This window comes from Arvicola amphibius, chromosome 1, assembly GCF_903992535.2.
Source record: "Arvicola amphibius chromosome 1, mArvAmp1.2, whole genome shotgun sequence".
NCBI classification, from domain to species: domain Eukaryota; kingdom Metazoa; phylum Chordata; class Mammalia; order Rodentia; family Cricetidae; genus Arvicola; species Arvicola amphibius.
This window is the reverse complement of record NC_052047.1, coordinates 49,288,784-49,432,962: the sequence shown is the minus strand read 5'-3', so window position 1 is coordinate 49,432,962 and position 144,179 is coordinate 49,288,784. Positions and strand designations below refer to the sequence as shown.

General features: G+C 39.7%; 1 protein-coding gene across 3 annotated transcripts; it reads right to left on the bottom strand.

Annotated features, from left to right (window-relative positions):
* Nucleotides 1-36,736: 36,736 nt before the first annotated feature.
* Nucleotides 36,737-139,356, bottom strand: Ppargc1a (PPARG coactivator 1 alpha). Of its 3 annotated transcripts, XR_005284681.1 has the most exons (14): nt 139,190-139,356; nt 134,049-134,228; nt 84,949-85,143; nt 82,684-82,806; nt 81,619-81,823; nt 77,680-77,725; nt 77,497-77,570; nt 63,573-64,488; nt 62,948-63,052; nt 62,671-62,791; nt 52,833-52,954; nt 52,336-52,487; nt 47,209-47,600; nt 36,737-36,778 (listed from the first exon to the last, which is right to left on the bottom strand). XR_005284681.1 is itself a non-coding variant. In XM_038323041.1 (13 exons), the coding sequence occupies exons 1-13, from the start codon at nt 139,235-139,237 to the stop codon at nt 47,497-47,499; spliced, it is 2,391 nt and encodes a 796-aa protein (XP_038178969.1). In that variant the 5' UTR covers nt 139,238-139,356; the 3' UTR covers nt 43,078-47,496. The 3 variants fall into 3 exon arrangements, 2 of the variants coding, with proteins under 2 accessions (XP_038178969.1, XP_038178981.1); XM_038323041.1 differs by lacking the exon at nt 36,737-36,778 and having other exon boundaries at nt 43,078-47,600; XM_038323053.1 differs by lacking the exons at nt 36,737-36,778; nt 139,190-139,356 and adding an exon at nt 138,165-138,384 and having other exon boundaries at nt 43,078-47,600.
* Between the last annotated feature and the right edge of the window lie 4,823 nt (nt 139,357-144,179).

Here is a 144,179-nt window from a genome sequence, read left to right as displayed (position 1 = left end):
GACTTTTATGGAAATAAAGATTAAAACAGAGAAAATTATGGTTATGCAAAGACATTTAATATCTTCCAGTAAATAAAGTCCACTCAATTAGTATCCTCTATATTTTAAGCATTTAGAACAATTATAATACAATAATATATTTTACATACACAACAATTAAAAATCCCATAACTGGTTTACTCAACGGCCCAACATGTACAGTTGCTGCAACTCTTTTGCATAAATATCTCTGTCAGATAAGTTTGTCACCATGTACAGCATAAAGATCTACCAGAAGTACCGAAATTATTTTGAAAATGTCTTTACATTTTGGTTAGTTATGAATATCAGTCAACTTAGATCTCAATATTAACAGAGTGGCATGAAACTAATTTCTGAAATAAGCAAAAATCAAGAGCAAAATACATTCAGCAAGAACGGAATGTCCAAGTAATAAATTTGGGCTGTGTTACTATCACTTCCAAGGTCATGTAGCTTTCATCAGAACAAGTGGCAGTCATCCTCTGAGATATATAGACATACACAAGTTCATGTCCCTCGGCTTTATTCTTCCTAAAAAGCCAAAGCCACCATAATAAGGTCTAAGTACCGATGCAAACTGCAGTATAGACGAGTCTTGATACTTGGCATAGCAAAAGAAGCTAGACAGAAAAGGCTACATAGAACATGAGTCCATGCATATGAAACCCACAGAACAGTCAAATCCACAGAACCAGAAAGGCTCTTACACAGCCTGTAAGAGAAAGGGCGGATCACTATTGATAATGGATTTCTTTTCTGTGCGATGAAAACTCCATGATGTACTAAACTCCATGGCACTTAAAGGGGTGAATTTTATGATAAATAAATTAAAAAAATTCTTCACAGACCTTGAATGAACAATAATCAACTTCATATGGAAAAACAAAAAAGCCCAGGATAGCCAAACAATCATGTACAATAAAAGAATTTCAGTAGGTATCACAATCTCTGACTTCAAACTCTACTATAGAGCTACAGTACTGAAAACAGGCTGGTATTGGCATAAAAACCGACAGGATGACCAATGGAACCGAATTGAAGACCCAGATATTAATCCACACACCGACAAACACCTGATTTTTAACAAAGAAACAGAAAATAAACACTAGAAAAAAGAAAACATATTTAACAAATGGTGCTGGCATAACTGGATATCTACATGTAGAAGAATGAAAATAGAACCATATCTATTGTCATGCACAAAATTCAAGTCCAAATGGATCAAAGACCTCAACATAAAGTCAGCCACAATGAACCTCATAGAAGAGAAAGTGGGAAGTATATTTGAATGCATTGGTACAGGAGACCACCTCCTAAATATAACCCCAGTAGCATAGATACTGAGAGAAACAATTAATAAATGGGACCTTCTGAAACTGAGAAGCTTCTGTAAAGCAAAGGACATGATCAACAAGATAAAACAGAAGCCTACAGAATTGGAAAAGATCTTCACCAACCCCACATCAGACAGAGGTCTGATCTCCAAAATATGCAAAAAACTCAAGAAATTGGTCATCAAAAAAACACATAATCCAATTTTAAAAAATGAAGTACAGACCTAAACAGAGAACTCTCAACAGAGGAATCTAAAATGGCTGAAAGACACTTAAGGAAATGTTCAACATTCTTAGTCATCAGAGAAATACAACTCAAAAAACTCTGATATTCCATCTTACACCTGTAAGAATGGCCAAGATCAAAAACACTGATGACAACCTATGCTGGAGAGGTTGTGGGGCAAAGGGAACTCTCCTGCATTGCTGGTGGGAGTTCAAGCTGGGAAAGCCCCTTTGGGTATCAGTATGACAATTTCTCAGAAAATTAGGAAACAATTTTCCCCAAGACTCAGCAATACCACTTTTAGTAATATACCCAAACGATGCTCAATCGTACTACAAGGACATGTGCTCAACTCTGTTCATAGCAGCATTGTTTGTCATAGCCAGAACCTAAAAACAACTGTGGATAAGGAAAATGTGGTATATTTACACAGTGGAGTACTACACAGCAGAAAAAAATAATATCTTGAAATTTTCAGGCAAATAGATGGTGCTAGAAAACATCATATTGAGTGAGGTAACCCAGACCCAGATAGAAAATTATCTTATGTACTCACTCATAGATGGTTTTAAACGTAAAACAAAGAAAACCAGCATAGAAATCACAATTCCAGAGAACCTAGACAACAAAAAAGACCCTAAGAGACATACATGGATCTAGTTTACATGGGAGGTAGAAAAAGATAAGATCTCCCAAGTAAACTGGGAGCACGGGGACCTTGGGAGAGGGTTGAAGGGGAGGGTAGAGGAAAGAAGGGAAGCAAAGAAAAATGTAGAGCTCAATAGAGTCAATTAAAAAATTATGTCTTAATAAACATCCAGTAAGGTACTGGAGACAAGAAGGGTGTGTTAGCAAGTGGAGCTTTGAACCAGGGAAAAGACAAAATATGGCAAAGAAAACAGAGGACTCGGTTAAAATACAATTCTTAAGAGAGCTCTGTTAAATCAGTCGTTTTTGTATAAGCTTTCCGATAAACCCCAAAATCATCTTTGGACCTTTGAGTTTCCGTTTCCCAATCCAAAATGCGACAGTTTTCAAGTTGCTAAGATGTTAGCACCCCCTTGCTTTCTTCTTCTTCCCCCTCACTGAATTTTCTAGTAATTTTGAGTCAGGTGGAGAGGAGGCCGCTTTGCTTGCGCTGTTCATTATGGAAATTGATTTGACCCTCATTTGCATCTATTTGCACCGCCATCAAGCTGATTTAGAATCTGAGGGTGGCTGCAACCTCCTCCGAAGCTGGCAGATTTGCTCTAAAAACAGAGCCCTGGAACTTTTGCAACCAGCTCTGGAGAACTCGTTCTTTTGCCCTTTTGATTTCTACACAACATGGGCAGAGTCTCAGAGAAATACAACTGGCGTTAACGGGGAAGAAAGGAAACCTTTGTTGCTGTCAGCTATAAATAGCCTCTATTCCCTTGTCTATCCTCCAAGCTGCTAGTCAACCTTGCAATGCTGGTTGCTCACAGAAATAAATACATTGGTCAGTGAATCAGGTAGCCACAGGCAAGCTTGTAGGCTGGCAACAGGAAGCAAAGGACCTAAATGTTAAACAATACAATGTTGTCTGCACACATGGCAGTCATCCCTGCTGTCCAGACACACAGGTTTCTCACTGTCCCGGAACACCACACACTGAAGGACTGCTGCCCTACCTGGACCCAAGTATAACCTGATAGGGACCTAGGAGAAGCATGCCTTACCCAACTTTGTGCTTGTCCCTCCTCTCTTTTACTCCTTTTACCTCTACTGCACTCTGTCCAATGATTCAGACTTGGTTTTTTTTTTTTTTTTTTGCCTCTTCATATGTCTAGCAAGAGCCACCATCCTTGGTTCCCCTGCGAAGCCTACCTTGTCCTTTATTGTCACAGTGAAAATAGCTTGATTGTTGTTCATGATTTTAAACCATTACATTTCTACTGTAAAAAAAAAAATGAGTTTATCTGAAAATAGAAGCAAGAGGGCACAAAAATTAACTATGCTCTCCTGACTCGGCATCCAGCCTTCCAAACCTTGGTCTTCACATTCAAAAGGAACATTTCTTTTCCAAAGAGAAAGCTGAGGCGGAGCTAATTGTCACATAGAAATCTACAGCGTGCATCTTTCCTTTTCAATAAATAGAGATATGTGCTATCGTTTTTAGCAATCTCTATAAATGTAGCTATGTAGCTGTAATTGGAACATTTAGTCTTCTGTTTTATATATATATATATATATATATTATATATATATATATGAATACACATACACACACATACACACACGCTGATAGATAATACACACTTTCAGATTTTTTTCCCTTATGCCCAAATAATCCATTCGGCCCTCATTCTGTCCTCAAGTTCTCTAAGTTGCACCTGACATCTGGGCCTCCCGCTGCACCGAACAGTCTGCTGATCAGAAGTTAGGCATCCTAGACAATTCCTCTTGATACTCTTTTGACTGGAATAATGTCCACTCATGGGTTAATGAGGGCAGTGGCCTTTATTTAGTTTCCAGGATTACTTGCAAGAGGACTGGAGTTCAGAAATAACCCCATAGGGCATTTCCCTAAATTGTAACTAAAAGCATAGGTTGCAGTGTGGGGCTTAATGTGGGGTTTAAGAACCCCTGCTGCTGTGTACTCCAGAGACTAAGGTGAGCAGTCTGGAAGCCATCATTTAATAAGCTTCCCATGTGATCCTTTTGATCAGTCAATTATTACAACCTTGATTTTTATCAGTCTCTTTATCTTTCAAATGAGGTAACATGGGGCCAAATAGATACAGTTTGTCATATCCGCATGGACAATTAGGGGCTGGACTTGAAGTAGTGTCTCTATTTCTACATCCCCAAGCCTGTCATCTTTTCACCTTATCAGACATACTTAGTCCAGGGGAAAATTTCATTAGAACAAAGGGCTTCTTCACAGAATACCGTAGCAGGGAGGGTTTTTTGCTTGGAACAAAGTGACAGTTCTAGAATTTAGAGCAGGTTAAAAGAAGATTGAGTCTGAGGCAAGTGTCTGTTATTGCTGCTCAGATCATATATCACACAAATAGCTGTTTATAACTTCTATGATGTTATGGTGTGTGTGTGTGTGTGTTTATAGGCTATATGCTCAACTTAGAAAAATTAATTAAAGGCCAATATGGTTATTGTGCCAATAATATAGAATTTGAGAAACAGTTTCTAGATTTGTCTGCCATTTACTATACAAAGAAATGTATGTGTATATCTATATCATATATATGATATATATAGATGCTTATCCACAAAGAGAAGATCCAATCGAAAGTAAAGATTTCCTTTTATTTGAGTCTGTCTTTTTTTTCCCAGTGCAGAAAAGTTTCCACTTCTGTGGGACTACATGTAACACACAACACATTCAGACTAGAAAACAACTCCTTAAACCAATGTTCCGTACGGAACTAGTTACCTAGTCTGGTGGTCACCTCAGCCTCACTGTTTATACAGTAAATTTGTGGCAGGATCTTTTAACTCCAGACCCTTAAAGGTAATAAAATCATTTAAAAATCTCCTGATTTCATGATGTAGAAACATATTTTCTCTACAGGATATTAGTTTTGTCCGGAAAGTTTTCAGAAGATAGACTCTGTTAAGCACAGTGTATAATGTAAGAGAGTGTTTGTGATTACCATGATTGCCTGTGAGAGAGTGAATGGTATTCCCCCAAAATATTACAGTGCTCTCTTGTGGCTCAGAATATGATCTCATTTGAAAGTAGGGTCATAGCAGGTACAAACGGTTTCATATTCTAATGCCATTCTTTTATGTCATTCCTATAAGAGAGAAGATGAAGCAGAAACACATATACATATACAATCATATATTCTTCCATAAAGATTGGTGAGAGAGCTGTAACAGGTGCTACCATATACCATTCCAAGCACGCCCAACCAAGCTTGGACTCTTGATACTTTGGCCTCAATACGTGAGAATATAAATTTCTCTTTTCTACACTATTCAGTTTTTAGTACGTTGTTGTATCTGCCTAAAAACTAGTATAAATTTCAGAACACACTCTCCACCACATGACATATTTTAAGTGAAAGCCAAAGCCAAGATCAGCTCATACCCAGGACATCGCCTAGTTTAATCTTACAAAAGCTTGGTGAATTTGGAGAGACTCATGTTAAAAGGGGAATGCTCACAACAAGACATGAACCCCGAGTCCTTTGACTGTTAAGCAGTCTTTTCTTTCTTAGCCATATCTGTATTGAAGGTGCCCTAGCAGCTAGAGAAGGGTGACTATTTTTCCATGAGTGATTAATCTATGGCTACTGGATTGTTGTCATCAATGAGTACCAGGAAGATGAAATAAAGAATAGCACCAGGAGCAAATGTTTATTGCCTTTTACCTTATGGCATCAAAAAAATGGAAAGTTTGAGCTATATCCCTGTGGAAGACAAGAGTACTAAGAAGACAGAGGTATGGGATAAGTTTTCAGATCAACATCTACCTAAAAGGTAACTGGCCAATAGAATGTAGAAAGAGAATTGAGCATATGACTTCAGGTGATAGTTATGACTTACAACTAACCATCATGTACAGTTACTAAGGTACAATAGAAGGAGTAAATGTTATGGTTACTGATTTATATCATGATCTCCATCTGGCATTTTAATTTTCTACCAGAATAATGAAAGTAATTATACCACCACCCACACTGATATAATAGCAGATTTGTATCTCTATGTTTCTCATAAAAGAACAAGCAACCTTCATTTACACCCAGACATATTTAACTGTATGCACATGTAACTAAAAACATAGGTCTAAAAACTCAAACTTTATGAAAATAAATTTTTTTTATTGTCAATTTAATATAACATAGACACTTGTCAGTGGTACATACCTGTGGCTGTCCTCAGTGGGGAAAACTGGCCTGCCTTGATCTCTAGCTGACCTTAGATGGTTCCCTAACTATGTACAGATCAATTTTATATCCAAGTTAATTTGTTTCAATAAATGCATAAGAGTTTAAGTTTTAGTGATTTAAATTTTTCTGCATCTTTATCTATGATATTTATAACATTTATGCTTCCTAAATTAGTTACTTTTTCTTATTACTGACACACACAAACAAAAAAAACCTAAAAAATCCTTGAAGAAACCATTCAGAGAGGAACAGATTTATTTTGGGGTCATAATTGAAGGAGGTCCATTCTGACAAGAAAGGAATGGTGGACTTTCATGCTACTCCGAATTTGCAACTGGGACACCTCACAGTTCAGTGGGACAGGAAGAAGAGAGACCTTAACTTGAAGTAGGCTGAGCTACAACCCATATGGCCTGTCTGCTTCAGTGACTCATAGCTAAGCTCTTTCTTCTGAAATGTCTGTAACCTCCCTGTCTTAGTTCGGATTGGTATTGCTATGGCGAAACAAATTGACCAAAAGAAATGTGGGAAGTAAAAGATTTATTTCCCTCACAGGTCCACATTGCAGTTCATCCCCCAAAGCAGTGAGGGCAGGAAATCAGCAGGGCAGAACCTGGAGGCAAGAGCTTATGCAGAGTCCATGGACGGGTGTTGCTTACTGGCGTTCTCCCCATGGCTTGCTCAGCCCAAGTTCTTATGAAACAGGTCCATCAACCTAGGAGCAGCACCACGCACAATGGACGGCACCCTCTCTCAACAATCACTAATTAAGAAAATGCCTAACAGGCTTGCCTACAACCCAATATTGTGGGGGCATTTTCTTAATTGAGGTTCCCTCACGTCAGATGACTTTAGCTTGCATCAAGTTGACATAAAACTATCCAGCATACTCCCCAAACAGCTCTATCAGCTAGTGACAAAGTGTTCAAACACATGAGCCTCCATGGGACATTTTATATTTAAAAGATAGCATGACTCTTCTCATCTCTTGAAAAATTCTGACTGGTTCTTGTCTTTAAAATGCCCTCATCTGACAATGGCTTCTCTTCCTCACTATCTATCCTCTGTCTCCTCCCTCTGTCCTCTTCTGTTCCCTCACTTCTCAACTGTACAGCACAGGGATATGTGCCAGTTTATTCTGAATCTCTTTCAGAAGAAATGCCTTTTTTAAAAAACTAAGATCCAAGCTCAAATGTATCATGTCTTATTTAATAGTGGCCCTGGCTTCTTGGGATGCTATGAGTGAGCTGTCATATATGTAGATTAAGTATAGTCCCTCTCCTGAATGCTATGTAGCAATTCTTACTGCGCCTATGGCATTTACAAGATATTAATTCGTGTTTCACTCCCATAGTGAGTTAGGAGTGGATATTTGATTTTCCATGCTCAGAAAATACTATTGTTCTAGAGATGAAACTCACAATTTTCTCTTTCCTTGAGTTTAAGCCACTCAGTTCAATTAAATAGAATTCATTTTAAATCAAACCTGACTACATACCCACAGCACTTGAACCACATGTTCTTAGTGTTGTCATAGCTACAGTAAGGATAAAGTTATCAGTTTATTCTTAAAACTTTCCTATCTTCATTTCCACATTCATCTATATCACCCCCACCCCTTTCCCCCAATGTATCCAGAGCAAGCACATGATGCTGCACAGTGACCAGGAGAAGGTTGGTGGTTCTGAATCCCATCCAGGTGAAGTTCTGAGTCCCATCCATGCTTGATGCAAGTACTTCCCAATTAAGTTGTATAACAATTTCCTTACTCTTGCTTTAGTCAGTGTATAGAGATCTAGTAAGTACCTAATCTAAGATGAAATGAGCATAGTAAGAACTAGCCTGATTGCCTTTCCCCGGTGTACAAGTTTGTGCTTGTGTAAATGGTACAAGGCAATGGAGGTCATTATGAATAGAGATCAAAGTTTTGCAAGAATGTAAGTTGGTGAAAAGACACTAGGTGGGAAAGGCCCAGATGTTTCCCACCAATTTTCATCTTGCCAGTCGGGTGCTTTCCTACTGTTACCGCATGTAGAGTCTTTTTCCAGAATTCATCTTCACAAAGACCTTAGAGTGTTCTGTGTTTTGCATTTGCAATTGAGGAAGGGTTTTTTTTTTTTTTAAATCAAAGAGAACAAATTTTATGCTAAGGAAATGTTGAGGAGAAAATAGTCCAAAATCATTTACTACAGCCCAGTTGTCTTCTTTGTAGTGCAGTTCCTTGGAGAGTTACATGCCCAATTTTTCACACATATTTTGGCATATATAATTCACATAAAAGATAAACCATTCTAACTTTCAGATGCATTGTTCTACCCCACTTGATATACATATAACCACTCAAATCAGGTGAGGAATTTCTTTCTTTACACCCTCCTCTCCACTTTCTTTTTTTTGGTATTTTTCAAAACAGTTTCTCTGTAGCTTTGTTGCCTGTCCTGGAACTAGCTCTTGGAGACCAGGCTGGCGTCGAACTCAGAGATCCACCTGCCTCTGCCTCCCGAGTGCTGGGATTAAAGGCATGTGCCACCACCGCCCGGCTTCCTCTCCACTTTCCATTGTGAGTTCTTTATATGCAATCCCATCCTTAACTTTTCAACACCAATATGAAATTATTTGCTTTCTTCAAAACATGACATCTGAGAATCATCCACTATTGTAAGCTTCTGAACTTGGATTTTCCCATTAACCATATGCTGTTAACTTTTCTATTTGGCTCCATGCTTCAAATATTTGTGCCTCCTTTTATTTTGCTGGGTAATATTTTATTGGGTGATATATCACATCATTAAAAGTCATTTGCAACTGACTTTTTTCAAACCTTTGAGTTATGAATAAAGCCACTAAACTTTCTGATAGATCTTTTTGTGTAGACAAGTATTTTAATTTGTTTTATTAATTCTTTGAGAGCTTCATATAATAAATATGTTTTCATCACATTCATCTTACTCCTCCCCCAACTCCTCTCAAGGCTACATCCCCTCCCCCTTCCATTCCTAATTCAATTTCTTTTTGCTTTGTTATTGTTGTTGATGTTGTTAATACTCACTAAGTCAAATTTCTGTAATTCATAGCTGAGTGTTGAGTCATCCACAGAGGTCATGCCCTTAAAGAAACCTGAATCTCCTTCCCCCAGAAGTCATCAACTTGCAGTAGCTCTTCAGTGAGATATAAGGGCTTTTGAGCCTCTCTCCCATTCATGTCAGCATATTTCCTGGCTTGATCTTTTGTAGATCTTGTTTAGGTCACCACAGGTGCTATGAGCCCGTCAATGTAGCACTCCTTCATATCTAGAGGACACCATTTCACTCCCTGACGTCTGGCTTTTTACAATCATTCTGCTCCCTCTTTCATGATACTCTACAAACCTGTGGAAGTGTGATGTTCAATTTGTGGCTGAGCGCGCCCACTGATACTTATTCTTATTCTTTGTACTTTGATCAGATATAAGAGTCTGCACTAACTACAATCAACTGCCCAAAGAAACTTGTTTGATGTGGTCTTTAAATAAATACCTTTTTGTCTCTTTGGTAAACACTGAGCCATATCACAGCAATGTGAAGAGTTACAGGTTTTCTACATCATCACCAACATTTTGAATTGCACTTTTTAAATGAGGCTTTCTAGCGCAGTGTATTTCTTTACAGTTGGTACTGGTATGCACCTTTGTGATTGCTTGCTATGTATACATCTTCTCTACTGAATGTCAGTCCAAAGATTTTGCCTATTTTATGTTCATTTCTTACTATTGAGTTTTTATGGGTTTTTTAATATAATTTGGCTATTAAGCGTTTTTCAAGTGTGTGTGTGTGTGTGTGTGTGTGTGTGTGTGTGATATTTCTCTATTCATGTGCCTGTGTATGTGGTTTAAAAAAATTGCTGGCAAATATTGTAACGCAAGATTCATCTTTATTCTCTTTCATTAACTTTTGAGTATCACTCACCCATCTTCAAGTATTACATTTTTCTTTCAATCATTTACTCTTTCAGAATATATATATATATATATATGTATGTATATATAGTGTTTTGCTTATAAATGTGTACTGTGTATGCGCCTGCTGCTGAAAAATTCCAGAAAAGAGCAAAAGATGCTTTGAGATTAGAGTTACAGACAATTGTGGTTGCTTGGAATCAAACCTTTATCCTCTGCAATGGGCACAAGTGTTCTTAACCTCTGAAACATCTCTCCAGGCCAATATTTTAATCTTAAAATTTTATTAGAAGTACTTTAATGTCAAATGCAGACAGAGGTACTATTGTCTCTTCATAAAATTCTCTGTATGCATGTGTATTTTGTATTCCTTTTTGAAAATCCCTAAGATACCTACTCCTGTATTTGCACATGAATTCTGAGCCATGGATCCCAAGCTAGAAATCTATGTAGGAAGCCAGTTACTGTTAATCTGCATCTCTAACCACCTACCTTCTCTAACTTAAGTTGGCACAAATGTTTCCTGATGCTAAGCAAACCATGCAACTGTGAAAATTACTACATAATATATATATATATATATGCTTTTATCCTTATTTTCACAAAGTCTGCACATCTACACAATACTTTTTCCTCACTCTCTTAAGTTTCATGTCTAATTACCACAGAAGCTAGCCAGCAAACATTTAAAATCCTTTTTATTATACCTACCCCCTTCACTCTCAGCAGATGATCATGCCACTACTTTATAAAGGAAAACAAAAAATCCATTGCATTTGAATTCCCGTAACCCACATTCAAACTCGACTTTCTTCTATTTATTTTAGATAGAATTAATTATACAAAATGATCTTTTGGGGACTCCAAGTCCATCCTAGCCTAAGTTTGCTGCAAAAATCATCTTCACTGTACTACTAATGGCACCTTTTGAAACTGAAACATGTTCTCGAGATGATGCCTTATTTGTTTCTCTCTAGTTGATAAAAAAAAAAAATGATGGCTCCTCTAAGTCTGGGTACTACTACTCAAGTTTTTCATCCTCTATCCCATTAATTATCTCTTTCTGACAAACATTTTAAAAGATGTTGCTCTCATTGACTCTAACGATTCTGTTTCTCCAACCATTTGGCATCCTCAGCACTCTGTTAACATTGCCCTCACAGAGAGTAAATAATTTCAAACTTGGAACTCAGGGGTTGGGACTGCAGCTTCTGGTAAAGCATTTGACTAGTATGTGAGAGGTTGTACTTTTATCTCTATCACTGCAAAATATTGGCATACATTTATGTGAACTTGACATTTTCAACCCTTATTTTATTCAACCTTTGAAAATATTTGATATTGCCGACTATTTCCCATGACTTATTCTTCTGTCTTCCCGAGCAATATTCTCTTCAAACTTTTATGTTAATGTCTACACATTCCTCGTGGGTCTCTTTGACATCTTTATTGCTGTACAATATACTGGTGATCCTCAAGTCTGTCTGGTAAATATTTTCTTATTCTCAGTGTTCCTGGATGAATGAAGGGCATGATACTTTCAACTATCATCTACTTATCCATCAAGAAGTCATAACTCTTGATCTCAGCTTTCCTGAGTTCTAATATACCACTCAAATCCAATTTCCCTAACTAGATGTCTCCATTGACATTATTCCTAAAGTCTTTTTCAACTTTTTTCTTCCCCTCTTATCTGTAAATCTATAATTATTAAAACCACATTACTTATTCTCTAAGAGAAAAATTTAGGAATTCCACAAATTCATATTTATTGTTCTGATTTCTCAGTAGTTATTTAGTCGTGTTCCTACCATTTATCCATATACTAAATATTTACTGGCCACATACCAAGTCACAGAGACTCTGGTAACATGTTGAGATAGTCAGATATTATGTTTACTCTCAAATTGCTTTTGACTCAGTATTGCAGAGACTGCATAGTATATTCGATGAGTGATTCAGGGAAGGGGAACATAAGCAGGTAAGAGAACCAAAAGAAACTTGAGAGAGACAATTCTTCAGTGGAATGATGGCAGATGAATGGTAGAATAAGGATTAGCTAAACAAAAGAAAAAATAATCTAAGAAGGAAGCACACAGGCAGCATGGTGGTCTGACTTCCAACTTCACTCACGATTGTTTTGCTTCCATTGTTGGTCCTACTGCCAAAAGCTAGATACATTATGGAGACGCTTCCTGTTTCTCACCAGCATCCTTAAATTTACCTCCCAATGGGGCTTATTGGCCTCTAATAGTACCTTCCTCCAGTCTGTCCTCCACAGGGCTGCTCTGGAATTCACTGCACTAAGCGGCTCTCCTCTACCTGAATGTAATCGATAGATCCCATTTGTTTGTATTTGCATCAAAAGACACAATGATTTAGCCCCTCGCAGGCCTGACAGGTCCAGTGAGTGACCATCAGCAGTCAGTTTCCTGGATGTGCCATTGCTCTTATCAACTTGATCCTTTGCAGGTGTGGTCTCCTCCCCAGTAGGATTTGCTTCTTTCTGGCTGCTTGACTGTTATCCATGTGCAAATTCATCAACACTCAGTGTATGCCAGGTCTCTTTAGATGCTCAGGCAGATTTAAGCACTGCGTTTTTACGTTCTACAGCAACTTATGCATTTATTTATTATTCTATATATCACATCATAACTATTTACTTCTCTATTTCTCTGCATAAACTTGGAGTGTCTTGCGGAAAAGAAAAATGCCACATTCATCCATATCCCCAGTGCTCAAAACAGTCCCTGGCATATTCATAGATACTGAAAATATTATTGAATAGACATGAATAAATTAATTAATATTTGGTGCTTTCCTTGATTAATGAGGAGGATTTCTGTTGTGAGGCTGAGAGAACATGTCTTTCCTACAACCCTAAGCTGTCAACATGAATTTATCAAGCTATCTCTACGTGGTATCCATCGTGCTGGGTGCTAGTGCATCAAAGGTAGGAAATACAGTCGCTGTTTCAACCACTTACAGTCCATGAGGGAAGACAGGTATTTGAACAGAAAGTTTAAAAAGAGTGAAGAGATTTAATATTGGAAAGAAATAGAAGTGTATAATTCTTTTTGCCGAAAGAAGGCTTTGTAGAGACAAGCAGGGTTATCCTCAGATTGGCCCGATAGAGAGACGTATGAGATGACTATTTCAGACACAAGAAAATGCTGGACGGAGTTGAAAACACAGCTCATCCAGAAACATAAAGATCTTTCTGGATAGAGTGTAGACTCCCAGGAGAGTTAGTAAGAGGTGAAATTACAAAAGGCTCTAATAGTTCCCAAAGATTACAGCAGGGAACAGCACCAATAAGGTTATGTTTAGCTGCCGAGTGGAGAATATGTTAGAGGATTGAGGAATGAATGCTGGAGAGATTAGAACACAGGCAACTGCAGTCATTCAGGCCAGGAACGCCTCGCTCACCATCCTGTAAGATTTTTATTCTATTGGTGAGAAATGTCCCTATGCTCTGAAGAACCTTGGAAATGGCAAGGAAGCAGAAATGCAATGGAATACGAGCCATAACAATGCTGGCCAGAGTAAGCCCTCTATCTGATTTCACCTGAATGCCAATTTAAATATGCAACACAATTCTTTATAAGACAAGGCATGAGGAGCTCAATTTCAGAGAATGACACATTAATAATTAGGCCTTAGCTGGCCAGAGCATAGAAATGAACTGGTTGCAAAATACTGTGTGAGACAGCAACAATAAAAGTATGTACCATGTGCAAGAAAAAATATCTGGTTTCAATATTTTGCTGAATAGCAGCTGAAATGACTGGCAGTAAAATATGAGTCTTTTCAATTGGACAAAAGTTAAATTCAATAGGGAGGCAATATAATTCCAAAAAGAAGCTTCTATTCATGAACTTCCTGGTTACGAAATGATGAAAAATGAGGCTTCTCTAGGTTTTGCATCATAGCCTTGCTTGGGCATCTAAGTTGCACCCAGACTCTTCCAAGTTTTGGCTGTCATTTTGCTCTCTTAGAGTCCAGCTCCAAGTCCTTCCCTTAAAGGAGAAGTTACTAACATGAAAGGGAAGGCAGAATTACATGGTGGGAGCTCTGACTATTTCCTGAAGCGCCTCTCTGTTCAAAGTAACTGTTGTTGGGAGAAGAGTTCCCCTCAGCCTCCCCATTGAGTCCCATATTTCAGTGCTTTACACTGTAACTTTCTCTTGGATTCATAATTGAAAAAAAATGAATTCAAATAGCATCCATGGCCCTAATGTTGTAATACAGCCAGTCCTTGCTATAAATATTGAGCTCTATTTTATGAAAATGAGAGGTTCTCTTGTCATGTATTATCAAGAGCAAAAATGTACATTTTGGAGGCACAGCTTTTCCATAATCCCCCAGGCACTCAATTAGATGCTGGAATTATGGCATGAGATCCCAACTCAGTACTATTTACTCCATATGAGTTGCGATATATGCATGGTATTACATATTCCCTAAGAAAAGCCCACGGCAAATTCTACAGAACTCAACTTCCTAGTTATCACTCCATCTCATCCACTTTTAAAAAATTTCTAATGGCCATTCCTGTTACTTTCTGCTACTATCTCTTATCTGGGGGAATGCAACTGACTTTTTTCCCATCCAACCCATCCTCCACACCACAGTCAGAGCAATTCTTCTAGAAGGTAGAGCAAATGAATCCTGACTTTCCTCTACTCCTGGGAAGGGTAAACTAATTGATTAGGCAATGCCAAATGGTTAGCATCTTAGAGGATGGTGGCCTACATCCTCCTATTAAGTAAAAATGACACAAAAAGCCATGTGCCTAGTTTGTTTTAATCAATCCCTTTCAGAATGTCAGCTATCATTAATAGCTGACATTAATATACATACAAGTAACAGTGTACAGACTGGCTGGTTGTATACATACATACATATATACATATATATATGTGTGTGTATATATATATGTATGTATATATATATATATATTTATATATATATATACAAGTAATGAAAACAGAGGCCATGAATATAAAAAAGAACAAGGAAGCTGCATATGGGAAGGCATGGAGGCGAAAGGGAAGGGGGAAATAATGTGATTTTATTATGCGGTTAAAATATGTAAAAGAAATAACTTTTAAACATTCATCAAAGACTTCCCAGTACCATTAAAATAAAATCCAAACCTCTTGCTTTTGGTGGCCTGACATCCCACCTTGTTTTCTTTCCCAATATTTGTACTTCTCCTTTTCACACTATGGTCTAATCAGGAAATTTCCACTCTTCTAGGTCTTTAACATGTTGCCTCCTACTCTCTGATTGTTTATGGGCCCTTTGCTCTTCACTTCAGATGTCTTCATGGAAGCCTTTCTGTCCATTGGGTAAAACTAAATGTCCCATCTCTAAATTTACAATATCTCTTTCAATTTGTTTTTGTGATATCACACTATAAACATTTATTTAATTGTTTGATTCCCTTGATAGATAATAATAGTCTAAGGAAGCTCTACCAGCTTTTTTTCTTTACTGCACTTTTTGTATCTATCATAATAGTTTGGATGTAATTAGATGGATGGATGGATGGATGGATGGATGGATGGATGAATGAATGAATGGATGGACAGATGAATGTATGGATGGAGAGACTGATGAATAGGTGGGTGAGTTGATAAGAAAATATGAAATATATAGAGAACCTGTGTATCAAATGTAAAGTAGATGGTGGCCTACATCCTCCTATTAAGTAAAAATGACACAAAAACCATGTGCCTAGTTTGTTTTAATCAATCCCTTTCAGAATGTCAGCTATCATTAATAGTCAGAATTGTATTACCAGGAAGTTTTACAATTAAATTAATGATTTAACAAAACTAAGAACAAAAGACATAGTTTGCTAATAAAATCTAAGGTCTTGGACCCACCCTTGGACAGAGAAAAAAAGCTATAGGCTTTTTGACTACGCAGCAATGCACTCACATTCGTCGGGTCTTATAATAATGAGGTCAAGGGAACACTTTCTGCCCTAGGGTCCAAGTTCAACACTTATTACTAGAGTTTCTTTCTGCCAAATCCATAACCTCTGAGACTCTGGAGCCTGATGGTTTTCTAAGATCTATTACACCTTCATGTTCCCCTCGTCACAGCTGACCTTCCTGTCTTTGGTCTTTTGGCTGCCTACATTGGAGGTACCTGATTAATTGGGTTTCTGCTCTTCACCCTTTCTTGTTTGGCCTATATCCAGGAGGGGTCAATGGCTTTAAGGATAAGCCCTGGGCACTAAACTGTGCCAAGATACACAGGAAAGAAATGCCACAGCAGTTGGTCCACATTAGCATAATTATCTCCTGAATCTACTTTCAACCAAACCATACATTGTCTCTAACCAACCTATTTTTGACCTTCTCTTTATTGTTATTACTTCCCTACAACTGATTCTTACAACGTGATATTGTTCTTTTTTTAAAAAAAAGACTTTGATTAGCATTCAAATAATGTGATATATTCTTGAAACAATGTCTGAGTTGGTCCCATGAGCCCTTATAACAAGTACTATACTTCTATGCAGCCATAACTGGACATAAGCCAGATATGCTATACAAAATATGTAATAGCAGAATATTGGTTCATTTAGCTAATGAAATACCTGACATAGTTCTTTTGTGAAGAAGTTTTTAATTAACTTCAAGTTTAGAAAGTTCAAGTACATGGTACAGTCTCTCTATCTCACTATGCCATATTACAGCAGAGGCAAATGGGGCAGAATTTACCTCACCAGGAAATGAGTCAAAAGGACTAGAGTCCCCAAATCTTGTCTAAGAGCATGTGTAATACTTAAGACCCTTCCTATTAGGGTCAACTATCCAATAAAGCTACACTACAGAATCATAATCCACAGTTTTGGGACATCAAAGACAAGCACTAGAGAGTAGGAAGGGCAAATATCATGAAGAATCAAATAATGCTGGGAGCAAAACTAGAGCAAGGTCCTCAAAGAGCTCTGTATGGTGGCGAGCTCTGATCCTGAATGGTAGATTTTGAGAGGACAGACTCAGGGAATGGGTGAGCAGCTACCTATTCACTAAAGCATAATCCCAACATTTAACAACTGCTCTAACTATTCCGTCATAAAGATAGTATCTTCAACATAGGATATTGCATATTATATTAATTCCTAAACTTAGGTACTAGGAGGCAGGTTTTCTCATGAGTTCAAATTGAATCTCCACAAACATTTTTCCTCTCTCACTATCCCACGTGAAAGATATCAACAACGTCACCACGATCATTAGTCCTTGAGTTTACATAAATAAGAAATGAACAATAAAGTTACACATTCCTTCTCAAAGCTCTGCATCACATGTGGCAGTGGGGAAAATTAGCGTATCCATCTCCTGCATCCTTCCAGATACTAGCCTTCCTTCCAAAAAATATAGGGAGGAGTGGATTTCTTTTTTTTTTTTTTTTTTTTTTTTTTTTGGTTTTTCGAGACAGGGTTTCCCTGTAGTTTCTAGAGCCTGTCCTGGAACTAGCTCTTGTAGACCAAGCTGGCCTCGAACTCAGAGATCCGCCTGCCTCTGCCTCCCGAGTGCTGGGATTAAAGGCGTGCGCCACCACCGCCCGGCGAGGAGTGGATTTCTTTTTTTTTTTTTTTTGGTTTTTTCGAGACAGGGTTTCTCTGTGGCTTTGGAGCCTGTCCTGGAACTAGCTCTGTAGACCAGGCTGGTCTCGAACTCACAGAGATCCACCTGCCTCTGCCTCCCGAGTGCTGGGATTAAAGGCGTGCGCCACCATCGCCCGGCTTGAGGAGTGGATTTCTAAGACAGTAATGTACTTCACTACCAGGACAAAATCTTTCCTATTTGTTTAGCTAATTTGTATGTTATTCTCATTCCTCCCTTTTCAACATTGTAATGCTACTCTAACTATCCTGGCCTATCGTCAACATTGTATGCTAGAAAAAGGGAACAGAAAACTTGTCTTTTAGGTATTAGTCACTAGACCAGAAAATCCATATTTGGATCTGATCATGAGGAGAATTCATTCATCATCAGATGATATTGCACTTTAAGCTAGATTTTAAAAAAAATGATGAGATACCTTCTGTGAAAAATGAGATTAGTAAACACAATTACAATACACACAGAGAGAGAAAAGGCTGAGTATAATATAGCCCCTAATCTGAGGGCTGTATTGTGACAGACAGAGTAGTTGGCTAACTAATACGTTCTTCAATGAGGTGTTGCCTCATTCATTTTGCTAGAAAAGTTAGACATGTAGTCTGAGCTTCCAGTGCCACTAGCTGAGCCACAGGATAAAGTTTTTAACAAGAGGTGACAAAGTTCTAAGGACATGTGTATAACTTTTCTTTAGAAAATCAATAGAGGATTCCAGTACTTTCCTTGACTCCGCACTTGCAAAGGTAGAAAGGAGAATTGGCAATGTGGCTTCCAAGCAATATCAATGAGAAAAACTCCAAGAGATAGAGACATGAGAAATCTCATGCTTTCTCGGTACTAAACAAATGTCAGCAAAGATCAACTTCCAGATTCTTGCAATGTGAAAAGCCATTGTTCATGTTACATTAAGCCAATATTGACTCTTGTTTATTACTGTTCACAATTGAGAGCACAGAGCAACTGAGAGCTCTTTGTGGTAAATCTGAAGGGTCTACTACTAGTTTCATGATAAAAAACAGAGACAAAGAAGCAGCACAAAAACAAGTAAAGCTCTGCTTCTTTAGATCAAAATACATTTCTTTTCAGTCGAGGTGGGATATTTGCTCTCTGCTGTGGAATCTGTTAGAGGTGACAAATAGGGTACAACTTTGTAGCAGCTCCAACTGGGTAAACAATACAAGGGCCAGATAAAGTGTATACATCAATATTTACTAAACAAAATTTTAATACAAAATTTAGAAACAACAAAGATATAATTAAACATGCCACAAAGCAATAATTAGCCATAAATAAACAAGGAAAACTGTGTAGGATGCATGCCAACATGTCCAAGAGCAATGCCCATGGCTGATAGAGCTGATGGTCATTGCTCTTTCTCTCACATAACCCTTTTTTTAATGTCTGCTTTTCTTAATAACAGATGGAACAATCACACATGCCTCTTGACATTGAGAACCTCTCCTACTGCACGGCTCTAGGATTCACTTCCAGTCAACTGAAGCTGGCATATAACTTGGATACTTATTGTGTTTTACATATGTATGTATATGGTGTACATGTATATGTGTACAAGTGTTCACATATGTGGGCACCCACACACATATATACTATATCTTATATAGTATACATTATACATTATATATGCATATGACTGCAAGACTGTACATGTGTGCACATAAACATATGGAGGCCAGACATTGACTTCAGGTATCTTGACCACACTCTACCCTCTTTACTGAGTCCCAACATGTCATTGAACACAGAACTCATCAATTAAGCTGGACTGGCTAGATAATTTGCCCTACGTAATCCCCTTCCTCTGCCTCCTAAGTGTTAGAAGTACAAGTGGGCAGCCTGGCTTTTGGTGTGGGTGCTAGAGAACTCAGCTCTGGTCTTTGTGCTTATGTGGCAAGTTATTTGTCTACTGAACCATCTCCTCAGTGCATATTTCACTCTGGATTTCATTTCTTAGCAACTGCATCCACATATTATGCAACAATATTGTTCATGACCCAAACACATATCTGTTCCCCAGAAAACCATATCCTTTTTGGTTAAAGTAGGGATGCTGAATTTTCAGGCTTGCTCTGGATTCTCCTCTTTCCTTTGAGTCCTAATTAACTTTATCTTGATGGCTACTCAACAGGACATGCATAATCTTACCTAATTTATTCAAATTTCCCCATTATGATGCTAGAAAACACCATGCCCTTCATAGTGATATTTTATATTTTATCTCTATCTCCTTGCCTTATATCTGAGGATTTGAAACTTGTCTATGAATATTCTTATTGTTATATACATAATGATGCCTTCACCACTTCTTATAAAAGACTTGATCAGCCCTTTTGGAGAAATTACAACTAGCATTAGAAAAAAGAATTCTAGGTACAACTTGTAGACTAATGTCTTTCTCCTATCCAATAGAATAGATCCCTGCTGAGTGACCTTCTGTTTTCTACTTCAAATCTACATTACATCTTAAGTGGAAGAATGGATAAAAAGGAGAAAGGTTTTAGGAGTTGATGTTTACCTACTCACTAGGTAAATGGGAAGGAATTTGTTTTACTTTAGAATATATTGAACGAGTACTAAAAGAAACTGTAGTACTAAAGTAAATAGAGAGTGATGGAGGAGCGTCTATGTGTTACTTTCATTATTAATAAAGAAACTGCCTTGGTCCTTTAAGAGACAGAAAATTAGGTAGGCGGAGTAGACAGAACAGAATTGTGGGAGAAAGGAAGCAGAGTTGGGGAGACGCTTCAGGCAGTCGCCATATGCAGCCGGCATGCCTCTCCTCTACAAGATGGACGCAGGTTAAGATCTCTCCTGGTAAGCGATCCAACTCGTGGTGCTATATAAATTACTAAATATGGGTTAAAGCAAGATATGAGAATCAACCAATAAGAAGCTACAGATAACGGGCCAGGGGCCAGGCAGTATTTAAATGAATACAGTTTCCATGTAATTATTTTGGGTAAAGCTAGCCAGGTGGCGGGACACAGCCCCGTCGCTCCTTCAAGAGAGTCTATCAAAGACTCAGGAAAATATCTACTAGTGGCTCAAAAGCGAAGAATTGCACATAAGGACCACTAAGACTTTATAAAGAAAATATAGTATATAAAACAATAAAAGACAAAATTAAATTAAATCAAAACAATTAAAAGACATTTTGGTAATAAATAGTTTTACATAGCAACAACCTAAAAAACCAGGCTTCTACTGAAATAAATCAGAAATAAAAGGATTATAAAAATATAGAAAAGTTAATTTAGCAATTCTCTGAGGTTAGTGAGACAGAATTGTCCTCCAGCTCCTAGCTCCTTGTTTTATAGTGGTACAATCTTGAAGAACAACTCTAAGGGCTTTATCATGGGGATACTGTGAACCTCTTCCAGGGAGAGATACAAGAGATCTGCATAAAGCCACTTTAGGAAAAGAACAAAGGTGTATCGACTTTGAATTCAATCATTAATTCAGATATTTAATTAGTTTCTACTTGTGCAAGGGGTTGGACTTGTAGGGATTTATCATCTACCAAAAGCCTCAAAGTCTTGCACCTGTGGAACTTACATTTCTAGTCAGGGGAGAAGATAATACAACAAGAAAAACTAGAGATGACATTATTCCATATTGTACAAGATTGTAAGATGAGCATTTGAGAGACAGCTCCTCACACTCCACAGACCTGTTGCCCAACAAAGTCAATGTAAGAGAAAACTTAGGCATTTGCACATAGGAATCACCTGGCCAGTTCTACGAGCGAGCCTTTTCTCCTGAAGGAAACTGCATAGTAAATAGGAGAGGCTCAGTTTTCCAATATCCTTTCTCTGAAATGGGTGTTAGATTGTGAAGGTTAAAATGAAAGAGAGGAGATCAAACAAGTTATATCAAAAAAAGAAGCACTGCAAAACACACTCAAGGAAAAAGTATATATTACAATGGATGAGGCAGTTACAGGTTTGGATAAGGGCTGCTACCCTAGATAGAGCCATCCTCTCTGCCATTTACCCATCATCTACCTGCATACAGACGTTAGTTCATTCATCAGTGTGTTCTATAAGGGGAGAGAAACATGTCCAAAAACATGGGCAAGATTTCCTAGTGGGGAAGAGCTATTCTTGTGTAAGTTGGCTGACAAACTCATAATTCAGATCTTCTGGTGTTTACTCAATAGACTTGTCAATACAGTTGACACCTGGAAAAGCAAAACAAAACTGTGGCATAAGTCATATTTGTCTCAACCGAGGCTCTTTTTTTCTTTTGTTGTATATTTTCATATGTTTGCATTTGTTATTTAATATATAAGTCCCTGGTCCATTTCCCAAAGTAACTGGTGGTCACATCAGAGACTTAGAATCAGAAACCTTTCCTCTTACAGTTCTGACATGTTTTTGGTATGACTGATGTGGAGATTCCATGAAGCTTTATGGGAAGCCCTAAGAAACTCATGAACATATGTCTTTGAAACCTATTCCCTAACATTTCCTCAAGACAAAAATTCAATAACAGCCATCTGTAAAAACATTGAGGATATACCTTTCTTATCTTCCCACTCCTTCAATCTGATGAGCTTTTCATCTTTTTATTATTACTACACCCCACACACACACACACACACACACATGCATACACACGTATCCTACTGAATCCATTTAAAGTTATTCGTGTGTACATGTGTTTAAGATTGAGTTCTATAGGTTTGAATGGCCTATCAGGTGACTCACCCTTGAAGAAAAAGCTGGTTCTTCCACCCCAGAGGCCATTGATCACCTATAACTCTTCATCTATTAGCAGAACTTTGTGAAATTTCCCCGTCTATGAGAGCAAGTCAGTGTTGTGATTACATAATTAGGTGAGTCTTGTTTAGGCTACCATGTTATTGAGATTTCATAAAAGTAGCTTCCATGTCATATAAAGAAGAAAATGCCTCAGAATTCATCTATTATTCTGGTTCTTTCAGTCTTTCTGCCTCCTCTTCTGTCAGTTTTCAGAACCTTAGCTGTAGGGTCTGCACTGTAAATACACCAATTAATATTGAGCATCCCATGGTCTTCTACTCTCTGAATTTTGACCAGTTCTGTGTGTCCATAATAGTTTTCATCTACTGAAAAAGAGTAGTTTCTTTGATGTGGAATAGGAGATACCTTTGGGCATAAGGATAAGTTTTTAAAAAAATATATAGTTTGAAATTATATTGGTTTAAAAAAATGGAAGCAGTAGATTTTCCTCCATAGTCGATGCTAGAAATTGCATACATACAACACTAGTGTATTGAGTTCTTAAAAACAAACATAAAAATTATAGCTCTCCTTTAATGTAAAAAAAAAAGAAAAGAGAAAGAGAAGGAGAAAGTTGAAGGAAGAGAGAGGGAATGGGGACAACCAAGAGGAAAACTGTGCAATTGATGGGAACTTTGTAAGCTCACCCTCCCTTTAGCCCGCTTTGAATCCCTCTGACACACTTTCAGGTCTGCCTTACAGCAATTGGAGAAACTCTGTGAAGTCGAGATTTATAACATATGACAAGTCAACCTAGATCCTTATGAAACTAGAAATGAGTCAGCGACATTAGAGCTGTTTGAAATGCAGGGCCTTTCAGAGAAAGGGGGAAGAAATCCTCAGAAATTTCACGGCAAATATTTGACACTGAAAAATTGCTAAGAACTCTTCAGAGGGGAAGCAGTGGATGGCTTTTTATTTTCCACAGCCAGGTGGTGAATTAACCAAGACCAGATGATAGGCACACCAGCTCATCATGGTGATGTTTAATTGCATGCCCACAGATTTTCCTAAAATGAGCTAATCTTTAATGGCCCCTTGAAGAAATGATTCATAATACAAAATACAGAATACAAGGCCTTCAATACACAGGGTCCTGATTTTGTACCTATTACCTTACATCACTGCAAACATCAGCCAAATTGGAAGTATTTTATTTTTTAATATTCAAGTTTTTGTTTTCATTGAGTTGTTCCTGTTAGTTTCATAATATTATAACTGTCACTACACATAATGAAATATTAGGTCTCCATGCACTATAATGTTTGCATACTCGGTATGGAACATGATCCTAGAAAATTACAGATTATGTTCTGATTCACACAGAACCATTACAAATGCCAATCTTTGTTAAGGCTCAAGAAACTGAAGTTGGATAGGGTCAGAGCTTGTCAAAGTTACCACGGTTCACATGTGGCACACAAATGTGAGCTTGCCAGATATTAAACACGCCACTCCTTCTGCCTCCTTTCTGAGTCCCCGCCCTTGACTTCTATGATTTGGTACACCATGACTGCCCTTGGACAGGTTTGCTTTTTTGGCTCTCTGACCTATGGAGAAAAGTAAGAATTTCTCTTGCAACTTGACAAACACTAGAGAGTTCAAGGACTCCTTGCCTTCACAATCATGTCAATCATTTGTTTGTGTTTATGTCCCTTAGAAAACAAGATCCTGGGACTGTTCTTTATAGTATTCACATTATTGGGTGATCAGTAGAAGCTTTTACAATCCCCCTAATGTGTGGCCTACATTGAATGAATAAATTAATTATTTGAAAGATGCTTACTAGACAATCATGATATTTCAGAAACCTGATGAAGCCTAGGAAATAGCCCTTTCTCTAGCCTTACTTAGACAGAGTCATCAGAACCTTTGTAGTTACAATCATTTGTCCACAGCAAAGTATTCAGGGCTCTATTTTTCATCCCCTGGCCTTACTCTTGCAGCCCAAGTCACCTCCTAAATGATTCTGAAATGTAACAGACAAAATTGTCTCCCATCAAAAGGAGATTTCTAACTAATAAGGAAAGATGCTGTATGGGACCTGAGAGAGAAGAAGACATAAGAAAAACATTAGGAAGCTTTATTGAACTGCAACCCAGAAGAAATGTAGCCGGCATGTCAAGATGTGGTTAGGGGAACCAGAAACAACTTTTACTGTTGACCTTAAGTGAATTTTCCTTTTGTACAGATCTCTAAATAAGAATGGAGTAGAGGAAAGATTAGCAGGTGTGGTGAGAAGAAAGAAGGTTTGTTTCTATCAGCACTTAGTGGAAGAAGTGCTTTCCTTCCTTCATTAAGGTGAACAGACTACCTGTGGACTGAGGCCTAGGGAGGGGCTCTGCTGAAGATGAAATATGTATATCCCTTGTTTCTAGTAGGCTGTGATGTCCAGGACAAATCCAAGAACAGGACACAAAATCAGGGACCTGCTGATAGAAAACATTGATTGTTTTCCTTCATATTTTTGGATGAAGAGTGAGGCATGTGAAAACATTTCAGCAAAGTCACTTCTGTGTAAAAATACCTTCCACAACTGTTTAGTGGGGGTTTTATAGAGTATGGATATGGCTTGTCTCCCAAAATTTCTTGTCTTGGTAGCTTAGTCCCCAAGTTTTGAAGTGAAGAGATATTGAAGAGATGACTTAATCATGAAATGTCACCTTTATGGAGCGTCTAATGCTGGCTTCTCTTGGTTGGTTCATTAAGAAGGGTGATTATATAACAGTGAATTGGATCACTGACCAAAATCCCCTGCCATAGGACTGTGAAAATTTTACTGATCTTGTTAAGGACCAGGGTTGGGTTCCCAGCACCTACATGGTAACTCATAAAGGACTGTAACTCTAGTTCTAGGAGAGCTGACACCTCTTTCTGTCCTCCACAGCTTCCTGCACATATGTGGTGGATATGCATTCACACAGTAATATAGATACAAGCATTAATAATTATAATTATAATAATAAATATTTAGATTTAAAAGGCCATACTAGTTTAATAGTATTGCACCTCCTAAATATTGGATTAAATAAACTTCATCATGAAGAACACAGGCATTTTATCATAGTTCCTGACTAGTTCCTGCACTAAGATAGCAGTTTAAGTTTGCAATAAATTCAATGACTTATGCTGTAATTTGGATGCTAACGGTATCCCATAATTCCTTATATTAAAGATTAATCCCCAAGATGACACTATGGGCAGATGGTAGTGAGTACTGGGTGTGAGACCTTGTTGGAAATTAACGGCATCATAGGTACGCCCTTGAAGAAATTGTGACCCTCGTCTCTTTCTCTTTCTCGTTTGTAATGGTTCTTGAGTCATGGAGGTGAGCAGATGGCTTCCACAGGCTCATATCTAGCTGTGTATTACTTGTGGGATGCCCAAAGCATTGGCACCTCTTGCTCCTGAGCTGAAGCTTCCAGATCTCGGAGCCAACAAAAACCTTTTCTTTATATGCTAATCACCCGAGTTATTTCATTAGAACAGCAGGAAGCTGACTCATAAATCTTGGCATCCAGTGCCCTGAGAGGACTTGGTAATTGCTGAAGAAGCTACTATCTGCCTGTAGAAGAAGAAGAAGAAGAAGAAGAAGAAGAAGAAGAAGAAGAAGAAGAAGAAGAAGAAGAAGAAGAAGAAGAAGAAGAAGAAGAAGAAGGAGAAGAAGAAGAAATGTTGGATAAACTTGGTTGTTTACTTTACTGACTCTAGATTCAACTAAGAGACATGGCTCTGGGTTGTTCTGTGAAGCTATTTACTGGAAGGATTAAATGAGATGACATCCCCTTCCCCAAAATAGGCAGCATCTTCTGGCAGTGGTGACCCAGATGCAAGCATTCAGGGAAAAACCTACTTTTGCTTGTTTACCTTCACTCCCTGTTTATGAGTACATCTACTCTGCTGCTGCTAGCTCTACTACACTCTACACTGACATCAAAATCCAACTTCTTCAGCCTTCCCATGTGGACTGAATACCAGCGGCTCTCCATGAATCCTCAAGGTCTACATCAATGATTAGGACTGCTAAGGTATCCAGCCATGTAGATAGACTGATGAGAGGTTTCTCAGGGTCTCAAGTGTGAAGACAGCTATTGTTGGACCTCTCAGTGTGCATTATGTAAACCACTCGAATCAATCCTCTTTGAGAGCTATTATTGTGTCACTGCTGCACTTATTAAATATGCTACATACGAAATAATGGACATTCCTCCTAGCAGAGAGGGTCGCCACAAAATTCATGCATTGCGTTTTCAGAAAGGTAATCATGATAGTTATAAAAAGTCACCTCTAGTGATGACTGACCTGCACACTTAATTCTTACTAAGCTACCGATGGCCATAGCATTCTTTGTTCATGGTCTGGTGAGCAGCAAATGAGCTGGTGAGTGTCTAACACGGCATTGTCTCAACAGAGACACAATCCCTATAGCAGTGTGTACTAACATGACAAGCCAGAAGGCTATTATCCCCATTCCTCAACCTTGAAAACTGAAGTTTAGAAGTTACAAATAAAGGAGCCAGGCCCTAAGAAATGAACTAGAATGTGGTATGAGTTTTGTTGTGGCCAGTCTCTGGAGGTAGAAACAGAAGAGGAAAGGAGAGGGTTCCTGCGGCCCTGTGCTTTCACTCGTTGGAAAACACCTAGGGTTATTTTCCACAGCTTAAACAGCTTACTATTTTGAGTGGTGAAAGAGTAGCTCTTCCCTGGACCAGTTTCAACAAAGTCATCCCTGACCATCATCTTGGAACAAACTTGTTCACAGTGTATTTACTGGGAACTTTCAATAACTCCTTGGAACTCAATTGCATTCTGACATCCTATTCATCTTGGAGCTTATTTCCCATCACTGACCCTGATCTTATTAGAGAAGCCTTGGAGAATATCAGTAATAGCACCTTTTCCTTCTCCGTGTGACAGGTTACTCCAGATTGCATTTAATATCCTAAAATTGTCATTGATTGAAACTAGTTATTCTAAATGAACAGTTTAAAATGAATATCCCCATTTTCTATTCCTTAATCCCTTTGCTCCCTAGCCACCTACTTGATCTTTTCAAAGATTTCTTTTTAAGTGGTCAACAAGGTATGAAATTGTCCAATGAGACAGGAACAGAGAAGGGAAATTCCTCCCAGGGACTGGAGTTGTTCCCACTGGTTCTTAGAACAGAGCTTAGTATGGTCGGCACTCAAGAAAAGAAAATGTAACAGAGCCTATAAGTCATTCCTAACTAGAAGGTTGTATTTCCACATTTAGTCCTTCACTGGGGCTTTTGTGGGCGAGGAAGGGCCAGCAAGAGACAGCATGTATATAGAAAGGGTAATTGCTATTCAGACTATCTACTTTAAAAAAATCTCCTCTCAACCTCATGTGTGTGTATGTGTGTATGTGTGCATCTCTATGCATACATGCATGTCCATGAACGCGGAGGCTCCAGGTTGCCTGCATGTGTCATTTCTCATACAGTGTCTCCCTTGTTTTAGGTATCAGAGTTTTGCCAGTAGCCTGGAGCTCACCAGCGGGTAAGCGCCCAAAGCACCGTGTCTCCAAGGATCTAGATTTGCATGTTGCGGGAGAGAAATGGTGTCACAGGAGAGAAATGGAGCAGCATAGCAATGCTGAGTCTGGGATCCAGCTCCATTGCTTTTACTGACAGGGCCAAGTGACTTGCTTTATGTTGAGCTCAACATTCTCATTTATAAAGCGAAGCTACTTGCCCATCTTATTCCAAGGTGCAAAACGGTGTGACGGAGATCATGAAAATGCCTGATGCGGCACCGCAGGCTCAGGAGGCACAAAGGAAGTCGTGCTTGGTTGTTGTTAACCACTGTTCTTTTACATATAATCTTTTCCCTCAAAGCTTTAATTTCACTTATTTTTTCAAGTTAGACCATTTTTATTTATTTTCTGAGGTGGGGACAAATGGAGATCAGAGGCCAACCTGCTGGAGTCACTGCCCACCCTTCCACCGTAGGGGTCCCGGAACTCAAAACATCAGGTTTGGCAGCGGTCACCTTTGCCCTCTGAGTCTCCCCACAAATCCTGAAAAATATTTTCCCCCTGAGAACCCCTTTCTTAATAAGGCAGAAATGAAGAGAAGCCAAGGAGGGAACAAAGCGATAAGGAGCAGGCAAGGCAGGGCTGGGCTGATCTGTAAGCACTGGCTACCCACACGTACTCAGTCCCACTTCGGGTGCACACACTTTCCTAACTTCGCTCTGCTCCTGTAATTATGTTCTTCACACGCCAGCCCTTCAGGAGCTTCATATACACAAGCAATGGAGATCAATAGAAGAATAAAAACGGCGAGCAAGAGAGATGTTCTAAATTAACCAGAACCTTGCCTTCGCTGGTCCTGAAGCCCCAGGCAGCCCTTGTGGGGAGGTGAGAGCCCTAAACAGTAAATATGAAACCATCCTTTATGAAATAAGATCTCTATGACTCTCGCTGCAAAAGGCCAAAGGGGGGCGGGGGGGGGGAACGTCTGGCTGAGTTTGAAGAGTGGCGGATCTCAACCCCTAATTCCGCAGTAGGCAGCATTATCTCACAACCTTGGGATACGCTTGCACAGAATAGACTCCATCGCTCCTGTGAGGTTTTCATCACCTCTTCAGAAGTATTCAAATGAGTTGAGACAACTGCTTCATTTGGCAGGAGGCTCCAGCTCTTAGCTACTCCAGGGCTCCAGTGCTTAGTCACCTCTCAGCTCATGTCACCAACACTTTGTTCTCGCATTTGACACTGACTCCAATAACCTTGTAGCATCTGCCCTCTCAATTCCCCTGGAAACCGTGGGAGCAGCCTGCTTCCGCGAGTGCTCCTTTCTGCTCTGTCTTTTCCCCTTTTGACCAGGAAGAGAGCTATCAAGTATCTGGAACATTTTTTTAATTGAACTTCTAATTCCTGGAGTCCTTGTCCTCACTTCTTCCCTGGCATTTGCTTCGAGATCTGCTCCCTTTCAGACAACGACCTGGCACCGAGCTGAGGCTTCCAAATGTTAACTCCCTGGCACTTTTCCCATAGGTGCTGAAGGGATTTTTTTCCTCTGATTTGCACACAAACCCTTTCATTCTGATGCATGGCAGGGTCAGCTGGGCTGCTTGCCTTGACCGCAAGGTGGTTTGGAGGCCATGGCCAAGGAACAAGATAAAGAAGTCTATTGCAGGCCATCTTTTGGCCACTCTCACCGGAGACTAGGGGAAAACACACAATCCTCCCTTATTCTCACTGGTACTCTTCCTTGAACATAATCCCATGGCGAACTCCCACTCATACCTCAGCTTGACAAACTGCCTTTAGGGAAGTCTCCACAGTTCCATAACAGCTCATTTGTGTCGTTTTCCTGTCCGTCCTCAGAGGAAGCTGTTAAAAATTCTTCTGGTGGAAAAACCTCCTCTCCCCAGGTGTCACCATCAGCATTAACTCCATCAGAGGATCGGGGAACAGTGATTTCACAAGGCCCATGCCCACCCCCCACCCTGATTTCTAGATTCCCCTGTCCATTTCTTCTCTGTCTTCCTTTGTTTTTCATCCCATTTTGTAGGAGGGGTGGGGGTGGGAGTTGGGTGTGGTAGGGGGTATGGGTATGGGTGGTTGGCTGCTTGTGGAGGTCACAAGAAGGAGGTGGATTCTTTGGAGCTGGAGTTACAGGCAGTTGTGTGCTTCCTGACAGGGGCGCTGGGAAACCAACTCATCTTCTGGAAAAGCAGCTAGCTCTCTCAAATGCTGAGCCATCCCTCCAACCCCTCCCCTTGGTTCTCAGAAAGAAAACGGAGCATGGTAAAAGGAAAAAAGAAGATAGAAAAACATAGGTGAAAGAAAGACGCATTCATCTATTTCTAATCCATGTGTTAATACACAGAGCCTTCTTGGGCAGGGCTATGTGAAGCTGGGAAAGGGGTGGGAGTGCAGTGATGCAGCTTATGCCACTCCGCACCTCCAGAAACTCGAGCAACTGTAGAAGGAGAAGCTATTCTCCAGGGCATAGGAGCAGAATCTACTGGTCTAGAGGAAAATATAAATACCAAGGGAAGCATCCCAGGAGGAGCATCCAAATTGAGTCTTGACTGAAACATCTACTCTATGCCAGCTTTGCTGTGGGTCAAACAGTGACAAGTGCTATACGCCCGTGCCAGCACAGAGTGGAAACCACCTGAACGTTGGAAGTATGCTTGAGGAAGGGCAGAAAAGGGGCTTAGAATTCAGTTGGAAAGAACAAGTATTAGCTATCCTGTATTGTCTGTTATTCTAAACATGTCACGTTTAGTCTTTAGAACACACCGTTCAGGAAATAACATTATTTCCATTACAAAAGTAATATTCAAGGGGTTATACACACAAGATCAAGTATTTTATTGTAGGTAAGTCTTAGTCAAGAGGCTTGATGCTTACTCTATCTGCAAACATACACACTTCACTTTTGTAGAGAAAAAAGAAGCCATTCCGAGCAGAAGGAGCAACTTCTGCTAAGTTTTGTAACTATGAGGAGCACTGGCAATTCCAGAATCTTCAAAGACACAACGAGTGTACAACTGTAGCATAAGAGGACATTTAAAAGATACACTGATACTTGCAATAACTGAAAGATAAAAGGGAACTAATTCGGGGGATTTGAAAACAAAATCAACACGGTTTGGTAATTAATCTACTGTGGATATGAAATGCTGGGAGAACTTATTGTGACTCCTAGTATTTTGCTTACTGGAGTTTGTGTGACAAACTTTAAAAAGAGGAACATAAGTGTGGTATTTTCAGTTCGGGTCCTAACTGTGTTTATACTTCAGGGAGAAACTCAAAAGGGGAGTTCCAATAGTCAGGTTCCTATGCTTCCAAAGTTCAGCAGGTGATTTTCATTGGACAAATAGATTCAAAAGTCACCTCCACAGTCTTATGGAAGTCAATGCTACCAGAGTCATTGATTTATCTCAAGGAGAGGGTGAAAAAGGCAAAGAGAACTGACAAGCATGACCTAGAAAGTCAGCATAAGAAATTCAAGTAAAGAAAGAAAAGAGACAAATGAAAGGGGATCCCAGTGTGATCTATAGGATCAAGGAAAACACAAAGGGTTAATAGACAGATACATCTTCCTGTTTTCCTGAGATGCCACTACTGGGAGCTCTCTGCCTGTTCATTCTAGAGATGTAGCAGGTGACATACACAGTCCTAAGGTGGTTGCCACTGGCCAGTGTTACAGCCAGAAATAAAAGTCCGATCTTCTAATTCCAACCCGTGCCTAAACTGCTGTTTGTCTTTGCTTTTGTTTTTATTTCTGTGAACCTCAATATGGAGAACAGTATATGAGAACTGAACAAATAACATTGAAAAGTCCATCTTTCCAATCTCAGACTTTGCCTCTTCTCAAAGACATTGTTCAACTGAGTACTGAGAGAGGAACTGTGTGTGCATACTGTCTTCCTGGTTCTTCTAGACAGATGATGAGAGGAAATGTCCTATCCACCTCTGTCAATGGGCTTTAGCTTCCCATTTCTCTGTTGAAGAGACTGATGCTACAAGACATAAAGAAATGAGGAAATCTAATGTCATATACCAGGATGTCGTGATGTCACATTCTGCAGTTCTAACAATGGCTTGCGTGAAGTGAAGTTCATTGCTTACCTCACAGGCATTCACTGCTAATGGATATTTGGGGAGGAGAATTTTGTTAATACTTAGGAAAGAGTAGGTTGGTTTTATAGTTTTGTCATCTATATTGGGGGAGTAGGATGAATTCTAATATAATGCTTCTGTGTTTGTGAACTTGGCACTTTGAGAAAATGCCAGTAATTGAGAAGTAACTCTATGGTTTTTTAAAGTGTCACTGCTTTCTGCCGTCCGAGCAAGCCTAGCATTGTACAAGGGCCTCAGGTCTCATGTCAGAAAGGAGTTAATGGAGTCACAATATGACATGCTGTTTTTGTTCCTTACCTGCATCAGCCATAGTCTAACAATGCATTTCAAAATACTGCTTGCTGATGCAAGTTCCATCTGAAACCTGCTCCCTCCGATAAGTATCTTCATCCCATTCATTGTAGAAGAAAAAAAATATCTTACTGCTAGTAAGCATTTTCATATGCTTTGGTTTGAGTCAGAGATAAACCATGCCTACTGAAAACTAATTAATATCAGTCACCTGGAAAGCAGAAATTGGGAGACAACAGGCTTCTTGCTTGATAAACAGATTGCTGGGTAACGGATGCACATGAATGTGACAATTCATTTGGCCAGAGAATTAGCAAAAATGAGACATTTTTCAAATAGGTGTTTGGAAAGCTTGAGCAACTGTCCCCAGGCTTCATCCATTTGAGTACAAGAGAGTCTTTTTGCATGTCATTGCAAGCTTCTCTCAGTCGCCAGGATCAGCAGAAATCTGTTAGCCTCCAGGGAAGTACCCTTACAACAGTAACCACCAGAGCTATCCAAAATGACAGGAAGACTGGCTTTGAACCCACATCTTCAGGAGTCCCCTTTGGCTTACTCAAGTTTCTACTGGGTACAGAACCAAGAAGGTTGCGCTGAGTATCCTATAACGCAAACAATTCCAATCAGAGGCACAAAGCTAACCTTGTGATGTATAAAAGGAGGAATCACACAGCTTTCATGTCTAGAGATGGTATAGGTTATGGGAAGTCATGGCTCTGAAGATAGCCCATGGTCTGCAAAAATCACATGAGGTTAGCTCAAGAGAGGGCTCACAGAACTGTCTTAACAGACTGTTGTGGCCTAGGTTGCTGTATGAATGAACCATGGAAAGAAAAAATAACGGTTACACAAACACTGCCTACGTGTAATTTGTCATAGAAGTCTGGAAGGTTCATTTTTCCAAATGAAGAGTCATAAGTTGTCATTTATATGAGTTTCAGTAGAATGACACTCTATAAATAATTCATAGATCACACCTTTGGGGACTGGTTTAGTTAACCATCGAACTCGATCCAGTTTTGTTTGAGTCTCTGTGCGCTCAGCCAACATCCATATCAACATCATGGACAAAAATAAAAGCAAACCAACAACTCTGAATCTGATATGATAGTCAGTGCTAGATGAAGAAACCAGAAAGAAGGTATGAGGTCTAAAATCTGGCACAGATGGAGGAGGCATTGCAGCATAAACATCACTACAACTTTCGGTAGTAATGTGTTCATAAGCAGATGGGTACATGCTGGAGGAGGGCCATCTGTCTATGTGTTACTTTTATTGGTTAATAAAGAAACTGCCTTGGCCCTTTAATAGGACAAAAAATTAAGTAGGCGGAGTAGACAGAACAAAATTGTGGGAGAAAGAAAACAGAGTCAGACAGATGCCTCAGACAGATGCCATAGCTCTCCTCTCTGAGATGGACACAGGTTAAAAATCTTCCCAGTAAAACACCACCTCATGGTACTACACAGATTACTAAATATGGGTTGAAGCAAGATGTAAGAGCCAATAAGAGGCTAGAGCTAATGGGTCAAACAATGTTTAAAAGAATACAGTTTCCATGTAATTATTCTGGGGCTAAGCTAGCCATGTGGGAGCCAGACAGGAACACAGCCCACCACTTCTTCAACAGGTACCAAAACCTTGGAGGCTCTAAATTCAAGGACATACCTGGAAGAACAGAGCTTTTTACTCCTGTTTGGACCATTGTACATATGGACTATCTTAGTGCCTGTAGAATCCTCACTGTCCTTCCTTTCTTCTTAAGTTGGGCAAACCTTTCTACACAAGTGTTGCTATTTCCTCATTCTCCACTCAAGTCATAGTGTATGCTCATCAACTTCAACTTGCCTGAGAACAAGGTAGATTGTGAGTTGATTTTTATCACTTTCATGATGGAATTGCTGTCTGAAACATAGTAAGAATTCTTTTAATTCATCAAATATTATATATGTCTCTATTCTTGATTAAGTATTCCTTGGAGGTAGGAATGAATAGATTTGCCCCTCAGATAATTGGCAACATACTCAAAGTCCATTTTCAGAAAAAGTTTAAGGAACCTACATAAATGCAGCCTTGCTTGTGAAGTTAATGGCACACTGTCTGTGTGTGCATTCTTTCCCTAAGCACACACTATCACAGTGCGTAGGGAGGATTTGTGTGTCCATAATTTCCTCACGTTTGCCCTAATCCAAATAGCTCTCATCATGAAATTAACTAAGCATGAACACATTAAAAACACAGTATAATTTATTTTTTCCAGCTTAATTGAATGTCCCCAGGACACTAAATGTTAAACTCTCAATGTTGATTGTAAGGTAGACAGGAAGTGGTATAGGTGGACATGGGAGCCTGGTGGTACCACTAGGATTTCTTGGTTCTCCTGTCTTAGAAGAAGATATTGGACAATGACTCATGATAGAAACAGCCACTGTTCATTAAGATAGACAGTGGATCACAACTGGGGTAAGGTTAGAAGCTCAGTCATGCTGTGCCTAGCAGAATGATTTCTTATTAGTCATTGCATAAAGCAACATTTTTTTCTGATACATGGCGGCATTGGTGGACAGGATATCTAGTTTTTCTCTGTGCCAGTTAGCTAGCGTCTTTCATATGCTTATTCAGACTTCAGTCTCTGTCTGACTCTCCTATTGATGCTGTCTTGTTTTCGTGCCACATCTGATGGAGCACCCATTATTCTTTCTGTGCTTATAACACAGGTTGTGCTACATGAGTATGTTTTTATTCAGAGCTTTCCGGTTCACATTCTGTTATTCTGTGACTCCAGGAGACTGCTGTTGTAGCAGAAACCATTTTATTCTCAATTGGTCCGTCCCACTGTGTGACCTGAAGCCAGGGTCTTACCACCTGTGCCTCTGAGCATCCTCTTTATGATCTTCCATAACCACACTCTAAATTTAGTTCTAATTCTTCAAGCCTCCAAAAATATGCAAATAGAGTATGTACAAAATCAACCAATGCAGGATGTCACTTCATCTTCTTAGGTTTCTTTGGGAGTAGAGGTGTGATGTTGGAGGAATATGATGCATGGCATGGATTTTGTGTTATTTACTGCTCACGATGATTCACTTAGCTGTCAAGAGGTTCTCAACCTACCAAAGGCTCTCAGACAACTCCTAATCAGTCCTTTCCCCTGATTTATGTAGGAGTTCGGGAAATCTGTCGCAATAGAAATCTATGTAAATGGAATGTTTTCTATGTGGGTATTAGATAATGGAGTGGAGGCATGTCAAACTCTTTTCTTCGGTGCCATCCTCTTTTAAAATTGAGATAGTCATTGATAATGTGCCTGGGCTCCAGACACAGAAGGACCAACATATCATGGAGTGATACCCTACAAAGAGATCCGTACACCTAGTACAAGCAGACCCATAAATCAATTTTGATCCCAATTTTCCCAGAATTAAATACTGCACTTCCTCCATTAAGCTCAACCTCCTAGCAACAATTTTCTTCATGCTTGGTCTAAGAAATGAATTATGAAGAGATTATTTTCTGGGAAAATTGGTGGAAAAATCCTGATGCAGACAGTTCCTTTCTGATGACAATCTGACTTACATGTTTGAGTAACAAACCCATGTTCAGGAGTTTCTAAGTAGAATTCAGCAAAAGAGATGGGAAACAAGCCCACAAGACACTGTGTAGTAATCAGATCATAGATCTAAGTGTCAGTGCTATATGCCTTATTCGCACATTCAAAGCCCACTCAGTAGGTCTTTTTATTTACATTTTTACCTGCATGCATTCAGTATACTTTGGAATACTGAAACAATTTAGGACTGTATTAGTTTGAAACAGTTCAATTAACTTAAGTTCAGAAACATGTGCTCCAGCTAGTAAGTAGTTTAATTGGTTCTATTATGAGAAATCATTTCTTCAGTGCTGGGCTTCTAAATATCCTCCCTGGAAGGGCATAGACATTCGCAAATATTTGGGGATGCAACTCTGAGGAGCCTAGCAGAAATCTATGACTAAAGAAAACACACACACACACACACACACACACACATACACACACACCTAAGGCTTGGTTTCCATTTTCTCCTATGATTTTATTGTGTTCTCTTTTCTCAGAACAACTTTATAACAATCCATAAACAAGACAAAGGCATGGGCCAAAGGTTCAAAGACCTTTACAGCTATTGCTTAAATACATTTATAACCGTGAGTCAAACTGAAACAAAGAGGAACATAAAGAGCTCAGTGGAGCGTGATTAGCTGGGACAAGGGACAAGCTTCTAATGCAACACCACACACTGGATGAAGGGAAGGCCACCTCCCATAAAAGGCTCAATTGTTCTGATTACATTTTCATTAGAAGGCACAATTAGCAAACTGCAAAAGGAGAATATCAGGAAACGGTCCAAAGACACAAGGTAATTTTGCATTGTGCCTTTGTTTGCAACAAAGTGTAATAAAAGAAAATGTCAATGGGAAAAATTCATAAAAGCTATTGATAGATGGAAATGAGGCAAAAGAGGGAAGTGACTTGTTTTAGGAACAATATTGGGGATAGAGATATGGCTCAATAATTAAGAGCACTTGCTGCTCTTGTAGAGGTCCAGGATTCAGTTCCAAGCACCCACGTTGTAACTAGCAACTGTAACTTCAGTCCCACGGGCCTGACACCCTCCACTGCTGTGTTCAGGCACTGCATGCATGTTATGTACTTACATACATGTAGGCAAAACACTCAAACACATAAAATAAAAGGAAGTATTTAATAAAAAGAAGGAACAGTTATAAACGTAGTGGATAAAGTGTTGAAACATTATCAATTTGAGTGGCAGTTTCTTTCTGTTACTGTATATATTTGTATGTTTATTGTCAATTAATAAAACTTTGCCAATTATGAAAACCCCAAGTTCCAGGTTTTCTTCAATGATAGTTCAAAGACTTCCAAAGATTACACATCACTGACTAATTTCCATTCTTTTCTTCTTCTTAATTCTAAAGGACCTCTTACTTCCTGAGCCTAGCCACTGATTGGGATGAAACACAGACTCTGAAATTTTGAATATTGACCCCCTCCTTTTTCCTCATAGTAAACATAAAATGTAAGTGTGGACAGGTTAGCATGGTAGAGAGAAATCCAGATACAAATATTCCAGAACGCTTAAGAAGGTATTCTCAATAACCCACTCAAACCAAAGTAGCCACAGGAATAAGAGACCATCTGGTTAAAGGATGTCTTGTCAGTATGTCCAGTGCTTGCAGGTATTGCAGCCTTAATCCAGAATCTTCTAAAGTTGCTTAAAAATCATAGAGCGCTATGGTATATGATATTTTTGTTATTTAATTACTCAGTGGTAAGGCAATAAAATCTTAAACCACCAAATCTCCTTTAGTGCAATAATTGGATTAACAGTGGCTATAACACAGACCTATTGCAGGTTCTTCAACAAGCCATTTAAAGTTTTAATTAGAAAATGTTGCAAAGACACGTGTTGGTTCATTCAAGTACAGTACTTCTAAAGGAGGCTGTACAGACATCCCAAGGTCCTTCCTCCCATAGAGGAAATCTGTCCTCTGTCTTCACAGATAGATGGCTCAAATTTAAGGTAATTTTAAGATTTCTATATTAAGATGGTCTGTAAACAATACACATTTACTGAAAATTATGCTCCACAGACTGATCTTTTCTTAGGATGGCATTGTAAACACAGTGTTCTCTTGTGATACTGGACCAGCAGGTAGAATACAGTGATCCCTGAGCTTGTGAGGGAAGGTACAGAACTTGGCAATTTCCTATTCTTCTCAACTGTGAGGGCTCAGAGATTAGATGCATGGGATGATTTCTGACTAAATTATATGTGTTCAACTTCTGATAAGTTTATTGGGATATAATCTCCATCACCTATTGATGCAAAGCAGCGCTCTTCATAAAACATGGCAAGTGAAAAATTGTGTGTGTGAATGAGACTCACACAGAGACTCTGAATGACCGGCTGCTGCTCTTAGGAAATTCACAGTTCAATAATTTTTGTACTGGTAGCTTGGTGTGGAACAGGATTTGCATCTCTCCCTTTCTGCTCCGTGTATAGGTTGCAATCATCTGCATGTTTGAATTTCATCACTGTACAATGGAAGACTATAAACTACGAAGAGTTTTTGATACAACCAGACGGGAACAACAAAAGCTACACAAATGCTTAAGTAGCCAATTTACTCTGACAGAATTTTTTCCTTTTTCATCACCAATATTTTATTCCTGGAGGCTTTGTACATTGCATGACAGGGAAACAAGTTTTGAGGTCAGTTCAACTTTGCCCTGTTCAAGACAGTAATTGTCCCAAACCTCCATTTCCTCATCTATAAAATGGGAAGGGTTATGTTTCTCCCTTATCCTTTGGTTATATGTACTGATTAAGAAAGTGCCCTGTAATCAGCTAGGCAAAGTGACTGTTGAGAGGGCAAATCCATAATAAATTGTAGCTGATATCATCATTGCAATTTTCATTATCTTCATATTCTCATGGCCTGCTTATCTGGAGTTTCAACTCGAGGTAGCTTTTCTTTTTGTGCCTTCATTCAGTGAAAGATTTGCCTTAATGGACAAATTTGCAAATATCTGAATGGAGGATATTTAAGAAAAAGTTTGAGATCCAGCCACACCATTATCTGAGGTCAAATTTCAGGGAAAGGGCAACAACCGGGTACATCTCATAGTAAGAAAAGAAGTCTTTTTTATTTTTTATTTTTTTTATTTATTTTACATTCCAACCAGTTTCCCTCCCCCCATTTTTCCCACCTTCTTAAGTTGATCATGTTTCTAAATGAAATTTACATACCACAGTTAAGAAGAAATAAATGTCTTTCAATATCTCCAATTCTACAAATTGAATATGCCCATGCTAACTAACAGATATGGCTTTTAAGGGAGGTTAATGTTAACCTCTAAATACTGAAAGCCTGCCAAGATCTCTTGTTGCAAACAGCTACTTGGAAATGGCAAGAATGAACCATTCAGGAGAGAAAAAGGAACCTTACCAAAAGCATAAATGAAATATAGATACTCTTTGTGTTATATGTGGGGTGAGCCTTATATTTTATAACTGTACGATATGAATGCTTAAATGTTGTATCTGAAATCCTACCTGTGTTTCCATCCTACCAGCAAGGCAGTAAACAGGGCTTTAGTCAAATCCTCTAAGCAAACACAGAGACAACCCGACACATAAAACCAGTCTACAATATCCATTCTCTTCTTCAGAGATCATCTACTTATCCGTACAACCTCTTCTTCTGTTTATGTGATCTCATGGCATGTGTAGACATAAAAGGCAAATCAGACCCAAGATATCTTTGCCTACCTTGCTTTGTACATGATGTTCAAAGGTGTTTGATTAACCTTCTATTTACTCCTTCTGTTTCCTTCAGATGACCTTTTCACTTAGTCCATGTGATTGTGTGACACACTGGCACCATGTGACAAAGCAGCCCTTGTGAGCTCTCTATGAATTATTTCATTCATCAGTCTCAGGTCCTTGTAATGTCCCTTTATGTTCTACAAAGCACCTGCTGTTGGAAGTGGGAAAGACCAGCACAGGTGTAGGCACCTCCCACACTGCAGACTGAAACCAAATAATGAGTGGTGAATTTGAAACTTTCCCTCCAATTATTTTCCTGTTGGAAATCTCCATTGCAATTTAGATCATTGGCCCAGGGAACAGTCATTCACTGGTAAATAGAGACATACTTTCAAAGGTTGATATCTCTAAGCAATATGAAACATTTAATGAAAGGGTGTGCTTATCAAAGGGAAACCTGCTAAGTGGTTAAGTGAGGAGGAAGGACAGCTTGGCTCCTCTAAGTATTAAGTAAGACTTTCAAGGGTTCTGTGAAGCCGGCTGTAAGAACAAGCAAGGCACCTGATTGGAAATGAAGTGAGAACGTGGTAACGCGAATGAAGACAGGACCGAATTACGGGGGAACACCCACGTCAATCAAAGGAAAGCACCTGTGAATTTCCTTAAACGATTTGCTGGAGGGGATTGTGTGGTAACTACATCACCAGAGCTGCTGTTTCTTTCACCAATTAGTATTGTTATGAAGAAACTTGACTATAGAGCACCTAATAGCTGCAAAAAATAAATTCCCTCCAATTAAGTAGTCTAATAAGCTATTTAGGGTTTCACCACTTCAAATTCTTTCCTCCCCATTTAATTTCAGCTTTCACTTGGATGTCATCTTGTTGAAAATTCATCAGAACTATGTGTGTGTGGAAGGGAGGGGGGAGAATGCTCCTAAGTGCCCCGATGCTCAAAGCCCAGCAAAAGCACAATAATTTTTTTCCCAAGCAACCTAGGATTTTCACTAATAATTTAGTTTCTTCCTACTAGAAGTTAATATATGAAAATATATGAAAATGGTCAATATGCAAATTCAAATATCACACTCGCTAGTTGCCTTCCGTAACTGCTTTGTGCATAAATTTGAAACAATACAATATTTTAAGATTCCTGATTATAATAATGCCTTGGTGTGCATATGTGCATGTATAATTATGTTCATTTAATTTAATCATGAAAATATTACAGGATCATTTGATTTGTCTCCTCTAAAAGTTCTCTCACGTTTTTTCAACTAATTAATTCCACTAAGCTTCATCTGTGAGTCTTCTGGTTATAGGCAAGGAGCGTTAACAGGGACATGGTTGCGTTGCTATGGAATTGTGGACAGCAAGACAGCACCAGGAGGGTGGCAGTCTCTTACCCTTAATCAGTGAGCCTGGCTATGCTTTTCAGTAGAAATGGTTTTGAAAATATTCTAATTTTATGTTCATTTCTTTCAGCAAGTCCTTGGTACCCTTGAATGCTGAGAATTTGCCCTGAAGCAATCACCTGATTGCACAGAAGAGACCTGGAAACTAGCCCATGTGACCCACACATTCCACATGCTTCACTGGAGTGCAGCTTTGGGGACGGCGTGCAGTTACAGAACCACATGGGATAGCTGAGAACAAACGGGTGGAGGACATTTAACTTTATGCACTAGAAACAATGGCGGTACCCCTATAACAATAATGGAAGAGAGGAAGGCTGACCTAAAGGGGATTGAATGTTAGCCTTCTCCTGCCAAAGAATTCATGTCTTCCTCACGCAAAAGCTGTTCCTTTCCTCAACATATTACCAGAGAACAGTAGTAGAAAAGAAATAGGTTGCTTTGTACCCATCAATGGAATCTATACAACATCTTTTCCTCGGGGATTAATTCAGCTTTTGATTAAATCTTTCTGAGATTTAAATCATGATGTTACAAACCTCCAAGGAACTTCTCTCTGAGTTGTGACCTTCTTTATTACTCTCTGTTGTTTGATAAAGTACAAAGATTGATTTATAATGGTGCACAGCATGCTGACACACAAAAAAGGGCCAAGGAGAAATCGCACAATGTGAGATTAATATAAAGTAAATATTGCAAAAAGTGGGCTTTGTTTAAAATGTTCCATAATTAATACTGAGTTAAGAGTGCATATCTAGTAATACTAGTGTCAGATGAGTGTAATAGTAATATTTGGACTGCAAATTTCAGCCAGTGATCTGCTCAATAATCCCACAAATATGAGAAAACTGGCAATGTTCAAAAAGAATTTCAACTCAATATCACATTGTTTATAGTTCAGACCATTTTAATATGGAAAAATTTTTAAATGAGACAGAAAAACTACTGTGATCAAGTACTCAGTTACTTTTGGTTCTGATAATGATTTTTGCCAATAGTATCATCCAAGATGGAAATAATTTAACATTACGAGGGCAGAAGGAAACAAATCTATTATCTCCCATCAAGATGTTCAATAAAAAGCTAGCAGCTAAGATCACTTAGCATCCCCATTAACTATCTACCCTCCCCCAAAAGGCTTATTAGGGTAAACAGTTAATTCCTTCAGATGTACTTTTATTATTTTAATATCTTGGCTGCTTCCAAACAGAAGATAAAAAGATTCCCAGTACAACATAAGCAAAAATAAAAGTTGAGTCAGCTCTGGTACCTTCCCTGGATCTCAGGAATAATTAGAATCTATAGTTGTATATCTACATGACTTAACATTTAGTTTTTTATCTCAAATGTTGACAACATATATGAATGAGCTTTACTATTTGTGTAGAATGGAAGTAGCACCATAGATAGTGTGTTTCCTACATTATTTGCAGGGTTTTAGTGTATTTTAATGATAATTTAATCACATTTCAATATTCACAAACATTGTTTTCTCTGGATATGGTGGGGTGAGTGGGAGAGGAGATATTCAGTTGTGAGTCTCCAAATGCTGTGTTTACTCTGGTCTTGAGTACAGAGGAACACACAATATCAGCTGTGATAATAACAATGCCTTTATTGTTAAGATCACGACTTGCTACCAGGCACAACAGCAGCCAGACAGCAGGACATACCTGCAGCGACCGGCCCATTCCACATACAACCTGGTAACATGAATAGGACAAGGCCTTTCTCCTGATGTAAGTCATCAAGAAGTATCTGACTCATCTATAACAGAATCAAGATCCCCACCAAATATTTACTTGATAACCCTCCAGGCAATAATTTAACCTCAAAAGTACATACTTTCCAGGGTTACTTGCACAAATAGAGCTAAGCCATTTGATAAAAGATCCACATCAATTTTCACCTGCTCAACCTTCATTATAGAAATTAACCACACCTCCCCTTTACACTTTGAAAAACACCAGGTAAAATATGAGAGGTGCGCATGTCCTCAGTGCTAAAGCACATCCATTTGTATGGAAAAGCAAGGAAGAAGGGAGAGAGCCTGAGAGGAAACTGAAAAATGAGCAGCGAAGTGTACTGATCTGAGAAACATGCCAACAATTTGGTTCCGATAAATAAGAAAAGCAGAAGTAGATTTGAAACATTCGTTTCCCTTTATTAGCTCAGTGAGGCTGATGTGTACTGCACATTAAAAAAAAATCACAGGAATTTTCATACAATGAATAAAACCACAACAATACATGTAGAATTGGCAGGTGGAAAAGAGCCAGCAAGGGCTCAAACTAATCGCTCACTTTCCCTCTTCAGCATAGTTCAACCAACAGTGTTACACTTTCACCTACAAATCTTAAAGTAGCTCCATCAAATCAGCAGTTTTCACATTATTGAAAATGTCTGTCACATAGGTACAAATTTAGAATCATCACATTATATTACATGGCTATTCTAGGTCATCTATAGATCAGATCTTAGACTACAGTGATTGAAGTTCTCGGTACAGCCATCAAAAAAGGACACATGATCATTACCTACTGTTAGCTCACATCTAAAGGCATGAAAAGGTTTCCTTTTTTCAACTGACCCAAACACTTTACCCCAATAGTGCCAAGTTCCCTCTCTGCTGTTTTGAGTCTTGACAGCTCAACCGTTGTTCTCAGAGTCCTTGACAAAAACTGATTTTGTTGCACTGAAAGAATTACTCTGCTACATTTCTTTTCTTCTTCTTCTTCTTCTTTTTTTTTTTTTTAATAAAAACCCCACATTTCTAAAGCACCAGTTCGGGTACCAAAATTGTAGATGTAGTACTTACCACAGCATGAAGGCAATGGCCCATGGTCATCTGAAAGTCTTATAGATCTATGCTGAAATTTGCCTCCCATGATGTTGGGGTGCATGTGTTGTTGGAAAGATTCTCTCCCAAAGGAAGTGAAAAAAAAAAAAAAGAAAGAAAGGAACACAGCTTACAGCTTACATTTTGATGGGCTACCCACAGTGTCTGCATAAGATACAAAAGCGTCACTAATTTTAGATGCAGTCTGAAGTCCATGGAGGAAAACTATCTTCATGGTAACAAGATTTGTCAGGCCAGAGGGTGAGGGAGATCAATAAATCCTCAACATGAAATCTGTAGTGTTGTCTTTTGATAAGTAAGAAAAGAAACCACGTATTTCAGTCATGTCCATGATCCAGGGCAAACAGAGAACGTATTTAAAGTTGGATCACAAAAATTGAAAGGCAAAATAGAGAACGCATCTGGTCCTTAAACACATAACAGGATTTACTAAATATTGATTTCTTAAAAATAATTTATTGCTCTTAATAGTCTTTTTTATTATTATTCTACAACAGAAGATACTCAAAATTCAGAAAGAAAGACTGTAAACTTTAGTTTGGCGTTCACAAAGAGTTAAAATACCTGCATTGAACCTACAGAACAAGAATTAGGCGGATTAAAGATGTGTTACTGTTGTAACGCAGAACCTGTGAACACAATTCTTTTATTTCATAGTTATTTATTGCTTTCTATCTACTTAGAAATAGTAAGCCAAACACTTGAGCAAGCATCCGACAGGACAGACAGTGGATTCACTCAGAACACAATATGCTGGTGATAAATGAACGCAGCCCTCAAAATTAGCTGCATTGGCCTGGGGGTGAAACCCATTTTGTAAGATCGTGTTGGGTGAGAGAAAGGAAAAGAACAATTAATTAAGTAGTAGGTCTAGCACATCTTCCAGAAAAGTCACGTCAGCCAAACAGTAAACACATCTCAATTTGGAAATCAAAAACATACTGCAAACTTTAGTGACTTCCATGGCAGCAACTCCACACTCAGATGAAATCCGGATGCTCAGAATAGAGGTTTTTTTTTTTTATTTCTGACATTTATTATTGTAATTATTATTAAATTTAGCAGAAGCAATGTCACCACGAACAACATCATGGTCACGTCAGAGGCCATGCTAGTGAGAGAAGGAACACTGCTTCTGCGAGAGCTGAGATTCCCAAATGAAGAACTTACACTCCCATCTGACAGCTGCCATGCACCCTGGGTAGAAAGTCTCCACTGGCCGTATTATTTTCATCATCATTTCATAATTTATAATAAATAGGCTATCTGCAACTGATAAATATGTCTCTTTAGTAAACAAAGGAATGAAACATCAGTATTATACAGGATGTATAACTGTAAAAAATACAGATTAAATACCATCATCATATTCTGCCAAGGGAAAGAGATACTGGCTTCAAAGATAGTCTTCAGACACACAGTAATTATTGTAAAAATCATACTGCAATTATTACCTCAGCATTTTGTATCAAATTAAAATCACAAAAATTAAAACAAAACAGCATTTTAAAAAGATTTTTTTTTGACCTCTAGTTTCAAAACTACTGTTGATAGAGAAAATAAAAACATTTCTTAATGGTTTCCCCATTGAGAGACTTTACATAAAATCATGATATCGTCTAGAAAAATTTTAGATGAGAAAATTTCATTCCCCTAACAAATCCAGTGTATAAAACTTCAAAGAAAAACAAGCAACAAGAAAATGTGGAAAAATATCACAGAAGTGGTTAATACCTTTAGGGGCCTAGGATTTTTGTTGTTGACAAGATGCTTAGATCGAAGCTCCTACAAGGGGGTGGATGTGCGTGAAGCGTCAATTTGTTGTAGTGCACTCAACGGACACACACACACACACTGTCTTTTGTTTTGTTTTGTTTTGTTTTTTTTACAATCAAATATATATATAAGCAGTAAGTTTAGCTTCTAAATATGTTAGTGTACAATAATTGTTTCACCTCATAATTACATTTGAATATTCTTGATTAAGAAAAATTTAGCAGTTTTGAAAAGAAGGCTGCATTTACAGTGCATAGCTGTAACAAAAAAAAAGAACATAGTTGTAGAGTATGTACAGAAAATAAAAATACTCCATTTAACATCTGTAAATACTTAACTACATCAGAGAATGTAGCAATTACACTATCTGAACACATCCAGAGAGTTCTACTCGACTCTCAGTAGTCATGTAACCAGGTCTCCTCCTCAGAAGGAACCACCGAACACACTCCCCGCTTGACCATTGACAAGGCTTTGCAAAAATTTCCAGTGGAAGATCAACATTTCGGACATATACAGAGGTGTCAGGACAAAGAACAAACTACAGAAACCTCAAAATGTTAGGAAAGTTTAGCATCTGTTGCCTGCAGTATCCTCTCCCACCCAGATTCCATGGCAAAGGGAAAGAAAGAGGAAGAGAGAGGGGGAAGAGAGAAAGAGAGAGAGAGAGAGAGAGAGAGAGAGAGAGAGAGAGAGAGAGAGAGAGAGAGAGAGAGAGAGAGAGAGAGAGGATATTAGTTCTGTGGAACCTGTAGTGTCTTCGGGATTGTCGGGTAATGGTTACGTTATGAGAGAGAGCTTGCTGCAGGTTGGTTTTGCACTTTCTGGAAAGACGGTACCGGAGGCTGACAACAGACATCAGCAGTGCCATTTTAGGGTGGTTTGTGAGTTTTCTTTCTTTTGAATTTATATCTATTTATTTTCCTTTTGTATAGAATATGAACATTTTGAAGTTCTATGTTTTAAGTGTGTCTTCATGGATATGCTGCCATTTGAAGGGGTTTGCCCTTGTTCATTCTGGTCAGGTGCCCCCAAGTCCTCACATGCGCACACATGTATGCCGCAAATAAGTACACACACACACACACACACACACACACACTGTCCCCAAGAGCCTCCAGGGAAAGCAAAGCTGACACCCGTGAATAAACGTGTGCTTACTGGATTATCATTCCATCTCTTGCCTCTTCAGCAGCTGTGTTCATGTAAACCGTTGTTGTTCTTGTTCTAATGGTTGTTGTTGTTTTGCTTTATTTTTTTGTACAGAGAGTGTAAAGTAGGAGAAATTCCTAAGTATGACTTGCGAGAGTCTTGGGAAAGGACACGCTGTCCCTTGAGGTATTGACCATCTCTCTGTCATCCTCAGCCAGGGAACATGTTACCTGCGCAAGCTTCTCTGAGCTTCCTTCAGTAAACTATCAAAATCCAGAGAGTCATACTTGCTCTTGGTGGAAGCAGGGTCAAAGTCATCTGAATTTGAATCTGGAAAAAAAAAGAAAACAAAAACACCAAACCAGGTTAGCTGGTGGTTTTCAATGCAATTCAAGATACCTGGTTCAGTTGTAATGTAATGAATCAATGTACTTAAAAATGGTGCCTGAATTTTATTGAGTATATACATTTAAATATAGAAGGGAGTAGTTGGCTTTCAAAATCAAAAGCCTACTGATTCACTGTATACCTAAAACCTCAGAGAACACAGGAGTAGTAGATTTCAATGCTTCTTTAATATTTAATATTTTTATAGGTGACTACATTTCCCTTATCTTGGCATTTTAAATGACTTGCCAATGATTCCCCCAATAACTTAGATGGAAAGGTTCAAGTAGAAGCTGGAAATAATTTTCCCATTAATGGATTTAACTTTATTGAGCATAAAATACAGTAGATTAGGATGGACAAAGATCATTCTAGACTGTCTTGGATTTTTCAACGTGTTCAAATCTGATTTTATGCAAAATCCCATGTTACGTCAAACAACTCTTTTAAAACACTTGTGTTTAGCAATGTATGTTAAATAAAATGCTTAAACACTTCCAGCCATTCTCTGTTTATATCTACAGAAAAAGGTAGACAGTGCAGGCTTAGAAGTGAGAAAGAGTTTCTGGGAAATATAACGAAAACCTCCTGTGAATGAATTACTTTCTTGGGAAGTATTTATTTGAAGGGAAATAAAACCTTTCAGGAGCACATTAACAATTCAACTAACCATATAAGCAGTCCATATTTTTCCTAAGCTAAGTTACAACACAAAAATCCAAAGGACAGGAGTGCAAGAGTAGAAACTATGGAAGCATAAATTGAACTATGAAGACGCACATAGCTGCGGCTGGGGTATAGCTCAGGGGTTTTGTTTAAGACAAAACACTAGGTGACCACAAAGGGAAATTTGCATACTTTTTACATGGAGGGAATTTAGAAAAGTGTAGTTACCTAATGTTGGGTTACTCTAAGAATAATTAATCCATAATTTAATGTTTTGCATTTCTTTTGATAAATATTCAGAATGCTGGGAGACAATATTTCTTCACTGTGGTAGACTTCACATAGACACCCACCTACACAAGCACACACATTATCTCTCTTAATAGGCATTCAAGGCCGGGCGGTGGTGGCGCACGCCTTTAATCCCAGCACTTGGGAGGCAGAGGCAGGTGGATCTCTGTGAGTTGGAGGCCAGCCTGGTCTACAAGAGCTAGTTCCAGGACAGGCTCCAAAGCTACAGAGAAACCCTGTCTTGAAAAACCAAAAAAAAAAGCATTCAAAAGAGATGTTCCTGCTGGATGAGCCAGCCCTATGGGAGACTGCAGGAGGAACTACACCACGCCCTCTCATATTGAAGAGAAGACGGTGGAACATGGTAAGATATAATGAAAATGTGGAAATAAACTAAAAGCCACCTCATTATTTTCAAAAGAAATTGTTTGAAATAATGTTCCGATATTAATGGACACACCAAAAAAAATCACATTTGTTTTCTTAGCACCTGGAAAACTGTTGCTCCAGGTAGCTAGTCAAATTAATGTTGTTGAATAGATGCATTAATCTCAGGCACCTACATACTATTAAAACCATAACTGAAAATAGTCATATTGGGATCTGGAAATTATTTACCAATAAACAGCAAGAAAAATGTAAAGATATATATGTTTATACATATATAAGATAATAGTCTACTATTTGTGTAAAGAACTAATTAAGAATATATTATTTCATTTTTCATATATGCCTGAATATGATTTCCATCTATTACTAATACTTAATCAAAACCACTATATTCTTAATACAAAGTTACCTGCTCTGATTCTGCCTTTCCTGATTAACAATTTATACTTTATATTTATTTACTTTATATGCATGAGTATTTTTCCTGTAGGCATGTATGAGCACCATGTACATGCCGATAGAGGGTCCCCTGAAACTGGAGTTATGGATGGTTGTGAGCCACCACATGGGTGTGCAGGTAATCAAACCTAGGCCCTCTGAAAGAGCAATATTTAATCTAGACTACTGATCCATACATCCAGTCCTCCTTAATATTTTTTATCAAGGCATTTTGTTGGTAAGAGGCATTTGCTTACATAACAGTAAATAGAACCAATAGATAGAAATTCTTAAATAGTAGAGCAAACATCAAATCCTGGCTTCATCACAATAGCCCTAATCAAGTCACATTAATTTTTCACTCTCCCTTATTAAATTAGCTCATAAATAGTAGCTGCAATCATTACATGCAATGTAGTCATCATTAGACAGTTTTTGTGGTAGAGAAACAGGATGCATATGATAGGTAACTTCATTTGGAGAAGCAAATAAAACAGCAAAAACCGCAGAAGTAGAATCTGTCTAAAATAATAGAACATTTTTCTGTCTCCGTCTAATTAATAAGTACCATGTCAGTTTTCTTTAATTTTAGTGCATCTAGGAGTTTCCAATTCTTTTATGTATGCAGTACATTCTTATGTTCCTTTTATTTAGGTATCACATGACTTGAAACATTTTATCTAAATTCTATGTGGAAACCAAGAGAATATACTTGAAATTTTCATTGAGCTCCTGAGTTAGACCCTAATGTTAATTCTTCCATTTAAAAACAATCCCAAATTGCTAACTTCTTGTTGCTTTCACTTTTAATTGTAGCCCATTTATTTTATACGAGGTATTGTGATATCAGCTCCTCCACAAATACTTAATATTTCTCCACAACAATATGAGTTATTTCATAATTAAACAATCAGAAGCTAATGGAACTGAAATGCTTATCCAAGATCAGCAGTGAACCAGGTCTCAAATGTAGGGTGACTTGATTTTAATGCTGAGGCTCTTCTGGCTACCTCATAAATGTGTTGAGAACGTCTCAACAAGCTTTAGGGACTTTGACTATCCCATGCTGTTGCAATATGCATCAAATGCGCTTTTCAAAAGCTAGAGAGTGAGCTTAGCAATGGTCAAGTTTCCATGGCTGCTGGCTAGGCAGGGAGATAACAAGCTGAGGAGCGTTTTCCTTAGAACTATTTCAGGGAGGCGCCAGTTCAATTTGGAAATACCTTCCAATCCTCCCTCTCCCATGATGAATCGTGATCTAAAGACCCCTCTAGGTAGCTTGTTTTAAACTCTAGATGTTGTGAGAGAGTAGAAATACCCCAGCCTTCATCACTGAAGAAAATAAGTCAAATCAACTCAAGGCTTCAATCTGTCTTAACTGTTTTTATCAGCCAGCATTTGAACAAATGACTTGCTAGGCTTTATATTTTCATCCCTAGGCCTCTATCTCTCTAGCAGTCAGCTGCCGCTTCCCTGTTCCCCTCTATCTATTTAGCTTGTGAAGTGAATTATAGCATATTCCCCCTGAACAATGCTCAGCGCCTATATCAATTACTCCAGAAAGACACAACTGTCCTGGAAGGAAAAAAGAAATCTAAGTAATTGGTATTCGTTTTTGTCTTTATACAGCATCAGAGCAATAGTGAATGGATAGCTACTAATGCTGAAGAATAGATGTGCATGCTAATTTTAGGCTTATTATAAATTAATTTAAAATAATCACGATAATGCACATTTTCCACTTTTCTTCATTCCTTCCTCAAAGAATTAAACGGTGTATAACACACATATTAGATAAGGAATGAAAAGCAATGGGACAAAATTAAAATTAGAATGAACATTAAGATGTCCATTGTAGCATTATTTATAATATCAAAAAAATAAAATGAATACAAATAGAGTTATAATGAATTATCTAACTATAATGATACTACATGCCCAGTGAAATAGTATGCAACCATTAAAATATGTGCATGAATTATTTTTGGTTCCATGAATCCCATCGGGGAATGAATATATGTATTATTGATGAAAAAGATAGAACTTGAGCTATATGTATAGGTACAAGCACACATGTGTGCATATATAACATGATCTCAACTACAGGCCAGAAGGAAGTCTCAGACAAAATTCTGAAATCAGATGTTAATATCATCATCTGTGGGTAATAAGCTGATCAAAATTTTACTTTTCATCTGAAGAGTCTCCTCTCAGAAGTAAATAGCGATGTGTTTTATTTTAATGTACAGTGGGTATGGCAACAGCACAAACATCCGACTGTGATTTTGCTCTCAAATGACAATTGTTTTTTGAGCTTCCCATACAAGGTGTAGGATCCAGAAATATTCTTCAGGCTTGGTTTTTGTTTTATTTTATTCTCAAGAAATTAAGTCTGTGGTCATTTAGCTAATGGACTTCATCTTTCTCTTCTCGAGTATAATAAGAGTTTTTCCAAGTACTTGTGACATAGTGAGGAAGGAAAAACAGCCTTTGCCCTACCCTGTGCTACAAAGCAATGCCAATGCTTGAGTTTATCGGAAAGGACTGAGAGTATGGATAAAAAATAAACACAGACATGTGCAAAACTTGAATAAGTGTAGACAGAGATGCGTACAACACATACAAACAGAAGACAATAGTGCCAGCACACAGAAACACCACAAATGGCTTAGCATCTCCTCAGAGAGTACAAGTACATCTGCCCTTCAGGGCTCAGACTTAAGCACCTTGCTTCTGAAAGAGGCTTCTACAAAAACAAAAACTGTATTCATATATTCCCTTCAGGGAAGCCAAGTGGCAGCCGAATGTAAGGTGTCTGGGGAGCGTGCTCACTTCCGTTTGGAGCTCTATACTATAGATTCACCCTTCCATGTACAACAGTTAAATACCATACCTAGGTCTGCATAGTTAGACTTGAAAAATTGCTTCCGTCCACAAAAGTACAGCTCAAAGTCAGTTTCATTCGACCTGCGTAAAGTGGATCCATTCTCAAGAGCGGCGAAAGCATCACAGGTGTAACGGTAGGTGATGAAGCCATAGCTGTCTCTGCAATGGGCAGGGAAGAGGCGTTCAGAGCTGGTTAGGCAGCATCGGCACAGAGGACTGCAACCCCTTCTACTTTGGGAGACGTCGCTGGTGCCAGCAATCTCTGCCACCACATCCATTTATCAGTGTGATTGTCCTGTCAGGCAGCTAAATACTTATTCTGAGACAGGAAATCTCAACTAGAAAGATTAATAAATAGGGATGAAAGAAAATAAATAAGGTTCTGAACTCAACATGTCATCTGTCAAAACACTTACATTGGCAACTCCCATCCCAGTAATCTTAGGGCCATAATTTTTAACATACGTCAGCTTCTAAACAAGAAATAATTTTGAAGATTCTCACCCATCATCCCGCAGATTTACTGTGCATTCCTCAATTTCACCAAAAACTTCAAAGCGGTCTCTCAGTTCTGTCCGCGTCGTGTCAGGTCTGATTTTACCAACGTAAATCACACGGCGTTCTTCCTATAAGCAAAGGAGAAGGAGAGGCTTTTTCTAGCTCTGGAGACGAAATGCAGTTGTGCCACTAGAAGTATCCATGAACATATAATCATGAATAAGAAAGAGCAGTCTCACAACAGATGTCAGATCTAAGGAAAACTACCACATAGGAACCAAGTTTGACTTTCCATGCCTTAAGTTCAAGCTCTTGGGTCACACTATGCTTTCTTCTCCACTGAGCTTCTCTTTCCCACTTCTATCTCACCCTTGTCTTTCCTCCCGAGAACTTCATATATCAGAGAAGACATTTATCCAATGAGATTTTTTTAAAATCACTGAGAAGATAACCAGTACGTACGAAATATGTAAGCACTTATTATTTGGTTATTAATCTCCAGAATTGGTATAATAGTTAGCCTGGCTTATAAAACTATTTAAGTTCCCATCAACTTAAGATTCTAATCTGAAAATGTACAAATTTTGACATTCTCAAAGGGTGGTTCTTAATCTCTAATACCCCAAAAAATCTTCCTGAAGGAACATGATCCAAATGCAATTGTTGGGGTTTATCCAGAAGGTAAACAAAAACCTAATGGGAGATAAGGCCTCAACGATCTTAATTTATAGCAAGGACACAGCAGTTCTAAAGTATGTGTTCGGAAGAGAATCATTTGAGTTACAGTCTTGAAATGTAGGCCATTTTTAGCCATGGGTCTCTGAAGACTAAGGGCCGAATGAAAAAGGATATAAGTTTTACTTCACCAATAGATTCAGCCCTATTTTAAGAACAGACTAGAGGGGTGTAGCCTCATTTCTACAAGTGCAGTCAATATGATCATAATGTAAAAGCCATTAGAAATTTATAACCTACAAAACACAGGAAGCCCATACTGTTGCCTGAAGATAAGATTCCTTTTATATAAATGTGGGCTTCATGCTTAGTGAAACCCTCTTGAATATTTTGTTCTAGGGCAGGAACCAAATAGACTAATGCCTCAAAACTGAGGAAAGTTTTAAAGAACATTTGGAGCAAATATAGAGACTGTCCTTACCAACTAGTTATGTGCCTACCAGGGACAAGCAAAACAAAGTGAACTTGAGGTTGCAGAAATTTAAGTAGGATGAAAGCCAAGAAGCTGGGAAACATGGGGGTAGCATACAGATTCAGACGCAGAAGAGTTTTTCTCTGGTTATACCGAGCGCCTCATTCTTTGAAGCTACAAAACTCACTTAAAATAAAGAGAAGTCCACCAACGTTTATTGGCAGCTTTTCCTTTTCCATACGTATTAGCAAATGAGCTGCCACAGGGTGAGCGCTTACTGGCATCTGTGAAGTACGACTGACAACCTGCGTGTTTTGTGGCTTTGCTGATGGTCTGCTCATCTATGACAACTCACATTTATTATAAACAACACTACCACATACCTTCCTCAGAGAAGGAAGCTCCTCTGAGCTTCAGATAATCAACTACTTACTGGACTTCCTCTAGACCTCTTAAACTGGAACAACCTTGCCAAATAACACTGTCTAACTACACACCAGGAGGCCAAGAAGGCACTGAATCCTCCAGAGATAGAATAACAAAGAGGCATGAACCCAGGTCCTATTGAGCTTTATCTCTTTAATCTTACTTTAATTTGTCTTTCTTATTTCCTCTCTCCCAGGCTAAACTTCCAGCTTCTCTTTATGAACAACTTAAGTCCCCATGTCTATGTTTGCTCCCTCTAATTTGTCCCTTTACCATGAATGGAATAATTTTCAGTAAGTCAAGAGGATTCAGTCATGCCATGTGCCATTTAAATTAGATGCAATCATGACCTCTAATACTTCTGATAATGCTTCTAATTCATTAACAAGAACTAATAGGTGGGTTCTGCAGAATTTAAACTTTTCTATGTGGTCTTTCTCCTATAGCTCATGCTTTCCTTCATTCTAGGTTTTATGCTGAACTTCTGGAGGCCCCTAGTTACTCTGTGTTCCTTCCATCTCCGAGGCTTTGCACACGGTGTTCCACTGTAATTTGGAATACATTTCCTAAATTGTATCCCAAGCCCCTCACATTTATTGTCTAGACTTACATTAAGATCCATGCCCGTGTCATTTGAGACTTCAGATGAAACGCTATTAGCCAGTCTTAAGAAATCTGCGTGTCCCTCTATTTCTGCTTAAGTACAATTAAATCATTATAGTTTATTCATTGTTCAATGCCTCTCTCCCTTGTACAATGAAGAATTCAAGAAATTAGAGCCTATATCTGTTCTTTGCCCCAATTTATGTTAAGTATAAAAGAGAATCTCAGTAAATATTTGATATAGGAATAATTAAAATTAAATTTTAAATGTTTTTATGTGTACAACTCTTTTAGCCTAAATATATATATATATATATATATATATATATATATATGTATATATATATATATGAATCACATGTGTGTCTGGTAATATATAGAGTTCAGAAGAAGGCACTGAATTCCCCGGAACTAGAGAACTAGAAAACTAGAGTTATAATAATAGTTGTGAGTTAAACCAAATCTATATCCTCTTCAAGGGCAAAAAGTACCCTTAGAAGTTAAGTATTTGCTTCAGTCATCAACTGATAGTTTTTAACACTAACCCATGCTTGGGTGACCTTTACTCTCTGAGATATTCCAACATAGAGGGGGTATTATATGATATGGTCCTCTATTAAGGAAAAATCTCTGCTTAGGCAACTCAACTGAATGAGTTACCAAAAGCAGTTTACAGATCGAAGGGCGAGAGTAGATGCAAGGTAGCAGGCTCATTTGAAAAAGAACTCTGGCATTCAGAGGGGGAGACTCCACTCAAAGAGCTGGAACGGAATTCCTCTGCCCATGCTATCAAGCCTCCTAACTGACTTGATGAAGTCAAGCAAGCAGACTCAAGAGTCACTTGCATGTATATTGTATGTTGCATCTGAAGGCTGAAATTGTTTTTCCAGAACATGCAACATGGTTGGGCAGTCAGTAGATAGAAATGGCTGGTGAGACTTGAGCCAGAGCAGTTCTTCAGACACGTTATCCAGGGAATCATAACACCACATTCCATTCTATTTACGCACCCAGTTTCAGCCCAACAGCCAAATGTGATGGGACTGTTATCTAAACTTAAACTTCCTGGCGCCTGCTTGCATGGTGTTATGGATTTTTTTTTTAATGAGCCTTTTAGGGAAGTTACTACTGTGTAAAGAAAGGAGAGTGAACAGCAGAAAAGAAAGAAAGAAATTGAGCCGTAGCACGGAAATTGCTCTGCTACCATTATGGGAATACACACAGCCTAAGTATTCAAGGGAATGTGAAGTTAAGGCAAAAATCGACCATATGTGCACACATATTGGGACAGTTTCTGAATTGCGGCTTTATACAAAGCTATATGCAACAATGATCTTCACTGAAAGAGATAACCCAGAGGACCTTTTGTAGGACTGAAAGATTCTGCAGAGAAAGGAGACACAGCTCTATAGAGTTGCTCTTCCATCACTCAAATTACCTTTGAATCTGCCTGTTCTTTTTATGAAACACAAGGATGGGCCATGCCCTACTCCCTTGTAAAGAGCCGAAGACTGAGGCCATGCCGGCATGCTCTAAAAGCACGGAAGCCCTTTGTTTTTGACATGCTAAACACGAAAATAGAGGAAGACACCTTAAGATCTAGACGGCAAAGACAAAAATCTTTCATGATTGGCCAAGATTTGAGGCAAAGAGTTGCCCTTTTAACATGTTGCAGTCGAATTAGATGGATGAATAGAGTTCATATCTTAAAAAAAAATAACATTTACATCCAATTTTTCAAGACATTCATTTCCAAACAGGAGATGAAAGGAGAAGAAATCAAAATGCTTAATAACGTTGCTAACTTCTTAGGGGCTTGAAGGAATTCAGAACCTTTGGAAAAAGCTGGTTGAAAAATTATTTTCAGACCAGTTTTCACTATTGAGGAGCACAGAGCATTCATCAAATAACTTTTAGCTTCAATTTTCACCAAGGCTAGTTTGCTGATGGGGTGGATAATAAAACTGAAGATTTATGTTGCATTAACCACAGCAGTGAATCCTCGTTACACTAAAACACAGGAGATAAATAAAGAAAAAAAGTGTGATGGAATTAACTGACTTTACATTACTAAAATCTTTATCAAGAAGAGACTAGGACTTGCTGGTTAGCCAGGGAAAAGAAGCAATGTTGTTTCTCAGAGAATGATAAGTGACTCTTAGTAAGAGGGGTTTGATGGAGGGGAGATGGGAAGCAGTAGGAGCTGACATTTACTGTTCACCGTATAGGCCAAGCAATGTGTTAGATGCTTTCGAATGGATTACCTCAGTGAAATGCCCTATAATCCTAGGCACCAGTGTGTCTAGTATAGTTTTGACTTGGGTCCCCAGTAATTTTATTCTACATTTTTTTAATTTCAGAGCAGCGTAAGTAAAAGTGAATTCTTCTCTCTTTGCTAAGAGAATTCCATTTTAACCTTCAGAACAAAAGATTTTTGTTTTCAATTCCAGAGTAGTTGCAAGATGACTTCAGCAAAAATGCGCAAGGTACTTCTCAGGGAATAGCTCAGGGCGTAGAGACCATGCTCAGCATGCAAAGTCCTTGTGTTTTACACACACACACACACACACACACACACACACACCTATGAATATTATGCATGAGTAAACATTCTAGTGAAATAAACTTATTTTTAAAAAAAGGTAGCAGAGTTGACGGCCAAGTTAGATATATAAAGCTGGCCAGAAAGAAGGATCAACTGAAAAATGACTGAAAAAAAAATTTGTTATCCTTGCTCTTAATATTGAGTACACTTATGTAGTGGAGAAACCATTCACTAAAAGTTTCTTAATAAAGGGTATTTTCAGGAAAGAAACAAAATGATAGCATTCAGATTTCCAAAATGACCTGTAGGCAGATATTATAAGGCCAGCAGTTAAGGCTACCTTGAACCAATCCAGAAGCAAGCAAATAGTCAAATAAAAGCTGAGATGAAACTAAATCTATAGACCAATAATGATGTTCTTTAAGAGCTTTATTTGAATAGAATCAGAAAACAAAAATTTAACATATTCAATGTAATACTTTTATGAATTTAGAATTATATTTATACCTGCCAAACCTTGACTATTATAAAGGCATTAATGTCCTTATGTTACTGTGGCACCCCTCTCTCTCTCTCTCCCTCTCTCTCTCTCTCTCTCTCTCTCTCTCTCTGTCTCTCTCTTTCTCTCTCTCTCTCTCTCTCTCTCTCTCTCTCTCTCTCTCTCTGTGTGTGTGTGTGTGTATTATTGACTGGTGTACACTTGATATGAGATCTATCATTTAAAGATTATCAAAGTGCACACTATAGGGATGATGCTGTAAACAAACCTCTAGCATTTCCTTTTCTTATAAAACTGAAATTTCCAAATACTGAACTTAAAGTCATGATATAAGACATATTTCCTTCTACTGACAATTCCTCAAAAAAAGGCTAAATACTCAAGAACAATGAAAAAAAGGTTTATACATGAAACTGGATACTTTTCTCTAAGAAGAATTACTGACGTTTCTACATTTAGAGAGAGACATTTCTAATCAACAGTAGTGATGTATTGGTTGTGACTCCTGGACTTTATAGTGACCAATAGAGGAGAACTATGTGAGAGCCTAGCCATTTTCCAGCATCTGGATTTGGTTTTAAGCACTGAGCCACATCATCATGTCTAGATTTGTTCTTTAAATTAACATCCCATTATGATGCTTTCTGGCAGAAACTGCACAGATTGCAAATGGAGTTGGACTTGGATTTCAGCAAGAAATTAAAACAGTGACAGTTCAGACACTAAGTACTAAACTCTGGCATTCACAGCTCTGGTTTAATCTGAATTGTTTTAAGCTTAGGGGACAGAGAAAGGCAGAGAGTCAATTGGCTTTTGGGAGTGAGTCTGTATGGAAGTCATGTAAAAGCAGACACTGATGTGATGATCCTCTCCAGTCATCATGGAGAATTCTGTATTTGCAGCTTCCAATTGTTACTGCTAGCTTTATGAAGGCTTGCTCAACCTGAGCTCTATGAAGAAGCTTTTAGAACTCCAATTCATGACAAGTTTGCAGATCTCCTTGAAAACTCAGCTGAGATATGATGCAGCCCATGAGACAAAACTGAACACTTATTCTGCAAAATATCAACGAGCTCTTTTTAATGCTTTTTAGGTTTTCTTTTGGAACTTCTGAATTGCTGGTCCCTAAGTACATGATTGCCCTGCTTAGCGGTTAATGCAGCGTGGCATCCAAGACATTACCAATTCAAGTGGCTATTCATTTCATTACTTTAAGGGTATCGCAAAAAATTGAATAGAAGTCACCTATGTAGCTCACTTGGGTGGCCTATCTTGGCTCCCACAGCTGCTTCCCGAATGGAATTCAAAGCACATGAGTGAAAAAAAAAAAAAAAAATCATTGTAGGCATGCTGTGCTCAAGTCCACAAAAGTATACTTTCCCAATGTTTTCCCAAGATTTTCCGTGATTGGCACATGAAATGACCTGTGTGATGGAAAGAAGGGAGCCACTTAAAAAAAAAAAATTCTGTGGGTAAAGTCATTACATCGCGTCACGAAGTTCAACATCTTTAGTGTGAGTTTCAAGACTCCAAACTCTGCCTGCCACTGCCACTGCGCTGTATTGGCTTATTCCTGGTCCATCCTCCCCCAGTATTAACAGTTAAATCATTAGGGGTTCCCAGCATAATGAACTATTTTCTAGAGATGAATTGTAGGCACAGTCTCTACCTTGAATATCAATGTTCAATAAAAGCATATTACAATGTAAGTAACTGAAAATGTTCTCAAAGCCACATTAAGTAATATAAAAAGAACTAAATAATAAGGCTAACAATGCTTATTATTTAGTTCAGAATACCGAAAACGGCATAGGACTCATGAGAGATAGAAAAATACTTAGAACTTTCCCATCTTTCTTTGTGCCAAGTCTTTAAAATCCATTCACATGGCCCATCTTAATTCTGCCTAAGGGAACTAACCACGTTAGTTCTAACTAACTTTGGCTACCATATTGAACATTCTAGTTGCTAAAACTGACAGCCGGGGAACATACATGAGACTGAACTAGGCCCTCTGAATGTGTGTGACAGTTGTGTGGCTTGGGAAGTTTGTGGGGTCACTAACAATGGAACCAGGATTTTTCCCTAGTACATGAACTGACTCTTTGGAGCCCATTCCCTAGGAAGCAATACCTTGCTCAGCCTAGATACAGAAGGGAGGGCCTTGTTTGTTGATTACCAATGGGAGGCTCCACCCTCTCTGAGGAGTGGCTAGGGGGTGGCAGATGGGATGGGGAGATGGTGGGGGAAGCAGAAGGACAGGAGAGGGAACTGGCATTTGTATGTAAAATAAGATTGTTTAAAAAATGCCCTCCCTACCTTCAGAATTTTGAACCATTTCAACTTCCCCATGCTTGCTCTTCCATACCCACATGTTCAGATGACCACATTTAACCATGTACCTTAGATGAACTCCCTATCAAACCTTTAATCACATATTTTATGCTTGAACGTCTTTATCTGTCAGCTGACTTCTAACTCTTTGGATTAGGTGCTGGACCTTACCTAAGTGCATATCTGAAGCACCTGGCAATTACTTATCACAAGATTCTGAGACTTCGTGTGTGGTCAACAGAAAAAGCATTTAACTTTGCAAGTGGGAATTTACTCATCAGAAAGTCTCCGATATGTATGAAGCGCTTATTACTTGGAGATCACTGTGCTAGTAAACAGTTTCTGTTCCCTGGGTTTATTTTTTTTTTCTCAGATGAATATTTTAATCAAAAATATGTAGATAAATGACACGTATTTATTTTATGCCTACCAAAATAATCTAAATAAATACCAGTGCCAAAAGTCTCACCAGTGTCCAGTTAATGCATAATGCTTTTATATAGCCAAGGTGACGTTTGAATTACTCCAAGTCCTCTCTCAAAGGACTTGAAAACTGATAAGAACTGTCTTGGGCAAAGAATTAAGTTAACATTTAAGAGGCAAAGGAAGGAAAGAGGGAGTTTAAGAATGCTTTTGTCTCATAAGGACTAATAGCAAACTAGTAGATGCTTTCAGAGAAAGCTAAACCAGGAAAAAAAAAAACTGACTCCCTCCCCTTCTTTATTCTAATTAGGTATCTAGACCTAAATTATTTTGGTAGGCATAAAATAAATACGTGTCATTTATCTACGTATTTTTTGATTAAAATATTCATCTGGCTTTGATTAGAATTGCACTGTATTTTGCCCAAATGAGCAAATAATACCCTATATTTAAAGAAAATCAAGAACTTTGTACCATATGAATTTATAAACAGCAAATGCAGTGAACCAGCAAATACTATGTGACTGCATGTTCTCTCAACATGGCTCTCTTTCATAATTAGTGACTGCAGCATGTTCTGCGAAAAGGCTTTGTAAACTACAGAGCACTCTATAATGTGAATTATGATAATTATTGAATAGGTCATTAATTAAACACAGCGATCTTAGAAAAGTGGAAATTTCCGTTTCCATTTCTTCCTAAGTGTGAACTAATGGCATTCTGGCAAATCTTAATATCACAGCTTACTTGAAAATTGAGAACAAAAATGAGGTAAAGTGTTAGAATTCGCAGGATGCCTTTGATTCAGCCCTTGGTAGATGCATAGTTAAATGGTACCAAACATCCAATCTAACAATTCAATTATTTCTCACTTCTGTTTCTTTCAATTCCCAAGACAAACAGCCTCTCATTTAACCTTTCTACTCTAGCTCATGACAGCTAAGACTTGGTTTGACACCATCAGGGATATGTTTGATACCATGAGTTTCATTGTCCTCTCATTTTTTTTTTTTTTGGTTGATATTGCTGGGCTTTCTTGTAGGTGCCACAGGAGCCCAGCATTAAGAGCTAGCGTTGATTTCTCTGAGGCTTGCTTAGCTTATATGCAAGCTATGTCAGATGCTGCCTTGCACTGCAGTGACTTGGAGCAGCTAGCAGAGACAGGCAGCAGGTGCAGTGAACCAAAACAGTGCCATACCTCATCAATTAGCCACAGCTCCCAGGAGCACTATGTTGGGAAAGACCTAAAGGCTTTGCAGGACCTCAGAGGAACAGAGTTCCGTGATTGATTAAGAGTGTCTGCCATGGGCATGTACTGGATTCTGACCACCTGAGTGCCACCTTATTAACACCTAGTGAAGGACAGTACTATATTTCAGAGAACTAACAGGTTCGTCACAGCTTGCAGGTTTACACGTGAGCGTCAGCACTGACCACGTGTCAGGTGACTATATTAACACTCCGTCCCCACCCCCAGTCAGGTGACGTCCCGTCCAGAGGTAAGGAATACTGACTTTCTTAGCCAGACTTCCAATATGACGTTAAATGGAATCTGGAATCTCCTCGCATCCCACTCAAAGAGGTAACAGGAAGCAGCTAAAAAGATACACATTCTTCATTTCCTGTCAGACCAAAGGATCCTGCCGTTTCTTCATTTTTCAAAGCAAACCTTGAGAACGCTACTGAATGTCACCATCCGACCATCATGAGAAGTATACAGACACCATTTTTTTTTCAAATAAGAGCACCTTAAGATATTTTAAAGTCAAAAATGTTAACAAAGCATTAACTTTCTGTTGCTGTTTAATCTATAAAAACAAGTCTCAGAGGAAAAGCAAAGAGAAGAAATTATCTCCACACTGCTTACAATTGCTTTCTGCTTCTGCCTCTCCCTCTGCTTGGCCCTCTCAGATTCCCGCTTCTCATAGTCTCTGCGGTATTCATCCCTCTTCAGCCTCTCATGCTGATATGCTTCATAGCTTTCGTACCTGGGAAACACAACTTCATCATTAGGCCAACCACCGCTGTTTGTATGAAAAAGCACATTGTCACTTGGGGAGGGAACAGGGAGAGTTTGGGGGTAATGTCTTGCCATCTAAAGGAGGGGATAAGGGGAGCTGAAGGAAAAGGACAGGCCTCATTACCTGGGCCTACGGCTGTAGGGTGACCTTGAGCGTGATCTCACATACAAGGGAGAATTGCGGTGTGTGCGGTGTCTGTAGTGACTTGATTCATAGTAGTAGCAGGATCTGGGAGAGAGGAGAAAACCAAAAGGACGTTTGCAACTGGCTCTTAGCCCAATGTACCGGGACCACTGAACATCATTGGAAGCTCAGGGCTGTATCAATTGCCTTCTCCTTACTAGCAAGATCTTCCAGTGACAGCTTGCCATCAGCTAGTCAGACCAGAGACCAAAGAAGTAACCAATTCCTTCTCCATGTCTCTTACTGATGTTGCCACGGCTCATGAAATATGTATTCTGTCAGGTTTATCTTATAAGAATCTCAACTCTCCAGACACAGGGATCCTTTTCAAGAAATGGAAAAAGTTACACAAGCAAGTTTCTTACGAATGTCTCTCTGTGTTCTGATTGGCCGAGGTAGAGTGCTCAGAGCTGGGTGTGGGAGAGAACATGAAGAAGTGGGGTCTGGAGGTGTATGCGCCTCGGTTAATTGATGGGGTGGCTCCAGAAGAGTAACCCCGAGGTTGGAACTTTTCTCTGACTTCTGAGGAAACACTTTAGCATTGGGTGGATTCTGACAACCTTACCTTGAAGAAGATCTACTGCCTGGGGACCTTGACCTTGACCTGGAATATGGTGACCGGGAACACGACCTGTGTCGAGAAAAGGATCTTGAACGAGAGCGCATCCTTTGGGGTCTTTGAGAAAGTAAGCATTTGGGTGGTGACACTGAATCTCGACACGGAGAGTTAAAAGAAGAGCAAGAAGGCGACACATCAAACAATGAATAGGACTGCGTGCCATCCCAAGGGTAGCTCAGTTTATCACCTTCATCTTCACTGTCATCAAAGAGGCCATCCATGGCTAGTCCTGAATTTATAAACACAGGTAGTTTGGAGAATTGTTCATTACTGAAGTCGCCATCCCTCAGTTCACTGGTCTTGTCTGTTTCGTCATCAAAAACAGCTTGACTGGGATGGCCGAAGTGCTTGTTCAGCTCAGCTCGGATTTCCTGGTCTTGGAGCTGTTTTCTGGTGCTGCAAGGAGAGACTTGCTTGCTGGCCTCCGAAGTCTCTCTCATGTAGCATTGGCCTGAATCTGTGGAAGAGCAGATGTGCCCCTGCCAGTCACAGGAGGCATCTTTGTAGTCTAGTTGTCTAGAGTCTTGAAGCTCCTGTGATATGTTAATGAGTATATCCGTTTTGGAATTGATTGACTGACAGTAGTCATGGTCACCAAACAGCCGCAGGCTGGGCCGTTTAGTCTTCCTTTCCTCGGGTCCCCGGCTGAGCACTGAAGACTTGCTGAGTTGTGCATACAACTCAGATTGCTCTGGCCCTTTCTTGGTGGAGTGGCTGCCTTGGGTACCAGAACACTCACTGTACCGGGCCCTCTTTGATGGTGGTGGCACCACGGTCTTACAAGAGGGCTTCAGCTTTGGAGAAGCCTTAAAAGGATTATCTTGGTTGGCTTTATGAGGAGGAGTTGTGGGTGGAGTTAGGCCTACGACAAAAGAGAAACAAAAAGAAATGTGGGGAAATAAAGAGAGAAAAGAAACAGAAAATGTTCTTCAAGGAGAAACACATTTCCTAATTTTTTTTTTCTTGGATTTCGTTTCAGACTATGGTTAAAACTGAGTGAAGAAAGAGGAAACTAAATTCATGACAAGTCCTGACATCTGGACTCTACTCCTAAGTCCCTGTCAACCAGCAAAAGGCGGATGGGCAGCGCCAGTCAGCAGCAAGAGCTGTGATATTTGGTTATTTCAAACGTCTATGCTAACAACCTCTGCAGCCTAGAAAACAGGAATGTGTCACTGCTAGCTGCCCCAGCAGCAGGTGTCACCAACACTGGCATTTTCAAGGGTGTTGCAGGAGTCACTTAAAGCAATCCGTGTGCCGGGACCTAAGAATCACGGTTCAGCCTTGATGGCATTTGTCTGCAGAGAACGCTGCATGAAAAATACAAGTGCTTCAAGGCTCTTAGAACAATCAAGAATCTACCCTCGGGGCAATGGTTTTCAAAAGGTGAAATGACTGAAAATTTTGGCCAAGGTAGGACTGACATACATAGGGAATTTTGAAATAGGTTCAGCAAAACAGGATGGGCCCAGCTGAACACAGGGAATCAGAGCCCCTCCACAAGTCAACGGCAATGAGTCTTTGTCTCCACAGTTGATTAACTTAGTAAACCATGGCTAATGTAGGTATAATACATTCTTGTAAGCATAACTAATACATTCTGTCTAAAATATGGTTCTGCAACGGAAAGCTAAGTGCAACGTGACACTAAATATCTCCATGCCAGGGGACCATTTTATTTAGAGCACATTGTCACCGAGGACATGAGACAGAAGGACTGAAACGATTCCAAGCTTCAGCAGCTAATGACATAAAGAACAAATAAGGGAAGACAGGGGCGTCTATGGTGCCTTGTCTGCCTAGCTACAGAAAATACTGAAGCCAGGGTAGGATAGTCCGAGGAGTAGTTGTTACCTCAAAGTCTCACCCATGAATAATAAACTCGATTCATTCCATCCTACTCAGGAAGAATCACTATGAAGCTCCAGTGTCCAAAAAAGAAAAAGAAAAACTTTGAAGGAGGGCAGGCAGCAGTTCAAATGGTTTTATGCTTACAAGGGAACATTTTAGTTTACAATAGATTTTCTATTTAGGAGGATGGGCGAATGCGATTCAGCAGAAAAAAAATGGTTTCAAGTCTGTTAACAAGCCTGGGGTGAGACTTAAGGCAAATGTGCATTTCAAGGGGGAAAAAAGTTTCTACCTTGCTGGAAAAAAAATATAAATATGTCAAGAACCAAGTAGGTCACAGAGAGCCACATGCAATTTTGATATAAACAGAAAGACACTGTCTTGTTCTCCTACTTGATGATAAAGATGCAGAAGAAATTAACGTTTTCCCTTAAAGGAAAGATTCTGGCTCAATCTTGGGCAATGTTTGCATGCTGAGTTCATTGTCTCCATGGAGAAAGGTAGGGGCAGCATTCAGAAGGATGGATACAGGCATGGACACTCTCCCTTTGGGCACACCTTAGTCCACAGGAGCTGCCTTCATCCATGTGCCCGCTCTGATGCAGCCGAAAAGCAGGCAACATTTTCCTGCATAAAACTTCTGTGCCATTGAGGTTCACGCTCTTTTTGCTCCCTCCATTAGAAAGAGCGTGGCTTGTTTCTAGACTAAGAAGCTTTTCTTTGTTTTTTTCCTCATTTTGTTTAGACTTTGCATTGCTCTGTGTAGAGATTTCCACCATAGGCTATCTGTGGTTACCAAAAGAAGACATTTTAAAGTCCCCATGCAGAGAGAGAGAGAGAGAGAGAGAGAGAGAGAGAGAGAGAGAGAGAGAGAGAGAGAGAGAGAGAGAGAGGCCAAGCTCCTGAATACTTGCTATTAGAGTCAAAGACTCTCCTAAACTGATGTTGGGGTGATGGGGACAGGGGAGCTGGCTCAGCCAGGTATGTGCCTATTGCATATACATGAGAACCTGAGTTTAAATTAGCAGTCTGGTGTGGCAGAATGTACCTGGAATTCTTAAGTGGTGGGCATCAGAGACAAATGGTTCCTGAAGTTCATTGGCTGGAAAGCCTGGCCACATCCATGGGCCAGTTTCAGGTTCAGTGAGAGACTTCATTTCAAAAACAATAAATAAAAGGTGAAGAGAGTTTGAAGAAAGCCATCTGAACCTGACCTCTGGCTTCCTCATGTGCCTTCATCAGTGTGTACCTTCACACACATACACACACATGCACACACCAATGCTAACAAATACCATGCCACATATACACAACACAACACACACTCAGACACTAATGATGAGTAAGCTGAGTATGTGCCAATAAGTGCCAGTCAAATAACCAAAAGAAGTGACCCTTGAGGAGAGACCGCTATTCAACATCCAGAAACAAACTATATAAATCTCTTTATGCTCATCCGGTTTATGATAAGTTTTTTTCAGTTCTAACGATTCATTTTGGGTGGCTCACCTCATCTGTACTACATGTCTCTGAATTTGTCTTTTTAAAAAAATGAGAATCACATCAGTTTTCTCCAGAGGGATCATGAGGGCTTTGTAGGACACTGCCTAGATTTAATTGTCTACAGGTTATTTTGTTTATTTTCATTTTTGCAGTTTCTTTCTGAGTAGTTGGTCTCACGTGTCAGTGGCCTGAGAGCACTTAGGAGTCTAGTTACAAAGTTTTAATGAGATGGCTCCCGGACCACATGCTGGGAACCAAGGTCTTTGAACATCTGGGTCGCACATGGCCTTTACTCCAAAGATCTGTGTTTTGACTGACAGTCCAGATGTATAAAAAGAAACCCTGAACTTCAGAAATGCCAAATTAGGCCACTATAAAAGAGAGACTAGCTCTAAAAATACCTCGACTATCTAGGGATTTTAAATATAGAAATTCTTTTACTCTTGAAAATTTGAAACCCTTGTCCCAGTATCTAAGTTCATTATTGTTTAAATAAATGGTTTTCCAATTGTTCTTGGATGTGGTGATTCCCTGATCATACTTACGCTCAGTTAAAGACAATATTTTTTTTTCCTACAGATATGAGAAGCTCTTGCCACTGAACAGACATCCACAGCACACCTACTGTGTGCCAGATGTGGACTGCTGGGATTTCAAGGACTCCACCCCCATGGACAACACAGCTGCTTTTAATGAAGAGGTAATTCTTCTAGCTCTGAAATAACTAAGTTTTGTTGTAGATATGCTTAAAGTGGGTGGCAGTGTTCTGGGGGAAATGAAATGTGTGCTGCAACGGAAGCCGGCAGGGCCATGAGTCTCTACTCACATCACCTGCTGAATCAAAACATTCAAAACCTTCTTGCTCATCAGATAGCAAAGAGTAAACTGTCCGTGCATGGGAGGGTAGGAGACAGATTCTAGATAATTCACTATCTTTAGACCCTTTACTGAAATTCCCAAATTCAGAGAATACCTGTGACCAAGATAGAGAGAACTTGTGAATGACAGACTTTCTATCACCCTGTGCTTAATTGAAAATCTATTTCCAAATACAGTTGAAACCTAATGCAAAATAAAGGAAAGCAGAAGCACAAAGGGCATTTTTTTTATTATTTCTTTTAGCGTTGTGTCAAACTTTTAAGCATAGCAGATGGGACAGGTTGCCCCCTTGGCCTCTGAATCAGCTATATTTCTCTAACCTGGCTTGCTCTGCCCACAGTTTCTTCCCCTGTGGTCCAGGGGAGGTCACCACTCAGTTTCTTAATGCTCAGTTCCTTTGCTCATCTTTCCACTAATGGCCGGACTCTCAATTTCATGCCACAAGCCTAAATCAACAGCGCTAAAGCCTCCCATAACCTCTGGCTCCTTTCCTGTGTGTTGATTTTTCTGGGGAATGTGTACATTTTGGTGTTGACAGTACAAGGTATATTCCATGCTCTCTCTTGAACTTAGCAGGTTTTGACAGATTTATGTGGGGACAGATGGCCATTACAGGCTGAAGGCTGACAAGAGGCAGTTCAGAGCATTGTTAAGACACTTGCACAAACTCTCAGCAGTGCGGCTCCGTGCAGAATGTAATTCAGACTATAGCTTTTTTATTGCTGCCTATTTTCCTTTGTCAAAAGAGCCTGCTGTGCAGAGCAACAAATGGCTGCTATTACCCAGAATGTAATGGGTGTCAGACAAATCACGTAACACAAACAATCAAGAGTATGTAGGTCATATTTCAACAGAGCACAACCTTAGCAATATTTATGATTACTGCATTGAAATGTGCTCTATAATAAACAAGTACCTCTACATCACTCACACTTCTGCACTGCCGATCTGGGAGAAGTGGCACACACTCTACAAGTCACCGCTCGAAACAGCCCTTTTATTTAAAGAAAAAAAAGTCAGAGGCAAGTTTTGTTGTGCTTTGTCTTTCATTATGCGCCATGAAGTGTGGTTTGCTTTGAGCAGCTCTCTTTGGAGTTTGTTTGTTTAAATTGGATGACTCTAAGAAACAATGAAGCTCCTGCCCTGTTTCTTGAGCCCCGGTATCCACCTAAATTCTGCAGGACTATTTTTTTTCTTACCTTTTTTTTTGGTGTACAGTTTATAACCTCGTTCTGAATGTCCTGCCATCTCTACAGTTTACTTCTGAGTTAACTTAACAGGATTTTCCTTGGGTTGTGTGACAGTTTAGGGTCTGAAAAGAAAACACTGAGGGGTAGTGCAGACAAGCAGATCTTGTCTTCCTCAAGTATCCCAGAACGTCAGAAGTAGAAGGGCCTGTCAGAAGAACGAAGAGAAGGCTGGTGCGCTGGGACAGCAGCTACTGCTGCAACAGCTTTGGGCTGATCTTGGTTCTTCTTCTGTCCTCCATCTCCCATCCATTCCCAAGAGTCACTTGTGCACCACAAAATCCGCCCACTAAAGTGTTAACACTTGGCACGGTAAGTCCTCCTATGCATTACCCTGGTTCTCAGGCAGGCATTCCTCCACACCGACTGGGAATTCCCTGCCTGACGTCACCAATTACTTTGGATATCATCCTGTTCATCAGGGATGAAACTGATTTTGCAGAAAAGTTTCAAAACTTTTCAAAAAAAAAAAAAAACTCCAATTTTTACCTGTGTAATTCGAAGCCAAGGTTATTACTAATTGTCCCGTAGGCACTTTCCCACAGACCTGAGGCTGTGAACCTGGAATTGCAGTTAATCACTGCTGAAGCGGGAAGCTGAGATGGGGTGGGAAGTTACTTTGTTATCCTTGGCTTAAATACACAATGGGACAGTATCATTTCCAGGAAAGCAAACAGAGGAAAGAGTGAGTACTGCAGACCTCCTCCGAGATCAATGAGGCTGGAAATAGAAGCTAAAGGATAACACACCTGCTAGTCAGAGTAGCCAAAAAGCGCACTGGGTCCCAAAGTCTCTTTTTCATGGATGCTTCCTAAATAGGAATGGATTAAATAACCTGCCAAAGTCACTTCACACTTTCCTTTTAAAAATTACATGTATAGATTTTTAATGTATGTGTGCGGTGGCAACTGGGTGTGTGCATGTGAGTGCACGTCTATGTATATGCACAGATAGGTGTGTGGGGGCTCAAGAGGATGAAGGTCAGAGAACACAGAGGAGCTGGTTCTCACCCTCCACCACAGGAATGGCAGTGATCAAACTCAAGTTGTCAAGCTTAGCAACACATGCGTTTCGTCACTGACCCATCTCACTGGCCCGCTTCCAAATTTCCTGTAGCAGATTTTGGTCTTTTCCTGTAAAACTACTTGCCACTGTTTATATTATGCTTTTGTCTATTTTTCTCAAGGCTTATCAAATGCAGAAGAAATTGCTATCAAAAGAACATGCAGCATATACACTGTCAATGCTTGTTCTTCAAAAGTAAAGATTCTTCTTTTAAACCAAAAATTCAAAATAGGAGAAACTAGAAATTAATTTGTTAATTGTGTTCCTTTTAATCGCAAGTTCACTAAATGCACATTGAATAACGGATTATTTAAACCGAACGAAAGTCCTCCGTTAAAAAGAAATGACATCACAAAATGCAGATGATAAGCAACCATGGAGAGCCCAAACCCCAAGTAGGACTTCTATAACTGTCATCCCCAGATTTGGGGATCATCATAAAAGTAGAGGCAGAGAGACAGTAAGAGCCTGAAGACCAGGTTGATTGTTGCAGGCTCCTGTCTTCTGGCTATGGCCTGTGTGAATCCATGGACTCTAAACAATGTGGCTATCTGCATAAGACCTGAAAGCAGGCAGTGAATGGCTGCTGAGGGAAGTGGAGCCAGTTGTGTTGTTCTCCTTCTCCCCCCTCCTCCCCCTCCTCCCCCTCCTCCCCTTCCTCCTCCCCCCTCCTCCCTCTCCTCCCCTTCCTCCTCCCCCTCCTCCCCCTCCTCCCCTTCCTCCTCCCCCCTCCTCCCTCTCCTCCCCTTCCTCCTCCCCCCTCCTCCCCCTCCTCCTCCTCCTCCCCCTCCTCCTTCTCCTCCTCCTCTTCCTCATTCTTTCTTTTCTTAATTTCTCAGGGATGAGACTTCAATCCTAACTGGTTAGCCCTAAATAAGGGCAACACTACTTGTAGTGTGTGTGTGTGTGTGTGTGTGTGTGTGTATATACTATATGATGACATTAACTACAGAAGGAGAGGACTTGAAATTGAGAGGGGAAGGTTTGGGGAGGAGTTGTGGGAGGGTGGAAATGATGCAGATACAGTGTACTCATTTATAAAATCCTCCAAGAAAGAAAATAATAAATTAAATTAGCCACATGTCCATTCCATTTAAAACAGTGTAGCCAAGGATATGTGAACAGAGGGAAATGTGGGCAGAACCCAGTGGTCCCAGAGTAAAAAGACAGCTGATTATCCTGGTCTGCTCTCTTTCTTCATCCGTTATAAAGCATCTCCTTTATAACTTTCACCATGTTTATCGTGATAATGAAAACATTTAAGCATATACATAAAAGCTGGGACCAGTCATTTTGGTCCCTAACCAAGCTGCTTCATGCCTTGTGTTTCAGACTATCACCTTGTTAAGCTGACATTGCTTTGCCATTTCCATTTCAGACACAAAAATGTGTTGGTAGTGTCTGAAAAATCTCCATATGTAATAGATTTAAATGCCTTCTGCCAAAAGAGTGTTCTCTTTTCTCTCCTCCTGCTTTACTAACAACAGCTATTTTGAAATCAAATTAGTTTTTACACCTGTAAAAGAGAAGAGTTTTTTTTTTTTTTTTCCTTTATCAGTCACAACAAGCTAGCTTAGGACAATCACAAGGAAGTCAGAGCAGCTGGCAATACCTAATAAAACCAACTCCCTCTCTCGTTCCTCCTGCCTCCCAAAGATGTTGCAGATGGGGCACACACATTATTCTGGAGGTCTTAGAATTCTGTCGAGTCTTTACATTTCCTCTAGAATGTCTGGAGAAATTCACTAACAAATTTTTAGAGGAAAGTAAAAGAAGACAGGAGGAGGATGCATACAGAAGCTGCAGATACCATCTCTGTCTCCACTAAACAGAATAGGCATGTAGATCAAAGATCAACGAATCAACTGTGTGGATGCTGTTTCTACTCCATTCACCCCCTGCTGCACCTGTGGCAGACATCACTAATTGATCATGACATTCCCACTGAGTACAAACTTGGCCACAGAATCTCTCTCAACACACTGCTTCTGGCAGCCAATACCGATCGATGGCACTTTGGCAAGACGGAAGAAAACTATTTAACATAACAGATGCCAACTACTATCTTTAAAATTCAGAAAAGGAATTTACACTTTGGTCAGATTTCTTTGAACCCAGAGTTCACCAGGAAGCGACTGTCAACATATAGCTTTTTCTTAGATAATGGAATGGGCAGAGAGTCAAAATTATATATATTTTTAAATGCCAGAGAAGAACCACCAGAGTTGATGGCAGTGGTAGAAGTAGTTGTTGACAGACTCTGAAAGATCTGTGGCTTACACCTCTATTTTCTAGACCCTCTACATGTACCCAAAGCAGTATTCATTCAGTGTTTGCAGAAGTAGAAGTAGGCTAGTGTGTGCCATAGAAGAAAAGAGAAAACATCATAGGTGAGATTGCCAAAGAGTCTGCAGCAGAGAAACCAGAGTGTTAGAGACAATTGAGACTTGACAACTTGAGTGGCAAGGTGCACTGGCCTCCGCAGAAGCTAATAGGGATCGAGGGCCTATACGCTATACTTTCGGTCATGCTCAGTCTCATAAACACTCCTAGAGACTTTGGCACTAAGTCGAGCTTGAGTTTGTCTAACATTGGCGTGGGTTTTATATAACTTCACTAAGACAGGCTGTCTCTTTGATCCTAATAGTGTACTTTTAATTTTATCTTTGTTGCTTATAAAGTGCTTAAGTTTAAATTGTGTTAGATGCAGTTGCCATGTTTTGTAGGGCACGAGTGGTTAAACACCGGAATTATTGTATTCTGCTACTTTGAGTCAGACAGTATTCTCATTTAGTAGTTGTGAATATAACCTAAAAGGTGAAGAATAACCAAGGATGCAAAATAGTCTTAGCAATCAAAAGATAAAGAGGAAGAAGTATGGGTCTCTTCTTGTGGTCTCTTGCTGATATCATGCCTTTGCCAAGCACACTGCCTTCGGACCATCTCTTTGCCTTCTTGATTCTCTCCTTCCACCCCATTTCCAGCTCCAATGCGAATACTTTCCTTTCTTAAGACTTGCTAAATCAGCTCTGCCCACTAAAAGCCCAATTCCCTTCAGTCTGCTTCCATGGATCACCTAGAGTAATAGAATTGCTTTGACACTCCTTCCAACCCTTAAAAGTCTTCAACATTCTAAATCTTCTGTGAAAACACTTCCTTGAATAGAGATGGGGTATCACTGTGGTTGTTTGGTGATTCCCTTTCTCCTTTGTGGTCCCTGATGCGCAATGTTGGCCATCAAGCAATGCATTCTACAGAAGATGGGCATCAGTCCCTTCATAGAATTCCTTCTGTACCTGCAATAGTGGCTGTCACTATAAAATTCTTCCTTCTACCCAATATCCTCCTTTACATTAACAACAAGACTGCACCCCCCATGCCTTTCAGCCCCTCCATGTAACTCCTAATTTCTTCATCCCAATCCCCTCTAGTGTATAATGCAATTTGGTTTCCAGCTCAGCTTCCCTACACAGTTACTGATATCAAACTTAGCGAAGTAAAAAAACATCCTTTAGGCTCATCTTTCTTAAAGGTGCCAAAATATTATAAATAATATGCTGTTTTTATTTTGTGTCACTTATCAATGAACATTCTTTTCTCAATAAGCTGTTAGACCATATCTCAAACTTGAGAACACTTACATTATACCTCCTTTTACTAGATCCTGCTTTCAGCACTAGACATGGAATTGTTTCTATGTCTCATACTGACTATAGTCTCACCAAGGCCTGACATATTACCAACAATGAGCAGTAAGGAAAGGCAATTATGGTAAATTTGTTTCCATTGTACAAATGATCTTTCAGTGATGTAAAGAATGAAGTATTTTAATTAATAATATAAGCATCAAGTCCTTAACAGTAATACATGTACTATATAAAATGTTAAGGATGTCTAGCATCTACAAAATAATCTCCACCTACCTTTCCATAGAGTAGGCTACTAAAATCTCAAACTTGTAAGGTGCTTATTTAAAACTAAGTACCTGGGATAGGGAGTGCTCGCCTAGTATGTGCAGGGACTTTCCTTCCTCCCAAATAGTACAAGAATAGATAAATAAGCTCCGCAGTGACGACTCAGAGATTAAGGACACTGGCCGCTTTTCCAGAAAACCCAGGTTCTAATTCTAGCACCCCACATAGTGGCTGCCAATTGCTTGTAACTCCAGTCCCAAGGATCCAGTGCTCTCTTCTGGCCTCTGATGGCACTGTACACATGTAGTGCATAAGCATACATACAAGCAAAACATCCACCAAATAAAAATATAAAACTAAATAAAATCTAAAAAAACTCCACAAAAATAAATAAAAAAGAATATAAAGCTAAACATTTTATAATACCATAACATCTTTAGTGGGATGAATATAAATGGTGTGATGTGTTCATATTTATAAATTAGGAAGAAACCCTGGCATAAAGACATCCAATATCGACCTAGATGTAATGAGGCATGGATGTCCCCCTTAGCACTAGTGGGACTATAAATAGAAATATCATTTTCCAAATCAATGTAGCAATGTATGTATCAGAATGCCCTAACATATTTAAATGCTTATTTTTGGCAATAACAACTATTAGGAATCTATTTTGAGAAAATCAGATTTTAAAATTTATGCACAAAGATTTCTCCCAGAGTGCTATTTGAAAATAGTAACATTATAAACAACCTAAACATTTAAAAATAAGCATTTGAGCAAATAAGTTTCTATTTACCTACTCAAATGAATATTATACAGTATTGCCATATCCTGATAATAGAATTTGAGATGGTACAAAAAATAGCTTATGTTGGGTGAAATCTTAGGCTCTAAAATTATATAAGCATTTCCTGACATACATAATGATTACAGTTACAAGCATCTATCTAAGGAAAACAATTCTATGAATATTTTAATTTTAGAACTATGAGGAATTTTCAGCTGGCTTATGTCTATGACATTTCTAATAACCTGATATTAGTTATCCTCATAACAAATATCTCTTTAAAGTCAGGCATTGGTACACAACTAGAGAAGCTATCTTGCTCATTTTTAAAACAGAGTGCCTAACTGCACAAGTTCTGCCCACTCTCAATTAATAGATCACTTTCAACTGTACGCTATCGAGCTGCACAGTGCTGTATCTTCTAAAACCTGCTAGTGTTCATTGGCCCATGGACTGTTATTAAATAAGATGATAAAGTTTTATATAAAAGAATGGAATGTGAGTATGACCATTTGTTTCTATTAAAAGACACAATTAATGTAAATTTCTAGAATAGATACTGTCAAATTAGTGTGTGTTGTGTGTATGTGTGTTTGTGTGTGTGTTATTGCAAAGCACTGAGAATATCACAAAAAATCCAGAAAAAAATGCACTCAGATTATCATTCCTCAAATAAACATGAAATAAAATTTGGAGAGCCTCATGACATTTCATTAGTGTGATTTATGAGAGAAAAGATGAATGAATTCCTGATGAGCACACTGAAGCTCAATGCCATGCCTGCTGTCTCCTAACAAAAGTATGGTATTTGAATGTACATTTGTATGTTCCAAGCAAAAGTTAAATGAAGAATGTCATATCAGTTTTTTTCAAAGAAACTCACCAACTATTTGTCTTTGCTGGTCAAATAAGAAGGCCTCTCATACAGATAATATGTGCATACAACAGTTCTTCCCATTAAAGCATATAAGTATAATTTACTTAAGACATCAAGATAAAAACTAGAGATGGTTCAACTGTTTAAGAGAATGTTCTGCTCCCAGGAGACCTGAGTTGCATTCCCAGAACCCAAGTCTGGTAGCTTTCAACTACCTGTAACTCCAGCTCCAAGTGGATCCAATGTTCTCTTCCATATTCCTTGGACATCTGCACTCATGTGCACAAATCCACACTTACAGACATATAAACATAATTTTAAAAACTAAAAACATTTATTACAAAAAGAAACAAAGTTATGCATATGCTTACCAGTGAATATATGCATGAATGTATGCATGTATATGTAAACCTGTTTATATATGTGTGTGCATATACATATATATATATATGTCATCTGCATACACACACTATGTGCCATGATATTAACTACTCTGCTGCTTGACCAAACCATGCAATCATGCAGTAGACCTTTGATAAGAAGGTAATTTACCAAACTCAAAGTGTGAAATTAAACTTAACGACAATGACCATGGTGCGTGTAGGCACCACAGTTCTGGTTGAAAGCATCTTGTCTAACGCACTGTCCCTTTATCCTTATCAGTAATGGCCAGAGCCAAGGCCTTTCTGGTTTAGACATCCTAAGACTTACTCTCTGGTGGACGCCAAGATCCTCCATTTACAACCTAAAGCACCATTTATGACCAACTCAAAAACTTGCCTAGGGACTCTTCAGTTAGTCCAAGGTTTAAAGCTCCTTTGTTTCCATGTAGCACATGGACTAACTAGAGCAGTTCAGAAGTCTCAAATGCTCAAATGATGGAGACAAAGAAACAAAGAATATATATTTATATATATGCACACACACATACATACACACACATTGTGGCTTGCTAAAAAGGCATATTTTCATTTTTCTCCTTTCCTCGAAAGATATATATATAGGAATGATGTATATGAATATATTTTAATACATATATATGAATGACAGATAAATAGTAGATAGATATGTATATGATAGCATTATACTCCTAAGTATGTCAAAGAGTAAGAAAATCTTATACATGAAGTACTGACGATAAATTTGAATTTAAGGGTTACCTCTGTTTTCCATCTTGGTGACATTTCACACATTATTTAATATCACTAACTTATTTTTTTTTCATCAAAAAATACCGCTCTCCTCATTTGGTCACTGTGGACTTGATTAAAACCACTTAGATGTCAATCACAGTTATTGGGTGGGTGATCAAAGATGTTAAGTTCAAAATGCATTGTATAAAATTCTCAAAAGAATTGATACAAATATTGTTACTAAAAAAGAAACTGGAGAAAATATTCAGTTCTCCTCCTCCTCTTCCTCCTCCTCCTCCTCCTAATGTCTAGGTGTCTTAACCTGAAGTAGTGTTCTTTGAGAATCCAGAACAAAATCACGTGTCACAGGGGCTGGGCTACTCCTGAAAACGAGTGAAACCATCTCTTTAACACACTTTTCAGTTTAAGGTTTTGGGGGCTTGGGGGTTTCTGGTTTTTTTTTTTTTTTTTTTTTTTTGAAGTAAGCAACTGAAGACGCTTTGCAGATGACTTTTTATCCAGTTCCACTTGTCCTCTATGTAAGTGAAAATATAGCCTATCATCGAATATGGATTTCACAGAGAGAAGTTCCAACTGAAATAAAAGCTTACCTGCAGTTCCAGAGAGTTCCACACTTAAGGTTCGCTCAATAGTCTTGTTCTCAAATGGGGAACCCTTGGGGTCACTGGAAGATATGGCACATTTATAAAAACAAACTGAAATGGAGTTGCTGTAGCCAAATGTATTAGAACCCCCTTCCCTTTCTGAAAATGGTTGCATTTCTTAATACTTACTTTGGTGACTCTGGGGTCAGAGGAAGAGATAAAGTTGTTGGTTTGGCTAAAGGAAAGAAGAAGAAACTAATTATAAAATATTGAGTCTTTTTCAGATCAACTTTCTGCTATACTCAAGTAGGAAACAACAAAGCAACTGTAGGAATCAAGTAAGGGAACCCTGAATGTTGGCTGAAAGACAGACTCCAGTCCATTCTGCCCATTATGCTACAGCAAATTCCAAACACCATTTGAATCAGAACAATACCATTAGGAAACACATACAAACAGAGAATTTTCCCACAAATGCACCATCTCATTAAGGACACGAAATTTGCATCATATCATGAAAGAGAAATATTGTTTTCTGTTTTTAATTTGAAATCAGTACACGGCTTGTTTACACTAGGAAATAGCAGAGTAACTATGAGGTGACAGATCGTTATGAATATTCAGTTGGTTTTACGCCTAAAATGCATAGTTTTATATCTAGCCCTGAGAATAGGAAATTTCTGAGACTAAGACTCGAGCAATAACCATCATGGAGAGATGATGACAAATTGCGGACTTTGGCCCGAGTGGCTTCAATGGAGTTTGCATCCCAAATCCGATAGACACGTGAAGGCATCACATTTATCAGCTAAAATATCAACAGACATTCTTCTATGCTCACTAGTCCTTTCTGTCCTGAGTATCACAGAATCTTACTTCCTTTGGTGTCTTTTCTCAACAAGAAATGCAAGAATAGGAATCTTCTTGCTCTAATACGTCAACTACTTTTCTATGTCAGTCTTGTGTGTTGAGTGGGAAGAAGAGAATAAATGATGACAAATACATTATGTATATATATGTTTATCTACAGCTATGGCTGTGTGTAAGATTTTGTCCATTTTTTTGCTAATTGCGTTCAGAAAGTCAATAGGTAACTATTGTATAATATATAACCATGTATGATGAAGATCATAGAGTTGAAACAAAAATTGTCTCTGGAAGAGTTTCTTTATGGTTGAAAACTCTAAGACACAGAGATGCTAAACAATGCCTACAGGGCCATAAAACCAAATCTTGGCAGAGTTGGACACAAGGATGTTCCCTTCCTCTTATTATCAAAAGGAATTGAATTCAATACACTTTAAAAGAAGTTAACCAACCCTAATAATTAGGGTTCTTTGAAATGTAAAAATATTATTTATGCCTAAATTAGTCTGGAATAAGGTACTTTATGTGAAAATAGTATTTACAGATTTAATTTGTAGATTAGAATTTAGTTTTGAAACAATTGAGTAGTAAGTATATCATCTATCCGAAGTGCATCCAGAAATATGAAGCTCATGCTGTCTTCTACAAATTAGGTACATTGATTAATTGGCTTTTACATATATACCGCTAGATGAGCTGATTGTACATTAATTTTTGAGTATGCCTAATTTAATCAGCCTTTCACAAAGAATAAATTTATGAACAAATTTTACTCACTTTTATGGTATTTTGCTAATAGCCAGGATAATTTATGCAGGTTCTAAAGACAATACTACCCGATTAGGAACAGTGAGATAAATCACACAATAAGTGCACATTTAAAATCAGAAACGGGGATCTACCATGGGCCATGTTAAACTCTCATGCAAATGTTTCCAAAATTCAGATAGTTAGATACAGGGAATCCCAAGAACAACAGAGGGAAAGAACTGGCCCCAGCCATGCTGAACACCAGCAGAATCAAGCAGAAAAGGAGAGGCCTATGCAGGCTGCAGTCCTCCAGCCACTCTCAGACTTGAACTTGTGACTGCACGTGGACTCACGGGTACTCTCTCACAAGCACCATTGATTTCATTTGTAGGGAATTTCACCGGTGCTGTTCAAGGACTGCTTCACCACAGGCTGCTAGGGCCCTTACAGTATCCCTTCATGTCGATGCTATATTTGAATAAAGACATGTGTGAGTGAATGAAAGAATGAGACCCGAGCACACACCGTAGACGAGGCAATTATTCTAAGGACGCAAAAAGTGCATAGTGCCAGCATGTAAGGAAGAGCAGAACAAAAGCCCAGTCAGGAACATACCAGCGCAGGAAGAAAGTCACCTACCTGTCCTCAAAATAGTCTCTGACTGTTCAGAAGACTTCAACTTTTTAATTTGAAAAACTTAAACAATCTTAGAGGGTAAGCACCTATTGGTTATTAATCATAGGCTAGGGGTTATTTCCCAAGGCTTCTAATAACTATAAAATTTCTTTTTCTTTTGATTCAGCTGGCTTTGTTCTGGGATGAACATTTTAGACCTTATCACAGATCTATAATTTAAAAAAAAAATTCTTCAAATACCTGGTCCCCCTCAGAGAATCAATTTTTCTGGGAACTATTTAATTGTCAATGCCATGGTTTGTAAAAGTTTATGGTAATATTTAAAGGTAAATGAACTTTAAGAAAGTCTCAAACTCCAGAGAGAAAATACAAGGGGGGCGGGGGAGAAGGAGAGAGAGAGAGAGAGAGAGAGAGAGAGAGAGAGAGAGAGAGAGAGAGAGAAACAGGAGACAATGAGAGAACTTTAAACTATAGGCTAATTGGCCAGATTCCTTAACACAGGATTTCAAAGAGCCAGAGACTTTCAGTTCCACACCAGATGAACGTATGGCTTGGAGCTGGTCAGGAGGAACCCAATGGATTCTTCACTCACTCACTACACCAAGCTCAGCGAGCTCCTATTCCTAGGTCATCAACATCATCAGTCCCCCTGATAAAACAAAACCAACACAACAATGATAGAGCTTGGGATCAGGGCCAATCCTGGCCGAGGGAGCTGGAAGGAAATCGGGCGTGTGTAGTTAAATTCATCTTCACAGAGTGACAGACACAGGTTGATAGCAAGTGCGATACAGCAAAGAGAACAAAAACAAAAGCAAACAAACAGCAGCAACAAAACGCTAATGGAGAGCCAACTTCAAACAGGAAAATTCCTAAGAGTCTTCTAAGGTAGGAAGACAGAGGGATGACAAACCCCGAGAAAGAAATGTTTATTAAAATCAGCAGCAACAACAACAATAAGCAGCGAACCTGTTACATGAAAGGATCCTGGCTCAAACCAAACAGGGACTACCACCGTGCAGCTGTAACTTAGGGAGCCAGAAACACAAAGTTGGGATGTTTCTAGCTACTACAGAACATGCCTGTGTCTAGGACAGGAATCCAGGTAGGAAGCAGAAGTTGGCATTTTTAAAGCAACGATTACTTTCAGAAAAACTCTCTTTCTGCATTCTGGACTCCCACAATTGGAAGGGGGAGAGTTGAAAGAGGAAACTGTTTCTCGGCCAAGAGAGATTTTCCCCAAATCATCTGAATCTGCCTGGCAGGCATCAGCCTCCTGGCTACATATGAAATGAATAAAGATCACCCAGATGTTTTGTTTAATCTAGGTAGTATTTTTAAAATAAGAAGGGTGGAGGAAATCAGGAATTTCCAAGTCCTTACATGCAAAGTTAAAATCTGTGAGCATAGCAGGTGGTCTTCAAAAGTAAACCAAGAATGTACTTAATCAGAAAGACTGCGTAAATGCTGTTTACTGCTTCCCAAGGTAGATAGAAGAAATCTCCAGCGCCTCATTTTTTCCATGACTGGAAAGGGAAAATTAAAGAGCCCTGCGAAGAATTGGCAAGCAACCGAACATAACCGTCAATGATCTCAGTAATCCAGATGCGTATAAACCTCAAAGGTGTTGTAATCCCTGCGGCCCCCCTCCACCTAGCTTAACAATGCAGGTGTCTTCAGAGTGTATTACTCACGCTGTCTATCTGCCAAATACGATACATTCAAGCTGTGTCCAGGAAAGATCCCAGCCCACTCCCCCACCGCTTTTGTCCCAGACAGACACAGATGGGAGGAAGCACGGGGTCCACTTGCTCAGGCTTCCCAGGGGCAGTCAGCGCCCCTGCTGGCTGCTGGTTGTTGCTGATCTGGCATTACCTTGAGCATGTTGCAACTGCGGTTGTGTATGGGACTTCTTTTTGGAGGCGCATTTGTCTCTGCTGCTGTTCCTGTTCTCTGTGGGTTTGGTGTGAGGAGGGTCATCGCTTGTGGTCAGATACTTGAGAAGCTCTGAGCAGGGACGTCTTTGTGGCTTTTGCTGTTGACAAATGCTCTTTGCTTTATTGCCCCATGAATTCTCGGTCTTAAAAACAAGGCATAAAGAAAGCTAAAATTAGTGAAGTGAACCTTAGCAGAATGGATATAGGTTTTCTGAAGAGATGAGATTTTCGGTGAAGTGCTCAGTCTAAGTGTACTGGATCTATGATCTGTGAATAATTGTTTGCAGAACAAGGAAGAAAATTACATTTAAAATTCCTAAATGCCATTTATGCAGCTTTTTATTTCATTTCTCCTACATCCCGATGTTCCTACTCAGCAACATGTAACTAACAAGACCCTACAGCGCCTTTACTGAGAAGAAAGAAAAAAAAAAGAAAGCTGCTTTAAACCTTAATTTACCGCTGATTGCTGAGGCCCACTATTCACAACTCTCTTAAGTACCCCTTAACGCTCCGCTTTCGCTCACAGCGAATAGCAAGACAAACATTGTTTAATACAGCCCGCTAACTGAATTATGTCATTGCCAGCATTTTCTCCAATTAATGGCAGAGACGGATCTTTTGCAGGGAATTCGAAACCATCTTTCTCAGGTTAAACAGCTGGCAAAACAGCCATCCTGCATCTTAAAGCTGTCCACAGACCACAACTACCAGCCTACCAGTAAATCGTGCTGTTGTATAGACCACTGCATGCATTAATCAAGTGGGAAAGGAATTACACATTCCGATCATCAGAAAAACAATGCCTAAGGGAACTCTTCCTACTTTCCCCCAAGCACCAGTGTTTGGAGACAAGACACACTTCTGATCTGCTTCCCTCTAGGGGCAGCTGCCGGATCCTGGCTGAATGGACACATACAAACTTTATGTCCCTTCATTACACAGATTTGTGCCATCCCCACCCCCTTGCTTTTCCTCTGTTTTAAAAGATTTGCCCACGCACCTTAACAACTGCAGGGCTTGTTCTGATCCTGTGGTTATGGTTCGCATGGTTCTGAGTGCTAAGACCGCTGCATTCATTGTAGCAGAGCTGAGTATTGGCTGGTGCCAGTAAGAGCTTCTTAAGCTAGACATGCCAGAGAAGGGAAAGCAGGAAACATTACACATCTTCTAAACTTCAGATTGGTATCTGAAAGTTGACGAAAAGTAACTGAATGTCTCTTTAACTATACCACACTTTAGCACAAGAATGGTAAAAGAAACAACTTTATTAAAAGTAAGAAAAGATTTTACCATTACAGTGCTACCTAGGAAAATATTCCCTTACCATTTATTTGAAACTTGGCATCGTTATCCTCAATTTTTAAATGACTTTTTGTGTAGAATAATGATGCAATCTTCCCTAAAACGATTCCGAAAGCAAAACCATCTGGGATAAAGAAGGCTCCCTTGCCCACTAAACGCTTTGGGGGCAGAGGTTAGATACTAAATCTTTCTCCTTTTCTTCCATCAAATTCACATGATAATCAATAAAAACATTTCTGAACCATATTTCATAACTAAATATATAAGCTGATGAATTAAAATATGTGGATTAGAGCAGTGGCTAGCACTGGTGTGAGAAAAGAAAGGCTTTGTAAACTGGGTGCTGTTCAACAGCCTACATGTGGGTAACAGCACAAGACAAGCATTTACCATTGGGGCTTGCGTCTTTGCTTTTTGACTCAGAGCCTCCTTATGCAAAGACCCACTCCTCCCTCAGCTTCCTAAGCAGCTGGGTCATCCGTATGCACTACAATGCCTGGGTTTAGCACTTATTTCACAACTAACTCTCAAAAGTTTCCCTGCCCTTGCATCCTGCCCATGCAGGATGCCTTTACCTCCATGACACTGCCCAACTGAACAAACTGTATAGATGCAAATCCTTGCTGAGGAATTAGGATACTAGACAGTAGAGCCAGTAACACGTGGTGGGCATAGTGAGTGGGGAGTGATTTACACATGTAACATTTTCCTGAAGAGCAGAAGTCTTAGACTACAAAGAGGAAACAAGCAGATCTCCATATGTTCATGTAAGAGTTCCTTCAGACTTAACGATTTGACAGAATCAACCTCCAAATAGCATGCCAGAGTATGTTATTAATGTTAGAACAATGGCATTCCATAATTTAAACAACACTGCTCTGCCATGAGATTTATAGCGGATGACAAATGGCTATCATAGATGGGGAGGCAAATGGCACTCAGAACTAATAAAATTCTGGTCAAGCATTTTGTTGAAAAGAAACGTCACTCCTCATGGCCAATGAATTTATTCTCCATTGCCTACCACAAATTTCAGTAACTTGGGCTGCAGATAAGCTATTATTTTTCCATCTTCTTAAGAAATGCTGATCTAAAGTCTTAAGCTACAGCATACTGCCTGACTTGCAATTCTATTTTTAGGATCATATGCAAAGAAATGTAAACATTATTATATAATCTGTAACAGCAAAAACATGGAAAGAAAAAAACTAAACATCTCACTGGTACTAGATTGCCTAATAAATCAAAGCATCTCCATACAAACAAATACTATGCAACCACCAAAATTTTTGCATATGTTGAAGCCATATATATAAACAACAAAAATAGACCTGGCAGGTTAGATTTGCATATGTGAACACTTATGTGCACATATATGTGCATATATGTGTGTGTAACAATAATAATTAAAGAAAAAGGGGCTATTAATTTGAGAGTGGGGATCATGGGAGGGTTAATAGGGAGGTACCAAGGAGAGAATGGAAAAATGATAGAGAAGGGGAAAATTGATAAAATTATATTTTAATTTAAAATTCGTAGAAATAAAGAGGTTTTTAAAAATCATAAAATACAATGGCATATCCATCTTAAATTTTAAATTAAAAAACATTCAGTCATTTTGATATGATAAGGTTTTAAAAACCACGGGTAAATGTTTAGTCTTTTCTAGATCTCTCTCTTCTCTTAAGGCTTTTATCATGAACTTGAATAATTCTTAGAGAAACGAGCACACATACAATAAGAGTAAAAGATTGTTGTCATAAACAACTTCCATTATGCCACGTAAGAAACGCCTTAGCAACTCTTTTAGTAGGGAATTACAGAACTGGAAAATCTAGGCTGACTGGTAAATTTCTTTTCACTTGAGTCTGAATTAAAAATCCAAAGCTGATTATTCCTACACAGCCATGCACTGGTCAGTGGCAACTCTGAGCACTGTTTAAACAGTAGGAAGGGTTCTTACTAGAGACGGCTCTTCTGCCTCCTGAGGTGGAGGGGTGCCGTCAGGCATGGAGGAAGGACTGGCCTCGTTGTCCGTGGTCACGCCTCCATCTGTCAGGGCATCAAATGAGGGCAATCCGTCTTCATCCACAGGGAGACTGTCCAGTGTCTCAGTGAGAACTGCTAGCAAGTTTGCCTCATTCTCTTCATCTATCTTCTGCAGAAGCAGTGAACAAAAAAATACAGAAGACATGAGTGAGGTGACATGAGGAGGCAGGCACCATGATTAATCAGCATAGGCTGAACGTGTCCGGGTGCGTGAGGAAACTGTATGTGAAATTCTCAATGCCCATGCCAGAACACAAAGATTATGCCTTCCACAAACTCCTAAATCGTTTTCAGTCTAAATCATGTGATTACCAAATGCATTTACTGATCTTGGAGCTGTCTGGTTCAGCAATCTGCTAGATCAGTCCTTCGTACTCCTGCATTTTCTGTTGTGTTCACAGTCTTTTTCACATCTTTACGTCTCCTGCCTCTCACATAAGAAATCTCAGGCCTATGCCACCCCAAATATTTAGACAACGTTTTCCTTGAACACCGTCAGAAACTTGAACTACGCAAAGGGAATCTACACACTTTTGTGATTTCAATTATAATCTCATCACTGCTCACTCCAAAATCATTTATTTCTCTCCCTGACATCCCTCCCAACTTAAGTCATAAATCTCTGCCCAGTGGATACTTGTACCATATAATGGCTCTCTTGTCTCCAAAACCAAACTTGGGACCTTTCATAGCAAAACTACTACTCTTTTTCTTAACTCCTTTAGTTTGACTATCAGTTCTTTTGGTTTGTGCTCTGAAATGCCTGGGCTCCTTATTATGAAATCAGTTGTTAAGGGGAAACCTCCCTTTGCAATGTATCTTAACTAAACTCATCTCTGGTGCCGAAGATATAACTTCAGCATAGTATGGTTTCTAGTAGGGGCTTTGCTTCTGTGATGTATTCCAACCTTCTGTCCTGCCTAAACTCATTTTCATTGATGCTCACACAAAACTAATCTTGTCCTGGGCCTTCCATGGATATTATTGTTTGCCTTCATCTTGACAATGTCATGGTAAGTACTAAACATGGAAAGAAAAAAGATCGAACTCTTCCCTTTAGTCGAAAGGTAAACAGTCTATGAATGATATGAACAAATTATATAAAGGATAATATTAGTCTTGGTTCTCTGTATAAAAACTGTAATGTCTATAACTGTTAATATAATAGTAAGTTCTTGTCTATGCATGTAATCAATCAACCCCAGCGCTGGGCATGTGGAATATATACTTCCTGGCTAGTCAGAATAATTCATTGACAGCATTTATTGGCACCCATAGAGACTGTGCACATCATTTTTATTCTTTCTTTTAGAATTCTACATTGTTTATCCAATTTGACCTGCTTCCAACGTTCTTTTTCTTTTTCTTTTTGTCAAGTTCTGTATGCTATGACATTAACAATATGGCTAAATTATTCCACAAAATTCTATTACAAAATGCACCTAAGCTGCTGACATCTAATAAAGCTGGCAATACCCACCCTTCTGTTCTCACTAGCATTGAACTTCGGTTAATTGACCTGACAAAATTACAAGAATCACAGAAAAAGACAGCTAATCAGAAAATCAAATTGTATTACTAGAGAAATTAGGCAGGGCCTTATCATGTAGACATTCTATTTTCACGTGAAAAAAAATGTTTTCCCTCATTACTGGTCACACTTTATCTAGGAGTCAAACTACAGGCTTGGCTTTTGTTTGTTTATTTGTTTGTTTGTTTTAGGATCAAGAGGCCAGAAAGATCATTTTATTCTCTGTGGGCATTTAAAAAACTCTTTAACACTTGCATATGGCATGTTCCTACTGTCCCGGGGTTTGAGGCTATAGACACTATGTATTTTGGGCACATTGCAGAGTGACAAATGGCTTGAGTTTTAAGTTCTAATGAAGAAGAGAAACTCAAGCAGAAGCTTGCAATCAATCCCTTTCAAAGGACACTTACTTCCATCAACTGAACATTCCTCACAATCTAAACTGCACAACAACAAACCAACCAACCCTCAGTTCCCAATGCTTCTGTGTCCTTCCATATACTCCCAATAAGAGAAATAGTAAAATATTTTCCATTTTCTGATTTATACAATAATCCAGTATCCAAAATTTCTAATGACTCAATTTTTGGTACTCCTAAATTCTAACTACCACCACATGCCAAAAATAAACCAAAATTAAATGTAAGTCATCAAACTTTTCTCAATAAAAATATATTTAAATAAAATATGCCACTGTAAATCTTATCAAATTAATGAGATCTGCATTACTATAAATGACTATAATTCTCATAAAATAATCTTTGAGGACCTCTCAAATACATACACATACCCAAATATATGTGCACAATTTCATTAAATTGAACACTTTTCATAAATACCTATCTCATTTTCAAAAAGGTTCAATTCACTGAAGTCATAAAAGAACTCAAGAAAAATTGTTAAGAGTGTTTACCAATAAATGAGTAATTTTGTTTACCCTGATTTAAATTTTGTATTTGGCTTTCCAGCCTGACTACAAGCTGCTATTTGCTTTCAATCACGGAATACAATAGCGCCTCAGCTCTATCCATTGGGTAAACAAACTCTGGTAATTCCAATCAAGTCAAAATGACAAAGAACACTTAAATTAACTAGTTTTCACCCATTCCTTTAATAAGCCTAAACGAATGTATATGCACACAGTGGCAGAAATATTGGAGCCTGATAATGTCATAATTAATTTACAAGATCTTATCAACCCACCAACTTTTGAAACTCTCCTTCCTTGAAAGCACAGTAGGAACGGAGGGCTTCTGGAATGGGATGTTGCTATAGTAAATGCATGCATGGTTGAGACACTTGGGTGAGGAGGCTACTGCTATCCAACTAGTACATACAAATAAGACCAGGGTTTTTACACCGTCAATTAAAAATGGTTATTGGGTGTGTTTACTATTCCTGTATGTTCAGGTGCTCCGTGACCATTTATTTTGTAATGTTTGTTCTGAATTTTGGAAGAATGGGTGTTATAATTTCAAACTCTATTTTTTTTGTTTCATTAATTATGGGAACCTAATGATATACCTCTGTGCCAAAGATCAACCATTATTCCTATGTGTAAAATTGAGTGGCTGCTGTCCCTCACTGTGGCAATTTCAATTAGTTTTGTGTGAGTTTCAAAAGTCATCTTCACAGAGAAGACAACAGATATGACAAAGAGGACTCTGTTAAACAATTAATGTCACTTTCCGTTATTCCTCTGGTTCCAATTTACAGAGCAAATAAATCAGAGTCGCTATGGATGAAGCACAGAAGACTACGAATACATGTCTGTTCACATGTGACAAAGAATGGAAGCACATGAGTGAGCCAGTTGACACTGAAGGGGAAGGACACTTTCACAGCCTTGGTCTTTGCGCCCCTCTCCAGTCATTTGAAAGAACAATATTGCAAGATAGAGCATCTCATGGCACTATTTAAAACAGTAGTTCTCAACCTGTGGGTCGTGACCCCTTTGGGGATCTGGAACACATATCCTGCATAGCAGACATTTATGTTATGACTCGTAACAGTAGCAAAAGTATGGTTATGAAAGAGCAAGAAAATAATTCTATGGTTGGGGGTCACCACAACATGAGACATTGTAATAAAAGGTCACAGCATTAGGAAGGTTGAGAAGCACAGCTCTAACAGGTTGAGAAGTAAAGAATCCAGAATGAAAGGGCTGATCACCACAAGGTGTGTGGAGACCAGCAGCTCCATTCGATTCCTTGCAGCTGAAGAGAGATAGGAAAGCCCAGGTCAACAGGCACCTCCGGAGCTGCTCTGCAGCCCTCAAGGGCATGTCCAGTGGGCAGCTTCAACCCTGGCTTCTCCTTACATGGTCCAATTCTGCTGCTAGTCTTCTGACCTAAATAAAGGTCTGTGCATCTGTAAAACTCCACTCTCCAAGGGCTCTCCAGGAAGAAAGGAGGCACAGCAACAAAACCTCACTCCGGGTGTAAAGAATTTTCTGTGACAGATGATACACTGGCTTCTGTACTGACAGCCCCAAATCTGGAACCTGTGGCAATTCCGAAGCCATGCGCCTCATCGTTAATAACTAATGGTTCTGAACAGTCAACAGAATCTGGAGTCTCACTGCTTCTCTTTGAGACTTCAGTGTCCTGAAATGGCTTGTGCACTGGGTGTGATATCATCCAAATAGCACAACTAAAGAAGGTAGACCATGTTCCTGTGGGTTCCCAAAGTCACCTGAAGATTAAAATCCCAGACTCCAGGCCTGAACTGGACTGTCTTGCTTTCCTCATAAGAGCAAAATGGACCTTTCAACTGATAAAGAAAACATGGTGGTTGGGCACACAGCAAAGTCAGCTTATCCAGCCACATGCCCTAGAGAGCAAATAAATCCACTCAATCAGGGAGACAATGAAGGACTGGGTTGCTAAGGGACACCTGGAGGGAGAAACCCAGAGGAGAACCGCATGTGGCATTCCCGAAGGTTTCTAAATGCAGCCTATTATGGAAAGACCATGCCCTACTCATGATAGTAATTTTTTCTGCATCTTGTAGCATTGCAATTACACTCTGCATCCCCACATTCTCACACTCGCTTGATCTCTGTTTGATAAAAATAGTTTAATAGCCATTTAATCACAGCTTCATTATCCTAGCTCTCTTAATGTGAATTAGGCCATGAGAATTCTAGCTTCCTCATTATTCAAATCATCAATAAGAAGGAAACAGGGGGGTCTTCTTATTGCTCACTAATCAATTTCAGTTTCTTAGGAACTGTTGACTCAGAGATCAAACTCTGTGAGAGGTCACTTAACCTTACAGTGTCTCTATTTTCCTGTGCAAAGTTTCGGGTTTTCTGCCTCATTCCTGTTATGGAATTTTTTTCCAGTTTATTTATTTTTTATTAAAAATTGCCATCTCCTCTCCTCCTCCTCCCCCTTCCCTCCCCTCCCCTCCACCCATACCTCCACTCCCTGAATTTTTGTTTATTCCTCTGAATTTATGACAAACAAAAGCGTCAATGCAACTCGAGAATCTTCAAGATGTATTTGCAGTGCCCATGCCCATCATGTTGATTACCCACATTTGAATTTTCTTCCATGTGCACAATCTACCACTGACTTTCCACTCTGGGCCAGCTTTCCCCAAGTACCCAGCATGCCCTAGGCCTCTTCCTTGCCCTATCCTGCTGATTTGGAAACAGCTAATGAAGACGAAATTAACTTCTCCTTTAAGTGAGGCCTAATTAGGAAGGGAAATCTGCGAGAGTAACATCTGGTAGTGTATTCCAAAGCCAAATATAAATGACATTTTTGGATTATCCACTATTTTGGATTATTTGTTCTGCCACATCCTACCAAGAGTTCAAATAACTAAATAAGAAGTGACTTTTAAGATGGATTTGAAAGTTCAAGTGAGAAATCCAGTTGATCACAGGTACCCTTGCCTTAATCTCCATGCACAAAGTTCTTCGGTTCTCTGGGTATAAACTGGCCAACAACAACAAACATGTCTACATGTGTGAATTTTAGATTTGAATCATAATAGCATTCAAAGATTTGGAAAAAGATTCATTCAAAGTAAAGAAAATAATAAGATTTGGCTGCTGTTGTTGTTTTGAAATGAAATTAAAAGTTAGCAATCTAGACTAAGGCCCTGAAATCAAGCTGGTTTTCATTTTTTCTTTGAATGACTGTAGTCAGGGTAGATGCTGTTTCTCTCTTTAGTGCCAATGTGAGCTCTGAGAGGTTTGGGCTTTTGAGGAAGGCAGGGTGAGCCGTTTTGAATATCTTTAAAAAGCTCTTTTGCACTCTTTCTTCTTTCCCTGTACCTGTCACAATCCATTGTGGTATTTCTTGCTTCTCAAAGCAGGGGCACCAAAAGCTGTTCTGCCTCCTTTCTCCTACAGTCAACAAGAGACAGGTAAGGTCTCCACATAGCCCACTTCGGGGGGCTCCTCGACCTTTCCCCATTCTGTAAAGAGAGTTCCCAAAAATATTCCACTAGCTTTTATCTACCATATGGAATACAGGCAGAAGAAAACATGACATTAAAAAGCCCACAAGCATACGTAAGGAGCAGACAGTAACTCGAAAAGATCTCCTTAACTTCTAGCATACATTAGAAAACACTTCAGTGTGTTTTCAATTTTCATAGAGACACCAAGAGTTTGCTTATTGCCATTTATCATTAGGACCAACAACTTCTGCTGAATGCTAAAGTTGCTAAAATTTGGGAGCCAAAAAAATAATACAATTTTAAATTCATTATTGGAGCACTTCACCACAGACACACAGATCATTTGAAATGTTATACGTTTATAATATTCCTCTTAGAACCCATAAGTATATATAACAAGTACATATTTTAAACAGTATTAAGTCACACACACATATAAATATGTGTATATATGTATATATATATATATATATATATATATATATATATATATATCAGTCTCAGTCTGTCCTTGTTGACTAGATAACAGTATATAATCAATACTTAATATTTTCTGCTTCGGTTATTCATTTTAACCAAGGAAAGCAATGATCAAGAACTAGGGATAATTCTTACAAAGATGAAACAAAATTCAAGTGGAAATAAAACACAGGAAAATCTGAAGATATTTTTTCTGCATGGATATATTTAGATCTGTAGGAATCCATTTAATTCCCATGAATACATATGGCCCTATTTAAGCAGGCATAAAATTCATATTCACATCTGTACTTAGACTCCATTCTAACTTATTAACTTATATCATAATATTCATGAGTTAATAAGTATGTACAGAACATGTGGAATTCATTATTCTGAAGCTGCCGTAGGAACCAATGTGTAGACACTGGAGGGATCAATAGAATGGTTGGTGTGGGTAAAATGAGCTATTACAGAGGAGAAACAGAAAAAGTGATATTGTATTTCTATTTCTCACAGTAGGAGGAATAAGGAACTGAGGGGTAGCACTGAGCAGAAAGCTCAATGGACTCAAGAAGAGTCAGCAAGGCATTCTTTTTGACCTTGGTTGTAAATGAAGAGAAACATCATTGCAAAAAGTGCAAGGACACCAGACAGCCGGCTAAGAGAACAGATGCTTCCGTTCCCACCGCTAGCAGCTGCACAGCCTCAAGTGGAGCAACTCAAATCTGGCTGCATCGCATGATCTAGAATGACCATCCTTTTAACCCCCCACCTCTGTGTTTCATGCCACACAGAAGCCTAAACAACCCCAATAAAAAAGTCCATCATGGCTCACCCCTCTCCCTGCTGGTTCCCACTCATGCCCTCTCATATCTCCAAAAATAAAAGCCAAAATCCAAAGAGTAACATGCTAGCTAGGTGTTCACCAGATGATTTATTATCCAAATTATTATGATCAGCTATGCAGGGTTGGCCCACACTATCACAGGTTAAATGGGGCACATTGTTATCCTTTTCTAAGTTAATAAATATCATGTCACCCATCAATGTCACAACTTACCTGCCCGAATTCTTGCCATCTGGTCCACAAAGCACCAGTCATTCTCTCCTAAGACCTTGGCATTTGATGTTTCCTATTCTACAAGGCTCTTCTGCCAGGTGGCCACAGGTTCTGCTCCCTTTCCTTTCATTCACTCAAATACCCCCTCTCAATGAAGCCTCCGCAATGATTCTAGACACAGTCTAGCCACCTTCCCTGGCCTATTATTCTTTTGGCACCCATCTCTATAGCTCAGTGTGTATCTTAACTGATTTTCCTTGCTCATAAGCTATCTAAAACAACGTCTCTGAAAGGGCTATTTGATTATTAATTGGATACTTGGCATATGAAGCTGGGAGTACAGCTGAGGGGTAGAGAGTTTGACTAGCATGTGGGAGGCTATGGGTTTTAGCACAGAAAAAAAAAGACAGTTGGCACATTGGAGATGGCTAATTTAAATGAATAAGAACTTTTCAGAACACCCAGAATATACTGTGACATTTCATTTTTCTTTTGTTTTTAGTTTTCTCTGTAATTTCTACCTCCTCCCACCCCCAGCATATTTATCTTCTTAATAATGTTTATCGTAGACTATGATTTAGAATTAGTTTGCATTCGTCTCACACAGACCAGATGAGAGCCCAGGCAAGCAGCCAATATATTCTTGGTGGGAAAGAAGGAAATATGAAGAACTAGGAACACAGAGGGGTTACTTCTTTTTGTATTTGAATCTGTATTTCGAATTTGTCCCATGGACTCTGAACCCATAGGAATAAATGCAATGCCCATGGATGATAAAAGAAGAGATTTAGATGAGCCCTTTTAAAGACAGAGAGTAATCCATATCCACCTCGTTTGTGGGGAGGACACTGGAACGCATCCCCGAGCAGCCAATTTGCAAACATGTCAGAAGAAACAGAATGGTTGTATGAAAAGAAAGTCATGCCATATAAACTTATGAGCCACCCAGTTGGGAATCCCAGGTGACCAAAAGAGAAGAAGCAAAAAACCCACTCCATCAGGGCCAGAATTCCTTGTGTCACTACATAACCAGGTCTTCTCTGAGCAGTGGGTTTGCATTCATCTTAACCTGGGATTTAAATAGGTGTTCTGTCAACAGTGGACATTAGCACAGTCACTGTAAGAACCAACAGTGAATGTAAGTCTCATGTGTGTTATACACTTATGTCGCAGGTTGTAAATACTTGTATGTTATAGAAAGCAACAATTCCAGTGAGTTATTTAGCCTATAATGAACAGAGGAAACAATGCCACTGCATTAACCATGCGACTGAATCATTTTGTGCCTCAGGATTAGGAAGGAAGGGAGGGAGGGAAGGGGGAAGAAAAGTGAGGGAGGGCTATGTGAACTTGGAAACACAAACATTTAGGATTTCTCAATCCTCTTGGATTAAACCAAAATAGCAAATAATCTGTTCCTAAAAGTAATTATAAGATACTGATCATTATTTTACAGCTATTTTTTTCTGTCCATTTAGTATTATAGTTCTCTTAGATAGGTATTATTTTAATTTAAAATATCAAAAAGAACAGTTTACTTTTAAACCTATTTTTATTTATCCTTTTCGAATTTTGTGTCTGCAAGCAATGCATTTTGATGACGTCCACTCCCAACCCCTTTCCTACAACTCATCTAGCTCTCTGCTAAGTCCCTTTCCCAACTTCATGACCTCTTCTTGTTTACTTTTAATGATCCATTGATTCCAGTCCATGTGGACATAGATGTAAAGCTACCCAACAAAGTATGGGCAATCTACCAAGGGTCACACCCCCAAAAAACCCAACTATAGTCATCAACTGGCAACAGAACTCAGCTAGGAGAGGAACATTGTGAGTCCCTACCTTACCCATTCAGTAATGCTGGCTGACTTGATCTTGTGAAGGTCTGGAGCTGGCAGCTATAGCTATAGCAACTGATTTTACTGAATGCTTCCCATGTTTCTAATGCTAAATTAATTAGTATATATGCATTATTTCATTTAAACTATCTATTTAACACTACTATTAGTCTAAAAATCATGTGCCTAATAAGAGGCAGAGTTGGATATTAAGCTAAATATATTTGATAAAGTATGGCTCCCCACATTCTTTACTGAAACTTTATGGGAGAATTTATAGGAAAGGGGAGCTAATTTGGGCTATTCTAATCTATCTTCATATCGCAGGCAAATCTATATTTTTAACAACAAATCAAACCAAAATGTCCAGGAAGCTATATTCAAAGAAACAGAGCAATCCTCCACATAGTAAAAGAGGATGATTTTTAAAATTCTTCTCACTTGTTTTGCTAGCTCATGTTCCATCATAATCCATCTTTACTCATAGTGGATATGATTGGTTGTTCTGCTAGAATGTTCTTTACCTTGCCTTCATGTGTTCCTACTTTCCACATATAAAAGCTGACATTAATCATTCTATCCTCAAAAAAGGTAACTTTGCACAAACGCAGATTTTCTAGACATCTCAAAGATACCCACTTCTTTTCTGAATAACTGGTGCCTTAAGAAACAGAAACAGAGTTCTGGACCCCAGGGTAGATCACTTAATCTAGATCTGTAAATCAACATTTCTTAACTTCAGCAGGGTAGCATCACTGGAAATAATGAGTGGATGAAACCCATCTGGATAAGGATCAGAGTTACAGAACAAGAAAAGGAGCAATCAGGTAATTTAACCACTCATCCTTTAAAGGCTTCCATAATACCGGGATATAATAACATACGAGCAGCAGAGAGTGAGAGTGCAGTGTCAAAGTCATGCACTACTATTGCATGGGAGATGAAAAGAGAGACTCAAATTGTTGAGCAAACTTTTTTGAGTTCAATTCCCAGCTGATCTAAGTCTGCATAAGAACGGGAAAGAGAAACAGAAAGACAGAGAAGGAGAGAGCAGTTGAAGAATAAGCAGCTTTAGGATGAGAGCTTCGGTGAATACGAAATTAAATTTATAAAGGTTGCATTTCAATAGTCAAAAATGAGAACCAGCAACCACCCATGAGCCCTCTTCAGTTCAGACATCAGCACCAGGTCTTCAGATAGGAGGTGGCTATAAATAACTTATAAGGTTTTATTGTGGCAAATTAGCAGACTACATGAATCAAGGACAGAGACAGTACTTTTTTGGAGTGACGATGTAAGCAATCTTTATTCTATATATGATAGTACATTTTCTGCCTAAAAGAAATGCTTAGACAGCAACATCATAAAGGTCAATGTTACTTGTTCACAAAGACTTAGCACCACGAGATATGTGTGAGATTGCGCAGCTGCAGATCCCCGGCACCTGGATCTATGTGGCATTTCAGGTTGGGTACACTAAGAAGCAGACAGTGTCAAGTGATCTGATTACTGTGCTAGCCCAGCAATAGCATAGAATGAGCAAAAATTGTCTCTGGGTAGCTGCAAGCTATTCAGAGGCGAGCCTGTCCTCTCTGGGGCCATCTGGGGTAAAGGAAATCAAAGTGTGCTTCCTGGTAATCCTCTGTGCTGTCCCTGGCCCTTCCCCAGGAGAGCAGAAGCCATTAGAGCCGAGATTGGATCTGAGACTCCTTGAGCAACTTTCATATCCCACTAAAGTGCTCTGCACAGAGGAGTGGGCTGTCAATAAATAATTGCCAAATAAATACAATATGAGAGCTTCGTTTTCTCAATGATTTCACATCTAACAAATCTACATGGGGTTTGCTTGCCAAAGCTTCTGAATAAGTTTGCAATCTCTTAGGATTTAGATGCTGAGCTTCTTTTTAATGCCACACTGAGTGTACCTTTCATGAAGAATCCTTAAACACTTTCCACTGAGTTAGTTCTCAGTGCATGCTCCTTTGTGGTTATTGGTGATTGGTATGCATATGCTGGGAGCATGCATCATAAGGAAGCGTGAGACACCCTTTAGACAGAATGTCCTATAAGAGCCATAATGTTTTTTAAGTGAGTTGGATAGCAGAGCCTTAAAAAGCACATTCCCCTGTAACAGCATGGGAAATAACAAGAGTGGGCCAGGCCAATCTGGATAAGAATTCAAGAGCTACAAAACAGCAAAAAGAAAAGTTAGGTAATGAAAACACTTCCCCTTTACTCCCTTCCATAATACCAGGATGTAGTAACACACAAGCAACAGATAATGAGAATGCAGAGTCAAGTCAGGCAATGCTACTACATAGGACGTGAGAAGACCGGCACTCAAAGTGCTGAATAAACTTCTTCAAAGATCTACAGACCTAAGTCTGCATGTGTTCTGATCTAGGCCAGTGTGATGGGTAGTTTTGCCATTGGATCCTGTTGCTTCCCGGGAGAATAAAAAAAAAGTAACATTCAAAGTATTTTTTTCTTAGAGTGCTATTTTTCTTCCTTAATATTCAACAACATTTAAAATGTCGTCGATGGAAAATTCCAATATATTTACTTCCAAAGAAATAGTGGGCCATAATTACCAAATTATGTGTCCAAATCTGTGTTTTCCAATAGATAATGTGCACCTTCAAGTTAGGTATTGTGATTTGCACATCAAAATGATTGGGGACAACATTAATAATTACTGTTTGAGACTTTACTATATACCAGGTATTCTTGATCCTGGGAATATAGCAATGAACACAAATAAATAAAATCCTTTCCCTCAGAGAGCTTATTTTGAACAAGAAAGGAGTCCAATGACTGACAACCTAAATTACTATAAACATACTAAACAACTGTGAAGAACAAAGAATGGCTAGGGCAATATGAATGCTACTTGTGGTTAAGAAAAGCCAAACATATTTAAGAATCAGATTTAATTATAAAAGCAGAGCATGAATAGTTTGCTTAGGAAAGACTTCACACTGAGATAACTTAGAAGCACTTAAAGTTGAAAATATAATTGGTACTACAAGAACTGGACCCACGGAACAGTTTGCTGCTATCTTTTATATGAAATGAAAGGTAGCTGGAGAGCGGTAATTCTCAATACCGGCTACTCAATAGAATCATGTATGCACTTTAAAAATATTTATGCTTTAGCCCTTACTCCAGAGCAATTAAATCAGTACCTTTGCAAACGAGAGTTAGTGTTTTTAAAGCTTCCCAGGTGGGATTCTAATGGAAGCAAGGATTGAGAGTCACGCCTTTAAAAGATTAAGTGGTAGAACCTTTGAGGAAAGCGGAAAATGAGTGTTCCCATCACATGTCCAAGCAAACAAAGCTTGCCAGTGTATAAGGTTTACATGTCCTGCTTCCGGATGCCCATGACCCTTCACATGTCTCAGAAATCCTGATGCTACAACCCATTCTGGAGCCTGTACTACGGGGGCTTTCTTTTCAAAGTTCCAGTGTTTTCCTCGGTTACTGGTCTTAATCTTATTGTAAAACTTTTAGCTTCATTAAGTAGATCTCTAGTATAGAAAAGAGACACCCACCAACCAAGAGCTTCTACTAGTAATGTCAAATGGATGGTTTGTATAAACCATCAGGCCTCATAGACCAGACAGCATACTGACACATAGGTGATAAAATTAAAGGACTTCTAGGGGAATCTGTACGAGAAGATTTTTTTTTACATCTATTAATGTGATAGCATGCATTTCAGATTAAATCATTCAAAATATTTACTGAATTTGGATTATACTTTTAGATGGATTTAATTAATATTTTGCTCATAAAATGTTGTGACAGCAAATGGGAAGTAGCCTCCAGTGTAAAAATAGCAATAAAATCTGTATGAGACTCTAGCAAGGGTTGTGGGCCAGTATCCTAACAGTACCTGTCCCTAACCTGCTCTTAATCCTCAGTACCCCAGCTGGTAGCAACAGTGATAGACAAGCTTCCCAATACTCTTGGGATGGTGCAGTATACTCTGTATTAGCTAGAGTCAGCTGGCCCCAGTGCGGATCCCTTGACTTCCAGGCACTGTGTGAAAACAACAGTTTTAGCAATTGATAGCAAAATAGCTAGATGCCACTACGGCATCAATTGCTGCTCAATTTGTCCCTGGAAGAGCATTCAATATTCTCCAAACATTAACCCAAGGCCTCTCGAGTCACTGTTCTTGTCATCAATAGCATGTCCATTGTGAATAATTACAAGACATAGATTGGAAATCTTATGGGATTTTTGCCTTAGAAGAATGAAATTAAGTTCTAATTTTGTCACACAGAAACTTGTGTCATTTGGGAAGTCATTTGGGGCCACTGAACTCAGCACTGTCAACTAGAGAGGGTTGCTTGGTAATAGCACGTGATGTTGTCCATCAAGCATAACACAGACTTCCATAAAAACATTTCCTACTCAGAAGAATTTTCAAAATGTTGCATCATCAACAAAGAAAAAAACATTCCAACGATATCTCAGGAAGCTATATGGCATGAGAACTCTGCCTAAAGATGAGCCACAGCCTCATCTCCACCAGTGTGATTGGCCATAGTTAATAAAAGGTCCGCAGATACTGACTTCAATTCCCAACACCCCACCTAGAGTAATATTATTTTTAAAACAAAGTAGGAGCCAATGAGTCAGAGGAAATATAAACAGAAAATAAATAGACTGGGTTTTTTAGGATGATAAAGAAAGAAATAAACTGATTTGTCTTATTTAAAAATAAGACTATTCTTATTTTTAGGCGACATATTTGTCAACAAATATGGTAGATGATTTACTCAAATTCTTTAATAAAAGGTCTACTGTATAGGTATAACAAACACATTGTCATACTTAACCCTTAAATATGAATAGATACTGTGTCTCAATCAAAATAGAAGGGCCAAAATAAGTAGCAAAGCTGATCCAAGACTAACACAGTGTTTAATTTGCCCTTAATCTTCTCTTTCCTCATCATCCACTAGGTTGAGGAAGTACTTTTGGGAAGGCAGATATCTCAGGCAAGTAGAGACCCAAAGGTAGACTTGAAACACCCATCCCTAGCTTTACAATAAAATATTCACCAATTCACAAGCCAATAAAATTATTTGCTCAATTAAAATAAAAATAAAAATAGGCTAAGTTATGATAATATTGAAGAAAAAAATGAAAGGAAAGGAGACTAGGAGAATAGAAGGAAACCTGGTATTATTCTCACTTTTAGTTGGAGATGAAGTGCTCTTTCCATATTCTTCTCTTCTTTGGGGCTGTGGACTTTGGAAAATAATTATTGCCTTTCAAATGTGAATTAAGATTTTAATCACCACTCAGAACGTTTCAGTAGCTCTTTGTTCTTAACATCATGAAGATTTTCTTTTGTAGCTGTAGCTCTAATAAAGTGGAAGAGGAGCATCCCGATTCATCTTTGAGCTTCTACTGCGATCCTCTGAGTAAAACAACCATGGAGGCTAAGTAGAATCAGTCAGCACTTACCAAGGAAGCTGACGGTAAACTCCTGCTGTGCAGAACAGCCCATATATACAAGGTACAAGAAGCCGTCAAGATACGACCTCCTGATGGCCTGAAGTCTGATGTATGAAGAGCATATAGGGTTTGCGTGCTTATTAGTAGTATTTTCATCTTCGAAAATATAATCTAAGCTACCTCAAGATAAAGGTCAAAGACCATATGACATGTGAAAGATTGGTATACACTACACAATACAATTTCCTTCCATCTACACAATAATCCCTTCGATAATCATTATTGTGCTGTTCTACAAACAGGGGACAGAGGCTTGAAGAATTTAAGCCATCAATACAGGTGACATAACAAACCCATGACAGACTGGGAATTAGAACCTAGGTTCATTTTCTTGAGTAAACTTAACCTTTTCCGAGCATTTTTCCAATGAAGGAATTTAAATCTCTTCCCGCTTCAAAGATAAAAAAAAAAAAAATTACGCTTAATTGCTCATTTTATTTTCAAGATGTCATTGGGGAGAAAATACAGCTCACTGAATTTTCTAGAAAAAGAAAAGTCATGTGTTTCATTGCTTCTAATGAGTTGCTGCAGTTCAGAAGTTTCATTACATTCTGACAATTAAGTTGCTAATAAACTGAGGAGCCACTAATTGTCTTACCCATCTCGCAAACTCAAGATCCAGCAACCTACAACACAGTTTCCATCATTGGACCCCAAATCACTCAACATTTTATAATCAGCTTTGTGATTTGATTTGCTTTGCATAATTTACACATTGTTCTTACACTTGACATGAAGTCCTGATTGGGAACACACATGTCATTGGTTGTACGCTCATTAATAACATGTTATACCGCTACAGACTGTATCATCAGAACCAATGACAACATAGTACTATGCTGGAAGCTACACAATGCCTGTGGACCTAATAACAAAAAATTTATGGTAATTGAAAGCAAAGAATCTTAGGGAATGCAGTTAATTTCACAGAGAACCAAAAGGTCACTCAATTCAATTTATACTCAAGGCTCAGTACAATATTGAAAACACACACGCACACACGAAAGTAAATGATCAGTTGTCCAGGATTTAACAACTTACTGACTGTATAAGGCAATTTACTGATTAAAAAATGAATGCATTACCTGTGCATTGCTTCATATTGAGCTCATCAGATTGTTATACAGAAGTTAGCACGGCAGATGCATTGCTAAATATATTGCCATTACCCAATTAACTGCTCTGCTCAGTTTCAGCGAGAGTAAACCTTTCTGTTGTTGCTCTTCCTTGGTTCTACTGGCGATGCTGAGGGCTCTCTGAAAGTCTGCTGTCTACTCAAACTGTTGCTGTAAGCACTGTCTACTCAGAACACCTAAATAAGAACAGGTAGTACACCGAAGCTGGTGCTTCTCAAACATCCATGTGCAAAACATCTAAAATGCAGATTTGGAATCAGGATACATGGAGTGAAGACATTCTGAGCCTTTAAGGACTCTCCAGGTCATAAGCCTTATCATGTATATGTCATACAATTAAGTAGTGCTCTTTTGTGTGTGCTAAGTTCCATTCTTTAAAATATGTAATTAATATACATTACCTGTACAAGAATAGGTGCATTGTAAGATTTTAATTTTCTAAAACGCATTTATCTATTTTGTGTGTGTGTGTGTGTGTGTGTGTGTGTGTGTGCGTGTGTGTGAATTGGTGCTCGAATGGCATGGCACACTTGTGGAGTTCAGGTGACAAGCTGGGGGAGTCAGTTACCTCCTTCTACTATGTGGGTTCTAGACTGAATTCAGGTCATCAGGCTGTGGTCCCCTGAATCCTCTCACTGGCTCCTCATTATAAGATTGTCATTCATGTATATAATGTGCTTTGATCATTGTCTACTTTCTTTCATCAAATCAGTACATTTTTTATTATATTTCCCCACAACTTACAGAGCAGAAAAAAAAAAAAAACTGAGTTAGATTTTACTGAATCTCCTTTTGAGGCCCTTGCTCCTCCTGACTTGTGGAGGCATGCCACCACAGTCTGAATAAAAACTTAGATGTTTGTTTAATGCTATTTAATTCATGCCAATTCATGTTGCAAAATGGGGTGTCTCTCCATAAGAAGCCCAGACGAAGATTTTGTTTAGTTAACATGGTTTTGTCTACAAAAGGTTCTTAAACATTATGAGATGAGTTAATAATATTTTCTGAAGTTAAAATTTCCTCTGAAAGTTGTGAATTTTAAAAACGAATCAAAAACGTGGATAGAAGGGAGATGGGAGTTGAGGAGCAGCTGATCACTTCAGAAAAGAGATACCTATCGACTGGCACTCTATGCCCTGACAGCCTTGACACTGATGTCTGTGGCCATCCCCGTGTCTGCTAACCTTTCATCCACATGATTCAGTACCCTGCCTGTATCCCCAGAATTGGAGTTACCCTGATTTCCCTTTTCAATTTCTTTCCCACTTTCATACTTCCTCATTACGGTATATAGCTCACGTCAAATATTTCACCCATTTGTCTTTCCTCATAGATGTTGTATGGCTTGTCCTTCTGCTTGAGTTCTTCTGTCTCATGAAATATTGGTTACCCAAATCACTCTCTCAAGTGCTTTGATACATCAGAAGTACTTTTCTACTTATTGCGTAAAGTCTACTTTTATCCAGGGCTCAAAAAAACATTCACGTATGAAGAAGAAAGAATGCCGGAGTCAGAAGATGGGGAGTGCAGTGAACAGCTGTCCTCTACACAGGACATGACTGATGCATCTAAGAACTAGCAAGAGTGAACGTCCACTACAGTCCCCCCCGCCCCGGAGGTCTCCGTGCTTTACAACGTCTGTAGTGTCTTCAGCATCAGGGCCTCTTTAACAAGGTGTACACAAGAGCTGCTTGAGTCAGGGCCCATTGACATGCCATCACAGGTGGAGCCAGGCACCCTAGCCTCCATTGAGGAGTTAAGCTGCTAAAAATTTGGGGGATGGGGAAAGAGTCATATATTCTTTAGTGTGTAGCTACAGATAAGTTGTCCTTGTTCAAGTAAGTAGACAAGCAAGCAACTGTAACTTTCTAAAAAAAAAAAAAAAAAACAAAGAATAAAGAAGACAGAAGACTTGGAAGGAGGAAAAGGATAATGGAAGAGAATATGAACAAATTAATGTGTGAATGGGGGTGTGGTGTGTGTATGTATGTATGTATAATTGTGAAGAATAAAGTTAAGCAAAAATAAATAATAATGAGTATATGTGAGAGCATATATATGTGTGTGTATTTATATGTGTTATAAATTAGACACCATTACAATAAGCCATCGGATTATTATTTAAAGAGGTGAAAGATAAAGTTATATTTACAAAGTTGCCCCAGATAAATGAGATACATTTTAGAGAACAGAAAACATATTAAATTAATCTCAAAGTTAGGGTCTGACAGATTCACATATCTGCATCGGAGAAGCTCTTAGGCTCAAGAAAACTTTGATGGTTAGAGTGAGGAGAAATCCTACATAAACATCTTTATTGTATCTGAAATAACTCCTCTCACTGTTTACACTCTCGCTAAGAATGGTCACGCAACTGTCTTCTATGTCAGACTCGAAAGGATAGAGAGAATCTTGGTAAACTTTCAAAAGCATTTAGAAAAGAACATGATAAATCGATGCTTTCATATTTTTGGAGCAGCTTCCAGGTGCAATTCAGCATGTAGGCTAAAGTATGAAAGCTCTAGCAAAGTTAGAAAGTAATTATCAAGGGCTTTAGGATCTGCGATCAGATCGTTGGGCATGAGTCCCCAGAACCAGCTAGGAATGGCGCCTTCAGGAGCTACACAATTCCTCTGGTATTCCATTTCTCACCCATAGTTAAGACAATAATTAAACACCTAACACGTGCCTCACTGCAAAGATGGAATGCATTAAAACACGGTAAATGCTCAGAATGCTGCCTGACACATGCAGGCCTTCCATAAATTTTAACTATCATCAGTGTCCGTTGCATTATTCTCCGAGGGCTTATAATCTAGTCAAGGAAGAGAGACAGGAACAGTAAAAATATAACCAACTCCACAAGGCTATGTGTACATGACAAGTGGCAGATAAGTCACTCCGATACGGAGTGTGGGTTCTAAGGAGAATCATTTTGAGTTTAAAATAATGTTGCCAAGAATCCAGGCAAGGAATTTCTTATCAGGTCACAGGACTTTTAGAATAGTTATGTTATTTCGGTCATGGAAATCTTTTCAACAACTCGTTCAGAACAGCATTCTCCTCCCATCTGTACAAAATAGGCCATCCATGCTTTCCCTCTGATGGAGGCTAAGAGGCAGAAAGGAAGAAACAGAAGATGGCAAGCCTAGGCTTCAAATAAATCTTCTTAGGGACATAGCTGATCACTAAAGATTGTACACATTTCCAACGTACTGCTGTGTTTAGCCAGGCCGAGAGGCCTCGTAGGCAAACAGTTCCGTGGGTTAACATAGCAACCTAGTTTAACAAAAGGAATTTGAAGTCTATAAACGAGGGTGGCCTTGCCCTAGCAAGGTGAGTTTTTACACGGAGATAAGCATTGCTCTGAAATGTTTCACTCAAAGGCAGATAGATTAAACTTCTAAAAAAATGTTTATCAATGTGCATTTCCTGGGGAGCATGTGCCATTTATCTTTGTATCCCAGGCATCTAATAAAACAGAGCAAGCCAAGAATGAATGACCCTCAGATGGATGGATGAACAGATATGAAGGAAGGCAGAAGAGGAGATCGGAAAGTCTTTTCTCAATAGAAAACGGGTTGCTCTGTTAAAACACCTGGTCATCCAGACAGTTCTAAACCCCGATTGTCTTACAAATTTGCCTTTTGTCACTTATGAAAAATAATTTGAAATATTAGTTGTATTTTTTAAAGTCCGAGTTTTACTTATGAAAACCCTAATAAACAGAAGCAGGCTAGATGTTCAAAAAACATGCTTCAAATAAATGAGCATATAAGAGTTAAAAAGAAATTTCTTTCAGCCCAAGCCAAGTACCCAGTCAACTTGGGGGGGACATACTCAATGCTATACTTTGCCTAACATACCTCAAGAATAATTGCTGACTGTTTAATTCCTTATTTGTATCATTCAGTATAGACCTAGTAAGTGTGTACTTCAATACTCAGTTAAATAATGGATTTTTTTAAAAAAGAAAGTCACAATACAGATTCTCTCACCCAGTTAAAAAGGAAGAAAAGATTATGAGCAGAGGGAGTTACAAGGGACCCTGGGCAGAGGCTCTATGGCACACAGCCGTAGTAAACTGGCTGTCTCGGGGAACCAGGCACTCATAGTGGTAAAGAAAGGGATGCTGATGGATAGTAATACTTCATTGTATAAAGAGGAGTATAAAAGAAGCCCTATCTCAGAACAAAACAATGTCCAGAAAATGTCTGGTCACCAGGTTTGGCGTATAGTAGTCATTTCCCAGACATCAAATAAATGAATAATTACATTCATGTTGTTTTATGAAAACCAGCTGACATTTGTGAAACCTTGGTCCTCCAACCCTGAACCAAATATTATTTGGTATATAGAAATGTGTTCCCACAGTTATAAGAGGAGACAAAACATTCATATCTCCACATCCATCTCCCAGAGCTGGCACGAGATATATCAGAACTGACTGTGTTTCCAGAATGTGCCATCACAAGCATAATGCAAATCAAACAGCAGTTGTTGAAATGCCAAATGTTAAACTTCTGTAGCCAACGTTTTGAGTGAATTCTCTGCGTTGATGTTTTCTGTCTTGTAGACCACTGCTTCCTGACTTCTGCTTACCAGGACCCATTCGTGGCTGCAAACATCGTGGACTAGATGGAGTCGACTTTTATGTACAAAATACCTTTGCTTGCTGATCTTTTTTGGTCACATAACAGAGAAGTTCAGAGCTGCAAGTCGCCTAAGGAGTCACACTTTCATTGTCTGTCATCCCGCTAAAGGAGACATTTCATGACAGAGATTAGCTAGACATGATACCCATTCTAGAGCTGCTTTTTAACAACAATCTTTGCTACTCAAGCCAACAGCTTACTCATTTCCCTGTGGTTGTTGTCTAGAGCTTCCCAATTAGGTCTTTTCTCCAAACAACATTTTTAGGTCATTTCTATGTGCTAGGAACTGTGCTATGTGTAGGGATGAATGATGTATAAAACAGACCCCTGGAATTAATCTTTGATGCAAGTACACAATGGATCCACATTGAATTTCTAGCAAGCAGAAGCCCCGTTCTTATTAAAGGACTCTCCCAGAGGCCAGGGACAGGTAGTTGGATGTTTCCTCCCTTGCAATTGAAACTTCACCAGATTCAGGCAATTTGTTCCCAAGGACATTTTTGGTTTTATAAAGCTTTCCAAGAAATCCGACATATCGGATATCTTTACAAATAGCCATTTATTGACTAAAATTTAAGAACAAATATCAAACTAGGCATTTTCCTAATCTTATTTCTACAGACATTATTAGAAAACTTAAATACATTTTTAAAAGATCTGGTGGGCTGGCTCAGCAGTTGGAAATGCTTACTGCCAAGCCTGATGACCTAAGTCAGACCTCTAGAATCCACATGGTGGAAGGAGAGCACCAACTTGCTCAAGATGTCCTCTGGCCTCTACATGCACCATGACTACACCCACACAAATTAAATAAACAAACAAATATGCAAAGAAAATTGTAGATGAGAAACCGAACTTTCTAAGCAGAAATAAATAACTGATTTCTCAAGAATAACACATAATGCCAAATATTCCTGCCTACTTCCAAAGTCAATACAATACTGGGTTCTTAAAATATGCTCAACACTTACATACTGTAACTGTTCCTAAAGATGTTTTGACAATAAAAAAAAAAAACAATAAGTGCATAGTAGCAAACGCCAAAGAGCTTCAGAGACCACAAGAAACAGAGAAGGAGCACTTGTCTATGACAAGTATTGTGAGAAACGAAGTTTTACAAATCATATTTAAAGTCCATATGGCTGTACACACATATGTATGCAGATCAGTAGGTAATTAAGCAACGTGTTTTAAAGACAAGGAAAATAACTGAACCGTGAACACTAATCTAATCTGTGGAATTTCAGAGGACAGCCACTGGGTGGTAGAATTCCTGCTCTTTCACTAAGAAAAGGAACTTCTCTCCCTTCCTTGAATGGCAAGTCTTTTCTCCTTACAAGATCACCATACAGCTTTTAAGACCAAGATCCATCAAGAATCAATTCTCCAGAGCCCTATAGGTAAGAATTATGCAATTTCCCTTTACAGAATAAGCTTCCCCTGGATTCACACGGAGAGCAGTGGTCAAAAACTTCACTTTTTCCTCTCCCCTTCAGGGGCTGGCGCTGACCCAGGACAAACCTACCGAAATGGGATTCTGTTCAGAGCCATGAAGCCCAGTTTCTGTGTTCCAGATACTAAAGTTGCCAAGCCCAATTCAACACCCTCTCATCTCATTCCATCCACCACAGATGCCCTTCTGTGTGAGGATGCTAGAGTTGATAATCTTGGTCATGACGACAATAATGATGATTTTGTTTGTAACTGATGAACTATAAATTATAAACCCCTTTACTATGACTAAATACTCATGATTTCCATGGAAGGAATTTGTTAATATTTTGGCTTTCCTTGTCAATGTACTTATGTGCGAGTGGCCATTGCCATCACCTCAAGGTGTCCATGGACTTTGTATGCATCGTGTCAACAATCATTTATCGCATATCCTTGTTGTGCACTGGAGAGCACACTCCTAATGCTGTGTCACACTCAGACTTAGCACAATCACTGTTAACAGGAGCTCGACAAAGACAGGACTTCCTACTCATTGACTACAAAGTCTCTAGACTCTCACAGGTGACACTGTGATTTGTAAATGTTCATTGAATGAACACATAACTTTATAAAGCCGGGAATTTCAGAAGAAGAAATATGTCCACTTGAATCAAATGGCAGGCCAAGGATAAGAAAAGCAGTTACTTCTGACTATAGTTCTCTTTTTTCCCAGTCATCTTACAATAGAGCCTCTGGGGTTATGGCATATAAAGAAGAAAGAGATGCTTTATGACCCTAAAGAGCTTGACAATGTATTCTGAGTTCTGGGTCCATCCTTGGGAAATGGAGACATCGACCCTGTATGGCTTCTGAAGGTTTAAAGATGTCTCTGCTCATATAAAGTATTGCCACATACTATTAATTTCTTGAAACTGGGAATCTGTTTAATGTTCAGAAAGTCAGTTTAAGGTCAATGCTCATCTTTGTTATTCTTACTTCATAGACAGGTGGGGCTCTTAACTGAGACTCAGTTTCACAGCAAAACATTTGCCTTTAAGTTCATTTAGGGAAACGGAAAGACTATGGGGAAATTATATGAGCTATCTATGAAATGATTTATAAAGATAAATCAAGGTATACAACTATATAGCTTATGTTGTATAAGATAAATTAAACATTAACACAAATTAAGATAATACACAAATAGAATTTTATATTGTAAAAGAGAATTTACTTATAAACATACTTTAAAGTATTAACAATAATTATCTTTAATATTAGGCTTCTCTAGCACATTGTTCAGGATGAATTATCAACCCCACAGACTCTCCGGAGAATAGAATGGTAGTTAAAGACCACTTGAGCTCCATTTCACAAGCTATTTTTCCTTGGATTGTCTCTCTTAATTAAGGAAAGGAGGCATTGCTTACAATGCCACTGTAAAGTCAGGCCAAGACAAGGTTCTTAGTTCACTGGTGCCAACACAATCAGACACTGAGGCCCCAGGGAGCCATTTCAGACATAATCTTTGGCTAGCCCAGCTAGATCTAGTCTACCTGAATACTTAATGTGTAAGAGAGAGGTATCTTCAGGATAGTCTACCCAAGAGAAAAAAGAAAGAGAGAAAAGGGATGTTCGTGGAAGAAGAAAAACAGCTAGACTATAAAGAGCAGTAACAAAAAACTCAATTATTCATATTAAGTACCAACAAAACACCCACAAAGACAGTTTTACTAAAGGCTGGCCAATGGAGAGTATTCAAATAGCACAGAAAAGTCAAAGTAGACTGGGGACATAAAAAATGGACCTTTGTTAAACAAGCAAGGGAGGACTAGGAAAGATGGGAGGGGGTGGAAGAAGTGAAAAGCAGGTCAAAGGGTACAAACTTGCAGTTGTATAGGATAATAAAGTCTAATATCCTACACTGGAACTAAAGTTAACAATATTGGACCGTATTCTAATATTTTCCTATTCAGAAGTTAGATGCTTGCACAGCACCAAGAGAAGTATGTGAAGCAACTATTAGGTATATGTACCATAGGAATAACGTGCAAGAAGACATCTGAAGACATCAGAAAAAAAATGATCATTAAACTCAAGAGCAAAGGGATTATAGGCATTGACAGTATTTGCTCATAATTCTTCAAAAATTACCTTAGAAAGCATTTAGAAGGAAGAAATGGAGAATAGCAGAAAAATGTAAAGAGCCAAGAAACTATTAAAAAAATAAAAATGAAAAGATGGGTACAGACAGAGGTAAGGGTTGGAATATCAATGAATAGAGGAATTAGACAGCACAAATTTGTCCTCTTCAATAACACAGTTCACAGTATGCACATACTAAACACTCCTACAAAGTCTGTTGAGATGACTGAGCTCCCAGGAAAAACAATCGTGTCAGGAAATACTAGTTGCATTCATGGATATTTATCTTCGTCCAATCAGCAGTACAGCTGTAATCATAACACCCTGATCAATAATTTGCTGCCCAAACCACAAGGGAAAAGACACACAGCAATCCTTTCTCACGTGCAGCAAGGGGAATGGGCGTTAATACGCACATGTTTAGGCAGCAATAAAATACTGTTTTGTCAACGTAACCAGAAATGCAAAATGGGTGTCACTTTATCTTAAACATCAAAGCGCAGAAGCCTGTACTGTTTGAAACTAAGAATGAACAAACTGAAGCCGAATAACTGACCCATCTGCAGATTTCAATGCAGTCAGAAGAACCAGGCCAGCAGCTCCTCAACAGATCCAATTACTCAAGTAATTTTCCAAGTCCCCTAAAAACACTTCCAGAATGATTTAGAAGATCATAAGTTACATGTCATTTGTTCATTCATGTATTTACCAGCTAGCTACTCAGTTCTGTTTATATACATAATTTTGAATAAGAAACCCGGGGAGCTAGGAGAACACAGGAACCAAACGAAATATTTAAAAAGAAAGAAAGAAAGAAAGAAAGAAAGAAAGAAAGAAAGAAAGAAAGAAAGAAAGAAAGAAAGAAAGAAAGGAAGGAAGGAAGGAAGAAAGAAAGAAAGGAAGAAAGAAAATAAGAATAAAATAAAAAAGAGATCTTCATCTCTGCTTATAATTTAGCTGACACATGACACTACCTCTTCTGGCATGTACCAAGTGCAAACACCACATGAAAGAGGAAGGTGAAAAATGTACAACTGCTCAAAGCAAAGGAGGCCAAAATATTAAGAAAAATTATGTAATCACTAATACAAAATGATTTGGTGCCTACTAAGGGAAAGAGAATGATTTTGACCTAAGTGAAATTTGTAAAACATTGTTTATGGGGGAAACATACACATAATTTGAATTGCACTTAAAATGTGGTGGGTTTGATACTGGAGTAAGGCAAGAACAAAGCTGACTGTGGTTTGTGTTTGGGTGATTTGGATAACTGGCCTTACTTAACGAAACTATGAGAACTGTATTTGGGGAATGCATTTCCCACCAAACTTACCTTTCAGCAGACCTTATAAACATTCATCTGAGTCTACCTTATAAAGACATTTCCAAGGGCCCAATGAACAAAACTGAAGCCAAGTTTAGGACATACTATTAATACTTCATAATTGCCTTCATCTTCATTCAAATGTAACAAGAACCTTAGTCAATCAGTTAAAAAAAATGCTGAGAACATTTGCAGTTGAGAGTCCCAACATCAGAATGGCAGTATCTCCTGGAAGAAAAATGAGAGAGAGAAAGAGAGAGAGAGAGAGAGAGAGAGAGAGAGAGAGAGAGAGAGAAGAGATTTTGTTTTGTGCAGACTGAAACATCCATGGCTCTATGAGCTGCAGGGCATGGGTGACTGGGGTAGTGGGACAGCCTTTCACGCTGCACTTCCCAGCAAGCATAAGTATTAAAGGATCCATTACTACCCTGGCTATTCAGGTAGAAGTAGAATTAAGCAAAGAACATTTCCTGAATTTCAGAGTTTCCTGTGATTTTTAAATTAGAAGGACTGAAAATAAGAAGACAGAAATAATCTCAGGCATTTGGAAACTTTGAAAGAGTCTGAGAGTAAAGGGGTTGAAAATCCCAGGGCCTGGCTATACAAGGACTAACTATGAGGCAGCATAGGAAACAGTTAAAAACCTATGTTTCATAGTTGTAGGTTGGAAATGCTTATCCGTTCTGCTATCTCCTGTGAGACTTGACCCTGGGCAAGTTACTTACTCAACTTCAACTTTCAAACTGTAAAGTAAGCGAGTATTTCCAACGCAGTTATGGTGATTATGAGAACTAGCAAAGAGTAGTATTGTTCATAAGTAAGTTTATGGAACTAAAATTTCCTTTTCATATTAAAACATTATTTCAATATTCATAGCCCTAGTACCTGACCTGTAGAAAGACAGGCCCCATACACACACATACATCAAACCATTGCTACTATCTGTTAAAAGAAATCTGACCAATTGTGGACCTCAAAGCCAAAATGAAACATCTTTAGTACACAGAACAAAGGGAAGCCCTGAGATCCTTCCACAATATACCTGCCAAATGACTATTTCCTGGAGGACAACTTCTTCATACAGCTGTCAATGACTGTCCCATATGTTGTGAATCAAAGTACCTCCAGCCGCCACCAAAGTACATTCTGGATCCTTCTTCTTGCCTTCATACTTGAGTCATCCACTTCCCCTTGCCACACAATTCTCTTATGTTTCTTACCTAACAGTAATCTCCAGTTCTCCATGTCACCCGAACTGTTGAATTACAATCACTTAACTCTTGCCCCACTCCACCATCAAAATTATCCCTTCTGTAATGAAGATTTCCAGCAGCTGAGACATCAATCCCTTCCGCTTAGTGTCTCTATAATCTTCCGAAATTCTGCCACATGAACTCAAGCTTCCTAGCTTGATACCCCTCACCCCATCTCTGCCATTTTCACCCTAAGACATCTTCCAAATGGTCTCTAAGAAGTTATATGATGGCTTCTTGCTATAAGCAACCTAATATTCTTGGACCTCAGTTTCCCCACTTGAAATGTGCATACGAGACTTAATATCACCTCAGGTCAATTTAAAACTTTTGTTCCATTGTAGCTACTGTCCCTTCCACCTAACTAGGTTAGCTCCATCTCTTGCTCGTCTCAGAGTTTCCTTCATGGCAGTTTTGCTGCCATTTTCCTATCATTTTTTCGATCGAACACATAACTATAGCCTTGGATCTTAATTTGTAGTAAAGGAATCCTGCAATCAAACATGATGTCTGAAATAACTATCTTCTACTCTGGCAAGTGGAGACCCTTCCCATTTAGAAGCTATCTGGCCTAGACAGTCACTTTCTTTATTTCCCACCAGTTTTAAGGACTTCCTCCCACTCCTAAAGATCTGAGTAAGTAGTCTGCTAATTCTTTACCGATGGTCATACGCTTCCTTATGCAGTGATCAGCTTCTGATGGATACTGAGTGCATGGGCTAGACGATGAATTTTTGTACTTCAGCAGGGGCCTAGGAAAAGACTTTGTCAAGCAATAATCTACAGTGTAGCTATAGCTGGTGTTTCTGTCACACATGTAAATCTGGAATCTTTCTAAGGTTAGGAATGTCCCAAGGAAAAGAATCTTTGACTCTCAGATAATTCTTTTTTATGTACCACAGTTTCTGGCAAGGTTCAAAGATCGTAACAGGAGATTCAAAGTACAGCCTTTGGATTCAAAGTCAAGTGACACATGTGTAGAATGTGATCTGATCAGGAGCAGGGGAAACAGGAATCAGGAAGCAGTGGGGGTGTGAGGACACGCATGATAACTTGAAAGACTAGTGGAGGTTCAAAAAGACATAAAGATTATGAGAAAATACTTATACACATAAAGTGAAAGCAAATCTTTAGAAAAAATACTACAAGCCAATCTTATTTGCCAGGCAGTGCTAGCACGTGCCTTTAGTCCCAGCACTCGGGAGGTAGAGACAGGCAGATCTCTGTGAGTTCGAGGCCAGCCTGGTCTACAAAGCAAATTCCAGGACAGGTTCCAAAGCTACAGAGAAACCCTGTCTCAAAAAAAAAATTAAGAAAAGAAAAGATACAAGTAAAAGTGAGCATTCATCAAAGAGCAGGAAGGAAAGGAAGGAAGTCTCTAGCAACAGACTCTTGGCGGAAAACAAAGGAGGTGGAAACACAAGAGTGGGAAAGTGAGAGGGATCGAAGGCCTGAGATTTAGGGGGCACAGCACACTGGCTTCTGATCCCTCGGAGCACATAAACAAGAAGTTAGGCAACCTTGTGTGCCCTGTGTTGCAGAGTCAGCCTCGTGCTAAAGATTAACAGCCAGACCCAAAGGAGACTAAAGATCAGGCAGGGCCAGCAGGGCCACCAAACACCTCATGGCAGCAGCCTGCCCTGCAGGATCTTGACTGCCAGAAGATCCCAGGTCCCATCATCTAACAGTCAAAACATCACCTTGGCAAGGCAAATATCCTCCTAGAGATAGCCACATGGCTAGCCAATGCTCCTAAGGTTTCCAGAGAAAAATGGCAATCTCCCCTCACTGCCATTGAAGAGAAGCAGTGGGTACCAGAAAAGAGTTCAGGTTAAATTCTAACTTCTAAATTCCTAATCTGTGGGAAGACAGAAGCTATGTCTAACCAAGGGTAGCGCCTGGTACTTAGCAGGTCCCCATAAAACGTTTATGAGAAGGCTCATATGAGCCTTGGGTGATGCAGGCATGGTGTTTCAGACAGAAGGAGACCTCTGTGTCTTCAGTCTCCTTGACTGAGATATTCTGTGGGCATAGCCATCTCCATTCTGCAGCCCCAGACATGAGAGTCAGAAGCCTGACACTCTGCGTTACAAACATGTATCTCCCACTGCACCTGCCCAACGTGCTGTAAAGCAAATGAGCTCAGAAAGCATCTGGCAATCCATGTCTCATGCTTAGCATCTGCAGCTGAACTCTGCTTTGTGCAGAAGTAGGTAGTGCGGTCTTCTGACTGGAATAGACAAAATTAACCTGGAATTAATTTTGAACTTGAATAACTGGAACTGTTGTTTCTGGCACCCTGAGCAGAAGCTACCCCAGCATGTGGTCATGGTCCTAGGAGCAGTGGTTGTGCTTCTACCTAGACAGCCTGCACCTATACCTGGGTACCTGTGCGCCCCCTTCCCTCTCTCTGATGAAGATAGTGAGTGCTAAGAGATGATGAACTTGTTGGAACACACTACATAGAGACAGACAGACAGGCACTGAATGAGCAAGAGTCTCACAAAAGCTTTGAAATCAAAACTCGCCAGGCTACTGTTTTAAGCTACTTTCTCTTTGCTTTCTGCTTTTAAATTACATGTCGCAACGTCACTGAGGAGAAAGCTTTAAGCAAACTTTCATTTACTATGGTACAGTTCGCCAGTCTTTCTTTGCCTATTTAATAAATACACAAATAAATAAATACATTTAAATAAATAAGTAACCCCCTGGAAACGTTTCTTTCTTCTCATGGTCGTTAATAATGACAGCTTGAACTGTAAAGATTTGCCTCCTCTGAAGGTAATGGGGGAATGTTTATTTCCATTAGATCAGGCCTATAAAACCTTCTTTTCATAGCGGTGAGTCTACAGTTTCCAAACAGCAAAGCTTGACATTTTGATCCCTGACAAGCGACACTCGATAGTGGGGTGTGTTAAAAATCTATATGAAGGAAGCCACTAATACGAAATAGGCCGAGTGGTCTCCCCACAAATGGTTTGTTTTAGCCATTGCTCTTCCTCCTGGGTGGACGAGGCAAAGCAGACAGCTTATTGGCTTAGTTTGTTAGGCCAGGTTAAAAGGATGCAGCTTGGAAAGGCTCTTAAGGGAGATTACCCTTGGGCTAAAAATAGCAAGCACTAGAGAATTATCTTAAATATGACCAAACTTGCTCTGTACAGTGAATACAGATAACTGTAATATATTTCCATTTTTGGTCAATGCAGGGCTTTTTCCCCTTAGTTTGGCTTGCTGTAGCTGACTATTTAATTCATTTCTGATTCTATTTGTCACCTTTGCACTCAGAGATATCGCCCAGGGGTGTTTGACTCAAGAGCCCTTCTTATTTAGCTGGGCTGCTTTTGTTAAAATCTAATGAGCTGTTGGATTGCCAAGCACAGCCACAGAGCAGACACGGCTGCTTAGAAGGTAAATTTATTAAAACATGTCATTAAAAACCTACTATGTGGGGCTGGTGCTGGAGCTCAGTCTGAAGAGATCTTGCTTAGCATGCACAAAACTTAGGGTTTATCCTCGGCACAGTGGGATAACATTTGTCTGTAATCCCAATGTTTGGGAGATAGAGGCAAGATCATGAATTCAAGGGCATCCTTGGCTATACAATGAATTCAAAGCCTATATGATATCCTGTCTCAAAAAATATTTTAACTACGACATACCCCCTTGCTTGTCTACTTTCTGGAAATGTAATTTATAGACAAACAAAGGTTGTGTTCCTTCTGATTGGTTAACATCTCAGGAGTAAATCTATGACATGTCAGCGAACAATTTTCCTCTCATTCCTTGTCAACAGACATTTTCAGTCTCTCTTGGTCTCCTTGATGCTCATTTCTACTTGTGCTGCAGGACTCATCCTCTGTCTTTTAACTCAGGATTGTCTTCAGTAGATAAGCAATGCCCACAGGGAGTCCCTGTATCTTATATCTCATGTACATAGTGCATTGCAGTAGAATGAGTATAGTGCTTGCAACGAGCCATCTGCTCCTTAAATGGCTGATAGTTCCATCCATTGATGAATGAGGAAGATCAGATCTGCACTGGGATAACAATATAGGAACAGACTGCACTGCCACATGTAAGTCACCCTGATGTCCAAACACTTGTAGACAGGAGGTCTAAAGAAGGTTCACCGCAGCCCTGACAAAAACAGCACAGGTCATCACAAGAAAACACAAGGACGATGATAAAAATATTTGAAAAGTATTGAAGTTTGCAACTGTTCAGAAAGTCAACAGTGACCTGGAGATAGGAATACAGTGCTGGGAATGGTATATTGGAGACTGGTATATACTATATTTTTATGAACTGGGTGAGACTTACCTAGTTCCTTACATATAAACTTAGGTACTCAGATGATTGTGAACCCGAGAAAACTACCAGATCCTTAGTACTTGGCTGACTGTGGAAAGTTCCCTCATCTTGTTCTTGTACCAGACAGGTGAAAGGCTGTGCACTGTGCACACACACGGCCTAACAGAGCTGCCTATCTCCTCTTCAGCACTGAAGTTTCCCTCATATCTTAATCTCAACAGCAAACCTGCTCAATGAGTTGGAAGGTAGGTTCACAGTCCTGCTGGCAGGCATACAACATGCCGCTGTCACCGTTGGCTCTGTTTATAAACCATCTCTTGGAGAACATGTTCTCAGATCTTTGACATGTCTTATTTTTAGCCCGATTGGTCAGGATGGCTGGGAAGGTCATTTTATTCTCTCTCTGTCTGAACTCAGTAGAACCACTGTAAAGCCATCTGCTAAGAAGCACTGGAGGCAGTCCCAACGTGCATGACACTGTCCTCGGCACTGAGGGCTGATGAGGCAAACATGGACCCAGCTTTCTTTCGTGTGATCCACAATGCATTGAGATATGGAACCCCAGAGCTAGGCAGCTGCGTCACAACCCAAAAACTTTATGGAAAAAGGAAAAGACACTGTTTTGACTATGTGGAAGCAGTTCACTGTGTGCCAAAAAGGGCCACGGATACCTTCCTAAATTTGGCAGATTAAGAGTTTATCCTGTGCCTGGCAAAGCCTCCAGCTAAACAGACACCAAACAACCCATCTTTAAAATAGCACATTGTTACACGACCGTTTATGGAAATGGTGTCCACAGAAAATTTCTCAGGGGCCCTCCCTCCTTAAGATTTACTTCCAGTGACCCTCCAAGGAGGGCTGATTTGATTTCTGGTGGCCAGCAACCACACACCTTCTTCCACCCCCTGCTTCAGCATTTCATTTGCATTGAAACTGCCCTTGCCACTGAGTGGCCCCATGGAGAGCAGAGAAATAGCAGGGCAGCCTGCCTCACACACAGCCTGGAATCAGCTTTTATGCCACTAGACAAAAAAGGTCAGGTGGAAAGGGCTGGAGCTGGCACAATTAATCTGGTCACTCAGGGACCATCTTCTAGCTTAAGAATAGCTTGCAGGTGAGTGATGGACAGGGTCGTGGCTGCCTGACGGCATTAGGGGCCATTATGACGGCCATAAAGAGAAGGGGAAAAATTGAACAAGGGGAAGAATTGTTCCTGAAAGGGACATGGAGGAAGACACAAATGCCGCTCTACAAAGAATAAGTTCGAGAAGGGGCCAGGGGGGCAGGGCCACTTACAGTGGTGGCCAAAACAGCACTCTTTGATATTGCCAGAGTTTGAATATTAATGAGGGATCATGGCCCAGCCAAGTCTCAGGGTCCACACAAGGGAAACTCAGGCTATTCGCTTTCAGGTACAAGGTATGGGCACTAGTCAGGAAACCTAGGTGAAGATGGAGCAGGAGGAGTTTCTGGGTTTCTAAGGGCAAATTAGATTTAAGGAAACTTTGTCTTTTACACCAACTGCAATCCCAGTCAAGGATTTTAATAGTTGCTTCGCAAGCCTTAAGTCTGCGGATTTACTTAAAAGAGTCTCCAGACAAAATGGGGAGAATAATAAAAAAAAAAAAAAAAAAAGAGGAATTACTGTTGGTGCAGATATTTTAACTGAGCATGCTCGAGGTGGAACCACGTGGGTGAACTGCATACCTGGGATGAATGTGAGTTACTGGGTTCTGTATAAAGATGGCCACAATGAAAGGGGTACATGGGCAATTTCATTCTAGTCAGGAATAACAGGGCAGTAAATAGACTGTGCTGTATTTGAATTTGACAAAGACAAGCTTCTCTGCATCCAAAGAATTTTATGGTTAATAAGTAAAATAACCAGAGGTGTCATCATCACTAAAAATCTAACTAAATAGATGGGTTTGTTAAGTGGAGAAGTATCCCAATAAATTATTGTCAATAACAATAATAATAATAATATTGCAAAATCTCAAAGAGCATTCTCTCATTCACTATGTTCTGCTACATGGAAAAGAATAATCTAGAACCCAATAGGTCCCTGTGTGATGAATCCAATGTGTGTGATGAACTTGATGTGTGTAAAAAACAAACTGCTGTTTACATTAATTTACTTACTTGGAGGTTGGCATACATGCCCCTGCACATTGTGTAGAGGTTTTCAAAAATCATTTACATATTTCATCCATGTTAAAATTTATGAGACCTGATTTTTATAGCATTGTTTGCTCTTGGAAAAATGATGGTTGGGAATGAATAGGGCACACAGATCTTGTCCGCCTTTGTAATAAATGGCCCCAGATAGTTTTGTTCTAGGTGTTGAGTTCTGTTAATTTTAGTCTCATCATTTGGCCAGCTTGAAAATTCCCCTATGATGTCCTTGCCCCTACCATCTCATGAGTTTTTAAAATCATTGCTATTCCTGTGTCTTATGCTCTCAGAAGAAGTAGCTAAGACTCATTTAGACTGCACATCCAACAAAAGGAAGCAAGTGTGAAGTGAGGGCCAGAGAAGCTTATCTGGGAAAAAGACGTGTTAAATACGAGAAAATTTATCTGAATCTTTCTTGGCTTCTCAAAGACAACTTTACAAAATGGTGTGTTTCTCGGTTCTGCTTCAGACAATTAGTCATGTTAAGTTAATAATGGCCAGAGAAATGAGGTCTCCTAGTGCAAATTATAAAAGAGGCCACTGTGATTGAGTTAGACATGCATCTTCAATTTGAAAGACAACCTCTCTCTCTGCCATAAACTATGTAGATGGGAATCACAATGAGTCAGACACTACAGGTAAAACATAAGATTCCTATTTTGTTCTTCTACACCCTAAAGTAGCAAGGAGGTCACACAGCTCTTGTAGAGGGTATCATCGCTTCTGCTGACTCAGAGAAGAAACCCAATTGCCATTCAAAGACAAATTAAACAGGGTATGGCAAGCGCTATATGGAGTCACAGGCTCGGTTATCTGCTGAGACCAGGCAACATTTAGTCACCTCCAAATGCATCTAAACAGAGAAAATTCTCCAACTCAGGGCGGACAGAATGTCTTTGTCAAAATTGTCAGTTTGAACAAATATGGCAAAGCAGTCCAGGCTAGATCTGTCCCAGGAGAAATTGACACAAATCCCTCTAGGACGGGGGCAGCTACATAGCTGAGGATTGAGGGTGATAGGATTAAAGGAGCTAGACAGTAGCTCGGTGACCTAATGTACCTCTCAAATCTGTGGGACGCAGAGCCCAAGAATTGGGAATCAGCAGGAGAAGAAAGCCACTTATCTTGTGGAGAATCACTGTGTTCCAATTCCTGGGCCTTTGCCAGTCTCTCCTCCAACATGAATAAGAAGTGAGGCTACCATGGGGCAGCACTGCCAAAAGAAGAAGGAGAAAAAGGAGGAGGAGGAGGAGGAGGAGGAGGAGGAGGAGGAGGAGGAGGAGGAGGAGGAGGAGAAAAAGAAGGAGGAGGAGGCCCCCGCCCAGTATTCTTCTTGCCCCCAACTGACAGTATTCTTCCTCTTCTTCTTCTTCTGCTTCTCCTGCCTGCCGCCTCTCCTCCTCAGCTCATCCTATCCGCATCAGAAGAACAGCCGCCTTCCTCCTCACTCCTCCTACTCCTACCTCGCTTCCTCCTCCGTCTCTGTGGAGACATACAGCTCAGAGGAGAGCAAGGTGTCCCTGCTAAGCATTGGCTGGCAAGACACTAGAGGATCTTGACATGAGAACTGTTCTGGACAGAATCTGTCCCTTGGACACCCAGGAGAACTATGTCTGGAATACAGAGGCTCTGAGCTCATATTTGAACAGATGAGATGACACCCAGGGAAGCTAATATCTTTAGGCCAAGAGTCCATGCAAAACTCAAGGGCAATCCTATAATAGAGGGTTTTTTCCCACTAGAAAAGAGCTGTTCAACTGGAGAGACAGACTTCTCACAGGGGACATGGGAGAAGAGCTTTAAGTCAGAGCACTATAGAAATCTGAATGGGATCCGGTTGTGATGGAGGAGAGTTATCTGTCTATGTTTCTTTCATTGGTTAATTAATAAAGAAAACTGCCTTGGCCCTTTAAGAGACAGAAAATTAGGTAGGTGGAGTAGACAGAACAGAATTGTGGGAACAAGGAAGTAGAGTTGGGGAGACGCTTCAGGCAGTCTCCATAGGGAGTCTCCATGCTGCTCCTCTCCAAGATGGACGCAGGTTAAGATCTCTCCTGGTAAACCACACCTCGTGGTGCTACCCAGATTACTAAATATGGGTTAAAGGAAGATGTGAGAATTAACCAATAAGAGGCTGAAACTATGGGCCAGGCAGTGTTTTAAAAGAATACAGTTTCCGTGTAATTATTTAGGGTGTAAAGCTAGCCGGTGGCCGGGTGGCGGGAAGCAGTCCTGCCGCTTCTTTCTACACGGTTGAGTTAGGTTGTTGGCTAGAGGGGAGCGGAGGGATACAGGCAATTCTTTCTGTAGTGCCTCTCCAAAAGGGACATGACAGTCTCTGGGTTGTACTACCAAAGGAAGAAATGGGATGCCAGTTTAGAGATGGGGTAAAACAGTTTGCTCAGAGAGAGCAACATCACACATACAGGGTGTTTGTTACCAGCCAAAAGCATGTTAGCCCTTCCAATTGGACTGAAATATCATTCTCAGAGAGAAAGGTCACCAAGCCTAAAATGGGACAAAATGGTGCTGGTCCATGGAAACCCCAATACACACTGGCAGAGACACCGCATTTCTGACATATCAGATGTGCACGCTGGTGTACAGGCCCTCTGGGGACCAAAGGGGTGTCTTCCTTGAGGTTCACTTCCTCTCGATTTCCCTCAGCAATTCCAATGGGCAAATTCTCATTTGATTCTTTGAATTTCCTGTAGCTTGTCTAAAATCTCCTAATTTCAAACATTCTGAGTCTCTGCCTCAAAAATCTTAGATCCTATCTCTGGGCTCCTAGTTGAAAAGAGAAAGGTCCTATAGCTGGGGACAAGCAAGCAAGCAACAAACAAACAAAAATCCATTTCAAGGTGGAGGTATTTTTGAAAGAAAGGGCAGAATTTAACTTTTTGATGAGCAAAATAATTAGGTTAAAAAAATGTCCTTGCTGTTCCCTTTAGTCCAGAAAGCTTACCTCCCTCAGTATTAGAGGCCTGTTGTCATCACTAACCATGAGTTTCGTGGAGGCAAAGAACATGTCTCCTCTAAGCCACTGTATCCCTAGAAGTTGGCAAAAAGCTAAACACGCTACTGTATGACAATAATTACAATCATTGAAAAAATTGGTGAACTTTTAAACCCCAAAGCACAAAGAACTGCAAAAACGAGACCAAGAGCTTTGACCAGCAAATCATTTCTCCTGCGAGAGGAGGTGGCCATCCATCTCACAAGAGACACGGGATGAAGAGAACAGGGTTAGTCATAAGCCTCAGTAATATCTTCATAGTGTGTGATTGAAGGCAAGACCGTGTCCCGAGGTCTTAGAGTTAGCAACTTAACCGGCTAAGTTAAAATGATTGCGGACATGAGCTGCAGTGCTTTCTTGTCTTCAGGCCATTTGAAGAAGGATGGGGAGAGTTGAACACATCTAAGAATTTCTCAAAAGCAGAAAAAGACTTGCACTGGCCTCTCCTTGTGCCTCTGGTGCAGAAATTTCAGCCGCTGTGGAAACCGGTCTCTGAGATGCTCACTAGCTTCCAGCAAGCACATTTCATTTGTCTTTTCTCCTCTCCTTCTGCAAGCTGCAAATTTGATATAAACCTTTCCTTCCTTCCTTCCTCTCTCTCTCTCTCTCTCTCTCTCTCTCTCTCTCTCTCTCTCTCTCTCTCTCTCTCTCTCTCTCTCTCTCTCTGTGTGTGTGTGTGTGTGTGTCTACATTTTCTAACTCAGAAAAGTTTGAACAAAGTATCTTCTTGTCTCTATTTCTTACTGCTCTGATAATGAATTAAGAGTTAACCAGGGTGCAAAGGCAGGAGAAAGTCTGACAAAACAGAGTTGGAGGGTTTTGTAACAATTAGCACTGATTTTCACCACAGGAATAGGCTTAAAAACAAAAACAGAAAACTTCTTATCAAAAGCAAAAAAAAAAAAAAAAAAAAAAAAAAAACCCACTCAGACATGCGAGACCCTCCAGGGTCTGTATAGAATAATATCACTAGATGACACATCCAATTAACCAATTAGCATTCATTCAATGAAAAGTGAGCGTCTTAGCAGAGAGGGAGGGAAAAACAAGGAGGGTAGCCGCCAGCAAGTCAGCTTTACAATAGCTACCTAAAGGAAGGGCCAACCACCTCTCCACTTTCTTTTCCTTTCGTCCTTTTTTTTTTTTAATTTTAATTTTTTTGTGACCCTCTCGACAATTCTGGGGGAAAAAAATGTTAGTTCAACATTATCGCAAGCCAGAATATGACTCTATTTATGTGACAAGTTGACAACATACAATTTCATGCTTGTTGAACTGATGGGTGTTATATATTCACTGCGACTATTATGAAGCCTCACCATTATAAATATGAAACAGTATACACTTATTCAAAATAACTCCAGCAGTGGCAATTTATAGCTCTGCTGTTTGTGCTCTTATGAAGTCCAAATGCCACCTTAAGAAGCTGCAGCTCGCAGAAACAGATGTGCAGTGTGACTGTGACCAAAATGGTTTGGCGATGACCTATGTGGAAGCGGGCTGCTATGCTTCGGTCTGTATAACAGCTGACACTCGCTTGTATTTAGATATGTGAGTGTTGGGAACACTGTGTCCTTAAAGCTCTCTTTAAACACAGTCCAAGACACTTGTCTGCTGGACTAATTATTTTACCACCCTTCCGTGGCAAGGATCCGAGCGCCCCCCCCATATCACCCCCCACCTCCTCTTTATAAAATAAAAGAATGTGAGTGTATAGCACCCATATCCAGCGGCACCGTGTTCCATTCTATTTCATAAAGTTACCTCAAGGACTTTAAACCCTGGTCGTGTCAGGTGAATGTTGGCAAGATTTCCGGAATGCCTGCATAACAGGATTGTACTTCTTTCTTGATCAGGTGCCTGGGAACAGGGCAAGGCCACACGCCATCACCTCATGAGCTGCCACAGCAGCTGGTTTTCGGTCAGGTGGGTTTTTTTTCTTCTTTTCTCCCCCCCCTCTTACTTTCCTTCCCCTCCTCCCTTGCTTGATTCCTCTTAGGAAGCTTCAACTAGCTTGCAAGTGTTCACTTCCACAAGGACAAATTTGGAATCGTGAAGAACAACACAATTTATCCAAATGTGGAAGGAAATGAAGGAACCAGGCACCTTGCTAAAGCTAGATATCAAAAAATTTGCATAAGTAGTTTCCCAACAACAACAGAGGTGCTATTTGGAACAAAATAAATTAGACGAACCTTGGCCAACTTTGCGGTGGCTTCCCTGCCTGCGCATTCCCTGAGTACATTTAGCTCTTCCCTTGCAGAATGTCGGATTGGTAACTCTAAGCAGCTAGATCTAAATAGGTAACAACTGTCTATAGACGTTGAAGTCATCCTCATCCTTGGTGAGGGAGGAAACAAATTCAAAATATTTGAACTGTGAATTGAGTCCTGTGCCTCTTGTCTGACTGTTTGCTTGATTGTAAATACTCTCTATCTCTTAGCATGAGTTCTATCGGGGGATTCAGACACTGGAATCCTAGGTCTCTCTTGAGCCATGTTTCTTTAAAGTGAGATATTTTAGAATCATCTCTAATATAAATTTTCATTACATATAATCCATTGTCTCTGGTATTGCGTTATATAAGGACATTTTCATATAAAAAATACTTTATATTGTTTTGGAATTTAAAGCCATCCTGACAAAATTTACCATCCAAAATCTGCATCTCTTCCTACTTTTCCTGCGGGGCCATGGTGAAGGTTCTGTTGGCCCATCTAGTAAATCCAAAGTGAGAGATAACATAATCACGTACATTCATTTCTCAGGGACCTTGGCGGCTCTTATCTGCTGGCTTTTATGATCTCTCATGAACAGCCAGGAATAGCCATTTGCAGCCTGTTTGTAAAGCCATCTTAGTCCAAGGCTCGCCTTTTCCTCTTTTATCACACAGTGCTATTCTGCAGCTAAGTCCCAGTCACCACAGCAAAATGTGCTCTGAGCTCCATTTTAGAATAATGTAAGTATTCTCTGGGAGCGTGGAACATATCAAACATGGAACAGAGGGCAATTATCATTTCAATGAACTACTTTTTAATAGAAGATGTTTTGTGTGCTTTGCTTAGATTTATTGATATGCTGCCCACTGTATATTGTAGCCTGAAGCCATTTAGTCCTTGCTCATCAGCATCTCAGACAAGCATCTCCACCATTCACACAACAGTGCTTTTTCTAAAGCCTCTGCTCAACTTGATTTTACTATTATCTCACCTAGAACATTAAACACCAGACTCTAGTTGTGTGTGTTAAATTACAATTGTTTCTTATTAAGTGTTCCTGGCTACCCATTTTTATTAACAGTTACTTTATTAAATCCTTAATAACACAGATAGAATAGTGAGTTAATTTGTGTGTTGAGCCATGGATGTTAATTTGTAAACATAATAACATACTGCAATCATTTGCATAATAGCATTTTAATCTTTTTAGTAAAAGCTGTAATTCCCTACAAAGTACACTGCAGTAGAAACTAAGCGACTATTGGTAATAATACAAAAGGCCTTAAAATTCTGATCCTATTATGGTGTTGGAACATACCCAAACTGCTTGCATAATCTCTGAAATGTTACTGTTCTCTGATATAGGTGTCTGTGTCAAGAATAACAATGAAGTGTAACTGGTACTGTAGACGATTTCCTACATGTAATTTAGTATTCACCAAGCACCAGCACTTTGCAGATAGCTCTGAGGTTTTTTCTGCAAAGTTCAGAGCTCTGGCTATACACATTGAACGAGGAACCCTACAGAACTCACACCTAAGGCTGAGCAGAGGAGAGAAACCGGTGCGTATTTGGCATCAGGAAAGCCCTTGGTTACCAAAGATTTGGTCACTGATTTATCTCTCTCATCCCTGCCGACCAGCCTGGCTGCACTGTTGCCTCTTTAAACAGCTGCCTGCGAAGAGGAGTTGAGAAAGAGTAGGAAGTGGGGAAGATGCTTACAGAAGGTATTTCCAAGGGAAAAGTTCTACAGAGCTCTGGTTGTAAAAACGATAACCCCAGTCACAAGACTGAAGGGAGAGGGAAAGAGAAAGCTGTGTGTAAAAGCCAGGCCAAGATATTTTCCCCAAGATCTGGTAATTCATTAATCCATCTGGTTGTGAACCTTGAATGGGTAATTTGCTGTAGGAATGAAGAAGGGCAGGTACACACACTGTTATCTTTAGGACCTAAAACCGTGTGACTACTCTGACATTTTGGGAAAGAGAAGGCGTCGAAGTATCACCTGTGGTCATTTGGGGACAACTGGTTTCAAGGATAAGAAGTTGCTTTTGCTTTGAGATATTGTGTCCTTGCCAAAGCCCTGCACAGCATCTCACGGTGGCGGTCTTTCGGCTTCCCCTTGCACTCACCCTGCCTACTTACAAATCAGCATCTTTGACAGCAAAATGAGGTCTCCGGTTTTGCCTTCCACTTGAATCTCACAGGGTGCAATCTTAAAAGGAGGCCTGAGAGGTTAAGGAAGAAGATAAAACCGGGCCTTCCAGAATTGTTTCATATCACCGGCAATTCATTTTATTAAACCCACAATAAAAGTTTTCATTGCTAAAAGAATAGGCGCATAATTATGGGGACAAATTAACCTTGTTAAAAATGTGAAGTCTGGGACAAGGAACTGTGCAGGAACAATTTGGCTCTTGGTTTAACAATGTGATAATGTTCATCATTGTATCTGCTTTGTGGGTTCCTCTCACACCGAGGTGAGCCATCTGCTGGGCTGAACTTCTATGACAGCAGACATAGCTAGATGTTCATATACAAACACACACAGCATATGTATGAGGTTACCACACAGCACCCAGGTGCTGTACATAAGGACTGTTTGCCCAATGCAGAACCCAGAAGAGTGTTTGCTTTAACCTAGATGGATAGCTTTGAAGTAACACAGAGAGTCCACTGATTCAACTTCAGGATTTTCTTCCTGTTAATCTGGGTCTCCACTTACCTTTCTTTCTTTCTTTCTTTCTTTCTTTCTTTCTTTCGGGTCTGTGGGGAGGGGAGATGATGAGTATAGCGCGCGCCGAGCAGTCGCTCGCTCATTAAGCAGTAATTCCTTCTTTCTTCTTCTACTCTTCCTCCTCCCTCACTCCTCACTCTCCCTCTCCCTCCTCCCTCCTTCCTTCTTTCTTTTCCTTCTTCTAATCACTATACATATCCAAGCAGAGGAATGTTTATCTTTTAATAACTCACTTGAGATTCTGGGAAACCAGAAAGCACCACGACAAACAAATGGCTCACTTACTTCCTAGAGCACACAGAGTGTCTGACATGAAATGTCTTTTAAACTCCTCCCCAAATCTCTCTCTCTCTCTCTCTCTCTCTCTCTCTCTCTCTCTCTCTCTCTCTCCCTCCCTCCCTCCCTCCCTCCCTCCCTCCCTCTCTCTCTCTCTCTCTCTCTCTCTCTCTCTCTCTCTCTCTCTCTCTCTCCTCTCTCTCTCACACACACACCCTAACCACTACTCTAAAGTTAAAGGTGAGGACCAGGCTCAAGTTGGTAGAGTGCTTGCCTTGCAAGCAGGAGACCCTACATTCAATCTCAAGCCCTGCCAAAGAAAATGAGTGAGCAATAAAAAAATTAGTGTGCTTAATTAAACATATAGATTCCTACTTTACAAACTACAAAGACTAGGAACTGGACCGGCTCTCATGATAAAGAGCAGCCAGCCTCAACCCTGGTAACTACCATCTTCATTAACAAGACCCACAACCGAGGAAGTATGTGCTAGTGACCCCTGGCCATGCAACCTGCATCCTGTGACTTGCTATTTATTAGCAAGGGTGGATGCCAAAAGACACAGCCCTGTGGGGCAGAACTCCTAAGCCGTATTTTTCCAGTGGTCAGCATAATGGCAGGGAGAAAATAGGGTGATAAACCAGATGTTCCCTAGATAAGCCAGATGTTATCAAGCCAAGAAGTCTAAAATAGCATTTACCTAAGGTGCATAAATGAACACACACACACACACACACACACACACGAGTGTGCGCGCATACACAGGCTCAACCCCAGTTGGTCTCTCTGCATGATAAGCTTATAATCGGAGTTGCAGATGCAACAGCAACAGATCCCATTGTTGGTTTCTGATTTGTGAGTCTCCAAGACGAACATCTAACTGATTTATGCTCAGAATTTGAAATTTTGTGGTAGACTACAAATGCAAAGATAAGTACAACATAAATTTTTAAAATACTCCATAAGTCTCCGTGAGCTTCAACATTCTTCAATGTTCTTATGTTACAGCCAATTATCTCCCCACTTAAATGGCTATTATTTTCTTACTTGAAGTCTATGATCTCTGAAAGTGTCATTACAAAGTGTGGCAAAAAATCTGGTTGTGGGTTATAAATTTAATTTAAATGGCAAACATTTATTGATTGCAAATTGGAAATCCTAGAAATCTTTAAAAAGTGATTATTGTAAATGAATCCACTCTCTCCACACAACAAAGAAGAATTTATTCTCTTGATGATTAAATGAGTGTAAGATTTTTTTTTTCTTACATACTTTGTTTTGTTAAAATTCCAAGAGGTTGACCATTCATAGAATAGTCTTCCTGGTCACTGTCACAGTCAGAGGCAGGAACTCATTGCCATGGAAGGATTCAAAATGTCTACCCAAAAGACAAGAGAGTAAAACAAGACATCATGTAAATTTGTTGGTTAGGGTAAAAATGGTCTGCTTGAGACAACAGGGAGATGGAGCATTCTTTATAAAATGATTTCCAAGTCTAATGAAGTACTTCAGTTTGCAAGAGTGAGCAGTCACGTGGTCAGGAGAGGTACGCATGAAGACCCAATTCCCTTTGGAATGTGTTCAAGTCAACATTACCTGTCGCCTCCTTCTATATATAACTCACATTGTCAGGGCCGATGGAATTTTTCTGCAAGGTTCTTTGAGTCTTTTCCTGGATGTTATCCCTCTAACCCTGTCCCTCCCATGCCCAAGCACTGCACACAGGCTCTCTAGCTTCTGCCTTCTTCCTTGTTGCCTCTACCAGCATGATTCTCTTTGATACCACCTCCGTCACACTGGTCTCCGGTGGGACATTAGTTTCTATCATGCAAACTTGTGAATACTTCCCAATGCAACATGGGACCCCATAATAGTACAGCTATTCTACATCTAAACTTATACCACAGCTTCCCATGAGTCTCTATGCTATTTTGAGTGAACCAAACTCTTCGCCTCCCTACTCCCTAAACCCTACTCCCTAAAAACCTTTCTCTCATTCTCGCACTAGCCTTGATGAATCTACTCTGCTGTTTCCTTCCTTAGCTAGAAATACACACAGTCACAGCACACACACACACACACACACACACACACGTAAACATTGTAAGTGTTACAGCTCTGAGGGAAAAGGTAGCCTAGAGGTTGGAATTCAAGGAACACTTCAAAAATCACACCACACAACAAACCTCACACAAGAGATTTATTGGGAAAAACATAGGAGGTGGTTGCCTCTGCTCCAGTGAGAAACAACAAAGAACTTAGTGGCAGGCAAGCTTATACAGGGTTTCTTAGGGGCAGAGTTTTCCAGGGTTGAGATTGACAAGTATTCAAGTACTGAGCTTGGAGCAATCTCAGGGATTGATGGGATTTTAAATCCTAGAATTAAGCTCATGTTTTTTTTTTTTACCTTACATACATGATCATGCAATGTTTGCTAGTTGCACACACACACACACACACACACACACACACACATATGTGTATATATGTGTATATATATGTATGACTATATGTGCTAGATAATATTATTATGCACACATATGCATATACATGGTTATATAATCCTGCCTTATTTTTCATTTGTTAATATATAAAAGTATACATACATTTGCATATATATATACATATATACCTGTAGCATTGTATTGTTGACTAATTGTTTTATTTTTCCACATTTGATCACCCAAACTAGATTTAAATTTCCTTAGAAAAATAAAGAGAGGTTCTTTTCTAATTCTATAGGTATTGACTTTCTCACTTATAAGCTGGGAAACCTTCAGTGAAGATAATCCTTTTGTAATGCTAAGGGTCTGCTGAATTTACCAATATAGGTTATTTTAAGTTTTGATATATACATAATATATACCTGTTATTGAAAATGTTATAATATAAACAGAAGACCACAAGAAGAATTATGAAAGTCCTCTATGCTCTTATCAGTATTTTGAGAGCTCCCATCATACACGTCTTTGTCGGCAGACAGGAGATCACCTTCCACACAGACAATAAGGAGCCACCGCTCACAGTTCACCTACACTAGTTCAGAACCTCAAACCTCACTGTAAATTGCAGTCATTACCAAACCTGAGTGCTGGCTGCAGCTACTGGGTGTTCTCCACTAGCATAGGCTGCAAGCAATGACCTCCAGACACTGCATTCCCACATACCAGTGTTCTAAGGAACCCTGGGTAGCTGCATTCAGACGAAGCAGATGAGTGAATGAAAGGCATCTATTCACCCCTATCATGGAGGCATTAAGTCAGGTATTAAAATGAAGCCCAGACAAGGTGGCTCATAGTGACCCAGAAAGGCCCGGGCGCTAATTAAATGAACCCCATACCACCCATCTTTATACAACTCTGTGCTGTAAAGGCACGCCTTTATTCTCCACCACACAATGTACAAAGGCAACCAGGGAAGGAAGCCACGTTGCAATATTCTAAAACATAAATCTTGCTCCCAGTCTGTTCCGAGACAGCATCCTGTTTTCCTTACGCATGGATCAGGCACTGGAGGCTGTCCTTATCGGCTCCATGCCCTGTGTCCCAAAGTGGCCTCTGGAATATGCTGGGTCTCCAGCATTTACACATCCAAGTAGGGGTGTTGCAAACACGAGTTAATTTGTGGCCAGTGAATGACTCAACCAATTAGATGTTGTCACAGCTGTCGTCACAGGTAGAATCTATTCTTTCATAAATTGTGAGTGTGTAGAAATATGCATGTTTGCATAAGGTATTTGTGCAGTGTGTGTGTGTGTGTGTGTGTGTGTGTGTGTGCAGGTGTCTATGTACATTTACATGGAGACCAGAAGTTGATATCAGGCGTTACCCTAATCAACCTCCACCTTAGTGGTGGCACAAGATCTCCCACTGAACCTAGAACTGACCAGCTGACTAGCTGTCGGGCTAGCAGGCTCCTGGGAGCTTCTTGTCTCTGCCCCCAAGCACTGCCACAGGCCGGTACTCCCATGCTTGCCTTCTGACACGGGTGTTGAGGATCCGAATTCAGGTTCTCATGCTTCTGAAGCAAGCACTTTATCCCCTGAGCCATCCCCCAGCCTTTCAATGCCATTCTTTCACTGGAATTCCTTCTTCTATGTTAGTGATGTTGAGCAAAATCTAAAGTCATGCACGTATGGTGTGCTAGAGACTGGAAGGAAGTGGATACTCCACACTCCCAGCACTCAGCCTCCCACGATGGCTCTGCTGCACCATCATCTCAGCCTAAACCTCACGCTCTGCTTTGATTACGATTGAGAACCCCGCCGCTAGTTTTCAGCCATGTCATGAGGGTGTGACTTGAGTCGGGGGGCGGGGGGGGAGGAAATGTTTAACTCCTCAAGAGCTTAGTTTATCCTGTGAGGCAGAGGTACATAATAATGCTAACAGTGGACAGATCGGCCCAGGCGGAGCCGTGGCTGGTTGGCTTGCTCAAGGCCAAGGCCTTCTCAAATGTGATGAGGCAGGGCTTGGAGGAACAGGAGAAGGGGAGCAGAGGAGGAAAGTCCACGGGAGTTGGTAGCCCTGGGAAACAGCTCTTGTGAGAAGCTCCTTTGGAAAAGGGCCAGGAGGCTACAGTCCAGGCAAAGGGAACTCTGTCCCTGAATATGGAACAACTCAATTGTAGAATTTCACGAATGTTCACTTTTGATCCCATCATGGGAGGGATGTGTGTGAGTTAAACACTGGAGGACAAAGAGTGAAGGCGTCAGCACACGTGGTGACAGCACTCATGACCCTTCGGCTGATGGTGACAGGGTTGCCACATAAGACCTTACCCTTTGCCTAGACAAAGAAGAAGGGATCCTGTGACATCAGAGAAACTGCTATGAGCCTCTGTCAAAAAGCCACTCTTATCCTCTGTCACTAAGAGAATACCTAGCACATGAACCCTGAGGCCCAGATAGCTCTGTAATTTTCCCTAGAGCCTTATTTTTCACATATCCAACACTGCTCTATATTTCATTTCAGAAATCAGACCAAATCATGTTTACATTTCATAAAGGGGACTTTTAGTGATTCAAGCAACAATAACAACAACAACAAATAATAATAATAATAATAATAATAATAATAATAATAATAATAATAATACAACCAGGGCCTGTCAAGCTCGGCACCAATCACCAAACAGCTCTCTTTTGCAATTGGCTGTTCTACACATTATAGGGTATTTAGTGTCATTCCTGGTCTCGACCTACTAAATACCAGTGGTATCACCTTGTCACCTACTCTTCGCAATCAAACATACCTCCAGCCACTGTCAGATATCCCCTGGAGGTACAAAATCGCCTTTAGCTTAGAGCCATTGGTTTAAAGTGACCTAATGAGAGATTAAATTAAATGACCCATGTATTTTGGAGCATTGCGAACAATTCTATCAGTGTAGGAAGTTATATAGGGAAACAAAAAGAGTGTTGTAGCAGAGATTAAGCATTTATATATAGACAACCGGCTGACTGCTGAGCCAAAGCTCCTGAAGCTAGAAGTCCCCGCGCAGATTCCACAACATGAAATAGGGGGACAGAAGGTCATGGGGAAAGTTCTGAAATCAGCCTCCCTGGGAGGTAATGATTACCACACTGCCTACCCCCACCTTTCAGTTATCCCCAAACCACCATCTACAAAATGTGTGGCATTCACCCAGTGTGGAACAGCCATAGCTGGTCACGAGACAAGACGTCTATGGAGACGGACGTGTTTTAAAAGAACGGCTAATTTAATGCTGCACGGCACCAAATGGGCCTGCAGCCTGACAGGTGTGCTGGCTGAGGGACACTCCGTTCACCAGTTCTAACCAGCCACGTCCTTATGTGAACTTTCCAAGACCAAGCTGAGAAGCCTGGGAAAGTATAAGCAACCACAATTTCAGTGTTTCCTCCTCCTTGCTCACTCCCTGGCCCTAAGTTCCCCACCTGAAGCTTTCTCTTAAGACCCACGTAATGTCCCAGGCATGTAAGAGAGTCGTAGCTATCCATAGAACTGACAGGCACCTCGGCTCACCAGTCACCCAGTGCCTCCACACAGGCCAACACAAAAGGGAAACATTCTGTTCTATTTTTAAGTATATTGAGCAAAGAAGCAGCTTGATACATCATTGCAAAGGATGGCTGTCACCCAAGAATCACTGTCTCCCTATTTTTGTCAATGATATAGACTTTGAAATCAGATAAATTTAGAAATTCAATGTTAGGTTCCTATTTGTCAACTGGGTGATTTTGGTGAAATGACTTAACTTTCTTTGAAACTCAGTGCCTGTGTGTGTAAAATGAGAATATATACATATGTGGAAATATATGGAATAATATATGAAAAGAAAAGGTTGTTTTGAAGGATGTCTGTGTGTGTGTATGTGTGTGTGTGTGTGTGTGTGTGTGTGTGTGTGTGTGTGCATGTGTGTGTGTGTCTGTGATGGCATACAGGAAGCAGGAATGTTCCAAAATGGTAGCCATCATTGTTGCTAATTGTTGCTCATTGACATTACCATCTTTACCATGCACACATTCAACAATCATTTATTTGTACAGCGCCACCTATGCACTCAGTGATAGAAAAACTGAATTATTATTTTAAAAAAATGTGCTCTCTTGAAGAATGGAGATTCTAATTGGATAAATGGGAAGACAGCCAATCATATACTGACCAGTGGCTAACAGAAGTCTTGTGCGCAGCCTGGCACAGGGGGGACTCAAAAACAGACGGTGGTGATACCGATGCCGATTTTGATGTCGCAAATTAGTTGATTTGGCAATTTGCACCCAATTCACTCGACACAGTACTCCCTGAATGCTTATCACTATAAGAAATGATTTATTTTCAAGTCAATGAGTCCCGATCTTGTGAGAGTGAACCTCGTTTCTCTGAGTAACACTTTAATAGGAGTAGATTAACATTCTTTATTATAGGGTAGGCTCATAATAGGCGTCTAGAGTCTGGGAGGTAATTCTCACTACTGAAAGGTAAATGAATTTTGACTAATTTATAAGTACATACTAGATTTTTTTTTGAGTTTAGAAATTTTCCATCATGCGAGAAAATTAGGGGTATGAAGCAATAATATAATAGCAATAATCAAAACTGTTCACCTGTTACAAGGTAAAACAAACGGCGAAAGACGTTAACCCCTTCGTGAAAAAGAAATGCCTTCTTCTGTACTCATTCCTATTATGCAATATTTGCTGTGAGGTCCCTTTCCGTGGGAACAGAAGGGAGTCAACAACTTCACACCTTTCTCGGCCTTGTCCCTAAAGCTTTCACAACCCCTTCTATTTCAACACAGTCTAACCCACTCTGCTCTCAGTCCTTAGCGCCTTAATTCTACAAAGCACCATTTTCCAAACATTGTCTTTCCATAACATAGAAACCCTCTAGCTGTGATGATAAATTTCCTACTGGCAACCACGTAAGAGCACATACATGTCCAGGTCTGGCACCACATGAGTTCAGCACAGGCCAAGGTCAATGAGAAGTTACATTCTCCAGAGGAGACGCTTACCTCAAATATATTCGCGGGCTCATTGTTGTACTGGTTGGATATGATTTCTGATTGGTCACTGCACCACTTCAGTCCACCCAGAAAGCTGTCTGTGTCCAAGTCATTCACATCGAGTTCAGAGAGGTCAAGTTCGGGAAGATCTGGGCAAAGAGGCTGGTCCTCACCAACCAGAGCAGCACACTGTAGGAGGCAGCAAAGAGAAGACCGTGGTTAGTAACAGCAGGCATTTGCTACACAGCAAAGGCACGTGATAGGAATTAAGTCCGGTTAATTCAGCCACAGCGCCAAGCTGGCCGCTAGTCTTTAATCGCCAAGGGAAACACCTTCCATTCTTCAGTCTCTTAGCTCACTGGGAGGATTCAGTCGAATTTCCCCATCCAGATTCTAACCCCAGACCCAAATTAATTACCATGCTTGCATGAAAGCTTCCTTGAGTCTTCCAGTTAGAAACCAACAGGATGTATTCCTACCTCTAGGATAGCTATAGTCAGTGTGTTTCAAACCTTCTTATAGTTAGCTATGCACATGATTTTATTCTGTCCTTATCAGAGGACTGGTTTGAGAGAAGTATTCAAGTGGCTTTGTACCTTGGGATCCACCATCAGATGTAATGAATATTCCTATGAACAACTGTTCACTGAGATAACTTAAGAATTAGACTAGGAAAACTTCCTCTGTGCCCACTCCCTTTAAGTATAATAATCCATAGCATTCATTTAGCAACTAATGATGCAAGTCCTCTGACTCATCTATGGCTCTCTTGAATTGTTATTTAAATCATTTACTCTCACTTGACTTTTTATGCATTCCCTTGCTTCATCCTTAACAGGTCAAATGCAAGTTCCTTGAGTTAAAGAACAAAATGCATGATTTTTTGATGTGACCTTTATAGTCTTCAATGGGAATACTTTGCAAGGTGTGTGTGGAGGGGGGGCAGGGGATTGGGATCATCTGTCATCTAAAAGAGAAAAATGAAAGTACTGTATCATGGTACTATATTTTGTATTTCATGGTATTATACTTTGCGTTTTATTTTAGTATGTCAAAAATACATTTGTGGTGAATTTAAAAATGATTGAACTTGTATGGAGACATAAAATGATTACAGTACATTGAGAGGTTTAAATGCTTATCAGGAAGGCTATTTTTATAACCTTTTTCAGGGTTTAGAAAGTCTTTCCATGCTCCTGACCTATTGCCTTCTGAGGAAATCAGAACCCCTTACCAATGAGATGGTCTCCTATATTTTATTGGCTAATTAGTTGTTGAACCAAGCCTGGGTGCTCTAAAGAGTGACGAAAATGCTTACTCTGGGGCTCTAATGACAGCAGAGTCACCACAACTTCATCCTCTCACTGGCCGTCTGCCTGAATCCAAGCCCTCACAGGCAGAGATAAAGAAGGCCCTGTGCCTTTACTTTCCAAGGTTGCAGAGAGAGATTCAGAGGTTCCCATCCATGCAGCAGGGAGACATAAAGCCAATGAACTTCCCTGACATTTAGATTTTGAGTCCAATGAGTTTTGCTCAGATTTGATTTTGGGGACACCCCTGTCATCGCTGGCAGGCTGTATGACACAGGTCAAGTGCAGCAGCACCATCTGAAGCCAGATGCTGAGGAGTAAGCACTGGGTAATGGGATCAGCAACGGAGGAGAGGGAGGACAGAGATTGCAGATCACTGCAGTTTCTGAAGAAGACCACCAGGCCCCAGAAGACCCCCAAAGGCAGGTACATGGCCACACCAAGAAAAAAAACTGCTGCCAAAAAAAAAAAAAAAAAAAAAAAAAAAAAAAAGGCTTCATTCTCATCTTGTTGGGCTTTTCTTTCTACTATCTGAGTCAGCCCAAATCTACAGGTCAGAAAACCTGGCTAAGTTTGTAAGCAGAAGCCAGGCTGAAAGCTGCAGATCTTGTCTCAGTGCAGCATGAGTGTTTTGTTATGGCTATAAGATGCCCGAGACTCCATTCTTACCCACACTATGTATCCTCAGATCACAACCCCTTTTCCTTAACTCTTCCTCAACACCGTCAGTGCAGAGACAAGAGGAAAACTTTGTCAGCAGTGTAGAAAACCCACACAGGATGTCATGGGTGGAGGATCCCTTCAAAATACTGAAGTACCACAACCAGAGAGCATCCAGATGAAAACTGAGGCAGAAGACAGCCTGCTCCAACCTTCAACTGCTACTCCCAAGTCAGAGCACACGGAAAGCCTGTTTGGGAATGGTAAATGGACACACTGACTTGCGGGAGACAGCTTCTTGTCATCTCTCTTTAACTGCTCTCTCTCAGCAAAACTAGTCTAAAGACCCTTTAACTTCCAAGAATATATGTGTGTATGTGTGTATAAATATATGCGAATATAGCATCTGACAACTATTGAGCAGATAATATCAGCTTGTTGTTTTAGTATTCTCTTTCCTTGGGTTCCCCCTTCCCTCTCCTCTCCCTCCTTCCCTCTACTTCCCTCTACTTCTCACACACTGTTCATGTTTATTCTTACATTATGGCTTAAAATAGTATTTGTGCTTTGCCAATGTTGACATCCTGATCAAATCAATGCTTCTGAATGTGGCCTTGTCCCACTAATCTAAAACACATCCGTCGAAGCAATTGCTCCTGTTACTAATTCATATCTGGACTTGGACAATGCCAGGCTCAGCAGGCTGAGGCCAGGAACTGTCCTTGTTTGACATGCTGCCATTGATGGTGCCCCTATACATCTGTAACAGGTGTGCCTTGCGAGAACCCACAGACATGATATTCTCCTGCCGCTTCGCAACTGTGGCAGCGATTTCACAACTGTAGCCTTCGTTTTACAGTAAGATTTAAGAGGCTGAAGCAGTCACTAACCACAAAAGGCTAATTATTGTATGTTATTTCACCCCAACAGACTTTTCCCTTAGCTAAGGAACAGACAATAAATTAGCTTAACTGCATGGATGATAATGATTCATTATAATTAAGTATAATTCTCCATTAACCTTTCAGAGGTTTTGGTGCCATTGGTGGTAAATTTTAAAGAGAGAGAGTGGACTCTGAGGCATTAATTATATTAATAAAAAAATCTTAACTTCTGATAAAAAACATGAGTTGAGAGGGGAGGAGGGATTGAGAGAGAGGCAGTAAAGAACCACAGTCTTAGGGAAGCGTGTCATGTGAACGGTCTCTATCCATCTTAGTAACCTTATTGTGCATCACCTCCATTAAGCTGTGAAACACCAGGGACTCTGGGTAGCTCTGGTGATTTGGGCTTTTATTAACCAATGCACTGTCCTGTCATTATGTGCAGAAGGGCATAATAGGTTTTAAGATGACAGCAAACATTAATGATTCAAAAAATGAAAGCTGCCCACGCTACCTGCTGCTTGTAATATTTCGACAGGCCAGGGTGATTCCCAGAGCCACAGCCAGGAAGGCACAGGTTTCTAGCAGCTGGCTGTCTACTATGTGACTGCCCAGTCACAGCTGACCCAAGACTCAATCTAAGGCTGGACGCTGAGCCCAAATTCCCTCCTCCTTAAGGAAAACAAACAAACAAACTTAAAGCGGTAGTTGTAAATGACTAAGAAGCTTATTCGCAAACAGCTGCAGGAATTCTGACCATGGTGGCAAATCTCCTACATTCCCTTTAGATCAGCTCTTCAATCTCTGAGCAGCATCAGGAACATACAAGCCGCAAAAATGAAAGTGGATCGAGGAGACCCACGGTGCCAGCCAGACAACCACCCACGGGATACTCTAGCTACTCCAGCAATTAGGACTTTGAAGCCATTTAGAACTCAGACTCCCAATAGCCACAGGACACATGAATTATCCATATCAATTCCGCCTTACCAAGAAATCACAACAAGATAAGAATAATTATAACCCGCAAATCCGATCTGCCAAAGCCAGGAGACGGCAAACGGAGCCAACATCTGCAAACCCAGCAAAGAGTTAAGAACCCAGGACACGCCTGGCTAGATAGGAAAAATGCATTCGCAGGCGGCCTCGCCAAATCATTTTCCCTTTAGATGTGTATCGCTGCACCACACGGACATCTTATTTAATCAAATCACGTGTGGCACTTGACCCTCCCCCTTACCCTACGTGCCCCCGCTACCGGGAGGAAGCACCATTGTTAGTTAGCAGCTCCGATCCTCCGCGCAATTCAATTCGGGTCCATCTCACCAGAGTCCACAAAAGTTTCACTTGTTTTCCCAACTTGCCCAAACTTTCCGAGAAACATTCCCATTGTACTGAATGCAAACACGCCGAGGTCCTCTGTCCCCAGCTAGACTCCGGAGATTCCGAGGAAGCTGCTTGTGTTTTTTCCTCCCCTGTATGAATTGTAGCCAGCAGAGACTGTGGAATTGATGTATTGCGGTCTATTTTTACACAAGCAGTGAGTAGCTCCACACACACGGTCTGCATAAACTCCATTCTCTCCCAGCTTCAGGCAGCTCTCCGTGGTACAGAGAAATTTAACCATTCGGTTTCTCGCCAGTGAAGCAAACAGAAAGCCTTACTCTCTTAAGGCTGGGATTTTTTTTTTTTTTTTTAACTCGCTAGCCAACCCTTTCAGCCACACACAAGTGTTTTAAAGGAAACAGCACCGTCGTTTTGTGTTCTGTGGGAAAAGCAATATAGCTCAGCCCCAGCAGGATTATTTGGGATCTTGTAAGTTCTCTGCTTAATGAACAGAGAGAGGAGGGCGGAAAATAAAAATTCCCGATGAGAGTCAAAACGGACTCTCTTTGAACAATCCATTATAATGTTTATCTTCATTTTCTTATAAATAGAAATGGCATTTCCCCAAGCAGGCCACTCAAAACTGGAAAGACTTCAGCTCCTGATTCATATCAATATCTTAGAGCATAAATATTGCATATGAGTAGAAACAGAGCCAAAGGCACATGGAGAGAGTTTCTAACTGCTACAGATACTGATGACAGCAGCTACGCTTTGATTTGCTCAAGGCATCTTCGAGCCACCTTAAAATAGCAAACTTATTGGAGTTAAGATAAGATCGAGATTCCCCCTGCAAAAGCTCCCGCCGGGCTGCTTTCTAAGTCCCCTCCTTTACCCTAGCCCATCCCCCTCCAGGAATCATTGCCTCTGAGGGAAGCTCCCGGTCCTGCAATGCCCAGCCCCAGCTCACCTCTATGTCACTCCATACAGAGTCTTGGCTGCACATGTCCCAAGCCATCCAGCTCCTGAGTGACGCCAGTCAAGCTTTTTCAACTCCAATCCACTCTAACACACAGCGCACACTCATGCAGGCAACCAGCCCCTTACTGAGAGTGAACTGAAGGCACCTGTCTTACTACAGTCCCCAGTCACATGACAAAGCTATTAAAAAGTAGGCTGGGCTGTCACTCACCCAGCCTCCCTTCTCCTGTGCGGCTTGCTGCTCAAACTCCTGACGTCACTCCAAGGCAGCCCTCTGCCTCAGTGAAGTAACGCTTAGAGGAAAGAAAAAAAATAGAAGAAAGGAAGGAAATACTTGGCCTTTGAGAGGTTTCGAGCATCACACTGTGACTAAAGCCAGCTTTGAATGCCACCAACTCTTAAACCGGAGCCCTGGTCATATAAGTAAAATCTCTTTCAATCTTTTTTTTTTTAATTTATTTTGCATCCAAAATAAGCAAGTAGCAAATATCCCCTGTTACATGACAGAGTGACTACACTCTTTCTCAAAACGTGTTTTCTTTAAGGACTGCTTTCCAAGTGGACCCAGACTCAGCTTGGAGCTAAAGCAAGAGTCTCACATGATACATTTTTATGAGATTTTTTTTTTCCCTTTTGGGGGAGTGTTTAAAAGCAGCGAATCAGCTTCTTTTTTCTTTTCTTTTCTTTTTCTTTTTTTTTTTTTCTTGTTTGGTCAACAAAATAGCCCCATTTGTTTAGGTTTAAACAAACTCCTCCACCCAAAATCAGCTGTCTCCTTGGCAGTAGACAATGCAGGCTCCAAAACTGTTACTGCAGTTTTACTGCCCCGTATAAGGAGAGCAAGCCACAAAACCCTTTCCTCTTAAGTCATCTCCCGACTCTTTCCATTGCTCCCACGGGCTCCCAGAAAACAAATGTTAGTAAATACAGTTGCTGTTGCCATGCCTAAGACAGCTTAGCTCCTCGGCTGCCTTACTTTGGTTTTTGTTTTTTTTTTTTTTTTTTTTTTTTTCTTTTTCCCCTTACATGTAGCATTTTCTTCCTCTCTGCCTCAGGGTGCCTTTTTGAATAAACATTGGATTGCAACCCTGGTGCCCTGCCTGGGTTGTGCAGTTTGCTTTTGAAATCAAGAATGTCCAGGGAATGAAGGGGAAACACTGAAGGGCTATCAGCAGAGAGACTCACGGCTGGAGCCTTGCTTACTAGGATGGTTTGGCCGCACCTTGGACAATGTGGACTAATGGAGGTGCAAGTGTTTCTATTACGACATTACATACTGAATACATAACAAACTCCCAGCACTGGACAGAGAGGAAAAGCTCTCCATAACACCAGGGGGTTCAGACTTAACCCTTCCAGCAACAGCGAGAAATCCACAGGGTATCTTTGAAAACAGATTTTCACAATACCTCAAACCTTGCAGACTTTCAAAAAGCAGCTCATTTCTTTTGCTTGACAGTAATGTAAAAAAAAAAAAAAATCCTCCCCTTGTATCTAAATATAATTCATAAAACACCATTCATTTAAATTCCTATTCCACTGAGGTTAATTTAGTGTGTTCTTTATTGTCTGTCCCCTTAGATGAAAAATAGTGGTGCCTTCTCTCAGTTTATATAGTCAGCTGCTCCAACAGTGAAGTGAAAGAAAGAAAGAAAAACTAAGAAAGGCCCACCAGCCTGCTGCTTACTTCAGACCCTGTGTAAGGGGTCTGTTTGCTCTGAGGTCCACAGCAAGTTGCTGGTGAATTTCTAAATAGTGTGACGAAATAGACATTTTGTCATCAGTGACTAGAACACGACGGCCAGGAGCTTTGACATCTTAAATCAGGTGAACACGTTCACTGCTATAACTGTCCTCTACCAAACAGCAGGAAAGTATTGGAGATTAAATTTTCTAATTCAAAAAAAAAAAGAGAGAGAGAGAATCAGGAAAGACAGCATTGGGAAACACTCTCTCCATGTGATCCGTAGCCTTACCCTACACTCCCACAAAGAAACACCAATTGTCTTCCCAATTAGATTTTTACTTAATGTAAAACTTCAGTAATCTATTAAAATTCAGGACAAAGGTCATTGGCTCTACCCTCCACACAGTCAACTGTGAAATAATATTGGCCACTTGGCTACAAGGAGTCAATGGTTATTAATTATTATCAAGCCATCCTGACATCCGGATGGTAATCGACACGTTGGTTTCTATTCTTTCCTTTGTTATGCATTTACCATACTTCTGGAAAATCCCAATCACACCCTCTTTAGAGATGTTCTTTGCACTAGATCACCCTGCGTTTACTGTTTTGATATTTTAACCTGATCACAGTGAACTATGGCAGTTTTCTTGTTTTTTGTTTGGGCCACCTATTTCTACTTAAAAAAAAATGATCAGATCAGCAGATCTACGAAGCTGAAGGTATGCTCAGAACAGCTGTTCTATCCTCTCCCTTCACAATGGGGCTATGTGAGGATAAAGACATTCCACGGCCGAGAAACAAAGACAGGCTGCTCTCCTGCCCTTATGTTTCTTCTGATACATAAGTCAACTTTAAACAGTTTATAGGACAAGTCAGAATACCTTCTACTAATTTCTCAGGCTTCACAATTACACCTCTAATGAGAAGGATATTTTAGAAGTCTTATCATTTGGTTAATTAACTCTTCAGATTAAATGTCCTCTTTTGTCCAGCTCTTTTGCTTTCCTTAAGGGAATTTAAATTTTTAGCTGCTCACCAACCTTGGGTTTTCCTGGCTCCTCGGGCAAGTTTCTATATTAATTCTCTCTCTGCCTTGACTACTGTTGTTCCCTCTGTAGCCTGCCTCTTTGCTCCCCTCCACAACTTTGCCTTAAGATTTCTGAATGTTTGTTTTCAATCAACAAACATCTATGGAAATCTTATCATGTGTACAGCCACATATTGCAAGGACTGTCCAAAAAAAAGTATACAACACAAACACACAAACATAGGGGAGCTTACAATCTGGGGAGAAACTAAGCAGTAAGAAGGGAGAACAGTTTTCTATATGAAAGCAGTCTCACCTTGTTCAAAATCCTTTTCTATCTTTAAAACATGCTGTGCTCAGGGACAAGGTCCTAATGCTGGCTATCACAAGTCATAACCAAATCAAACCACGTTTAGGCAAAACAATGGACAGAGGTATTTATTAACACTTGGTGGCCGCCCATAGTGTTGTGTATCTACACAGAGTAGATCCTAGACCTATGGAATCCCTTCCTTCACTAGTTCTGTTAATATTAGTTTTCCACGAGCCAACCATTGCTGGAGGCAGGAAAACCTAGCCTTAAAGTTGATAATGTGTGTAAGGAAGGAAACAGGGGGAATCAAGGAAAATGGAGAAAGAAAATATATTTGATGTGTTTGTTTTCTTCCCCACTTCTACCCTCAAGTATAGGATTTTTGTGTTCTTCATGATCTCTTTATATAACAGCCTATTTCTAAAACATAAAGACAATCATACAAACCAAAATATTCAAATGCAAACACCACAGGCAGTAACAAGACCATGAATTTCAATGTCAGTACTGTCCTGTGAACAGAAAGGGAATCACAAAAGCGAAGGCTAACAGCAAAATTTTCTCTGTCCACTTACTCTTAAAGCTTGCAATAATGTACACACGAGTAAACTGGAGACCAGATTCTTTAAAGAAGAAGGGTAGAGAGGGAAAAACGTGGGCAGCCAAGCTCACAGGAGTGAGACAGTACAATCAACACATCCTATAGGACATGCCAATCAACGTAGTCCTCGGAAACCTCTCTCCAAAGAAGCTAGGTGTCAATAAACCACAAAAGGCAGACAGATCTTAAGTAGTCATTCTCAGAAGAATTATATCTATTCCCAAATCAAACAACTTGCAAAGATCCCGTGAGACAACCCCTGGAAAGACATATGTATGAAGGGAAACCAACATTCCTGGGACTTCAACTTGCTTGGAGCATTCTTCCAGAATGAACAGGGGCCTGCCCCAAATCACTAACATTTGTAGAGCTAATCATTGCTAAAAGGCATTCAATTGTTTGTTTTTAATTCCTAGAGGGCCCTTGATCCTGACACCCCCACATCTCTTTTTGGGCACAGACTTTAGGACTCTAGTTTGAAGCTCAGACTGTAACAAGGTGCCAGGATTGCCAGCAGGCTAGAACATAACAGAGGTCTCTACTCTGCAAACACTCTCAGATTCAATCTGATTTTATAGGACCTGCAATGGTGGTGTCCAAGGGAGCAAAGATCGCTCAGCAAAACAAGTGTGTGAGAGTAGAGTGGGTGGACAATGTTAAATGCCTGGTAACATTTGTGTTTTTTTTTCTTTTAATAAACAAGATTTGATTGACATGTTGAACAACACAGTTCTCATCCCCAGTAAAACCTTCCGCAGAGCCCCATGGAATGGAGCCAGCCTCAATTTTAACTTAGACCTCAAAATGTGCTTTTGGCGTTTTTTATAAAACAACCAAAAATAACATGAAAAGTAATCTGAGCTGTAGTCAGGACTAATCTAAGCATAAAGCAAGAATTGTGCTTCCTAGGAGCACAAATAAGAGATAATAGAGCATTGACTAAAATCTGGTATTGCCTGCTATTTAAATTGGACATGTTTGTGAAGCTACAGTTGTTTTCATTTATCTTAATTATTTCAGGTTAATTCATCTATAGTGCTCAGAGTGATTATTTAGATAAGAAATGCATAACAGGGTTATTTGCAAGTGTTATTTTCTGGAATCAAAATTAAGACACATTGCATATTTTTAAATGTGGAAAGGTATTAAAATTTAAAGTGCTATGGTACCCCAAAGTATGATATTTAATTCAGGAAAGATGATGTTTTATCCTACTACCCATATTTAGTGAGGAATAGGGAAAATTAGACATAAAAATTGTTTAAATGTAGAAAGAAAAAATAATCAAACTGTGTTCCTGGTACTTAGTTCTGGAGTTGATCTTATGCTTATCAGCGTCACCATTCTT

Excerpts from the sequence above, each read along its gene's own strand:
- Ppargc1a (XM_038323041.1), bottom strand. The coding sequence starts at position 139,237 with ATGGCTTGGGACATGTGCAGCCAAGACTCTGTATGGAGTGACATAGAG. Across the intron at positions 85,144-134,048 it reads AGCCCGCGAATATATTTGAG|AAGATAGATGAAGAGAATGA; the intron begins GTAAGCGTCTCC and ends CTGCTTCTGCAG. Across the intron at positions 62,792-62,947 it reads CCCTACAGCCGTAGGCCCAG|GTACGAAAGCTATGAAGCAT; the intron begins GTAATGAGGCCT and ends TGTGTTTCCCAG.